The sequence below is a fragment of the Lynx canadensis genome, chromosome A2 (genome assembly GCF_007474595.2).
Source record: "Lynx canadensis isolate LIC74 chromosome A2, mLynCan4.pri.v2, whole genome shotgun sequence".
In the NCBI taxonomy this organism is placed as follows: domain Eukaryota; kingdom Metazoa; phylum Chordata; class Mammalia; order Carnivora; family Felidae; genus Lynx; species Lynx canadensis.
This window is the reverse complement of record NC_044304.2, coordinates 15554560-15695414: the sequence shown is the minus strand read 5'-3', so window position 1 is coordinate 15695414 and position 140855 is coordinate 15554560. Positions and strand designations below refer to the sequence as shown.

Sequence of the window (140855 nt, the reverse complement as noted above, 5' to 3'; positions counted from 1 at the left end):
TCGGTTTCAATTCCCACCCCTCGTATAATTAACATTGGGAAGCACAGACAATCTCGTTCCTGTCTCTTAGTGAAAAGAAGCCCTTTTTATTTGGGCTTTATTCTGTTTGGTTCTCTTTGTGTGTGATAGCTGCTCACACACGTGTACTAGCCGGAATGGGGTCTCGATCTGACCTAGAGTAGTGAAAAACCGGTGTATGGGCAGGACACACACCAGCTTTCTCTTGATTATGACGGGACATGGTAGGGCAGCCTAGAGGGTCAAGTCTTTGCTCTGGGTTGGAAAGATGACCCAGTCCAGGGCAGGAGTAGCATCAATGGTTGATGCTGGTTGAAGTGGTCGCCTGGAGACCTGAGTTCCGTGTCACCTACTTATCAAGCGTGCAATGGGAGGAAGGGGGGGGGGCATAGCCTCAGTTTCTTCATCTGTAAAATAAGTAGGTTGGCTCCGATGATCCCTTGGATTTCTTTCAGGTTCTGAAACCTCATGATTCCTTCTCAAGCAGGGGAGTAAGGGAGCAGGTATGGGGTGGGAGAGGGTGTGAAGGGAAAGCATTTGAAGGCCTTAATTTGTTTAGGATGGTCTCTTAATAATGGAAATAACAATTGCCATTGGTGAGACCCGTTGGTTTCTGGGTCAGAAACAATCCCTACTCTGGGAGTTACTGCTACCAAAGGAATAGTTTTTCCTGGAAAATGGACAGGGAGCTCAAACCAGAAGCATAGACAAGGGGATCCCAGATTACAGGACACCATTGTGATATTTTTCTATAAACTATGATTAAATATGTTAATAAGGCATGTTCTGATTAGCTATGGCTCATGTGTAACAAACCACCCCAAATGGTGCTTTAAGCAAAACCAAACTGGAGTTGACTGGGCTAAGCAAGGTGGTTCTTGCTTTGTCTGTCATGTGGTTGCAGAAAGACAGAGGCTGGACCAAGGTCATCCTGAAGGGTTCTTCACTCAGATGTCTAGAGCCTAGGAAGACTGAAATAGCCGGGTATTCAATCTATTCATCAAGCCACGGGTGGATCTATCCAGCCACCCATGGATCTATCTATCCATTTCTGGGTCTCACTATCTACCCACCTACCTACCTTCCTGCCTGCCTATCTACCTATCTGTTGGTCTCTCTGTGTGGTATGTCCCCAAAAAGGCTTCAGCATAGCTAGACCTCTTATGTGGCAGCTGGAGCCCTGGAGTCAGTGTCCCAAAGAAACACTGGTAGAAGCTGCATGACCTTTTCTGATCTGGCTTCAAAGTCGCACAGCACCATTTGTGCCACATTCTATTCACTGAAGCGGCCATAAGAGCTTGCCCAGGTTCAAGAGGAGAGGTCACAGACTCTACTCCATACTGTGAAGAGTGTCAACGAATTACAAGCATGTTTCAAAACCACCACCAGGAGCAAGGATGAATTAATCAGTATCAACTAATATAATATCGATATTATATATTTACAAAATGAAACCTACGAATTCTGACCAGCATGTAGCGATTATGCCAAAGGTGAGTCTGGAAAAACAATTTTTTAAAAATAAACAAAAGCTGGCCTGAAGGGCTAGGGCTTACAGCATGGTGGGGGCTGGGAGGAGGCGTGGTGGGAATGGATCCTGGAGTAGGGTGGGGAGGGCTGGAGGCCGCAAGCTTCTTCCCATTCTCCAGCTTACTCTGAAGCCTGAAGGTGAATGCCCCTTCCACAGCTGGAGAGCTTACAATCAACCTTTTCACTCAGAGAAGAGGAAACGCTCCCCAGTTACCCAAATTACACCACCCAGCCTGGTATACATAAATAGTAATGGGCTGCCCCAAATCGCCATTCACACAGGAAAATAAAAGACCAAGACGAGTAAACAGAATAAATAAACCTAGAGGAAGAAGAACTGAGTAAAAACAAACCCCAAATTCTAATTATCCTCATGCAGAGTCAAGATGATGCACCCACAACACAAAAAGTCTATGTATTTAAAAAAAATTTTTTTTAATGCTTATTTATTTTTGAGAGAGAGAGGGAGAGAGAGAGAGACAGCAAGCAGGGGAGGGGCAGAGACAGGGAAACACAGAATCTGAAGCAGGCTCCAGGCTCTGAACTGTCAGCACAGAACTCGATGCGGGGCTCGAACCCACAAACTGTGAGATCATGACCCGAGCCGAAGTCAGATGCTCAACCAACTGAGCCACCCAGATGCCCCCAAAACAGTTTATTTAAAAGGAGCCCTTGGAAACAAAAAGCCTGTTTTAAATCCGTTTTGAAATGTACTTTTAGGGGCGCCTGGGTGGCGCAGTCGGTTAAGCGTCCGACTTCAGCCAGGTCACGATCTCGCGGTCCGTGAGTTCGAGCCCCGCGTCAGGCTCTGGGCTGATGGCTCGGAGCCTGGAGCCTGTTTCCGATTCTGTGTCTCCCTCTCTCTCTGCCCCTCCCCCGTTCATGCTCTGTCTCTCTCTGTCCCAAAAATAAATAAACGTTGAAAAAAAAAAAAAAGAAATGTACTTTTAAATTATTATAATAAATAATTTTTATGTTTTGTTAAATAACTTATTATAATTTGTTTTAAGCCTTTTAAATAAATTTAAATAATTTTGATTAGATACAATAATTTATTAATTATTATAATAAATACACGGCATACAATTTAAAAAAACTCAAAGAAAGAAAGATGACACCAAAAAGTCCAGAAGACCTTGCAGATTAGACAGTAAAATGACAAAAGGTGGATAATTTGAGAAAAAGAGACAGGAAGTGTCCAATGAGGTGAGCCAAAATTTATGCAATAGGGACTTCAGAGAAGGAGAAAAGTAAAAATGGAGAGGTGGAAATTATTAAGGAAATAATTGAAGAAAATCTCCCAGAGTGGAAAGAAGGCAAAGTTGTATTGTAGCTCAGAAGACCCCAGGGACTCAGCACAGCGAACAGACCGTGATCCACAGAAACAACCTCATGGAATTTCAGAGCACTGATACTAAAGAAGATCCCGACAACCAATCAAAGAGAAAGACCAAGGTTGGCATTATTCTCATCAGCACCACTCAATGCTGGAAGGCAGTGGAGGAATTGCCTTCGAAGTCCAAAGAAATAATTTTGTACCTAGAATTCGATATCTTGCCAAACTATCCACCCAGAGTGGAGGAGAAGTAAAGGCTTATTAGACATGCAAGAATTCAGAGAATGAACTCCCATAAGTTCTTTGTGGAAATAAAATTACTTGATGATGTGCTACCTGAGAAAGAGGAAGACAAGAGAAAAAAAAAAAAAAAAAGGAAATTAAACCAGCCTAGAAATACAATGAAAAGAAACTCACACTTCAGTTCAGATGTGCAGTTGGCTTAGACAAAAGTCTACATATTTTGGAGCACAGAATAAATGATATAATTAAAGAAGTGGAAGGTATTTGTGATATTATGAAGAAGGAATATGTTTCTGTTGTCAATCAACCAAAAATCAGAAAACAGTAAGTTGTGGAAATATACATAGTATATATTTTTTATTTATAATATATAAACACACTTATACATAGTATATTATATATATATATATATTATAATAAAATATGTACACATATATCGTGGCCCAAATACAAAAGCAACCAAATGAAAAATGATTTTGTGTAGCTGATGGAGTCTAGGAAAAGAAGACCCACTTGACCTTGACATCGGTCATCCAATTGGACCTTGACCAATCCATTGTATAGATCTCAACCTAACACCCAATTCTTAGAGAATAATAGTTACAGCATCTTTCTACCTTATATACGGTTTGTTCCCTGGCTTTCCATGATCAGAATTCAATTAGTGACAAAGCACGGAAGATAAATTCACCAAAGCGAATGCCCGTGCTATAAATTTGACAAGGGGAAAGAAGTGGTATAGTTGAGAGAAGGTGGGCAGCAGAAAAGAGAGAAGTGGAAGGAAGGAAGGAAGGGGTATTAGTTTCCTGTCTTACATGGTGGGGAACCGAGAAGTACTACCTACAGTTAGCGTGTCAGTAAACAGAGACGGAGGGATATATAAAATCATAAGGTTAACCATCAGAAGATATGAAAATACACCCCCCTCCAATGATTTGGAGGTGGGAGAAGGGAGTGATAAGTGAGTAAGTCACTCACCTGTCACAGCTGAAAGTCTGTAGATAGTGCCTAAAACTGCTAAACAAAGACCTAGACGGAGTATGTTATCTAGCAGTATCAGTCAAGGTCAATACCTGAGAAAAACAGAAACAATCGAAAGAAGGTACCAATCAGGAGGAAAGCGAGCAAAGGAGTGGGAAAGGCTTACTATTTATGGCTTTCTAGGCTGTTGGCATTTTTATTTCCAGGCACCTATATGTTAATAATTAAAAAGCAAAATAAGAAAAATACCAAAGGATTTGAAAGTAATAGATAGGCGTCGGGTCAAAAAGAGATTGTGCGGGTGATTTATTTACTTCTGTTTTCCAATTAGGTTGTAACATAGTTGTTATTTCCATAATGGAAAAACTCATAAAGAAATGGTTAACACATTATTTTTTTTTTATTAAAAAAAATGGAGGAGGGGCGCCTGGGTGGCGCAGTCGGTTAAGCGTCCGACTTCAGCCAGGTCACGATCTCGCGGTCCGTGAGTTCGAGCCCCGCGTCGGGCTCTGGGCTGATGGCTCGGAGCCTGGAGCCTGTTTCCGATTCTGTGTCTCCCTCTCTCTCTGCCCCTCCCCCATTCATGCTCTGTCTCTCTCTGTCCCAAAAAAATAAATAAACGTTGAAAAAAAAATTAAAAAAAAAAAAAAATGGAGGAAATGGAGTTGACTAAGGGAAGAAATCCACCTGAAATATTTGCGGGGTGATTCTAAATGACCATGAAGGCCAGGCCAGCTGTGTGATCTCGCGGAAGTCGCTTAACCCCTACGGACTTCGGTTTCCACCTCCGAAACATAGAGAAGTTGGCTTTAGAAGTCCTCAGATCTTGCTCAGCTCCCATAGCTTATGAGTCTCTGAATTCCTAGCAACTCTGAGGATAGCCACTGAAATTATGTGACCCAGACAACCTCGACTACAGAAAGGACTGGGTTCTACTTTCCGCCGTCGTTGAGGGGCTGAGCGAGATTTCCACTTGAAATCTGCAGCTGTGAGGTGCTGCTAAGCTCAAGTTCCTCTAGCAGTATTGCGATCCTTCGCTCCAATAGAAAGTAAAGTCCGTGCGAATCTCAACTCTGCTGTTCAAATAGAAAAAAGCCAAAGGCTTCACACACTGAGGACCACGGATGTGCCCCCCCCCCCCCCCCCCCCCCCCCCGCCCAGGCCCTGCTCAAGCTCTTGAGGAAACCTGTAATCATCTGGGCTTTGGCCTCCAAGCGAGGGGTAAAGCAGCCTTTGTTTTGCGAGAAGAGCAGGAAGTGTGTTGAAAGGCATAACCACAGCAAAATTGCCACATCAAACTGAGAGGTCTCTGAAACATGAGGAAATCACGCACCACAAGAAACCCGGAGGGAACCAAATCCCGCTGTCGCCTCTACCTGTCTCGCCAGGATGTAGACACTTTATCCCAGATGAAGTTCTACCTTTAGTAGGTTATGAACCCCAGAACAGAAATCTTGTGACAGGGTCATGTAACAAATGATCGCCCTTTGCTTTTTGGAATCATCGTGTCTTTGAACATCTGAGGAGCCAAGACTAAAGAGTATCCACAAGTTGCCAGTAGAGAGTCCCCAATCCCGCCATACGTGCCTTACGTGGTGGGGTTGCCAGCACCACCGGGAAGCTTAGGCCCCACACCAGACCGCCAAATCAAGCTGCCTTCTACCAAAATCTCCGGGTGGTGCGTTGGGGCATTACCATTTGACAGGCACAGGTGTACAAAGTGAGCTCGCACACCTGCCCATATCAAGGACGCACACCTGCCCATATCAAGGACTGAGGATTTAATGATGCACACGGTCAAGCACCTGAACCCACAGAAGCCCCTCCAAAGAAGACGCTGTTGTGTTATACTGGTTATTACTCCGTATACAGATGAGGACACCCAGGCCCGGGTTGGCAGGACTGGAGAGAAGGCTTAGGGAAATTAGAGACCTGTCCAAGGTCAGACAGTAGTAAAGGGCGCAACCGGGGCTTCAAACCAGATCTCCTTGAATCAGAGACTCGTGCTTTTAACCATTACTTCCAGCTGCCCCCACTCCAGTTGGATGTTTTCAAGTGATTCATTTGAACGGCTGCATCCAGTTGGGAGCGTGTCAAGAACCATTTTCCGGAACGTCATCCTCAGGAGCTCCCTTTCCACCCCCCTACCCATCCATCTGGGCAGATATGGATGAGCAGGGAGGGACCCTTCAGAGCTCCGTACCAGAGGGTGTGGCCCTCCTCGGCAATCAAGCCTGAGTCACAGAGGGGCTGAGTGTGACAGCAGCCCCAGAAACACAGCCTAGAAACGCCTGTGTTTAGAAACAGTAGGCCGAGGCTTCCGGGAAAGATGATCTATTTTGCGATGCCTTAAGGTTTCAGAATGACTGTGGGCCCCTTCACCTACCTCCTCTGAGCTAAGGCCATCATCTGTCCTCCGAAACCCTTGGGTCTGGAGACAGAGGAGGTTGGGGTGCAGGTAATTGCAGCTGACGAGAACCTTGCTTTTCAAGAATTTGAGCCCCAGGACAATGCTGGTCAGGGCTCCCCAAACCCCTCGTGGTACGATGTGGGGAAACGGGGGTTTTCTAGAAAGTCATGCATGCTCTTCCTGGAAGCAGGGAAGGGAGATGTGGGAGAACACACTGGTGAGCTTCCCAGAAGCCTCATTTTCTTGGTGACCCTGCACCAGAATCATCTTCTCTATCCGCAAGGACGAGATTCAGCTACAAACAACAGGATAAACGATAATAATAGTGGCTTCCACCAGTGCTTCCCAAACCACCGTGTGCACAACATGACATCTGTGGACCTCGTTAAGAGGCAGATTCGAATTCGAAAGGTCCGGGGCGGGCCCTGAGGTTCAGTGTTCCTAGCAAGCTCCTGAAGGATGCCCACACTGCTGGTCCACAAAGCACACTGAATAGTGAGGGCTTCCACAGGGCAGAAGTTCATTCCTCCCTTAGGTACCAAAAACCTGGAGGTTGATTCCCCAGCTATGTGGGACCCATAGCGGCATCAGAGAGTCTGACTCTGACCTCTCTGTTCCTCCCTCTTCAGGGGTGGCTTCCATCCATAAGATCGCCTTGCGATCCAAGATGGCTGCTGGCGATGAAGGATCTGTGCTCCAAGAAGCAGGAGAGAGAAAAAGAGTGGTTCCTCCAGCCAAGCCAGCTTCTCCAAAATATTTTTCTTGCAGGCCGTTGCTGCTTGGCCACCCCCGAGCTGCAGAGAGGCTAAAATTGGGTTTCTTTTCCTAACAAAGGAGACAATGGGTGGCTGGTGGGCAATTAGAACGTCGGTTCCATCTCTCCAGCCACTCATCACTAATGTGAAACCCTAATGCAGAGAAGCATGACCTTGATAGCCTCTTTTTTTCCAGCGGTTATTCTGAGGAGGAAGAGGTCGGGCTCCACTGTGCATCGTCTGGGTGGCTGGTGAGCCATGGCGAGAATAAATTTTAAAAAGATCTGACGGCAGGGAAAGAAGGAGGAAGAATCGGGCAGAGTCGATGGGATTCTTATACAGTGCTGGAATCTGGAATCTGGTCTGTGGTCTGGAATCCGACTACAGTCATGCTTCTGAGGCATGAGATCTATCTTGTTCCCCAAGAAGTGGGCCTCCTCCCGGGGCCCTGACAGCCTCCTCAGGTGCCCGGAACAGATTTCCTTGCCGCGATGTTTTAGCTACAATATTTCATCCTCTCTCGCTGCTCACTGCAGTGCATGCTCCAGCCCCAGCTTCACCCCTGGCTCATGCCCCTGGCACCTGGCCTCACCCGTTCCTGGGTCCCTTCTCTTGCTCTGAAGAGAACCTGCCCGGTGCCTTAAACTACCAGAATCACCAGATGTGGCCGCTGACAATTCCTTGATGCTTTGGGTATTTTTCTTCACGCCCAATGTCCCCTCTAACTGAAATTACGTGGCCTATAGCCCCACCCACCCACCTAGGGAAAGCAGTTCTGGGGTGATGCTTAGACAGGGGTGCCCACCGAGGGGACCGGGAGTGGACACCCCACCATAAACTGCTTAGTGGCTCATGACGCGACCTGATGCAAGGGGAACCGACCAAACCAAGGTGAGAGCATTTGCTATGCCAATCAGAGTCTCTCACCACGGGATCCGACGTGGAGTCACGGGACAGAAAGAGGCACACGCGTGGCCTCTTATTAACGATGCCACCAACTCCTGTTGCTGACGTCCCCAGCTGCCAGCGCCACGGGGCCGGCGTTTTGGGATGTCCAACCTGATGGTGTCCCATCCCGCTGGCCATCTGGGAACTCCGGCTTGAAGGCGATACCGCTTTTCTAAACGTAACCGTGGCTCAGCTGCCGAAACCAAATCCCAACGACACGGCTGAAATAAATGCAGGTCTAAGCTGGCGTGGCGGCTCCAGTCCGCAAAGGTGTCAGGGGCCCAGGCTCTTTCTATCTTGTCGCTCTGCCCACTGTGGCCCCGTCCCCACCTGCACTGTGCTGGGGGGCTCACCGCGTTTCCACCTTCTGCCAGGCGGGAAAAGGGCAAAGGACCCGGATGACGCGCCTCTTCCTTTTAAAAGCACAGCCTGGAAGCCACACGGAGAACTTGCACTTGTATGAATCACTGGCCCGAACGCGGTCACGTGGGCACCCGCAGGTGCAAGGAAGGCTGGGACATGTTGACCCTAGTCCAGGCAGGGAGGTGTCGGGCGAAAAACCCAGGATTGTGTCCCCCGAGAGATAATGAAGAGTAGGGGACGTCTCCGGGTTCTGCCGGTCAGACCAGCTCCCTCTGGAACGCGGGGCTGGAGGGACCACAGATGATTTTCTCCCCGGGAGTGAGAGGAGAGGGAGGGCGACGTGTGGAAAGATCGCAGCCGTGAGGCCACGAGAGAAGTCAAGAGCCCACGTGGGCCCCAAAGTGCCTGTCACGCCAGACATCACTGTCCTCTCAGGAAACCCCCTTCTCTCAAGGGCCCTGAGGCTCTCAGGAGTCTCTCCTCTGCACGTCCAGGGTACTCAGTCCCGTTGGAGGTGAGGTGCAAAGCAATGTTTGACTAGTGGCTCCGGTCTACAGATGAGCAAACTAAAGTCTACACCCTTCACCCGCCGTCCTGGGACCCCTGGCCCTGATCGATAAAAGGGAAGATACAGCAGAATCTCTTGCTTTTAGGCTCTCGATCCGCGAGATGGAAACGAACCACCAACACGTGATGCTATCTGGCTTCCTCCGTGTGGAAAATGCAGCCAGAGATCGAGAGGGCCCTGCCCACCAAGCCCACAGCTCGGGGTGAGTCACCCGTGACGTGAGGCCGGGGTGTTCGCATGGGCACGGGGCACCGGACACATGGGCCTCGCTGAGCGTCCACAGTATGAGGCCTCCCTTGGAGATCACAGTTGACTGAGCCACGGTGCACACGCTGGGGCCTGGGGACACATAGGAAAGGAGAGTAGGCCGGCTCTGAGGGGACAGGATGAGCCTCAGGTCCTGGAGGAGGACATCGTTCCCGGGAGGCAGAAATGGTGCCTGAAGAGGATGACAGTGTGATACTTTGCCTGGCCGCATAACTTTTGAAAATACAAAAGCAAAATCCCTCCCTAATCGGGACTTCCCGGATCTACAGTGTGCGTGAATTAGCCGCGGGCAAGCCCAGAGGCGAGCACCCCTTGCTAACCCCAAGAACGGACGTCTACCAGACGTGCCGGCCATGAGCCAACCGCGCTGCAGTGCTGGGGTCTCTGTTTTGGCCCAGGTGGCCCTCAGGTTAGGATGGGGACATGCGGAGCCGCCTCAGGAGGACAGGGTGGGGGACTGGTCCGTAGCGACAAGCGCCGGAAGGCCAGCAGCACGGGGCTCCCGGGAGGAGTGAAAGCAGCTGTCAAGCAGCTACTGGCTGCTGATGGAGGAAAAATTGATTAGAAACTTCAGCTCAAACCAGCGTGAGCGAAAAAGGGAATCTGTGGGCTGCACAGCCAAACCGCACGCGCACAGAGGTACAGCTGGACCCAGGGAGGACTGGATTTAGAGATTCAACGGTCGTGAGGACTTCCTCTCTCCATGCACAAAACCCCACAGACGGGGCGGTCTGGACAGCGGGCATTTGTGCCCTGCAGGTGGGCGAGCCCAAGGCCAAGGCACCTGCACACTCACTCTTGAGGAGGGTCTGCCTCCGGGCTTGCAGGCGGCCGCCTCCTCGCCCGCCCTCCCATGGGCTCTGCTCTGCCTGAGCGCTCGCGGGCGCAGAGAAGGGCAGGCCCCCGAAGGGCACTCATCCCGTCCTGGGGGGCCCCACCCTCAGGACGTCATCCAAACCTCCTTACCTCCTGATACCGTCCCCTTGGGGATCGGGACTTCAACATGTGAATTTGGTGGGGAGGACACGTTCAGGCCGTCGTGACCCAGGCCTCTGATTCGCCCCGACCGTCAGATTCATGCTCGCGATGGAGCCGTCCCCGCAAGGCCGAGGTCACCGGAGCAAGGAGAAGTGCGCCAGAATCCCAGCCTCCCCTCCCAGCTCTGGGCTGAGAGAATCAGGAGGCCTCCTGCTTGGCTTTGCCAGGCCACGTGCACTTTCCTGGCCAGCCGCTTTGGCCGAAAGGACGAGGCCACTATGATTGGCCTGGGCAGATCACATGCTCATGCGGTCACATGGCCGCCAGGAAAGCTGGCGTGGGGAGGAAGCCTCCAGAGCGCCATCGTATGTAGGCACCTCGCGCGACGCATGCCTGCTGCAAAGCGACCCGGCAGCAGATGCCGTGGGGCTGTGCGGAGCCCTCGCTGGCGGGAGACTCCTTGGTGGCGGGGCTGGAGATAATTCAGGGCACTTACTTTGCAAGGGGTTGAAAGCTCCCTTGAAAGGGGATTTTGTAAACCAGAAATGCTGTTTGTTACCATTAGGATAGAGGCGGGGTGCCCCGGTGCTGGGGTTTCGCTGCAATTTACTTGAAAATGCTTCAGCGCCAAAAGAGCGATCTGAATGTGAGTCTGTAGCCTCAGGGGGGCCAGGTGCCCCCAGGAGGGCAACTCCAGGGGGTGGTAATTAGAGTTTAATCAGAAGGCCATAGTCCAGAGGGGCTCCCACAGTGCTTCCGCTGTCTCTCTGATGGATACCGGAGGTGGCGTTAGCTGGCGTCATGAATGGAGGGATGGGTCCTCGTTGGTGAAGCACCGAGAAACCCCACCGACACGTGGGCGCGGTGTTAGAATCTACTGAGTCTTTCCTCCCTCCCACTTAGGAGTGTTGACCACCCACCACCTGCCTATCCAGCTGCTGATTCCGGAGGATGGGGGCCAACCCGAGTCTCACCAGCTGGGTCTCCAATCCCGCTGCGAGAGTACTGTCACATTGGCTTCAGGTGAGACCTTCTAGGGTGTGCCATGTTAGTGGAGTGCCCTGAGGAACGGAGAGTTTAGACTTCGTCAAGCCCGCAGGAGACGGTGTGACTGATAGGTGCCCACTCGATAGGCAGTGTATGGGGGAGGAATTCGGTCAGAGACATGTAGCGGGAGTCACCCAACATGTAGTTGGGTGAGAACGGGAGTTACTCTTGTGACGAATGGCAGCTGCTCATATTAACCAAAGGAACGCCGTGGGTGTACGTGACCAAACTGGGAGGCGGGGGTGCGCCTGGGTGGTTCAGTTGGCTCTTGATTTTGGCTCAGGTCGTGATCTCACGGTTCGTGAGTTTGAGCCCTGCGTGGGGCTCCATGCCGACAGCGGGGAGCCTGCTTGGGATCTCCTCCCTCCCTCTCTCTGTCTCTGTCTCTCTCTCTCTCTCTCTTTCCAAAAAAATAAAATAAACAACAAAAAACCGGGAGGTGGGAGGTGCCCTTGCGAGCTCAGGGGCCCTTCAGTTTTCATCAGAAATATCTGGCATCCATCGAGTCTCAGGGTCCCAGCTGGGCTGGAGGCTGGGACAGGAATCCAACCCCCAAAGACATGGGAAAGGGTGTTGGGTGAAAGGCAGGGCCCATTCACACTGAGACTGGGGGATGAACAAGCTTCATGAGGGAGAGAGAAGTCCCAAGGGACGAGGCAAAGCCCTTGCAGCCAGAACTGGAACCCAGTTGGAACCAGAGCTCATAAGAGGCTCCACGGATTCAAGCCTCAGAGTCCGGACTGCAGCCTCCTGAGAGACCTGGCAGAAGGGGACACGGGGGTGAGGCCACCTGTGTCACCTGCAGAAAGGCGGCCTCAGAGCCTGGAAACCAAGCCTGCCAGCCTTCCATCCATAGCTGACACCCCGGAACCACTACCAGGAAATTCAGAGAGATTAGAACTCATGACGCCTTCGTCTTTATCAGGAACACTGAATCATCACCCTCTGTTTTCACCGATCAGCACTCTCAAGGTCATTGCAAAGACTACGAAGCTGGCGTGAAAGTTGCCTCGAGAAGTTCACTACTCAAACTGGCAGCTCAATTTTTCTGCAGAGGGAAGGAGTTTTTCCAGAACGTGAAAGAGGAAGAAGGCGGAGTGGGGCTGGGTGCTGTGGGCAAAAGGGCAGGGAAGAGGAGGGGACCTGCCACGGTAGCCCAGAGGAAGATTTCCAGGGACTTGCTGGACACATACATGTGAGGTGGTGTCCCCGGTCCCTCCTCCACCTGGCAGAAATCCTTAGCAAGTTCCCCACTGCTCATAAATGCATGTGTATCTCCTACTTCCCGTGTTAGAACTGACCTAGGCCAGTTAAGTCGTGGGTAACCATGCGGTTCCTTTGGTTAATACCAACAGCGGTCATTATTTAAAGGAGTTGAAAGTCCCCTACTCCCCTGTAACCTTGCTCCGAGGTTACCATAAAAGCAAGTCTCAGAATGAGTTCTGCCCTGAAAATAGACTTCTGTTTAGCAAACAGGCAATACTTTCAAGTGCAAGGGGATCATCTGGGGCCACAAAGGATGTAAACAGGGACCTCAAACAAAACATATCTTAGTGAGAACTGATATAAATGGATTTTCTTGTTTTGCTTTCCATATTCCCCCATGTGACCTGACTCCCCAACCAGAAGGGAAAAAGACAGTATGATAAAACATGAGCCTCGTGCACTGTGAAAGATTTGCAGGCGCAAATACGAGATGTTGTACGGCCCCAAAGAAGCATTTCCCCCTCAAAAGCGTCTACCAGGAAGATCTACGAGGAGACTGCCTCATGAAGTCACAAAGGGAATTGTGAGGGGGACAGGCTTTATCTGCTGCAGGTGCAGGGAGGAAGTCCAGTCCAGGAGGGTAGGACTGGGTGTCTAGACTCTGCACGGGGCAACAGTCCTAAACCGGGTGAGCATCCGATACTGGGGTCCAGTCAGTCATGTACCATTGGGGGCAGAACTCAGCATTCAGCACAGAGGTCCCAACAGTGGTGATCCTCCAAAATCCAGGCAGATGGGTGACAGGTAGGAGGGCAACTGTGGGTTACAGCACCGTAGCCACTGGGGTGACATTTTGGAAGACCAGAGGACTCCAGCCCTGAGCAGGAACTGAAAATGACAGAGGCTCAAGGGTGGGTTCTGGAGGGACTGAGTCACTTCCAGGTAGAGACTGGGTTCAGAGAGTGAGAGAAAAATCCCAGTTATCGGAGACCGTCTGAACCAAGTTCAGGGCCACATACGCTGGCCATAACTGAAGCTTAAGCCCAGAGTGTTGAGCTACATCTCCTTACCCGCCCCTTCTAAGGTCGGGACTAATCCCCCCACCAGAAGGGTTTTACCTCGGATGCGTTCAGCTGCAAGTAACCAGGAACTGAACTGTAAGTGGCTTTAACAATAAGGAGATTGTTGACTCACAAAATGGAAAGATTAATACAGCAGGCTTGCGGCTGACCTCATCCAGCAACAGCAGCAGCAGTTCCACTTTCCAGTGACTTTCTAGACTCTGCTTCTAGACTCTGCCTTTCTCGGGATGGTGGCTTCATTTGCGGGCTGGCAGCAAAATGGCTACCTTGGGTGTGAACGGCACAACACCACAGGGTGAGCTCCCCTTGAGGCTCATAAGCCTTGTGGGCAGGATAGATTCCCTGAGCAAAACCCTCCTCCCCTTAGGAAGAAGGACGAGGAACGATACCAGCCACAACCAGAGTTTGCCAAGGGCAGGATGGGGCGCAGGTGGATAGGAGACTGGGATTCCCAGTGCTGTTGCCCCTCTGCTCAGCTGCTGGATCCGGGGCGAGCCACTTCAGCTCTTCGGTCCCCAATGTTTTTCATCTGAAGATAAAGTGATTAAACTAGAGAATCTTTAAGACTCTACTCAGCTCTAAATAGGCTTTGACTCCATGAAATGGGTTGTTCGTGGATTACTCTCTACAAAGCCTCCGAGTATGGGAAACGACTGTCATCCTTTCTGGAAGGTTACGCTTTCTAAAGATGACCACAGCGACTCGTCCCATCCCACAGGCCCATGACCACTCTGCCATCGGGAAGTGGAGTCTGATTCTCATCCACTTAAGTCTGTGCTGACCTGATAACTCGCTTGCTATCCCAGGAGACCATGGGAGCGTGTAACTACTGAACCGTGGGAGAAATTACCCTGACGGCCTTCCCAAAAGGCTATGCAGATTCCAGTTCTCTCAAAACACTAGCTGCCGAAGAATCTAGCACCGTAGAAGAAACCCCACTAGGCTGAGCCCGCCATGCTGGAGGGGCTCCGTATAGGCATTCATGCGGACCACCCGGCTGAACTTCCAGCCCGCGGCCAGCCTCACCTGCCGGCTCTGCGCATGTGCCATCTCGGCCATCCAGCCCCAGCAGACCTTCAGATGACTGAGGCCTCAGGTGACATCATACCGTGAGCCGCATGAGAGATCCCACAGGTGAAGAGTCCAGCTGAGCCTTTCGGAATTCCTAACCACCCCCCCCCAATCCATGAGCAAAATAAAATGGTTGCTGTTCTGCACCCCTGTGTTTTGAAGCAATTTATCATACAGCAGGAGTAACCAGAATGTCCATGCGGAAAAGTGGGCGTCAATGAGCCGGGAAAGATGTAGGGTCAACTTTGAGCAGTGGTTTCCGATCGTTGCAAAACCCTGAAGACATCTAATTTCTCGTTGTGGCTGTTTAAGAAATTGGGTGGAGAGATGCTTTGAGGAACGATCTGGCAGGGTCTTGCCCGGAGGGAATGACAACGGACCTTCACATTTATGCGGCCCGCTGTAGTTGGTGAAAAGCGTACTAACTCAGCTGAATGTCACAGCTAAGGGCTAAGGCACAAATCAGCCTCCCTCCTGGACTTCCTGAGACTGTGACCCACCTGTTGTCCGTGGAGAGAACACTAATGGATGCGCAAAGCCTCCCTGTGGTGAGCGCCCATGTGCGTTGGGTACATTGCCACTCAGTCCCGATTGTCTCCACGTTGCGCCCTCATACGGGACAACAAGGGGGGCTGGAGTCCTCTGAGCTACCCAGTTTCCCAGCCGGGTCCCCCTCGTGCTCCTCGTGGAGCTTCCTCTGATGGCCTCGGTCCCGCCCCCTTTTACAGCTGTTTTTAGCAGCCGCTGCCTTGACTCTTAGCAGATACATCCTCTGGTTATTGGTTTTCCTTGCAGTGGGAGTGCAAACAAAACCTCACGACAACAGCCCTGCGAGATGGGCAGGGCAGATACAACCACCGCTATTGTAGCAGCCGGCCTTCAAGGTGACCCCCGGGGGGGTCCGCACCTTCTGACGTTCACATCCTCGAACAGGGTTGCCTTGGGTAACAAATAGGATAGTGCAGAGGTGACAGGGCTTGACTTCAGAGGCCAGAACATCCAAGATAGTGTGGCTTCTGTCCTTCTGTCTCCGATTTGCTCACTCTGGGCGGAGCCAGCTCTCCCACTCAAAACTCAAGTGGCAAGAAACCAAGGGCTCCTGCCAGCAGCCGCGTGAAAGAGCCGTCTGGAAAGCAGGTCCCCCAGGCCCAGTCAAGCCTTCAGATGACGAGAGCCCCAGTGGACATCTGGCCCACCTGCCATGAAAGGTCGGGAGCCCAGACTCCCCAGCCGAGTTGCTCCCAAATTCCTGAGCCTCAGAAACAACGTGAGCTGATCAGTGCTTAAGACACTATGTTTTGAAGGAGGTTTTTTTTTTTTTAAGTGATAGATAATGAATAGAAACATCCTCTGAGACACAGAGCCTCAGAGATGGACAGTGACTAGCCCAGAGATGCACAGCTAGAGCTGCGGCGGAACAGGGAAGAGAGCCCTCACCGTGTGACCTGCGGATCTGTGACCGGCCTCATGATTCAGCTATTCCCCACTTTGGCCCCAGAGAAGGGAGAGATGAGGTTGTAGGCATGACACAGCAAGCTGACTGAGCGGGCCCGGCTGGCCTCGGAGCCTAGACCCGCAAGGCAACTCGACTGGGAATCCAGGTGAGGGAGACTGGCTGGGACCCACTGTTCCCCCTCGCGCAGGGCCCCCGTGATGAGAAACAATTCAGCGACGGGGACATCTTCTCACCCAGGCGGACACACACACACACACACACACACACACACACTCACTTCACACATGCGTTCTGGACGCCAGCCCCTACCACAAATGAGACTACCATGACCTGCGATGCTGTGATTCTGCTGGGCTGTGGTGAAGAAGGTTTGCGGTGCTGGGGCTGAGCGCGGAAGTTCCCGGACTACGACTCAGGGTCAGCCTTGCCTCCCAGTGTCCCTGCTGCTGATTCATGTGTCCACTTTAGAGAAGTCACCCCAGCAAAGGGTGCTTTCGGTTCCCACGTGAATCACTGGCCGTGTGATCGCTGGTCACCCGTCCGCAGGCTGGGCTGTGGGCTCCATGAGCCTCCCGTAGTGACCAGCGTGGTGGTCACGGGTCAGCAGGTAGCCAACCTACGTGGCTGTTTTCTCATCCTTCCAGCTGGATCGGACTTATTCCAGCAAGAGCTACTGTGGCCCCTGGGTAGGAGTAGGATCGGGCAAGTCAAGAGGGTAGGCAAGATAAAAAGATGGGGAGGGCTAAGCAGTCCTGGCTCGTGTTCCTGGTCCCCAGTCAGGCTGTCAACAGTGTGGAGGGAGCTACCGGGTAGAGCCATAGAGCGCGGACTGCGGTTCCCAGCGGGAAGCAGAAAAATGCCCGAGCCGCAGAGGGCAGCCCCTTGGCATCCCGCAGAAGGGAGCTAGGGAGAGAACCTGAGGTGGTGACACATCACGATAAAGGACCTCAGCGACCCGGCAGAGGGCCCTGTGCCTGATTCCCCATGCGACATTCGAGGACATCCACAACCGAGAGGAAAAAATCCTAGGGTCAGGATGCCTGGGTTCGAATCTAAACCCCAGATCCCATCACTTGGAGAATCTTGGAAAAGTTGTTAGTCAATCTGGGCCTCAGTTTCCTCAAGAGTAAAGTCAAGCGAATGGTTTTCAAACTGGGCTCCTTAGAGCCCTAGGGTTTTGCAGACCCACCTAGGGTCTGCCATCGGGAGGGAGCCTCTAAGCCAAGACTGTCCAATCAAAGTGTAAAGTGAGTCACATATGCCATTTAAAATGTTTTAGCAGCCACGTTTTTAAAAATCTAAAACTCAATGGGTGGTGTTAATTTTCACTCAATATATCTAAGAGATTATTTCATGTGGTCAGTTTATTACATTTGCTAATAGGATATTTTACGTTCTCTTTCTTGTACTAAATCTTCAGCGTCTAGTGTGCAATGTGCACTTAAGCACATCTCAGTTCACTCATATCCACATACCCTGCGCTCAATAGCCACGGTTGTGTACTTGGCTGGTGAAGAGGGAGGCAGGGGGGCCTGTAAAGGGAGAAGACTGCCTCCTGGTGGACAAAACAGGGGAGTGTGTGGGGAAAACCCCCGAGAAGCCATGTGTGTTTGGGGCTTCATCCAGCCAAGGGCGTGAAGGTAGGGGAAGGAGCGTGACAACAGAGGTCGTGAATTCATCTGGCCTTTCCCGCACCATGAGATGTTCGTGACAGCTAGCCAAGGTCTCAGTTGCTCTGAAATGCCTTTGCATTGTGAACTGTCACGTGCATTACCTCGGTTTGAGGCTGGCCTTGTATAGGATTACGATCCAAGGGAATGGGTGGCCATTTGGGAGAGCACACGCAAATTAGAGAAGCAGGGCGACGCGGGACTCCTGAGGAATTTGGGCGTGAGAACGAATGGCAACCCAACACTGGGGAGAGTGGATGTGGGCTCTTCCCTCAAGGAATTTTGCTGTGAAGGAGCGGGGCATAGCAGGGGGTGGAGCACAGACCCGAGGGTGTTCTGAGTGGGGGAAAAAATACTGGGACAACAATACAGCTGCCGAACAATTGTCATGAGAAGATCAAAGGAATCAGAGTCATTCATTCGAGAGGCAGGAGAGCAGAGCTGGTTAGGAATAGACTCCGGAACCAGATTTACTGGCTCCCGGAGGGTGTGTGACTTTCAGCAGGTTACCCCGTCTCTCTGTGCCTCAGTTCTCCCGTCTATACAACGTAGATGATAATAGTCCCTGCCTCTGCGTGTGCAGTGTGATGAGTTGTGTTTGACGTGAGGATTAACATATGCCGAATGCTTAGAACAGACGTAAGGAGGGGTCACGTATTAGCTGCTATGATTATAGGAATTCCTTTAAGGGGCAGTATTTTCTGTGAGTGCTCACACAGGGGTCAGCCCCTTCCTCAGTGATGTTGAAGTTCAAGGGGAATTATGTGGCAAGTATGAGTATCCTCTATTCAGAAGTGACAGTGTTATTTCAATAGAGGGCAGTGGCCCACAGTAAGTTCTCTAACATCTTCAACTGTGACTGCCAAGGAAAGCCAGCTTCCTGACCCGGTTGGGGACACTTGGCACCGGGGGAGTCCAGCCGCTGTTTTACCAATATAGAAGCTTCCCTCAGGGCGCCTGGATGGCTCAGTTAGTCAAGCGTCCGATTCTTCCTCTCGGCTCAGGTCACGATCTCGCGGTTGGTGAGTTCAAGTCCCGCATGCATCGGGCTCTGCGCTCACGGCGTGGAGCCTGCTTGAGATTCTGTCTCCCTTTCTCTCTGCTCCTCCCCTCTGCTTGCCCGGCTTCTTTCGCTCTCCTCTCTCCTCTCTCTCTCTCTCTCAATACATAAATAAACATTAAAAACAATGGTTTTTTTTTTTTTTTTTGTAAGAAGCTTCCCTCCTTCACAGGGAAGTAGCTGAACTTACAGGATTCCCCAATTCTACCTTTCAACTTTGATGTTGATGATTCCAATAATCTAATTTTTTTTTTTTTTTTCAAACAATGCCTTACCGTTTGTTGAGCCACTGAATGGCCACCAATGACCAACATCACGTCTAGCCCATCAATTCTGCAAGGGGAGTATCTTTTCCGCGTTATAGCTGTGTCTCCCAGTCTTGCCTAAATTACAGGACTCTCCTGAGCAGTCGTTTTGCTTACCAAATCTAAGCCCCTGGGCCACCTCGATCTCGGCCACACTTGGGAGGGAGGGGGGGAAGCGACTTAAAAAAAAAAAAAAAAGAAAAGAAAAATCCTGGTGGTCCAGATCCGCGCTCCAGGCCAATTAACCGGAAATCTCTGGCTGTGAGACATCAGCATCTTCAGACTCCCCTGCGGATTCAGTGAAGCCCAGATCAAAAACCACGGGCTCTGAAGACGCGATTTTGGTTCCGGACCCAAGCCGTCCTCAAAATCGTGCCTGGAGCCTTTTTGCAGTCTGCTTGGGCGCACAGAACCCCAGTGTGCATGCGTTTAGTTGACCTGAATGACACTGTGCCACAAACACGGTCCGGAATACTTCTTTCTACTAGACATCATGTTTTTGGGCTGCAGCCGCGGAGACCCATTTCTGGCTGCTGCTTTGTGTCACTATGTGTGCACGTATCGACACTGTATATGTGCGTCCCCTAGTGACAGACTATTTTATTTTATTTCATTTTATTTCTTTGCCATCAAACACGACGCTGCAGTGAGCGTCTCCCCAACTCTCTGCTGAGGCCTGTGCGGAGTGTCTCTGGATGAGGACCCTCCCCCCACCCCCCAGAGTGAAGCTGGGGGGTCAGAGGATATCTGCAGGTTCAACTCCACCCAGATGGTCCTCCGAGCGCTACACCCGTTCACACTCCCACCAGCCCTGCCCTGAGGGTCTTCGCTTTCTCCCTTCTCATCAGCCTTTGATACTATGAGTTTCTGATTTTCACTCGGGTAAAAAAAAAAAAAAAAAAACGATGTCCGTAGCTTACATCTGCGTATACCTGATTGCTGTGCAAGTCCCATATTCCCAGAGCCGTTCGGGACCTGAATTCAACGTTTATTTATTTTTGGGACAGAGAGAGACAGAGCATGAACGGGGGAGGGGCAGAGAGAGAGGGAGACACAGAATCGGAAACAGGCCCCAGGCTCTGAGCCGTCAGCCCAGAGCCCGACGCGGGGCTCGAACTCACGGACCGCGAGATCGTGACCTGGCTGAAGTCGGACGCTTAACCGACTGCGCCACCCAGGCGCCCCTGGGACCTGAATTCAAAGGGCTGCACAGAGGGAAGTCTCCATCCAAGAACCAGTAGAAATTCCTGAGCGATGACCAGGGCTCGGCCAGGTCTGTACCACGAAGTAGACACGGCCCAGGAGGAAACGGGGACTCAGAGGTCATCATGACCGACCCGTGGGTCATCTAGGCAGTTCCTATGAGAACCGGCATCAGGATCCAGGGGTTCTGACCCCTCACCAAGGCTCTTCCTACTAGATTGGGTGGTACCTGGAGCCCATCAACAAGAGAAGCTTCCCTGCCAAGCCCGGGGTTCAGACTTTTGTGGGACAGCTGGGGGTTCTCTTTGTTTTTCTGTTTTGTTTCTTTTATTTAAAAATTTTTTTATTTGGTTTTATTTTGTTTTACTTTACTTTATTTTCATTTAATTTTATATGTTGAGAGAGAGAGCATACATGTAAGCAGGGGAGAGGGGTAGAGGGAGAGAGAGGGAATCTTAAGCAGGCTCCACGCTCGGCGGGGAGCCAGACACGGGGCTCGACCCCCTGGCCCGGGATCATGACCTGAGCCGAAATCGAGAGTCGGAAGCTCAATCTGACTCTTTGTTTCTTTAATCAGCTTCACGGAGATGGGTAATTCACATTCGATGAAAAGTACCCCCTTAAAACGGGCATTCCCACAAGTCTACACCAGTGTGACCGCCACCAGTCAAGATAGAAAACATTCCTGACACCCCCAAAAGTGCCCTTGCAATCACCCACCTTCCTAGACAAATCACCCACCCCAGGCAGCCAGCGATTTGCTGTAAGTGTGGTTTAGACTCGTCTCTCCCAGAGTTTCTAATCTGCAGATTAGATTTATCCTTCCCCGAGTTTCCCAAGTTCCATTCAGTTCTGAATGAACTCGTGGGTGTTACTCAGCATGCCGTGTGTGAGAGCCTTCCGCGTTGTTGCACGTAATAGTAGCCCGTTGCTTTCCATCGCTGACTTCTCTCCCGTCGGATGACTTTACCACAATCTGGCGGTCCGTTCACTTGTTGATGGACCTTCGGTTGTTTCCAGTTTGGGGCTATAGCGAATAAAGCTGCTGCAAACCTTTTTTGTCCAAGGCCTTGTGGGGAGAGCAGGGCCGGGACCGGGCAGAGGCGTCCAAGGTGCAAAACTGAAGGACAGTCCCCCCCAGCTCCAGGAAGGAGCCAGCTCCGCACCCGCTTGGACCTGAGAGTGAGCGCCTCCTTAAACACCACCCCTCCGGCGTCTCGCTTGCCTCACCCTGGTCCTGGGAGGGCGAACAGAGGTTTTTGTTGTGCGGCAGGATATTCACGGTCAACTTAGAGCCCAGCAACAGAGCCAGAGTCTGAGTTTCTCAGCGTGTGAGCTGAAAGACCCCTCGTGCGGCCTGGTTACCTGCTGAGCTCATTGGACTTGGGGATCCCTGCCCCCTCCCCGCCACCTTCCCGCATCAGGATTTCTGGGCCAAGCGCCTGGAGATCGTGTTTGGTACAACATAAGGGACACCAGTACTCTGAAGTCGTAAACCCACGGCCGTGGGCAGTCAACAGCCGTTGAAGCTTTTAAAGCCGAGCAGTAGGAGGACCAAAGCTTGTTTGTTCGTTTAGGTTGGAAGTCACTGAAGATTCACAGGAAGGGGTGAAAATGGCATAGAGAGAGAGCGCCTACCCATCACTCCTTTCCTGCCGAGGGTCACGTCCTTGGCTGCGGCGCGATATCGCCGGGAACAGGACATTGATACAATGTGTGGTTCTGTTCCGTCTTATCGAGTGTGCAGATCCCGGTAACCACCACTCCCGCCGAGACTCTTCCCTGACCGCGCCAACCCCCTATCCCTGGCAACGACCCATCCGCTTTCCGTCTCCAGGATTTTGTCATTTCAAGAACGCTATGTGAATAGAATGGCACGGCCTGTGACCTTTTGAGATCGCAGGGCTTTTGTTTTTGTTTTTGTTTTTGTTCTACTCATCATCCCCCGAGATGTGCCCGAGGAGTTGCACACGCCAAAAGCGTGCTCCTTTTTATTTTATCACAGGGTAGCAGTAGCCCACGACATGCCATCGAGCCGTTCACCCATTGAGAGACTTTTGGTTGTCTCTAGTTCGGGGCTCTCGAGCATTAACCTTCTGCAAATATTCACGTGTAGGTTTTTGTGACAAGGTGAATTCTCGTTTCTCTGGGATCAACGCCCAAGGGTCTTTGCTAGTGTGTGTTCAGGGTGGCCAGACGCAGCCGAGCTCTTTGCCAGGGGGGCTGTGTCTTTTTTGCTTTTCCGGCAGCGACGCAGGGGGACATCTAGTTTCTCCACATCCTCGCCGGGATCTGGTGTTGTTACTGTGTTTGATTTTCTCTCGTATAGGTATGTGGTGGTATTCATCACCATACTTCCCTCACGGCTGGCGACGTGAAATGTCTTTTCGTGCACTCGTCCGCCGTTTGTCTATCCTCTTGGTGAAATGTCCCTTCAAGTCCTTTGCCAACTTTTAACTGAATTGTTTCTTTGTTTCTTTGTTTTACTACTGAAGGTCAAGGATCCTCTGTATATCCCGAATGTGTATGTGCAGAATCCTTTGTCTCCTGTGTGGTTCGCAAGTATTCTCCCCCAGTCCGTGGCTGGTCTTACAGGGTCACTTGCAGAGCAAACGTGTTTCATTTTGCTGGAGTCTGATCTATCTGTCTTAGGCTTGTGACACTCTGGTGTTATGTCTGAGAGCCCTTCACTAAGCTGTAGGTCCCCCAAATCATCTCTTACGTTTTTCTAATTTTACATATGCGAGTATGTCCATGATGCATTTTGAGTTAAGTTGTGTGAAAAGTCCAACATTCAGATCGAGGTTTCCCTTCCTTTTTCTTCTATTCCTTGCCTTGCCTTCCTGCGTTAGCCATTTACTTCCTTTACTTTCCACATCGGTTTTCGAATAAGCCTGTGCATGCCTAAAAAAAAATCTTAAGAGATTTTGACAGAATTGCATTGTAACTACGTATCGTTTTGGAGAGAAATGACACTTTTACTGTGATGAATCTTCCGCCCCCGTGAACATGGGATGTCGCTCCATTTATTTAGATCTCCTTTCGATTTCGTCAACATTTTGTAATTTTCAGCATCCATGTTCTATACACCTTTTGGTGATGTATGCACAAATATTTCTTTTCCGAGAGATTGTAAATGGTACTGTACTTTAATTTTGCTTTCCATGTGTTTATGGTTAGCATAAAGAAATACAATTGCTTTTTATATGTTGATCTTTTTTTAATTTTTTTTATTTTTTTTAAAATTTACATCCAAGTTAGCATCTAGTGCAACAATGATTTCGGGAGTAGATTCCTTAGTGCCCTTTCCCCATTTAGCCCATCCCCCCCCCACAACCCCTCCAGGAACCCTCAGTTTGTTCTCCATATTTATGAGTCTCTTCTGTTTTGTCCCCTCCCTGTTTTCATATTATTTTGTTTCCCTTCCCTTATGTTCATCTGTTTTGTGTCTTAAAGTCCTCCTATGAGTGAAGTCATACGATTTTTGTCTTTCTCTGACTAATTTCACTCAGCATAATACCCTCCAGTTCCATCCACGTAGTTGCAAATGGCAAGATTTCATTCTTTTTGATTGGTGAGTAATACTCCATTGTATATATACCACATCTTCTTTATCCATTCATCCATCGATGGACATTTGGGCTCTTTCCATACTTTGGCTATTGTGGGTAGTGCTGCTATAAACATGGGGGTGCATGTGTCCCTTCGAAACTGCACACCTGTATCCCGTGGATAAATGCCTAGTCGTGCCATTGCTGGGTCGTAGGGTAGTTCTATTTTTAGTTTTTTGAGGAACCTCCATACTGTTTTCCAGAGTGGCTGCACCAGCTTGCATTCCCATATGTGTTGATCTTATATTCAACTTTGCTAAACTCTTTTACTGGCTTAGGAATTGTTACAGTCTTGTGTTGTTTTTGGATATTCTTGGTATTTTCTATGCAGATTATTATGCCACCTGCAAACAGGTACAGTTTTATTTCTTGCTTCCCATTCTGTGTGCCTTTTATTTCCTTTTCTTGCCTTACTATACTGAATAAGAGTGTTAAAAGCATGTGTCTTTGTCTTGTTCCCAGTCTTACCAGGAAACATTCAGTCTTTCACCAACTCGTGTGATGTTAGCTGCTGGTCATTGTTACACATGTTCTTTATCAAGTTAAGAAAGTTCCCCCACCCCCGGTTCTTGAGAGTTTGATCATGAATGGGAGTTGAATTTTGTCAAATGCTTTTACTGTATTAGTTGCTATGTACCTTTTGTACTATTTTTTGTCTCGTGTGGGTATAGGGTAATACTGACCTCACAACGTGAGTTGAGAAATGTTCTCCTCTATTTTCCTGAAGGGATTATGTAAAATTAGCATTTACTCTTCTTTGCACATTGGAAGAATTCCCCATCCAAATTATTTGGATCTGGAGATTTTTTTTTTCAGGAGTTTTTGTAAATTTTTTTAACGTTTTATTTATTTTTGAGAGAGCGTAAGTTGGGGAGGGGTAGAGGATCCGAAGGGCTCTGTGCTGACAGCAGAGAGCCCAATGCGGGGCTCGAACCCACGAACCACGAGATCATGACCTGAGCCGAAGTCGGACGCTCAACCGACGGAGCCACCCAGGCTCCCCTCTTAGGAGTTTTAAAATTATGACTTCAGGGGCACCTGGGTGGCTCCGTCGGTTAAGCGTCCAACTTCGGCTCAGGTCATTCACGCGGTTCCTGAGTTCGAGCCCCACCTCAGGCTCTGTGCTGACAGTTTAGAGCCTGGGCCTGCTTCTGATTCTGTGTCTTCTCTCTCCTCCCCTCCCTATGGTGCGCTCTCTCTCTCTCAAAAATAAACATAAAAAATTTTTTAGAAAATTATGACTTCAATTTCCTTAAAGTCACAAGGCCATTGAGGTTAATTTATTTCATTTGGGGGAGCTGTGGTAGCCTGTGTAATCGGTTTGCTTCATCCAAGTTGTAGAGTTGTCTGTAGGATTTGACTACTCTCCTGTGATGTCTGCAAGGCTGTAGTGACATGTCTGTTTCATTCCTGATATTAGCAATTTGTGCCTTCTCTCTCTCTCGTTTTTTCTGTCAGTCTTTCTAGAGATGTATCACGTTTATCCCATCTTCTCAAAGAACAAACTTGTTTCATTTTTCTGTTGTCTTTGTTTTCATTTTATTATTTCTGCTCTTTATTTCTTCCTTCTACTTACTTTGAGTTATTTTTGCTTTTCTTGTTCCGGGCCCTTAAGATTGGGGCTTAGATTATTTCTGTGAGCAAGTTTCTCTTTCTGATGCAAGCAATTGGCAATGAATTTCCCTCTCAGTGCTCCCTTTCTGACTCATTTTTATTCCATCTGTGTGCTTTTTTATTATATTATTCCCCTTGAGACTTCTTTGATCTTTGGGTATTTTAAAGTCCTGGTCTTTTGCAATAACTTCCTCGGTGAGATTTAGGAGCAGGAAGTGCTTTACTATTTTACACATTATTTTATTATATTCTTCGAAGAGTTGATTTCACAGTAAGGAGTGCTGGAAGCCAAGTTGTCTTTGTTATCGAAGGAGCCCAGAGCTTTGTCCGCTACTTGCCTTGACACGGAATAGAGGTGAACCCTCCCAGCCCCCGACCCCTGCACACAGGGATACACACACATGCCCGTGATACACTGAACCACACCGAATCAGCAGGGATCATTTCCAAAACAAGGAGGGCAGACGCCACAGTAAACAAGAAACAGGAAAAGGAAGGTGTTTAGGAAAAAAGGTATCAAGTCAGAATAGGTCAAACCAGAAACCACCAGCGGGAAGTATCAGAAAACATTTCAGGGTCTGTGGTGGACGGTAGACAAGGTGCATTTCTGGACGTTGGTAAACCTGCTTCAAATCCTCCCCCCTCTCCACTCCCACCATCATGCCTCTACGGGGTGGGGTCAGCATTCCGCTTTGAAAAGGAAACAAAGACACTCATTTGATACAACTCTGGAACAGAAATTCCAGGAATAACAATGATCAGAGTGAAAGAAAGCGTGTCCTGCAAAGCAATTCATCACCGGGGACAGATAATAATGCCCTTCTCGAACGCTATGTGCTGAGGCTCATAGATACACTGTGTTTATGATGATATGCAACACATATATAAACATATAAGTAAGTCTTTACCCATCCGTTTGATAACTATTTCTGTTTCCTGTTTTTTCTGCTGTTACTTCTTACATTTCAATCTATCTGGAGCCCCCTATGGTTGTAGCTTGATAACACATTGACAGATCTGGCAGTGTCTAGGGTTCCTCAGCAACCGAGCCATGAAAGAAGATCTTTGGGCTCTACACTTCAAACGCACAGAGAGGGGAGGCAACGGCACCCAGCCAGCTTAGACCAGGGTGTCTCAACCTTGGTGCTGTTGCCACTTGGATAATCTTCTTTCGTGGGAGTCTATTCTGTTGGGCAGCGTCCCTGGCCTCTATCTGCTAGATATCAACGGCTTCCTCCCAGTTGCGATAACCCCAAATGCCCCCCTGGACATTGCAAAATTTCTCCGAATGAGAGTGACTTGTTCACACGTATGCCTCCTTATCCCCCGCTCTGGACGCTGTACCAAGCCATGATGCCTGGTGCCACAGCAGCCATTTTGCGATCATGAGGAATGGTTCTACAGAGGTGCTCAGGCTGGTACGTGAGACAGAAAGAGCCCTAGTTCTTGACGACATTGCTGAGTTACTGCACCACCCTAGCATCATCTTCCTCTGGGAAATTAACAGCCTGCCGTACTTAAGCCACTTTATTGTCACTCGCAGCCAAGAGCATCCTCTCTGCTTAAAACCTTTCACTTCTCCATTCAGGATGAATTTCCTTAGCTTCGCCTCCCTTTCCTGCCTCATCTCCCACGGCTCCTGCCAGGACACACTTTCTCCTCTTGGGCTGTAATTAGAGTCCTTTGAACCAGTCCCAGGGCTTCCTGTCTCCTGATTTCTACATTTGTGGTCCCCGGATGCCACACTCTCCCTCCTCTTCTCTCTCTGCTCACTCCTACTCACCTTTCCAGACTTAGCCTGTGTCATTACCTCCTGGACATCCTCCCTGAGTCTCCATGTGGTGGTTTTGAAATGAGGACCCCAAATTATTTAACGCTCCTCCATTTGAAGGGGGTCACACATTTCCTCAAGGCAGGGATTTGGACCTTTGTGACTTTTCATTCTCTGAGCACCAAAACAGTGTGCTGGTTGACTCACCCAGGTGGAGTGTTATTCGATGACACACAAGGTGACTTTTTTTAAAAAGTTTTTGGGGTGCCTGGGTGGCTCAGTTGGTTGAGCGTCCGACTTCGGCTCAGGTCACGATCTCGCAGTCTGTGAGTTCGAGCCCCGCGTCGGGCTCTGGGCTGATGGCTCAGAGCCTGGAGCCTGCTTCCGAGTCTGTGTCTCCCTCTCTCTCTGCCCCTCCCCCGCTCATGCTCTGTCTCTCTCTGTCAAAAATAAATAAACATTAAACAAAATTTAAAAAAAAAATTAAAAAGTTTTTATTTAGGTTCCAGGTAGTTAACATAACAGGGTAATACTAGTTTCAGGTGCACAGTATAGTGATTGGACACTTCCATACACGGCCCGGGGCTCATCACAAGTGCCCTCCTTAATCCCCATCCCCTCCATTCATCTCCCTTCTGGTAGCCCTCAGTTTGTTTGAGCAAAGGCGAGAAAGAAAGAGAGAGAGGAGAGAGACAAGGTGACTTTTGTGGTCAGGATGCACAGTGTGTGAGATGAGCTAGCCAGAACTGAAGACGCTGAGTGAGCCAACTCAACCCGACCAGCAGAACCTGCTCGTCTTTCAAGCCACAAACCCCAACAGCACCTCCTCTTATGCACAACCTCCCCCCACCCCCCTCCGAATCACGGGATGGTCCGGAATATGCACTACTGCATAAGCGTCCCTACACCCGGCATCCAGCCCCCTTTTCCCTGGACAACCTCCCCTCATCCCCCAGATCTCCCTTTGACATCACCTCCTCTAGGAAGCCTTCCTCGCCTCTCCAAGGCTGCTGTGTCTAGAGTCTGTCCCTCACATCACACTGAGCACACGGCCTCCGAAGGTCCTTTTCCGCGTCGGTGAGCCCACGGGCCTCTCGAGGGCAGGGAACGGTTTGTTCCTTTTTGAACACCCAGCACCTGGAGTAATGCCCCGGGGCTGGCTGCAAAATGAAGGCTCACGGCGTAATTCTGCCCGTGGTGCGGCTGAGTGTTTTTGCTCTTGTCCTCCATTCAAACGTGTACCCAGATCTGACCGTGTTCTGAAGGTACAGCTTCCTGCCTTGCGTTTCACTTCCCCCACCCAGGTACCCCGGAGCTGGCAGCTACGGGGCACTCGCCTGGCATTGTTCTGAGGGCCTCACTCATTTAATCCCCGTGGCAAGTCAGTGAGGCTGATGCTGTGATTACCTGTGGTGTGCATAGGGAAACTGAGGCACCGAAATTACGCGGCCCCTGTGTCCTGCGGTCTGAGTTTGAGCCCTCCAGGCGGACCCCAGAGCCCATGATATGCACCCCCACACCTGCCTTCTTCTGGCCCACCTAGCCACCTGCTACAAATGCAGAGGCCAGACTCCCCCCGAAGAGCTTGTTTCTGTAGGACCGAGGAGGGCCTCGGGGGTTGCATTCATCGTGAGCCCTACGTAGTGCAGTTTCCACACAGATCTCCCGCTCAGAAAGGATGGCCGAGCCCCAGGACCATCAGGGAGCGGCCAAGACGCTACGGGGTCTGGAACCTGCCGTGCCCTTCTCGCTGCATCACAAACGCTGCCTGGGCTCCCCCTTCTCCAAACTCTTGTGACCTCTGCCAGGCATGCTGTCACCCCCACCCACCCGCCCACCCACGTGTGTTTGAAGAGCCATGAGGGGGTGAGAAGAGGGTAGACGTCCTGCTCAGAATGAGCTGGCAAATGCCGCGAGCACCACCAGGGACGCCCCCACGCGGCCCCTTCCAGAGGCCCTGGAGAGGCCAAGAGCCCTCCAGCTTCTTAAATGTCTGTTGAGTCCTCGGTACTTCCAGAAAGCTTCAGAGGCTCCATCCAGAACTATTCATGCTGTCACAGCACACCCACCGGGCTCCAGTCCCCTCGCGGCAGCCTGTGGCCGCCCTCCCAAGCGCCGCCCGGACAAATCCCCGGGGACTCCAGCAAGGCTTCTCTCTGCCTGGGACAGGTGTGACCGGGGAGCGAGGCGACAGCAGAACCAGGGGCGGCCCCAGCCGGCTACCTGTGTTTCCCCGACTCTCAGTGTGAAACTGTCTAACCAGGTTCACGTGTGGTCGGATGGGCACAGCAGGCTTCAGAGGAAAAGGGCCTCTGCCCGGGAGCCGGTGACTTCACCGTCCCCCAAGCTTGGAGGGGGCTGCATGATGATGCGGCAGGCGGCCCGGGACAACGCGGCCGTCGGAGCTTTGCCAGAGAGCAGGCGGGGCTGCATTTGGGGGATTTCCAGGCAGTGTTGCCAATGGAAGCTAACTAGAAAAGGTGCCTCTCAGCGAGCCACATCAAAGGCAAGTTGCTGGAGAGTTTGCGGGACTCCTGGTGGCGACAGGCTTCGAGGGGAACCCAAGAGTGTGGGATGGGAGAGGTGACATGGAAAATCAGGCTGGGGACTTCCCCCTAACCGATACCGTGTCCTCTGACCGTTGCTGTGCGATAAAGCCCCCCATAGAGAGAGGCCCCAAGTAAGAGCCCGTTAATTATAGCTCATAATTTTGTGGCTGAAGAGCCTGAGCTTTTTCGAATTACATTTTTTTTTGATGTTTATTTATTTATTTCGAGAGGGGCGGGGGAGAGAGAGAATCCCCAGCAGGCTCCACGCTGTCAGCACAGAGCCCGATGCGGGGCTCAAACTCACGAACCGCGAGATCACGACCTGGGCCAAAATCCAGAGTTGGACGCTTCGCCGACTGAGATGCGGGCGCCCAGTGAGCAGGGGTTCTTTTTCATGTGGCCTCAACAGAGACCCCTTTGGTGCTGTTGGGCTGGTAGATGGGCCACTCTGAGGCAGCGTCAGTCCCATGTCTGGTCCTCAGCAGAAAAGGCTCGATCGTTGAGCTCAGTTGGAACCACCAGACGTTACACATGCAGCCTCACCAGCCTGGCGGCCGCGTGCAATTAAGCTTTGTAAGTAACGGTTCAGGCTTCGCAACGAGCGTGTTCCGAGGGACCCAGCTGGAGGCAGCAAGGCTTCTTACAACCTAAAACCCCCAGAATGTCACTTCCGGCACATTCTGTCGGTCAAGCAAGTCACCGAGACCGGCCCACGTTCAAGGAGGTGCATTAGACTTCACCTCCCGATGGAAAGAGCAGTAAAGCATTTTCAGCCATAGTTAATCTCCCATCTTGCAAAAGCGTTAGGAAACACTTGCCGGGCTCACAGTGGGGATTTTCACTCCACACATGTGTGTCGAGCTCCTCGTATGTTCCAGGCACTGTCCTAGGCCCAAGAGAGATGGAGACACGAACGATACAGAGCATGGTCCCCGCCCTCACGGAAGCTAGAGCCTAGAATAAAGTCTAACATAGTTACACGGTGCCTGGCATGTGGTTAAGTGCTCGGGAATGTTGGCTCCTAGTATTATGACTAGCAAACAAGTCACCGTTGGATAAAAATGTTGCCGTTCGTGGGGAAATGCCTTGGGACCAGAGAAAACAATCAACAAACAGCCTGGCATGTTCAAAAGGGTGACGTCTGAGCCAAGGAGGGGTGGTAATGAACCGGGAGGCGGGAAGCAAGAGCCTTCGTGCAAACGGAAGCAGTGTGTGTGGCGAGAGCAAACCTCACCCAAGGAGGCTGGACTGGGATGGATTGCCCGAGGCTCGGAACGGGGACTCTCACGCTCGTCCCTCCAGGTCTGCCTTCTGCCATCCACCTGCCTGGGCTTCATCAACAGCTCCTCTTGCCTCCTTGCTGGCACCAGCGGAAGGCTCCAGCAGGAGTTTGGTGGTGTGGGATGGGAGGAGAAAGAGGCCGGTGTATTTATTCCTCCGGCTCCCTCCCTGCTGGGCAAGGGGTGGAAATGACTACTTCCGCAGCCGCAGGCCACATCCCGCGTCAAGCAGCCAGCCCTCTCCTAGGGCTCCGGGTCTCTCCAGGGCCTTCAGTGACACTTCCTCCTGTGTCTTCCCTCCTGCGATCGATTGGCGGCAGCTGCCCCCTATTGCTAGATCAGGAATACTTCACCCCTGCTGTTTGACTCCTTACACCCTGCCCACACCTTTGGGGAAAGTCCTTTCCTTGAATTGTCCTCACTCACCCTGTCGAGAGGGCCATCTGTCTCTTACCGGCATCCTGAACGCTAGCCCTATACCAGCTAGGATAGCAACCGGGGGGACTCTCTCTCGAGAGCAGTCCCAAGACAGGGATAACCTTCCATGCAGCGGTGTGCTGGTAAATTTGAACAACCTGCCCTCCAGAGGAAAGAGCCCTGATGTGTAGCGTTTGTCAAATTCTGAGGCGTAAATACATGGCCCGTGAGCTCCTGCTCTCTTGGAATTTCAAAAGCAGACACCAAGTAAGGATTAGACGTCCAAGAGGTTTATTGGGGGGCAGGGGGAGGGGAACTCCTGAAAGGCTAAAGGGTGAGGGAGCAGGGGTGGAGAGCCCTGAGGCCATGCTGCACACACTTCCACCAAAGGACAGAACAGCGATCCCACTGGCCCGGAAGTTGAGGCGACCACCTGGCCGCTTTGGGATCCTCTTGCCTCTGACTCAACAGGCAAAGAAGGGAGTCACTGTGCTCGCTGGGTGATTGGTCCTGGCCACCAAGAGGAAACCGATCTGCTACTACACATGAGAAGAAGGAACGACTGTGTCTGGAGTACAGGAGATCCCTTAGGCTGTCTCTTGCCACGTATTACCACGTCCTGTGATTCAAGTCAGCGGGAAACCACAACGACCCAATTCAAGCAGGAACGCTAATGGTCCAGGTTCCAGGTATGAAGGTGTGGGTCACCCCCCAGGCAAAGACCCGTGACCCCGTGAGGTGCTCACTGAGGGCAAAGGGAATATGAAACAGGGAGTGGAAGAAGGTAGTTGTAAATAACCAGCTATGACCAGGTGACAAGATACAGAAGTGAGAACTATCATTATTATGAGTATTTCTTCCCTATTTTGTTATGAATATGTTTGTATACACACGTATTGAGCAAGTATTTGTGTTTTCTTCCTTCTCTTATTCTCTTTCAACCCAAGATGTATTAACGATAATTAACCATACATCGCATTTTCAAGTGTATCAAGGAAAAGAGTGAATATCACCCAAAGACTTTGCAACCTGCGTGGGGAAAGGGTTAGCATAGACAGTTGTATCATGTCAGGTGGCAATATGACTCTATTATTATAAATGCATGCACGTCTGCTATTATAAACACATATGTTAGTAAATGTACAATATATCTTACACATACCTCAGTATTAAAAGTTGGATCAAAGGAAAAAAAAAAAACCTTGGGCGGGGAGGGGGGGTTGGCCATGGGTATTCAGGCCTCAGCCAAGCGGAAGTGAAAAATGGCCAAGCACCCTTTCTTCTTTTTGGTACAAATAGGAAATGTAACCTGTAAATTCATGTTCCATAGAAGTGACAGTGAGAATCCTTACTTCTCTTCCCTGAATCCGGAAGTCAGGGAAGGAAGATTTTCTTTCTGAAATCAACTAGCAAATTTGCTGTGTACAGGATGAGGTCCATGGCCCTGAAACCAGGGGCCATCTATACATAGCAGGACTGGGTGTCTGGGTACCCATTTCTCCTTCCAAGCAAAACGAACAGCCAGGTGCAATGCTCAAAATGCTGCTCACCGAGAGGATTTCGCTTCATCCCTGTCACTCAGGAATGCCCCAGAGAAGGATGCCACCATTTGTAGGTGGTACCTGCATGTCAAAGAACAACCAAAGAAGACTCAGGAGAACTTAGGGTTCTATACCTTCAGCTTCCTTGAGATCTTCCTGTATCCCTATTGCAGTTTTCGGAATCCCATTCCTTCCCAACCAATGCCCTCCTTTAACAGAAGACACCTTGTGATACTGTGGACTTGATTTACATTGTAATTCAGCCACTGGCAGGTGGAGAATTGGTTTCGTGTTCAGAAATCTTAGCCCTGTGGCTACAAGAAATAGGGTTTCTTTAAGGGCAGATAATAGAAGTTTTCAGGTTATTTACGCAGAACTTGAGCCGGCAACTGGAAACCCCGACTTCCTCCTTTTCTTTGTCCCCTTTCTCATTATACATCTTAGTTTGGCTAAAATGTCCTAAGATATCAAATACATGAACACCCAGAACTTTACCTGTATAAGTATTTGATTAAGAGTTAGTGGGGCGCCTGGGTGGCTCAGTCGGTTGGGTGTCCGACTTCAGCTCAGGTCGTGATCTCTCTGCTTGCGAGTTCGAGCCCCGCGTCGGGCTCCGTGCTGACAGCTCGGAGCCTGGAGCCTCCTTCAGATTCTGTGTCTCCCTCTCTCTGCCCTTCCCCTGCTCACGGTCTGTCTCTTTCTCTCAAAAATAAATAAACGTTAAAAATTAAAAAAAAAATTCGTAGGAAAAGAAAAATTGGTGTTGAAAGCTCACAATGCTGGTCTGGCACGTATAACGAGGGCTGTGCCTGCGGCAGCATTTCTGACAGTGGCTGGAGGGTGAGTAGAGGGGGACCGTCCACCCCAGCCTGCGGAACCAGGTACTGCATCACGGGCCCAAGCCCAACCTTGGACAGCGGTGTGGCTCACCTTAAACCAAGCCATCCCCCACCCCGCCCTGCAACCTGAGACTTTGGAGCCACACAAGCTGGGATAGAGCCCACTCAGCTACTGTTTTCTTGCTCTTTGGCTGTGGGTGAGTGACTTAACATCTGGGCACCTCTGCTGTGCCCTCCTCAGGGCACCGATATTGTGTCCTCCTCAGGATATCGTATCTGGAGGCACGTGACGTCCACCCGCCCCTTATTGGGGATGTTAAATGTGATCATTTGGTCAAGGTTGTCTGATTTCTCTGCTGTGTAATTGCTATCATTTCCTTTATAACTAATAAGTAGTCTGTGTGGAGACACTTTAGAACTATGCAAATGAGGGTGCCTGGGTGGTTCAGTCGGTTGAGCATCTGACCCTTGATTTCGGCTCAGGTCGTGATCTCACGGTTCATGAGTTCAAGCCCCATATCTGGTTCTGCACTCTCTCTCTCTCTCTCTCTCTCAAAATTAAATAAATAAACATTAAAAAAATAACATTATTTTAAAAAAAGAACCATGCAAATATACTGCCCCTCATCAAAAATCCCCACCCCGAGAGTTAGCACCCGTTGGACGTTCTTGTCTGAACCAGCCTTCTCCGTGATGGTTGCACAGCGATTTTCCAACCCCAGATCCGCCTCCGCATTTACCTACTGGCTTTTCCCCTCAAGCAGAGCCCTACCCGCTCACCGATTTACTTATTATTGATACGGAATTGTGAATTCCTGTTTTCTTCTTTCAATGTGTATCTTTGATTTTGATCTATGATCTACATGGACTCCTGTGACTCCATTACCCATTCAATAATAATAATATAATAAAAATAATATTTGAGGACCTATTGTACAGTGACTCCCTGTGACCCCCATGGAGTCATGCTTTCCTGTAACCGTTGAAGCTAAGACGATTTAATTTCCTCCTGTAGATCTAACTCTGCCCTAGACTCTGGCACAACTAGAGAGACCCCAAGCCCTCCAGCCTAAGTTTCAAATAAAAGCATGTTAACCTCGAAGTCCCGATTATGATGGCCCTAGCACACGCTCCCCGCTGACAGAACCTTGGCGCTTGTCCATCCCATCCCCAAAGCCTACGTCAGTTAATGATGAGGTGCCTGCAGCGGTGTCTTGTGTGGTCATCCACAGACTGGTGTTCTTCCCTTGTAACCCCTCCATGAGATCCTTGGTCTCTGGGACTCCTCACTTCCATGACTGAAGATGTCCCCTGGGAACGGACCACCCAGTGAGGCCAATGTGTATCTCTCCAAGGACTCCCGAAGCTGCAAGACCCTTGATATACACCTGCTCGTGGCTGGTCTCATGTAGATGGGCTCAGACAGAGCCATACGGTCCAATGAGGCTGTGAGACCCGGGAGATCTAGAATCAGCAGTGCCTATTACAGCAATTAATTCCTGTCCCACTCGATGTTGATGCCTCTGGTGCTAGCTAGTCTCTGCCCTGAATCCCACTTCCCCACGCGTGGGTCCGGACCCGAACTGTGGTTACCAGGCCCCCATCTGCACGGTGCTGTACTTAAGACTGGACTTCCCCTTCTGCATGTCGAATCTGCATGAGGCTGGAACTCAGTTCCACCTTTGTCCAGCCCGACCAGTGTTTCAGGACTTTGTGTTTAAGGCGTGACCACGGAGTCTTTTTCACACTGAAATCAAACATGAGGAAATGCGAAAACCTGAGTTTCAAATTGTGTCTTCATATTTAAGGAATGAACACTTGTTGAACACTTCGGAGCCCTCTCAATCGTTACCTACCTTGGCAAAGAACAATCACACACACACACACACACACACACACACACACACACACTGATGTTCCCTGTATCATTGTGGTCATTTGAAAATTTGGAAGCAAATTGGGTGTCCATTTGGACACCTCTCCTGTTTCTTTGGACAGGGAAATACGTAAAGTATGACACCACAATGCAGCAGCTAAAAAGAATAAAATAGGCTTGGAAAGATGTTCATGGCATTTTGTTTAAAGGAAAAAGGATAAATGTGATCCCATTTTTGGAGAGAAACTCAACAAAACAAAATCTGGTTCTTTAAACATTTGATAAAATCAATAAGCTTCTAATCAGACTAAGAAAAAGATAGAGGATTCAAATTACTAATACCAGAAATGAAAGATGAGACATCATTACAAACTCCATCAACATGAAAAGAAAACTAGGGGAATATTCGGAACAATACTAGGCCCACAAATTTGATAACCTACGGACCAATTCCTTCAAACACACAATCTGTCAAACCTCACACAAGAAGAAACAGACAACGTGAACAGGTTTATATCTAATAAGAAACTGAATCCATAATTAATAACTTTCCAAAACAGAAATCCCCAGGCCCAGATGGGTCCATGGGTGAATTCTACCAAACCTTTAAAGAAGAAATTGTATCAATTCTCTACAATCTCATTCAGAAGGTAGAAGCAGAAGGGATATTCTTAACTCATTCTGTGAAGCCAGTATTAACCTAATATAATCGATCACGAGAATAAAAAATGTATACGTAAATTTGGTTTCATCAAAATTAAAAACTTTCGTGTGTCAAAGGACACTAGCAACACATTTAAAAAGTATTCACAAAATGGGAAAAGTTGTTTGCAAATCGTATATCTGATAAGACTCTGGTATCCAGAATATTTAAATAATGCTTGCAACTTAATAATTAAAAGCCAAATAACACAAATTTTAAAACCATTCTCATATTTCTGGGATAAACACCACTTGGTCATGATGTATTATCCTTTTAAAATACAAAGGTTCAAGGGCACCTGGGGGGCTCAGTTGGGTAAGTGTCCGACGCTTGGTTTCGGCTCAGGTCATGATCTCACGGTTCATGGGATCGAGCCCGGAGTCAGGCTCTGTGCTGCCAGCATGGAGCCTGCTTAGGATTCTCTCTCTCCCTCTCTCTCTCTCTCTCTCTCTCTCTCTCTCTCTGCCCTTCCCCACTCACGCATGTCCACGCTTTCTCTCTCAAAATAAATAAATATTTTTTTAAGGCAAAGGTCCTGTTTTTTAATGTTTATTTATTTTTGAGAGAGATAGAGAGAGAACGAAAGAGAGTGCACACACAAGCAGGGGAGGGGCAGAGAGAGACACAGACAGAGAATCCGAAGCAGGCTGCGGGCTCCGAGCTGTCAGCACACAGCCAGACACAGGGCTTGAAGCCACGAACTGCGAGATCATGACCTGAGCCGCAGTCGAATGCTCAACTGACTGAGCCACCCAGGCGCCCCCAAAAAGGCAAAAGTTCTGAATGGATACTTCTCGACGAGACACCCACCTGACCAATAAGCTCATGAAAAGATACTTAACCTTGTTATCCATTTCGGAAACATAAATCAAAATCATAGTGAGCTGCCACATCATACCCTATAATTAAAAAATAGAAAACTCGCCAGTGTCGGTGAAGATACGGAGAAACTGGTACTCTCACGCATTACTGGTGGGACAGTAAAATGGTGCAGCTCTGTGGAAAACAGGCCTGCAGGTCCTCAAAAAGTTAAACATAGGAGCCACCCTGCAACCCAGCAATTCCACTCTTGGGTAGAAACCCGAGAGAGCTGAAAATATATGTCCACGCAAAAAACCTGTACGTGACTGTTCAGAGCAACATTGTTCATCATGGCCAAACAGTGGAAACAACCCAAATGTCCTCCAACTGATGGATGGGCCAAGGAAATGTGGTTTATCCACACAAGGGGATAGTATTCAACCATAAAATTGAATGAAGTAGTGATACATGCCACGATGTGGATGAACCTTCAAAACATATACTAAGTGGAAGAGGTCAGTCACCAAAGGTCACATATTGTATGGTTCCACTTAGACAAAACGTCCAGAAGAGGCAAAACCATAAAGACAGAAAGTAGATCAGTGGTTTGCCGGGGGATGGAGGGACATGGGGAACCGGACTGACCGCTAACAAGTGTGAGATTTCTTTTGAGGGCACTGAAAATGTCCCCGAATTGGAGAGCAATGATGGCTCATAAAAATTGTGAAATATGCCGGAAACGACCGAATCCTGCCATTTAAAATGGCAAATTTTATGTTACGTGAATTTCACCTCGACTTAAAATCATCATCGTCGCCATCATACGTAACTGGTACATTAATAAAATGTAATTTCGGCTAACATACAAATGCAGCTTTTTAAAAACGTACGCTTTAGGATCCCTTCCCACTCCAAAATTGCCTGACTCTATTCTCAGTGGGATCCGGGGGCTCGGGTGACTCCTGCATTGTCGACCCCACCTGCCTTTGGAGACACGCTGGGTGACCAGTGATGGGGCCAGGTTGTGACGTGAGGTCTTGGGTGGGGATAGGGAGGTTGGGGGTGGGTCAAGCGGGAAGCCAGGAGGTGGGAGAGGAGGGATTAGTCAAGGCTCCCTGTCTCCCTCTGAGACAGCGTACTACAGTTTTCTCTGACCTTCCTCTAGCTTCTGGCTGTTTCAGTTTCTTGGAGCACAACGTGCAACAGGGAAGCATCATTTCTGCCTCAAGACACACAGGAGGTGTAGATATAGGTGAGTTCCTTTATGTGTGTAACTTGTGTTTTCCTCTAATGTTAATAGCTTGTACCACGGGTTCTTCAACTCCCTGTGGGCATCGGAACCAACTGGAGAGCTGGTAAATATGGAGAGTCCCAAGCCCTCATGGGGATCCCCCCAAATCTGCATCGCTAAGGTCAGGCATTGTTATTCTTAGTGGTTGGATCATTTAAATCTGGGTTTCTCGATCCAAGTTATATGGCGGACAGGAAAAGCTACATTTGCTCTCTTGGAGCTGAGGTGGGCAAGCAGAGACAGGGAGGGAGAGCAGTGACAGGCAAAAGGGAACCGGGCTCCTAGAAAGGAACTCGGAGAGTCACTTAGTGCCATTCTCCCTTCTGTCCCCAAGACCTCCCAAGCCCAGCCCAGAAGCTTTTGAGTAAATGAATGAATAACCAACAGAAGAGTGGAATCGCTTTAACAGACGTCCAATACCCCTTTAATTTCTGATTTGGTGAGAGTTGGCATCATGAGTGGGTATTGAGCTTTGTCAAATACTTTTCTGCGTTGATCAGACAGTGTCATGTGGCCTTTGTCTTTATTCTGTTAATGCAAGGATTTAAATTGCTTGATTCTTCAGACATTAAGCCATTCTCATATTTCTGGGGTAAACACCGCTTGGTCACGACGTATCATCCTTTTAAATTATTGCCGATTTGATGTGCTAATACTTGGATAAGGATTTTTGTGTCTGCCTTCGTGAGGGATATGGGTCTGTAGTTTTCTTTATTATGCTGGTTTTGTCTGGTTTTGGTATCAGGGTGACGGTGGCCTCATGAAACGATCTGAGCGATATTCCATCCTGTATCTCAGATCGTTTGCCTAAGATTTGCCTAAGATTGGTGTTACCTCTTCCTTAAATGTTTGACAGAACGTATGAGAAAAAAATCATGTAGTTCTGGAGTTTTCTTTGTGGGAAGGTTTTTTTTTTTTTAATAGTTAATTAAATTTGTCTCACAAAGGTAGGACTTTTCAGATTTGCCGTATCACTTCATGCCAGCTTTGGTAGGTTGAATTTTTAAAGAAATGTGCCCATTTTATGTAAGTTGTTGAATCTGGCATAAAATTGATCATAATAGTTCTTTGTCATTTATTCTTTTTGTTTTTTTTTCTTTGTTAGTCATTTAAAGTTGGTAAGATCTATCTGTAGAGCAATAATCTACAGCAATAACCATTCTTTCAAATCTGCTATTCAGAATTTGTGTCCTCTTTCTTTCTGCTCTCAATGTAGCTAGAATTTTATTATATTTCAAAAAAAAATTTTCAAGCAACCACTTTTGGTTTTGCACATTTTCTCTCTTCTTATTCTCTATTTCTTTATTTCTTCTTTTATCTTTATTTCCTTTCTTCTACTTTCTTTGGGTTTTAATTTGCTTTTTTTTTTTCTGCCCAGCTTCTGAATCATTGATTTCAGATCCTTAATTTTAGGCCTCTTTTCTTTCTACCCTAAGCATTGAAAGGTATAAATTTGTCTCTAAGTATGCTTCAGTTGTGTGCCATGAGTTTTAACATGTGCCATTTATTCTTAGTATTCAGTTCCAAATATTTCACAGTTTGCCTGTGAATTCTTCTTTGACTCAGACTCTTTAGAAGCATATTGCTTTAGGGGGCACCTGGGTGGCTCCGTCCTTTAAGCGTCCGACTTCAGCTCAGGTCATGATCTCACGGTTCATGAGTTTGAGCCGCACGTCAGCCTCTGTGCTGACAGCTCAAAGCCTGGAGCCTACTTCGGATCCTTTGTCTCCCTCTCTCTCTCTCTTCCCTCCCCCTGCCCCGCTCCTTATCTCAAAAATAAATAAAAACATTAAAACAATTAAAAAAAAAAGAGTATGTTGTTTCCTTCCAAATTATTTTGGCTCTTCCATGATATCTTACGGTTATTGGTTTCTACTTCCTTTTGGTTCTTTCTAGATTTTTTTTTTTTTTTCTCCTTCTCTGCTGGGATTTCCCTGTCCATTCATTAGGGATATATTTCCCTGTAGTCTGGGGCACAGTGAAAAGAGTTGCATTCCCATGCATATCTGTAGATTCTAATATCTGGGGCATCTCAGGGTCAGTTTCTTATCTTTTTTTTAATACATTTATTTTCTTTTGGGGAGAGCGCAAGCAGGGGAGGGACACAGAGAAGGGGGGACGAGGATCCGAGCGGGCTCTACGCTGACAGCCAGCGAGCCTGATGTGGGGCTTGAACCCACGAACTGCGAGATCATGACCTGAGCTGAAGTCAGATGCTTAACCGACTGGAGCCACCGAGGCGCCACGTTTTGAGGAGGGGCCGCGTTCTGCTTTTTTCTCCCTATGCTGCACAGGTGTATTGCAGCCTCATCATCGTGGACGTTATGCTGTGCAGACCGGATTCTGTTTCATTCTTCTGAAAAGTTTTGATTGTTTATATGTTGTTGGTTTCCGCACATAATCAACGTGGCCGGCTCACATTCTAAACTCGGCCTCCCCCTGAAGTGGGCAGTGAGTCCATTTCAGTTCGGTGCCTTCTGGTTTTCCCAGGGGAGACATTCCTGGTTCAGAGGTCAGCTAGAGAGTGAGGACAGCCTCTCTGTGATGTCCCCTCACCTCCTCTCAGTGGCGTTGGTTGTCCTAAACTCAGCCCTCTGGTTTTTCAAGACCAAAAAATGGTGACTTTGCTACTGAATTTCAGCTGCCCCTCATGACTGGGTCCTGCCCCGAGGCCAAAGCCATAAAGTAGGGACTTCCCCCATTCAGCCGTTCTCCTTTTTCAGATGCCCAGTCCCTTCCAATGTTTACCATGTTTTGGTAGCTCAGCAGTGCCCACAGGAAGGTTTCTGGGTTCGGTTTTCATTTTTGTTCCAGGGTTTGTACATAGTTCAACCGGAGCTTACTCAGCCTTACTGAGAAGTGAACGCCACTTAGTGTTATCTTCAACCATGGTAAATAATTCAGTACTTGTAACCTGGCAGAACAGGAACTGGAAAGTTCTCTTACCAACCCACTCAAGCTGCACTACTCAGGACCACAGATCAGGAAAGACTAGGTGAGGCGGGAGATATCGACATTGAGCACTTTGGTCACTGGCTTCCTGTCATCCCAGACCAGCCCGAGGACTTCTTTTATTCTGGAGAGTTGAGCAGAAAATGTGAACTCCACTACAAGGAGAGACGTGTGACTATTCCGCTTCGGTGATTCCACACAAATCATCAGTGCAGGAAGCCACCCCATCTCTCCGGTGCTTTCTTCGTGTGGTCACAAGAGATGTGACAACACCGAGAGTGTGTAAAGCCACTTGTTTTTTACTAAATTAAAAGAGGGACAAGGTACCTACCTCCCTTTGTCAGGAGAAGCCATTTCATTTTGAGAAATTTCCAAACCATGCAGCTGGGGGCGCTGATGTTAAGAAGATGGGTCGGCCTCCACTGGGTCTGGGGTTAAGGGGAAGACAAGACCCAAGCAGCAGACTTGGGGATCACCTATACGACATAGGGGTGCGTACAAGGCTCCTGTCACCAAACTACCTGCACGTCCAACAAGTCACACGACAGGAGGTCCCAGACTTTTGTACGATTTCTGATGTCATTCTGAACTACAAGCCTCTTGCAGACAGAGACTATTTATTAGTCGTGTTTCCACCCAAGAATCCAGCATCTGTCACAGGGCCTGCCCTACGTCACAGGTCATCAGGTACTGTTGTATTGAATCAGATGTAAGCGCCTACTTTCTAAATGTCAAAAAATGAAAAAGACCCAGGACAGAATGAGAAGCTAAAAAGCACGGGTGGGTTGGGGGCGCCTGGGTGGCTCTGTGGGTTATGCTTCACTCTCGATTCGGGCCAGGTCCACGTCTCACCATTTGTGAGAGTGAGCCCCGCATCGGGCTCTGCACTGACAGGGTGAAGCCTGCTTGGGATTCTTCTCTCTGTCTCTCTCTTTCTCTCTTTCTCTCTCTCTCTCTCTCTCTCAAAATAAATAACCTTATTTTCTACTTTTAGTGTTTATTATTTGTCAGAGAGCGCAAGCTGGGAAGGGCAGAGAGAGGGGGGACACAGAATCCGAAGCGGGCTCTGAGCTGTCAGCACGGAGACTGACGTGGGGCTCAAACTCACAACCCACGAGATCGTGACCTGAGCTGACGTCAGACAATCAACCCACTGAGTCACCCAGGCCCCCTAAATAAATAAACTTTAAAGCAAAAGCGAAAAAGAAAAGGCCCAACGGGTTGACAAGACTAAGGAGTGCTCTTAAAATCCATAAGAAAACAGTGTTAAAAATAGGACACGTTGGAGACCCCCTTTGTTATTCCTCCCGCCCCTAACTAGGTAAGTGAGACACTCGGGCTACCTTTCCAATTCTCCTTCTCCAAATACAAGGCAGGAGAGCCTAGGTCTGGCTCCCGGCTTGGCCTTCCTCCCTGCTCCCTGGCTCTATTAACACTGGGAAGGCCATTTCACCAGTCGGAGCCTCAGTGTCTCTGACGGCCTTGCAGACAGTCACGGCACGGAGGGAGCAGACGAGTAGCCTGTGCCAGCGCGGTGCCTGGCACCTAGTAGGTGACGAGGGGGCCCCTACGTGGTGCAGGCAGCCGCTTCGCCCAGTCTCCCGTCTTCCTCCCCAAAGCTTCACTCACCTCTTTCAACGAGAGTTCTGGCTCTTCCGTCACGTTCCCTTTCCTCTCCTGGCCTTCTAGTCTCCCCGTTTCCAAAACCTCACTAGCGCCGAGGATTGAATCAATGTGACTCCGTGCGGGTTTCTTAGCGACTTCCCTCCGACCGGATACTTAGGTTGCTTCCGCTTGCTTGCCTCTGTAGGAAGTTCTGTAAACCAGACTCCCGCGTGAGGCGGCTTTCTGCTCTGAGAGTTAATCCTCCGCGTCAACCAGCCTGACGCCATCTTGGACAAATCCATCATGGTGACCACTCTGTGACCTGGAGCCTTCTTGAGCACAGTCCCCCCCAAGCTCCCCCCACACACCACCACCACCACCATTCTTTCTTTTTTGTCCAACCACGGGCATGATAAAGAACCCGTAAGTATACACTTGGGGCATAGCGGCCTTGACCTGCTCTGGAGACAAGACTATGACACACAGCTACTCTCAAACATTTCCTCCCGAGAGTCTCCCAGGATGTACTCCCCAGCCTCCAGGGCTATAAGATCAGGTCTTACAGGAGGCGGGGTGCAGAGATCCACTCAACTCGCAGCCATCCAAGACAGACTTCTGTCCATAAGATCCTTTACTAAACCATTTCTTGGCAAATTGGACCAGTCAGCCTTTTTTTTTTTTTTTTTTTTTTTTTTTTTTTTTTTTTTTTTGCCTCATGGCTCCTTTGGTCCTCAGAGGTCACTCTGCATATACTTTCTTCCACAGAACATCTGTGTTAGTGACGATTTGGTCTCCCAGAGTCTCAGTGTTCATCGGAGTCTTGAGATTATTTCCTACCTGAGTTCCCATGGGAGATGTTTGCTCCTTTCTTTTTGGACCTGTTCCAAGAGACAGCAAGCTTCCTGAAACAATCCTGCCATCAGGATTTATGGAAGGAAGGAGAGGAGGGGGAAGAAAGAAAGAAAGAAAGAAAGAAAGAAAGAAAGAGGGAGAGAGGGAGGGAGGGAGGAAGGGATACGGGGAGAGACAGAGTGAGGAAGGCAGGCAGGCAGAGTCAATGCTCACTTAGACACTTGGTAAATAGACAAAGGAACAATGTGGGGATCCTTAGCCCTGTTTTATAGATGAGGACCTTAGGGTCAGGAAGGTTAGATAGCTGGCCCAGAAATACAGTAATGGGGCCCAAATTTGACCTCAGTTCTTTGAATCTGGTTCCACTGCTCTTTCTCATACACCTAGTGGGAGACCGGTCTAGCTTAGTGCTACTCCAATGCCAGGCTTCAAGAGAAAGTGGGCTTGTGACAGAGTAAATGAATGTGAATGAATGCACCACTTCCCCCATCAAGAGAGCCTGGCTAAGAAAAAAAATGCCCACCAAACTATACAGTTTGCTTAGTGGTTTCATGTTTCGGCAAAAGTTCTTAGTCTCATTACAAATAGTTCATGATGGGCGGCTGGACCATGGACCACACTTTTTCTTTTTTATGTTTTATTTATTTTTGAGACAGAGAGAGAGAGACAGAGCATGAGGGGGGGAGGAGCAGAGAGAGAGGGAGACACAGAATCCGAAGCAGGCTCCAGGCTCTGAGATGTCAGCACAGAGCCCGACGCGGGGCTCGAACTCATGGACCATGAGATCATGACCTGAGCTGAAGTCAGATGCTCAACTGACTGAGCCACCCAGGCGCCCCTGGACCACACTTTTTTATAACGTGGGTCCTATCGATCCTCGCCTGACCATGTGGCTTGAAACTCCTCATCTCTTTCATTTCAGATGCTCTCCATGTCTAGATGGAGCCCTCAGGCATCCCAGAGTCCACCACTCCTTTTGACTATGACGATCAGAGCTTTCTGTGTGAGAGCAAGAACTTCGCCTTTGCCACCCTCAGCACCACCATCCTGTACTTCCTGGTGTTTCTCCTCAGCCTGGTGGGCAACAGCCTGGTGTTGTGGGTCCTGGTGAAGTTCGAGAGCCTGGAGTCCCTCACCAACGTCTTTATCCTCAACCTGTGCCTCTCAGACGTGGCCTTCTCCTTCTTGTTGCCGGTGTGGATCCTGGGGTACCACTGGGGCTGGGTGCTGGGGGACTTCCTCTGCAAGCTCCTCAACATGATCTTCTCCATCAGCCTCTACAGCAGCATCTTCTTCTTGACCATCATGACCGTCCACCGCTACGTGTCGGTGGTGAGGCCCCTCTCGTCCATGCGCGTCCACACCCTCCAGTGCCGCGTGCTGGTGACCGCGGCCGTGTGGGCGACCAGCATCCTGTCCTCAATCATCGATGCCATTTTCCACAAGGTGTTTCCTTCGGGCTGCAACTATTCGGAAGTCAGATGGTTCATAGCCTCGGTCTACCAGCACAACATCATCTTCCTGCTCTCCATCGGGATCATCCTATTCTGCTACGTGGAGATTCTCAGGACCCTGTTCCGCTCGCGGTCCAAACGGCACCACCGGACGGTCCGGCTCATCTTCACCATCGTGGTGGTGTACTTCCTCAGCTGGGCTCCCTACAACCTGATCCTGTTTCTACAGACACTGCTGAAACTCAGGGTCATCCAGAGCTGCGAGTTCATCCAGCAGCTGGATTACGCCTTGCTCATCTGCCGCAACGTCGCCTTCTCCCACTGCTGCTTCAACCCGGTGCTCTACGTCTTTGTCGGGGTCAAGTTCCGCAGGCATCTCAAAAGTCTGCTCCGGCACTTCTGGCTCTGTCGGCAGCAGGCGTCCAGCATCCCCCCTCACACGCTGGGCACCTTCAACTATGAGGGCGCCTCCTTCTTTTGAAAGGGAGTTCAGTGGTGCAGGAAGGAGCACCGTGGAGGGCACCGTGGGGAATGCCAAGGCCATGGGGCTGGGGGCCAAAGCAGTACCTTTCCACCAGCAGGTCCCACTTGTCGCCCCTTCTGCAGAAAGTGGCTCCCAGCTGGAAATGTTATACTGCCATCCACAAAAACAAGCCTTGAATTCTGACTTCATCACTCTTGCCTTTATTAATTCATTCGCTTAGACATCGCTTCGTTCAGAAGGCTCTGAGACTTGGAAGGAGTCCCAGAAAGGAGGATCTTCCAAGACTTCATGAGGGTCCGAGACTCAGTCCTTTCCAGCAGGTGCTACTGGCCTAATTCTTAAAACTGGAACTTCAGTCTTCCCCAGCCAAGTAAAACGCCTCCAAGCCTAGCCACCCAAGTGCAAATACGTCACGGAACCTGTAGCCGGAGGTGAAGAGGAGAAGGCTTCACATGCTCTCTAAGCTCCAGCCGAGGGCTGTTATTAGTAGCTACTTTATTCAACAAGCATATATTCCGTGCTTCCCGTGTGCAAAGTCCCACTCTGGGGACTGTGGAAGACTCCGGAATTCAAGGAGTTACAGCCGAATGTACCTAACTGGGGTGCACGTCAGAATCACCTGGGGAGCTTTTCCAAAGGCCCCGCTCCAGAACTAAATCAGGTTTACAGATCGGGACCAGGTTTGTTGTATGGAAAGGTTAGAAGGTGGCTTTCATGTACGTCCTTGGGATGTGAAGCTATGGGACAGTGTAGGAGGCAGGCATATGTGCTGCTAACCAAAAAGCAAGGTCAAGTGACAGCCATTGCCACAGAGACGAATAAGCATGGTGCTCTGAGAGTGTAGACTAGGGAAGAAAGGTTAATATCTGTAAACTAGCCTCCTGGGGCAAGAGGCACGTGCCCTCCAGGCATGGCCCCCCAAAATACATACGTTGGAAGAATAGTGACACCTGTCATTCTTTGCTCCCACTCATACACAGTGATGGAACACCAGGGCCTATGCCTAGCAGATCTGAAGACCAGGTTCCTGCCCGCAGGAAGTTTGGGAAAGTTCCTTGGTGCCAACTTGCAGGGGCCCGGAAAGACTTGCTGAGGTGTTGGGACTCTATCTGCAAGAGATGAGGAGCCGCTGAGGGTCTTGAAGCACCCCGGTGTCCATTCAGAGCACACTGGGTGGGGAAAGAGATGCACCGCAGAAGGATGCTGAGGAAGCAAGGTCATCTGGGGATGGAACCACGGACACGCAGCCACCGTGGGCAAGAACAACTCTGAGGGAATGGGGGAAAGGCAGAGTCAGCAGGACTGGGCCGTGGGGGTGGAGGGAGGGGAAGCGCAAGACTCAAAGATGACTCAGGTTTGGAACGGGCGTGGCCAGGGAAGGCGGGTGCCACCCACCAGGCAGGTGGAGAACATTCCTGGTGACAGTGATGAATCTGAAGGGTCAGCTCAATATCCATCCTGAGAGCAGGAGGTGTTGCAGGAACCTTCACCCTGGGTGCCTTGGCCAAGGTGGGTGTTTACTTATCTGGACCTTTGGAGCTGGGCTCTCGGCATTCGGAGGGAGGCAGTGGTATCTCATCATCTTTATATCCTCCAAGTAAATGCTTCATGCAGAAGGTGGCACTTACTCCATTCGTTCCTTCCCCCAAAGAATCACGGGCCGAATATGCAGGGGCCAGCTCATGTGACAGAAGCTGGAGCTATGATATGCGACACGTCTCCCATCTAGCTGCGGGTTTTCAGCACCCAGATTGCACTCTGACTGTGCTTATTTTAGGATGTGCTCACGTTGGCCCTGCAGACGGTCTCACCCGGCAGTCACCGAGGACTGAGCAGAGCCAACCCCTCCAAAACCAGCCGGCACAGCCGTCCGGTCAGGCAGGGGCCAGACCGTCTCACCAGCAGCCCGCCTCTGCACGGTTATCAAATGCATTGAGTCTCGGACCCTCATGAAGGAATAAAGCTCTCATGGACTTGACAGCCAATAGGTGGGGACATCACTCACCACGGACAGAAGAAACAGCAAAAGGAAAGAGGCAATGAGGTAGTCGTGGCTCAGAGTTAAGCCTTCGGGCTTCTGATCAGGGTAGTCGTTCAGCACCCCCTTCAAACTAATATTATTAAAGTTTTGTTTGACTTTTATTCAGAGGGCAGGCTGAGCCCTGGGAGGAGAAGGGGAGACGATTCCAGCTCGCAACCCCCCAAACCAACGCAGTGCGGTCTTAACGCCACTCTTCCTGGAAGGCAGGTTGGGAGGGGGGTCGTCACTACAGAGGCTCGCCTCGTTTGCTCCTCACCCATCCCATCCCTTCACCTCCAAAGATGTTCATCTAAGCATTTCTTCCGACACATTCAGCCGTACCCCTGAGAGCACTTCGCTAAACACAGTCGTGTCCATGTCCTTACATTTCTCGTGATGTTTCGTCATCTCCAAGGGTAGAGAGTGGAGCGTCTTCTCCTAATTTAGTTCCTTGGGAAACTGAGGCAAGAGGCACAGAGAAACAGAGACGTGATGGGAAGACGCCCTATCAGAAAAGGAGCCTATGGGCAACACTGCTTAAAAAAATCAGCCAGAGCACTGCACACTGGTGGCCACCTTGACCACACACTCTGTTGGCCACAACCTCCTGCTGTCCCCTCCCTCCGCCCACTGAACCACAGCTGCACTCTTGTGGGCCTGTCCCACGAGAGTCAATAAAAGTTGCCCTGGACACAGGGCTGCGGACCTTCTGCTGCTCCGGGAACACAAAAAATCCACGGTAGTTCCCAGGGAAGATGTCTTCACAGCATTCCCACCACCCCACTCTCTTGGACAAAACCTGGAAGGGAGGAGCCTTGCTGGTCTCTGAATAGGAACTCCAAGCCCAGGGCAGCCCCAGACCTCAGATGACCCCAGCCAGAATGGAAGTTCCTCAAGGGCACAAGCCATGTGTGGCCGATCTAGAACCTCCCTCAACGCCCGGCAATGTTTGTGGTTGGTTGAGTAAGTGAATAGGAGAGCATCTTTCTGGCTTTTTCCTACTTCTGTTTTTTCTTTCCACACTTGCTTACATCATACCTTCTGGTCAACACCAGGCACTGCCCAATGGCGTCCCATGACTCTTCCCTATGGCCCATCAGCCCACACATCGCCTGGTTGGCTGAATTCCTGACAGCTTTCATTTGTAAAGCCTCCCTGTGACGGGACAAAGAGGCCCATGAGTCTGGAAAATCCAGGAGAACAGATCCCAAAGTAGATTGTCTGAGAAGGCCCTTGGGATGTGAGCCTTGGACCCAAACCCCAAATCTAAGGTCCTTCACTGAATCACCGTGACCATGGGCCTCCCAGACTCTCCGCGTCCTCATCTGTAAAACTGTATCAATGCCGAAAGCACAAAGACAGACTCTATTCACACAATGAAGATACACATGAGATCATGTGTGTAAAAGTACTTGCTTTGCCAGTGATTCAGCCCCAAATAGGAATTACGACTGTAATCATCTCATAAAGACAGAAAGCATCATTGTATCATATGCACAAATAAAAGAGTAGCGTGTATGGACTCATCCCTGGCTGTGTTCCCCTCATTTCTACCTACGTCTTTATATAAGATTCCTAAAAGTCCTCTGCTTCTGGGGGATCTGGGTTAGGATTCAGGGTGAAGGGAGGGATACAGGAAGAGGATGGGGCATGGAGTGTGGAACAAGCCTTGTGTGGGTCAGGATGGTGGGAAATTTGCTCCATTTAGGCCTTAGGCAAAATTATCCAGGAGACCAATGTGTCTCGAGTGCTCTGTGGCTCTCGAGTTTTCTGTCCTTGTCTCTCCCCTGGGCTGTCTTCAAGTCCAAGGTTCCCCCCCCCCCCCCCATTTCATGACCCACTGTGTTGGAACAAGGACTTTTCAGAGATCAGCCCTCTAATCAGAAGGAATGCTATGCTTCCTCCCGGGAGTTTGGGGCATCCTGAAAACTTGGTGGGAGATACTTTGCAGGTTTGGGGGAAGTTTGGGAAGGGGAAGAAGGATTATCCTGAACTATGCTCTCCACTTTGGGGCCAGCCCAGATTTTAGGTGTGGGTGGTTGTAACCGCCCCCGCACCCCACCCCACCCCCGCCCTGCTACACACACACTCCCAGCTCCTCCACAAGAGAAAGTGTGGCCAGAGGGCCCAAAGGAGGACAATGGAAGCCTGATTCCTTGACTTTGACCATTTCAGAAAATCAGAGGTGAGCATCACTCATGGTTAGAGAGAAGATATGGGCAATGGATGGGCATGGAGAACTGGGTGGTTACAAGGATTAGAGGTGGGCCCGGGGATAAGAGGGGGCATGTGGACCTGCAGGATGTTCCTGGCCACGTGTGTACAGGCCTGCTCTGTGTGAAGGCAGAGGGAAGCCCATGTTAGGGGGCGTAAGATTGCAAAGAAGGATTAGCACCACTCTCAAGTTGGTCAGCCTCTGGTCATTCTTATTTGGAGAAAGATTTCTATAGGATTACTCTAGTCCCAAGGAATTGGTGGTCCTTTTTCCAGATGACTTAACCTTGACTCAGAGAAAAGTATATGACTCGATTGTCCACACAACTGGGAATGCACGCCTTAAACATGTCACCTTAAACGTGTCATTAAAACTATTATTCCAAGGCACCTTGCAATGAACTATGGGAGTTTGGGGAAGGAAGTACCCACTTGTATCTGTCCCCCCACTTTGGTTACAATTGGTTCAACAATCTGCCTCTGGTTTTTTTCCAAAAATAAGGATAATGTGAGTTAAAACAACAACACTGAACATTACTAATTTTTCAAAGCAACACTGAACAACAACACTGAACATTACTAATTTTTCAAAGCATCTTGTTTATTTAATTTTTTTCAATGTTTATTTATTTTTGACACATAGACACAGTGTGAGCAGGGGAGGGGCAGAGAGGAGAGGGAGACACAGAATCCGAAGCAGGCTCCAGGCTCTGAGCTGTCAGCACAGAGCCCGACGTGGGGCTCGAACCCACAAATCATGAGATCATGACCTGAGCCGAAGTCGGACGCTTAACCAACTGAGCCACCCAGGGGCCCCTCAAAGCATCTTGTTTATTTAAAAGTTAGAGGAAACCCACAAATATTGGCCTCAATAGGAAATCACATCCCCCGTTCTGACTGGATCCTTAGCAAGCCACTTCCTCTCCTTATCTATTCAACTCAACTGGAGAGGCTTAAACTCTAAGGTCCCTCCCCGTGATTAAAAAATGAAGTCTATGAGTCTATAATTTCATGAGTTGCATTTCCATGACGTTCTTTAGGGGATACAAATCTGTAGCTTCGTGCACGTTATCGGTTGAACTGTGTCCTCCTCCTACTCCCCAAGAAACTCTTGTGTCCATGTCCTAATTCCCGGTACCTCTGAATGTGACCTTGTCTGGAAAGAGGGTCACTGCATATGTAATTAGTTAAAATGAGGTCACAGGGGTGAGGGCAGGCCTGTAATCCAATATGACCGGTGTCCCTATAAAAACGGGAAATTTGGACAGAGACCCAGACCAAGGGAGAACGCCAGGTGAAGGCTGGACTTACGCTATCACAAGTCAAGAACACCAGAGATTGCCAGCAACCACCAGAAGTTAAGAGAAAGGCATGGGATGGGTGTTCCCTCACAGCCACAGAAGGAGCCAACACAGCAGACACCCTGATCGCAGACTTCTAGCCTGGAGACCTGTTTAAGCCACCTAGCTGGTGGGACTTTGTTACGGCAGCATGAGCAGACCAACACGGGGCGCCATTCCAGTGGGTGTGAAGGGAATCCTAGCGCATCTCAGAGCCGCTCATGGGCTTTTAGTGTCTACCTTGACCACACAGAACACGACTCCTGACTGAAGACAGCCACAGGAGACTGGAAACTGACTTTGTACTGAGATCTGCTCTGTGCCAGGCCCATATATGTGCACATCTCACAGCCACCCTGTGACATTTCTGTTTCCCACTTAGACCAAGGAGGGCATCAGAGCTCAGAGAGGTCCACTCTAACATTCATAGCCCCGAACACGTGGGATCGCTGCCTGAGGCAAGAGGTCATAGCTCCAAGGAGCGCAGTGGGCCACAGCTCAGAGGACACAGGGTGATGCACCTGAGCACAAGGTGGCACAGCCCTGAGGACGTGAGCTCACAGTCCTGATCAAGTAGGGGCATGGCTGCAAGCCTGTAAGGTCATGACCCCAGGGACATGGGGGCAAGGCTTCTGGCACATGGGGTCATGACCCATTCACTGGGGCCATAGCTCTCAACATGCGGGGTCACAGTCCTGAGGATGTGAGCTCACAGTCCTGAGAAAGTGGCACTAAAATCCGACATTAAAATCTCTCCCACCCTCAGTATGTCACAAAACCATTCAGACTGTGGTTGGCACAACGATTTTCCCTTTGCCATCGTCCCCCTGTTCCCTCTTCCTTTCATAGTTTTTAACAGGAAGAATGGAAATCACTTCCGCACACCCCCCACGGATTGACTGTTTCATCCATCTCATCACTGATTTGTCTGTCCCTCATTAATTTATAAAAGATGGCTGATGACATGCCATACCCCAACCTTAACTAGGAAATCTATTTCCTTTCCCGTATTATCCCAGCCAGCCAATGGCTGGGGCCGTGGCGCTTGGCTGGACACCAGTAGCTAAGTCCTGCGAGGTAAAACGGTGTTTCTGGATGAAATGGTGGGAGCTAGGGCAGAGGAAAGGATGCTGCAGCCAGAACTAAGGAATGGCAGAGCCCAGGCTTCCGTCACAGGCTAAGTACCCCGGGTGCGGTTGCTCTCCTGCCTTGGATCCATAGTAGACATCATGAATGAATGCACTCTCTTGAGTCCAGCCTCAGAATGCCTTGCAACTTAGAAACAGAGAATAGAACTTACAAATAGAAATCGGGCCGAGAGTGGGGCAGAAGTCAGGAGTGGTAGTTCATTCATTAACACAAAGTTTTTGAGCACTGAGTTCAAATAGGTCCCTGGGTTTAGAAGTGAGGGGGGGATCCGGGAAGCCCAGCGACACATGCTTTTCATTTAGCCCGCCCAACCTACCAAAAGTATTATCTTTTCAACATGCAATCAGTATAAAAGTAGTAAGAAGCTACTTCACGGTATTGTTTTCATACGAAGTCTCTGGAAGTCAGGTGTATTTTGCACTTACAGCCCGTGTACTGTTCAGCTCAAACTAGCCACACTGCAAGTTCTCAAAAGCCACACGGTGACGGCGCTGCTTTCAAGGTGCCACACCGATGACTCGGGGACGTACCGAGCCTGCGGGGACTGAGAGGCTTAGCACAAGGCGGGTGGCACCGCGGCGCGAGGAGACGCAGACCTCCGCGCGCGCCGCGAGCCGTGAGTCCTAGTCCACGCCCCTCTGCCGTGGGGTCCGACGGGACTTGTAGGCGTTGGCCTGCGGAGCGTGCCGGGAGTTGTAGTCCGCGCCCGCCTGCGGCGGCTCTGCGTATCATGGCGGGCTGCGCCGCGCTACCGCACTCTTCCGCTGGGCCCCAGAAAGTTTCGCTTCTGCCAAACAGTGGACCCACGAGCGCGTAAGTGCCGCGGGGGGCCGGCCGGACCTCGGGGGCGCCTGGGCCGCTGTCGGCCTCGGAGCGGAGAACTTCCCTCCCGACGCGGCTTGTCACCTGTTGCCCTCACCGTCCCCGCCCATCCCGGGTCTCCCCCAGACCCGGTCCGAGCCCTTGCCCTTGGCCAGAGGGCCGGGGAGGCACCTCTCGGTCCGCTGCTGAAACTGACCCTGGAACCCTGGCTGCCTCTGGTGGTCAGTTGGAAAGGCAGACCCCCAAACACCGGTTCCGGGACCCCCGAAAAGGAGCCCACCATATAGGAGTCTCAGAACAGCCCTTGGATCATTTAGGCACAGGAGGACAGGTCGTGGAGTTTCTGCCAGGATTGTCCGAGAGGCCACTGACTATAAGAAGCGAAGTTCCGGGCTCAGCCGGACGGGGATAGCCCAGACCTTGTTTCTCCCTCCCTCCCGTAAGGGGACAGTTTGTTCATCCCGGGCCATCTTCGGGCCACGGCCCGTTCTCTTTACCTTATGTTCAGGTGCAGGGGCTCAAAATAGTCCCCCCCCCCCCCCCCACCCCCTGATCTTTCCTGAAACATCTGTGGATTTGGGATTGTCTGTGGTGTGGCTGCTTGGGACTTGTGCTAAAGAGTCCATGCTATTCGGAACCTCGGCTGGGGGATGTTCTAGGGGGAGGCCTGGATTTTATTTTTGTGTAAGGAAAGCGTGTGTGTGTGTGTGTGTGTGTGTGTGTGTGGTTGACACATTAACCACACGTCTCCCTGTTCTGTGCACATGTATCTTCTGATGCCCCTTGTCACTCTTCACAACTCCCACTGGCTGCCCCCTCCAGAAAAAAAAAAAAAAGAGCATTTACTGAAGCTGCTTGTGTTGGCCACAGCCTCTGCTCCTCTGCTTGTCTTTACCACGGCAGTTTCCTTTCCCACAGAGAAATGGGTCAGGGGCTCTTTGAGGGCAGAGGATCAGGCTGTAATCAGCTCACTGCCCTCCTGCCCCTGCAAGCCTTGTGGTCTCTGTAGCAAGCTTTACTCCCCTGCCATCTGCCTAATGCGGCTTCCCCTGCGTGTTGGTGCTAATAAAGAGCGGTCTCGCTGAGGTTTTCTGCTTTTAGTGGCTCCCACCTTCCAAAGTGTGCCCATGTCAAGTGGGCTCCACTGGACTTTCCCTTCTGTGACAGCTGCTATTCATAAATTACTGAATTCCCTGTACCAGTTGTGGGCCATTGTTCTCATCACCCTGGAAGCCAAAGTTAATTGTCTCAGTGATGGGACCCGGCCTTCTTTGATTAAAGGGATCTGAGAAGCCTCTTTGCTTTAGGAAACAGGTTTTCTGCTTCTCTTACAAGTGTTCATCTCTGGGTTGTGCTTCCTTTCGTTTTTAAGTTGTTTTTGGTATTTTATTAGGAAAATAGTGAAGCATAATCATTGAAAGGATTGTGTAGTGAACATTGGCTCGCCTGTTAGAATCTACAACTAATAGTTTACTTCAGTTAGTTTTGTAGTTGTTTTAATGTCGGTCCTCTGGCTGTTCCTTGGATGGTCTTTGCTCCGTGTGGCTGGTTTTGGGGCAAAAGCAGGAGATCAAGAGCCACACTTTAAACCACACTAGTCCTTTGGGGGCAGGAAGACACTTCCCGCCCCCCCCCCCCAGATGTTTGCGATGACAGAAACTACCCAAAAGAGACAAGATCAGAACACCTGGTGACTTTGACCTGTGCCGGTCACCGAGGCTGTGGGCTGCTGCCTCCAGAACGCATAGTAGGCACTCAAGAAATGGCAGTCCCTCCCTTCCCTGGAGGGGAGAGGTTTGGCTGATGGGTGACCTGTGTTTTCTGGTGATTCCAAGGACAACTTGGGTGACTCCAGACTGGAGTGTCCTTAAACACGAGGCAGAGGAAATGTGTTGTCTAGCTGTGGTCTCATGGTGAAAATCACTGATAGGAGCTCAGTGTCTGGGGCCACATTCCCTGGAGCAGCCTCAGGACACACAGCAGGTGAGGGTCAATAACTGGTGCCTTGTGACCAGCCAGAGGCCTCCCGTGAGCAGAGATGAGGGGGGTCCAGCTGGTCAGCATCTGCTCACCTGGGCCTCAAAGTCATTGTGTTGCTCCAGAGATAAGCAAGACTCTATTTGTGATCTCATTGTCAGTTTGGGGATCTTTGCTTGTTTTTGTTTTTAAAGCTCTTGGTTGGTAGAAGGGCCTCTGAGCAACTAAATGGATCAGTAGTGTGGGTACTGAAATGTTTCCTTGGGTCTATATTATCCTCTTGCTGCTTGTAGACATATTGTTTGGCACCGTAACGTCCCTGTAATAAGAGCTTCAGCCTCAGAGCACGTGGGCTCGTGGCTTTTATGAGATGAGGGTGGTTGAGCGGAGCTCCGTGGGGCAAGGGGGCATTTCCCCCTTTTCCACATGTTGCAGCCGGTCAGCCTGATGGTTTTCGTGACCACCGATGGTCTTCCACATTCACAAAGGCCTTTGTGGCATTTGAAAGACACCGAGCGCCTGTTTCTAGTTTGGCCAGATCCTGTTTCCAGGGATGAGGACATGTACATCAGTGTGGTTCTGAGGGGATCTGTGGTCTGGTTATAGTACGTCACCCTGCGGCTGTTCTGGGGCCCACGGGCAGGTCTGGCTAACCACCTCAGGAGCCTGGGGTACTGCATCCTTGACCTGGGGCAGAAAACCGAGCCTGTGGGATCCAGAAGAAAAACCTGAGCTGAAAAAGCAACCCAAGCAAGCTGTTGGTCTGCAGGGGGATAGGCCAGGAGGAGAATCCCCGTAGGAGGACCGGGGTGGGCTGGACAGCTGAACCAGACGTGGTGGTTTCACAAGGAGCCAGAAGGAATTTCCTCAAGCTGAACCTGCAGCCCCTTGGGCTTCTTCCAGAGCCATCTGCAGCCTTGGTCAAGAGCAGGGAGGGGGCACTCGAGAGCCTCAACCAAAGTTAGCCACTGGGAACGTCTGCTCTTCTCCTCCCCTACCTCCTCCTTGAGGAAGGTAAAGGATAACCTCCCCACACTGCACACGGGGGAAAAAAAAGCCCAAACAAACAAACAAACAAAAAAAACAGGAAAAAGTAAAAAACCACAAACGCCACACACAAGGTAGGAAAAGGTCAAATAACTTCCCCAGGACAGACAGATTTGCTAAAATTGCCTGAAAAGAGTTTGGTGAGCTAAACATAGCACAGTATCACCAACTGGGGAATGATCTTTATCGCATAATCCGTTGCACGTTAGGGAATGGAAATTTCACATTGACTAGTCCGATTCCAAAATCTGAATAAGGTTCAAATTGGCAAGCCTCTGCTACAGTTGGTAAAAGAGAAGATGGTTTTCTTGCCCAGCGCCAAGCCCCAGCCTCAGAGCCATCCTGGGTCTTGCTTGCCCTTCCTGTCTGCCAGCATAGCCCCACCCCCGAGTGCACCCGGGATGTTCCACTTTTCATCCAAACACAGCTGTGCTCAGACCCATCCCCTCTACCCTGGGAGTGTTCTGGTTGACGGTTCCAGATCAAAGTCCCGGGGATGCAGAGAGGAGAGGGCCTTGCGTGGGCTGGGTGAGTCGGGGAGGTGGCTGTAACGGCCGTGGCTATCCTTGACCAGATAGAGTGAAGGAGGCTTCTGGATAAGGCTGCCTCAGGCCAGAGCTGTGGGGCACGCTTTATCCAGCCAGTCCCTAAATTACGTTATTCTCTTTCTTCTTGGGATAGTAATGCTGTAATATTTCCACAGTAATGATGGTATAATGTCTATAATTACAAATTACAAAAGTAATTTATGTCCAGTAAAGGAAACTTGAGAAATCAGAGAAATCGAATGTTTGGAAATTTTGCCCACATTTTCCCGCCATGGAAGGATAATTCTCATCATTTACATGTTGGTGCCTTTCTACGCCTAAAGTTTAGTTAGATCTGCGGAGTAAGAGACTGCGGGTCCGATTTTGTCTAACTGGTTCATTCATTCCCCAAGTAAGGTATTGAGGGCTCTCTAGGGGTCAGGACTGCACTCTGTGCTGGGGAGATGGTGAGTAGCAGTGGAGCTTATGGACTCATGGAGAAAACAGATAAAACGAGAAATGACCGTACGGGCGAATGGCCACAAACGTGGAAGAAAGGCAGTGGTGGCTTAGGATCCCGAGCAGCGTAGAACCCGGGGTCTCACGTGTTCTGTTCATCGAAGAACTTCTCAGGCCTCCAGTGACCTCTTTTTGGTCTATAAGCTTAGGAGGAGCTTTGCCCCTCTGGACGGGGGTTCCTGGAAGGCCAGTGCCCACTGGCCTTGTTCACGGCTGCGGCCCCCGCTCCTGGGTCAGGCCCGCCTCTTACCAGTGGTGCCCAACAAACGGCCCGGCAGGCGGTTTGTTAACACGTACGGGTGACAGTTGGCTTCTTCAAGGCTGTGTTTTTTGGCCACAGCATATTCTGGCAGAGATTCCGTTCATGATTCGTCATTGGCTGTGCTCGCCCCCTTGATACTCTGGTCAGGATTGTCCCCGCCCTGAGCATAGGATCTTGGAGCTCTGTGATGTTCTCCCTGTGCGCGGGGTTAGTGCTGTTCGGGGGCAGGAATACACAGATGCCCCAGGTGGTGTCTCATGTTCGTGCAGCTGTTCCAGAGGCTGCCCAGAGCTTCCCACGCGCGGTCACCGCCTCCCGGGCATTTCCTCTGGGCTCTCCGGTGACAAGGCCTCCGCCCTGCCGCCCCAGGTATGGGGGTGCGGCTCCTGCCAGAGCGGCCTGCCTTCCACCTTCCTGAAAGAGATGGTTCGGTTTCCCCAGGCCCAGAGGCAACACCTCACACCCACGGGTCTCTCCGTCCTGCCTTCCTGGGCCAGTGGACGGGAACGGGGGGGGGGGGGCAGTTTTGTGTGTGTCCCGGAGGCATGACCAAGAAACCCAGGATGGTTGTCGTTGGTGGCAGCGCGAGGGCCAAGAGAAAGTTCAAACAGTGATGGGCAACTCTCAAGTCCCCCTTCCCTTTAAGAAAGAAGAGTGCAAGCGAGAAGGAGTGTTTGGGGAAGGTGACCCAGGCCTGCAGTTGATCAACACTTTAATTAGGTCTGAGGGGTTGGGCCGCCTCGTGAGGCTTTGTTCACGAGTGCTGTGACGGCACCCTCTCGAAGCTCTGCTGAGGGCAGACTGCTCCACGACCCTTTTGTGTGGAGCCAGCAGGACCGCCGGGCCTTTGGAGCCCCAGGTACCAGCCAAGTGCCCCCCTTTCCAGGGGTGGCAACTACATAGATGCTAGTGGCTGTGTTCAACCAGACCGAGGCGATGGACTTTTCCAGAAAGGCTTTCTGCTTTCGGCCCATCTGAACCGTCCTTGCCAACGTGCTTTCCTGGTCAGGGTGGAATTCACAACTGACATGCTCCACCTCATCTGGGAGTGGGGGGCCCTATCTGGGTCCCTTCTCAGCTAGCGGGTGAGGAGCAAGCACAGAACGTTCTGAAGACCAGGCAGGGTTGTCTTCCACGCCCCAAGCCTGCTCCCCCTCGGATCCTTCTTTCCTAATGTGACTAGTCGGTTTGCTGTAATTGCTCCTGCCAGAGCCAGTTTCTGGGCAACGTTAAGAGTATTAGTCATTTGCACCACAGCGTAAATAAGTTTACGTGAGCCGTTTGGTGCCTTTCTTTCTTAATCTGGGACTAGACTTCTGTCTCTATTGTTACGGCATCTGGGCAGACATAGGAGGAGTTTGGAGGCCGGGGAAGAGTTTTACCTCTAATATAATACCTAAGCCATGACTAGGAACTCAGGCAATAGTCCCGGGTGCACGTAGTCCCTTTTCCACTTTACCAGAATATTGGATGCTTGCAGACATGCTGGATAAGCGCAAACATAATTTTGAGCTGTTGGCACGAGATTTCAATGTTCCCCCAAATTTTATAAAATGAATTTCTCTGGCATTTGAAAGAGCTTGCCAGAGACAAGCGAGGGAGGTTTTTACAAGCCATGCAGCAAGGGCCCTGGGTTCATGGAGGCATGGGATACGCTCTTTGGGGCCCTCGCGAGGTGTGGGAGTCCTGGAGTCGTTCCCCTGGTGCTGAAGCGGCCGAGGCCAAGGCCGAGGCAGTGCAGACTGAAGCTCTCCGTGTCTCCTGAGTTAGGAGAGCGGCTGGCTGATGGCCTGTCAGGATCCTGCTGCTTCAGGCCATCTCTGTGATACCACAAGAAACAGATAGTCAGTGGTTGTCCCAGGTTCCAGGCACACAGCTTCTGGAACCCTAGGAATTTCCTGAGCGGTGGGAGTGTCTTTTGTTATGTGTGCCTCTTTTCAGCCACGCCTGAGTTTATGCTAATAGGGTGACCCTCCTCAGCCCCTGGGATGGCTTCAGGGTGGGGGCTGGTTGCCTGAAGAGGCAACCATGTGATTAGAGGGTTGGAACTTTCAGCCCCACCCCAGACTTCAGGGGAGTGGGCTGAAGAAGGAGTTAATCACCCAAGTCTGCGGAATGAGGCCGCCATTAAACCCCGAAGTGAGGGGGTCCTGCGAGGTGCTGCTGGGTGGGGAGCCCTGAGGGCATAGAAGCTTCGCAAACCTCGAACCAGCCCCCCCCACCAACTCTGCACCTCTCGTCTCTTCCGCCTGGCTGTTCCCAGATTGTATCTTTGAAGATAAACCAGACATCTTAATGTTTTTCCAAATCTTGAGAGCTGTTCTAGCAAATTATGGAACCTAAGGAGGGGATCGTGGGAATCCCCAATTCAGAGCCGGTTGGTCAGAAGTACGGGTAGCAGCCTGGGACTTGGGACCAGCGTCTGACAGCCAGGGCCGTCTTGTGGACAGAGCCTTTGACCTGTGGGGTCTGCACTGACTCCAGGTCATTAGAGTCAGAACTGAACCGAACTGGAGAACCCCCAGTCGGTGTCAGAACTGGTTATTGGTGTGGAAAAAAAGCCACATGACCGTGGTGTGGAGAGAGTGCCGCATTCTGTGTCTTCCGGTGGTTAATAATGACCTCAGACCAGGGAAGAGGGAGGGCAGACTGCTAAGAGCCGTCACCCCAAAGTTCAGGAAAAGAGCATTCCTATAGGAACCATGATCTTCCAAGGAAGCTCTGATTAACTGCCTGAAACCCTGTGAGGTGGGGGCACCTGGGGGGCTCAGTCGGTTGAACGTCTGACTTCAGCTCAGGTGGTGATTGCATGGTCCGTGGGTTCGAGCCCCGCGTCGGGCTCTGTGCTGACAGCTCAGAGCCTGGAGTCTGCTTCGGATTCTGTGTGTCCCTCTCTCTCTGCCCCTGCCCCGCTGATACGGTGTCTCTCTCTGTCTCAAAAGTAAATAAACGTTAAGAAAAACAAAAGAAACCCCTGTGAGGCAGGACCCCCATCCGCGGTGGGGAAGCCCACTGCGACCTGCAGGTCCAGCAGCCGGTTCTCTTGGGGCACATTACCTGGGTGGTGACTCAGGCTTTCCGGAAAAGCAGCTTGTGTAATCAGCAGCTGGGCACAGCTCACCCCGTGACCCGGGAACTTGGCATCAGCTGAGCGCGCTCCGAGGGTCAGGCGGAGGCGGCCTCGCCCGGCCGTGTGGACACAGGGCCGTCTCCCCAGAGTCCCCGCACGTCTCGAAGGAGCACGTTTCTGTCTGTCGAGGCTCATGATGGCAGGCCTCAGAGACGGCTGGTTCCCAGGGTCCGGGTGTCCACCGGCCGGAGCCTGTCCTGCGAGGTGCTGCTGGGTGGGGAGCCCTGAGGGCGTAGAAGCTTCGCAAACCTCGAACCAGCCCACCACCCCCCCCCCCAACTCTGCGCCTCTCGTCTCTTCTGCCTGGCTGTTCCCAGATTGTATCTTTGAAGATAAACCAGTCATCTTAATGTTTTTCCAAATCTTGACGGCTGTTCTAGCAAATTATGGAGCCTAACTCAGAATCTGCCCTCTTCCACGAGTCGGGTCTCGGCCTGGTCTGAAGCGTGACACAGGCCCAGGGCCTTTGAGGACTTGGGTGTCTGTCATTTTCCTCTGAGCGTCTTTCTCCCAGGAACGACAAGGCTGTCCATTGACAACAGCCAAATGAGAGGAATTTCGGGAGAGAAGCAGCCTCCATGCTCGCTGTCCCCCATCCCCCCCCCCCCATCCCGGTGCCCTTTCCTCCTTGGGTCTCTTCAAAAGACCTCATCCTCATTTTTCAGGCCTGGCACACCTCGGTTGCCCCCGCCTCTCACCCTCTCCCTCCCCCAAGTGGAATTAATTTTCCCTTCCTGAGGCCCCACGGCATCTTCCTAAATTCGTCACAGTGCGGCCTTTTTTGTTGAGATACAATCTGTAGTCTGTGAGTTTTGACAAATGTATGTTTGTCAGATACGTACGGTCATGTAACCACCACCACGGGCAAGACACGGAACAGAACTGCCGCCCCCCCCCCCAATTTCTGCCAACTCTTGTAGTCATGCCCCCCCTTCACCGCCACCCCCTCCCACCCAGGCCCTGGCAGCCACCGCTGTGACCTCTCCCCCACGTTTTGCCTTTGCGAGAATATCATGCAAATGGAATCATAAAGGACGTAGCCTTTTCCGTCTGGCTGTTTTCGCTCAGCAGGAAGCATCTGTTGTACGTGTCCATGGCCCAACCCTTTCATCGCTGAGTACCCGTCGCTTTTTATTCCTATCTCTGCATGGAGCTCTTCTGCCGTGTCCAGATAGCGGGATATTTTTCTGTCTGTCTGCTTGGTGCACAGCCGAGCTCCTCCAGGGCTAGACCGTGCCTCGCGTGCGTCCGTGTCCCCAGCCTGCGCGTGGAAGGAACTTGACACAGCATGGTGTCGGGGCAGCTGTGCATTGACAGTGCGGACCCTGGACTCTCTCTACCTCTCCGGGAGGGGCAGCGTGCCCACCGAGGCATCGGACCCCCTGCAGAAGCCCGGCTAAGCCTGGGTTCTGGCTCTCCACAGGGCCCTGGCTGGCCCCTGCTCAGGCTCTGTGCTCAGCAGGTGGCCCGGAGAGCCGCCTAGGGATGGGCAGGCTGCCTTCTCGAAACCCAGTCCCACCCTCGGTTTAGTGTCTGTGGCGGGCAGGGGGTATCTAATACCTCTTAAGGGGCTTTGGAGGGCTCTCTGTGGACCCCCGCCTCTCTTGGGCTCCATGTCAGGAATCGCTGGGAGTGTGGTTTTGATGTGTGCCTGTCTCATTCCTCCGAGGCCAGAGAAGCCCTCTTTGGGCCTTGTTTGCACTGAGTCCCAGCTGTGCCAGCTTGTTAGTTAAAAATAGGCCAAGGCATATCCGCCCTGTGACAGGCCCTTCTTGCTTCAGGCTCACGCTGGAATGCTTATGTAAATATTTGGAGGAACTTGAAACCTGGGACTGTTTCTATTCCAGAGTCATATTGCCTGGACTCTTGGAGCGGGAAGGGGAATAGGGCTGTGGGAAAGGGAGGGCCAGCACGTGTGAGAAACACTCAGGGTGGCGACACATTATTTGGGAGACGCTGGAGTTCAGGGTGGTTCCTAGAAGCCAGCGGAAGGGGTTGGCCATTTGTAGTAGGGACGATGCCGAGCTATAGATCCACAGGGTTTGAATCCGACTGACCAGGGCCCAGACCACGATTCGCTCCTTATTGGCCCACGGCCTTAGGCGAGTTTTATGTGGCTTCTCCAACTGGTGTTCTCTACCCCACTAAGGCGGTTGTGGGATGAAAATGATCACGCGTGTAAAGCCCCTGTCAGGACCCAGCGCATAGCACACAGTAGGCCCTCACTCAGTGGTGGCTGCTCTGGCTTCCTCTAGTCTCACCACCTGCTTTTGCCAACAAGCATGACACAACCTGGTGTTGGATGTCTACGAATTGGAGATGCTCAATTCTTTTTTTTAAATTGTTTTTTAATGTTTATTTATTTTTGAGAGAGAGAGAGAGAGTGGGCGCGTGCATGTGTGAGCAAGCTGGGGAGGAGCAGAGAGAGAGGGAGACACGGAATCTGAAGCAGGCTCCAGGCTCTGAGCCGTCAGCACAGAGCCCGACGCGGGACTCAGACTCACAAACCTCGAGATCATGACCTGAGCCGAAGTCGGATGCTTAACTGACTGAGCCACTCAGGTGCCCCTAGAGACGTCTATTTCTGACGTTCCTTCTGTAGAAGGGACACTGGAGCATCCCCATGCATACCCACACTTGTCTCCAGTGCCACTCGTGTGTCCTCACCTCTGCTGGTCTTCAGCCACTACCGTGTCCTTAAATCACTTTAGCAGCTGCCCGAGCAGGGCTGGTAACTCAGGACTCACCAGCTGCAAGAGGACTGTAACCAAGCTTAAAATAGAACCGTGTCCCTTGACTGGACCGAGGGTTGCCCGGGCCCCCGATGCAGGCCAGGCGGCGTCTACACAGCCAGGCCGAGCTGGGTTCTGGGCAGCTGGAGCTGCTGAGCCTCCACGAGCGAGCTGCTTCCCCCACAAGGCAAGCCTGGCTTTCTTTGCTCCCGAAGCCCCAGGGGTCCTCAGCCTCTCGCCTCTACCGCCACCGGCCAGACGTTACTAACTGTTGGTCAGAGGAAGCCAGCCTGGGGAGGACAGGGGGCCGGGCGTGGGGGAGACGGGGGTCTGGTGGTGGCCGGCACCATCAGCTTAGCAGGCCATCTGAATGTGGGTTGGGCTGGGTCTGGCCTCCCCTGAGTGATGGGAGCCCCCGGGAGGCATTTCTCAAGGTCGAAGGAGGGTGAGGCAGTCACGCCTAAGAGGGGAGAAGAGGAGAGACGCTCAGTGAGTCATGCTGTTTGGTTGAACCTATCGCCTTTTAAGCCCCAACCCAGGTCATTGTGTCTGAAAAGAAGCGTGTCAGAAGCCAGCCAGGGAATGCCCACCGGGCAAGGCCCACACAGAAAGGTCAAGCCCTTTCCGCTGAGGGAAGACACCCAGATGGGGCGACTTTGGGCCCCGGGGCATGCCCCTCTCATCCTGTCTTCGTGTTGTGTCTGTCACTGAGCCCTCCACGGCCTCCCTCTCCCTCTCCAGGTGTCACCATGGAGTCTGACCTCTGCTGAGCGGACCCAGGCGGGAGGCGCACAGCCGAGAGAGGCGGCCCGCAGCCAGTGGCCATGGCCTCCCCCGTCGCAGAGAGCCAGCTGCAGAGAATCATCCGAGATTTGCAAGGTACCGTTGGGGAGGGGACACGCCAGGCTTGGCTGTGGGGGAGCTGGGCTGTGCTCCTGCCGCCCTCTCATCCTCGTCACACGGGGAGTAACTGGAGCCCTCGGGACACGTCGCGTGGAGATGTTTGGGGCTTGGGTGTCCGCCCTGTGTCAGGCAGGGGCGGCTGGCCCGGGCCTCCTCTCAGGGCCCTGGGAAGCCAGTTTGTCAACAAAATCCAATACCGTTTTCTTTCTTCTTCTTTTTTTTTTAAAAAAAAATTTTTTTTTTTTTAATGTTTGTTTATTTCTGAGACAGAGACAGAGCATGAGCGGGGGAGGGGCGGAGAGAAAAGGAGACACAGAATCGGAAGCCGGCTCCAGGCTCCGAGCTGTCAGCACAGAGCCCGATGCGGGGCTCGAACCCACAAACCGTGAGATCGTGACCTGAGCCGACGTTGGTCGCTCAACCGACCGAGCCACCCAGGCGCCCCAAGCCAATACCCTTTCCTGGGCCTGGGTCTGCTTTCAGTTCGTGTGGGCGTGAGTGCTACAAGCCCCCTGTTCGGTCTGGCGGAATCTGAGCCCTCCGGGCCACGGTGGAGTTGGCCCATTTGGGGAGGCCGAGTTCTCCCTGCCTCAGCAGGATGGCCAGACACCCGTCTCTCTTGTTTTGTCGTCCTACCCAGTCCTGGCGGGCGGACGGCCTGTCTCCTGTGACGCACTGCAGTTCTGGGCCCGCCGCCTCCCGGACGCCCCTGAGCTCAGCGCAGGGATGAGACTCGCAGCTCCCGTGTCCCTGGAGAAGGGCCGGGGACGGTGCACGCGGAGTGAGGCAGGCTCGGGGGAGGAGCCGACCGCTTTCTCTCCCGGCTGCAGAGTCTAGGGACCGAGCTCACCCTTTTAGGTGACGTGCCGAGGGTCAGGAGTTGGGCAAGCTTCCCGCCCGCCTGAGCTCACCGGGGCTGGTCCGTACGGGTCTTCGGAGCTCCCACGCGGTTGCTACAGACGGTCTGAAGCTGACCGCTTCTAACATGTCACAGAGATTACGGCGACGCCGTCCTGAGTCAGGTTCCCACCTGCGAGCACAGTGATGAGCAGCCGCGGTCTGTCACGCCCAGGGCCGCTGGGCTAGTGGCGGCCGCGGCACGCTTCTCACCCTGCCGGTCAAAGGTCAGTGAGAGAAAAGTCGGTCAGGCTTGCCTCCCATTGGTGTAGCACTTCGGGCCTCGAATAAGCTGAGAATCACATGGCATTCCACACGTGCCAGGCCTTATGTTAGTAGCCCGTTATGTCCTCACATTTGGTCTGCGACGTAGGAACCATTATCCCTGTCCTACAGATGCAGAGAGGGGCACAGGGAGGTTAAGTGACTTGCCTAAGGTCACACATCCAGTTGGGCAGAGCCTGGGTTTGCATACACACCAGGTGTCAGAGTCTACACTCTTAACCACACCAGCCTACTTCCAGCTAAAACGGTAGATGGTTTTTCTCCTTCAGCCTAAACACACACACATACACACACACACACGCAGAGAAAGCGAAATGGCAGGCCCTGCAAATCTGAGTTCACCACTGGCCTTGAGAAGTTTCTCCACAAAGAAGGCCACCTTTTCTGCGTGTCAGTCTCTGGTTCTCCAGCATGACTTTGGGACCCAGGGGTCTTTATTGGGAGGGAAGAGAGGACCCCTGCTAGAGCCTCTGGTCCAGGGAGGGGGCCAGACATTGGCACTTGTTCACGTACCCTTTCCCACCCTTGTCCCGACTGTTCTGGTCATCTCTGGCATCCCAAGGCCATCTGACCCGCCCGCTGAGCACTTGGAAACACCACTTTCTCAAGACCCTTCCCTTGCATCTGTTGTAACTGTCTTCATCGGCACACGACAGATCTTCAGCCTCTAGCATGGGAGTGGAACGTCCCCAGGCGAGGGGTCCTTGGGCAGTGCACAGCCTTCGTGCCTGCACAGGGCAGCCCACTCGTCCTCCTGGGGACAGCACTGACGAGGGCTTTGGGGTCAGCTCCTGGCTCTGCCTTTTAACCCTGGAAGATGTGGGATGAGTCCCGTCACCTTTCCGAGGTCCCATTGCTTTCTTCGTGCGCGAGGTCAGCTCGACGGTAACACCCACTTCTCAAGATTGTTGGCAGACACAGATGTATAATTCACATAAAACTAAGATTATCCCTAAGTAATGCATTTGGATTATCAGAGATTAGAGCGGCAAACTTTGTATTTCATGCCCAAGCCTCCTTCTTTCAAAATTTCAGGAGTTCCCAGATCAGGTTGTGAGAGTTAACCCAGGCTGAGTGGTGGAAGGGGGAAAGGCTTGTGCCTTCCCTGGTCCCCGGCCCTCCCCCGGCTCTCAAAGCCAGCCGCGGCCAACACTTGTAGAGGGTGCCACTGGACGGCAGTCACTTGTGACAATTAGTCCCAAGAGCCTGTCTTTGCCCTTTGCTGACCTCTGCCTGAGGGGTCGGTAGCAATTGCATTTTAGCGGCTCGGGCTCAGCTTCAGTGCCGGGCCGGCCTGCTTTCCAGCCGTGGTGCCTGGGAGCTCCTGTTCCTTACGAAGAAGGAAGGTCGCAGGGGAAGGTCGTTTTGTCCAGCGGGCCCCAGCCATCTAGCTGGGGGCGCTTTGCCCAGTGTCTACACCAAACACAGCTTCTCACAGTCTCTCTGTCCCACAGCAGAGGCCGTAAATGAGAGTCAAGGTGGTTTTCCTTTCTTTGTGCACAGGGAGGTCAGTTCTCTCAGAAGTGGAGAGGCGAGCCCCGGAGTCAGAAAGCCCTTGAGAAGACCAGGGTTCTCATTCCAGCTCTGCTGTTCACCGCCCTTCATCTTTGGCGAGTGCTCTGACTTCCCCAGGGGCTCCTTATCCGCCAACAGGGATGATGATATCAGCCTTCATCGGCCTTTTTTTTTTTTTTTTTAAATGTTTGTTTATTTTGACAGAGAGAGAGAGAGAGAGAGAGAAAGGGAAAGAACAGGAGTGGGGAGGGACAGAGAGTGAGAGAGAAAGGGAATCCCGAGCAGGCTCCATGCTGTCAGCACAGAGCCCGACGTGAGGCTCAATCTCACAGACCGTGAGATCATGACCAGAGCCGAAATCAAGAGTCAGACGCTTCACCGATGGAACCACCCAGGCGCCCCATCAACCTTCATCATTCTTAAGTTTTTTTGTTTTTGTTTTTGGTTTTTCACATTTTAACAGTTTGGAAATTGGGATCATTTTAAGACCAGTCGCGTGTTAGATTTGTCAAAACAAAACAACCCTGCCCCTCAGTGCCGTATTCAGTGAGAAGGCCGTGCAAAGGCCTGGCCCCTGAGGGGCCCTCAGCTCCCAGAAGCAGGTGTCGTTGTCGTTCTTGGGATTGTTCTCTTATTTGCACATTCTGGGGCTTCTTGAAGCCGGGACTTACCCTGTACTGAGCAGTAGGGTTATGGGGAAGAATGACAAGGAACGTGGCCGGAATGAAGGGCAAAGCTTTCTGGAAGTCACCGGCAGGGGCCTGCTGAGTGACCCGTGCACATAGCAAACGTGTGTTGCATGCATATTACGGGCCTACGTGGTAGAGGCCTACGGGGATGGCCGAGAAGTGTGCCCCATCAGGGAGCTGTTCTAGAATACCTACCTGGGGGCTCTCAGGCCACCTGGACGCCTTCAGGCCCGGCATTACATCCATCGAGCGTTTCATATCGCTTTTTGTTTCCAAGGGGCTCTGCCATCATCGACCACTTGCTTCTCGCGCGTCCTGGGGGTAATTCTGTTTCTCCCTCTGAGGTCAGTTACACGTTCCTGTTTGTTGTCTTAAAGATGCCGTGACAGAGCTAAGCAAAGAATTTAAGGAAGCAGGGGAGCCCATCACGGATGACAGCACCAGCTTACACAAGTTTTCTTATAAACTCGAGTATCTCCTTCAAGTAAGTGACTCCTGTACCATGTTGATTTCTGCTCTGTTCTGTTTCTCTCTTGCGTGACTCATCAGCCTTCAGGATGTGGGTCAGACAGCTCTGTGGAGCCATCAAGCCCTGCTGGTTGGACTGAAAGTTCGTGCAGTCCCCGGCGAGAGCTTGAGCCTCCCAAGTGCAAGCCTCTGAAAAGTCAGAATGTTGCCCCTTAGGATGATTGTAGGAATCAAGAACATTCTTTAGAGATTTAGGTCATCTTAAGGCAGGTCATGAGGTCACTGGATAGCAGGGATCTTCACTTTGGGACAGTCACAGACCCCTTTGAGAGTCTAGTTAAAAGCTGTGGAATCTGTCCCCAGGCAGACGTGCATTGCATGCACACCCAGTCACACGTTCTCCACACTGAAGATGATCCAGAAGCCCCCGTTTTAGATCCTTGTTGCTCAAAGTGTGGCCCACAGACCAGCAGCAGCAGCAGCATCACCTGGGGGCAGGTTAGAAATGTATTCTCAGTTCCCGCCCTGACCTGCTGAATCGGGATCTCTGAGGTCAACCCGGGAAGTTTTGTTTGAACTTGCTCACAGTGTGATGCTTCTGTCCGCTTGGTTCAAGAAACGCAGATCTACAGGGGCGCCTGGGTGGCTCAGTTGGTTAAGCGTCCAACTTTGGCCCAGGTTAAGATGTCAGAAGTTGTGAGTTCAAGCCCTGCGTCAGGCTCTGTGCTGACAGCTTGGAGCCTGGAGCCTGCTTCAGATTCTGTGTCTCCCCCTCTCTCTGCCCCTCCCCCACCCCATGCTCTGTCTCTCTCTCTCAAAAATAAACAAAACATTAAAAGAAAAAAAAAACACACAACCACACAGATCTAGAGAACTCTGCAGATGTGGAAAACCACAGGCAATCACAGGAGGCAGGAAGGAAGTGGACCAAAATGTTAACGGAAGTTCTCCGAGGGACAGGGCATTGGGCACTATAGTTTTTCTTTTTCTTTTTTTTAGTTTTATCCAGATTTTCTAACGATTTATCTGTCTTACTTCCATAACCAGAAAAACTACTACAAAATGCTATGTTATAGAAAGAAGCACCTTTATCACTCCGAACACCCTAAGTTTGCAACGTCACATCCCACCAGAGCCTGTGTAAGGGATGAGAGCCTGCTGGGGCCTGGGGAGAGAGGCCCCAGCATGCTAGAAGATTTTACCTTTTGCCTGCCTTTTCAACTGGTTCTGGTTCACGTTGGGAAATGATTTACGGACCTTCTTTGTTTTCAGTTAGGTTTTAGTTTTGGATTTGAAATGACTCAGAGCCAGCATTAATTTGAACTTAACTGCACGCATATTAAAACAGTGTTGGAACTTGAGTAACTGGCATGAGATGTCACCAACCCATTTCCCTGCGTTGAGACCAAGTTGACCCTCATGTGTTGTTGCCCTGAAGACTTTCCACTTGTATTTCTTCATCCTGTGTTACTAAATCCCCTTCGGTGGTCTTCCTCCCCACAAGGTGCACAGAGGGGTTACCTTTTTTTTTGCGGGGGGGCTGTTATTCCTAAATCTCACCAGTTGTGTGAACTTGAGCCGGCCACCTAACCTCTCCTAGCCTCTGTTTCCTCATCCGTAAATTGGGGATTAAAACACCCTCCTTTGCCAATGAAGGGCCTTGCCCAGCACCGGGTAACTAAGAAGGTTTTGCTGTTCTTTATCGTTCAAATGGTGGGATGAACAGCAGCGGGCGTGGCCCTCCTCTCTCTGTCCCTTCCTCTACGCAGTTCGATCAGAAGGAGAAGGCCACCCTTCTGGGCAACAGGAAGGACTACTGGGATTACTTCTGTGCCTGCCTGGCCAAGGTGAAAGGAGCCAATGATGGGATCCGATTCGTCAAGTCGATTCCGGAGGTAAGCGCGTGGCTGAGGGTCCCACATCTCTCTCTCCCCCCGCCTGAAGCATCTCTCACCTGGACCCCCGCAGCAGACGGCCCCGTGAGGACGTGGGGGTGGGGGGTGGACGGCTGGTAAAGAAGTAAGGAAATTGGTGCCCAGTGCGGGCTCCGGGAAGCCACCCAAGCGAGCGCTTACCCGGGGGTGGCTCGGTCCTGACCCTGTTCCCTAGACCTCAAGTGGTCTGCCTGCTTGGAGGCTGTTGGCGGGACCATGAGGGAGGAGGGGTTGCACGCAGCACGGGACGCCTCCGCCTTTTAAAAAACATTAGTTCCTTAGATAAAATTCTCAGAGTTTACTAGGAGCTTTCCCTATAATTTGCCCAGGAAACTTGTTTTTGTAATGAAGAGAGTGATGTGAGACCTCAGGAGACGTTTCTTAAAATGCTGGTTATGCTAAGTAGCTTCCTGCGTTCTGTTCTGAACCCCTGGAGAGCAGAAAGCCAGGGCTTTGCTGTGTTAGAGAACTCTGGAACAGCGCATTCTCCCTCTCTCTCTCTCTTCTCTCTCTCCCTCCCTCTCCCCCCTCTCTCCCTCCCCCTCTCTCTCTTCTCTCTCTCCCCCTCTTCTCTCTCTCCCCCTTTTTCCCCCTCCCTCCCCTTCCTCCCTCCCTGCCCCCTCTCTTTCTCTCCCCTCTCTCTTTCCCCCTCTCTCCCCCCTCCCTCTCTCCTCCCTTTCTCTATTCCTCACTCTCTCTTCCCCCCTCTCTCTCTCCGTCCCCCTCTCTCCCCTGTCTCTCCCTCTCTCTCTGTCTTCAGCCTAGTCCCTCTGGGAGTGAAGAATTTTGCAGATTCAGGAGCAACTAAACCCCTAGATGTGGGGCGGGAGGCCTAAAGGGTTTCTACCTTTCAGCTTCCTTTTCAGTGCCTCCTTAGTACAGTTCAAGTCCCGGTAAAGCCGGCAGCTGTGCCCCCTGGTGGCCCTCCCGGGGGCTCTGAGGTAGCCCTCAGAGGGTGCTCCGAGATCTCTTCCCGCCGCCTGGCAGCTGGAGCCCAAGGGGTTTCTTCTTACAGAGAATGACAGCGTTAGATACGTTGACACTGAGGGTCGAGCATTTTCCACCCTCTGACATCTGAGTAAAGGAGGAAAGACCTTGGCTGTCAGGCGTCTGTTCCTTGGATTTCCATAACGTCCATGCAGCGCCACGGTCTTGAGCATTTTAATGCGTCACCCACCCAGAGAGGGTCTCATTGCCTTCTCTCCGAAAGTGTGGAAGAAGTTCTCGGTGTCGCTGTCCGGTCTTCCACTCCTCAGAGCACCGGAGGCCTTTGACTTTACGGCTTCAGACAGCTGAAGTCTGCAAATAAGTTTAGCTTAGTCCTCACGGCCCAGGGTTACAAAATGCTGAAATCTGCCTCTTGCATAGCACACAGACCTTTAGATGATCCAAGGCCAGGGAAGCTGACTTCTCAAGCAAAAAAGCGTTCCCTGCTTGCACGGACATTGTCGGTTTCCTGGAGGCTGTGTAGACCGGGCTCCCCGCAGGCACCCTTGGTGGGGATTCCCGGGAATGGCACCAGGCCACAGGGCTGCCGGGTGCTCGGGGTAACCGTACCGATGGAGTGTTGCCCAAAGCCGACAAGCCAGAAGGTAAAAGTTAATGGGTAAGGAGCATAGCTGGGCCCACCTCAGGCCCCCTCGGGGTGGGAATCAGCCCTTTAGGCTAAACTCGTCCAAGGCTGTAATCAGCCACCTCCAGGGGTTCCGAATAAGCTCAACCTGGCCTACGCGTCTTTCCCCGAGATGGACAGGCTCCCTTCCGGGGTGCAGCGCGCCGTTGGGCTGTCAGCACAGTGGCCTGGCAGGAAACCGAATCTGCTCTGGAGTCCCTTGCGGACTTCCTGCCCTCTCCGGCTGTGGTAGAGCTTCTCGAAACAGTGCAGCGAAGTTTGGACTAGGTGCTAAGCATTTAAGGCGTTAGGTAAGGAAAATGAACCCATGACCTCAGAACACTAAAAAATAAAAAAAGCTGTGCACTGTTTTCACTCGCAGTACAAAGGATGTTGCAAGATACCTCTTTAAATAAATCACTCCACATATATGTAACATATATAATCAATTTGGGGGGCGCCTGGGTGGCTCAGTCGGTGAAGCGTCCGACTTCGGCTCAGGTCATGATCTCACGGTTCGTGGGTTCGAGGCCCCCATCGGGCTCTGTGCTGACAGCTCGGAGCCTGGAGCCTGCTTCGGATTCTGTGTCTTCCCTCTCTCTCTGCTCCTCCCCCGCTAGCGCGTTCTCTCTCTCTCTCTCTCTCTCTCTCTCTCTCTCTCTGTCTCTTAAAATAAGAGGCTCACAGCCTCTCCTGTTCTTGACGCTTCACACCATTTTATTTTTTTAAGGCTACTTCATATTGTGGTATCGTTTTCTTGAGTCAGCAATCCAAAAACCCCCAGCTCTGAGCTGCAGGGGTGCTGCGTACTGGAATGTTTACCTCATCGATTCGAAAAGGCCGTACTTGAGGCTGTACCACAGATTTCCTGTCTCAAGCCCATGCCACGATTGGCGTCCTGATGGCGTGGGGTGTCAGGACCGTCTTTTGCTTGGAACGGGGCTGCCCCTGTCCCCCGCCACCAGGCTAAACATTTCTCACCTCTGACGGGGTGAGGAGGCTATGGGGTCTCTACTTACCCCGCTCAGACCCCCGAGCCTGACAGGGCAGGGTACACATGGCAGCTTGAGGGGGCCCTGAATTCCTTCCCGCTCACGTGGAGCTGCTGGGGGCGAAACATCGGGAATGAATCCCGTTATGCAAACCGGCCGCCTGTGCCCACAACTGGCAGAGCCCTGCTTTGCCCGCCTCACAGCAGAGTCTCTGGCCGGCACACCCACCTCCCTCCCAATAAGCTTCCAGAAACCTCTCGAGAAGCCACGTTCGGGCACCGTGGGGTGAGGTTTTCAAGGCGGGCCCGCAGCTGGACCCTTCCGTGCTGTCCATTTCAGACTTCCTGAAACGGAGCCACACGCGATGCTTTTCTTTGTTACCCCAGTGTGACCGGGCTGCCTCGAGAGAGCCCAGCTCTCTCTTACCCCCCTGGGTACCTTCTGACCAAGTGCAGAGCTGGCCCATCTTAAATCCGACCGGGATGGCATCGACACGTCCCGATTTTACTGATGGTTTCGCGAGAACACCGAGTGGGCCATCACACATCCATCCGAACTTCTTATAAGTCCCCCCTACGCACCCCTGCCTTTCCCCTCCTCTCTCTTCCCCTCCTACGGGGGCTCCAGCCGGCCTCCTGGCCTCTTCCCCTGCACCTCAAAACTAAGCCGGACATGAGGCAAACCGAGATGGCCCCTTCCTCGAGCTCGCTTCATATTGGTGTGAGGGGCCCCTCCTCTACCTGCCACATTTTCTCCTAAGTGTCCCCAGTGAGCTCCCACGGTGTCCCATCTGACGCCAAACCCAGAGCTCCGGGTGGAGCCGGGGCGGGAGAATGACACGTGCGTCCTGAAAGCGATGTCCCAGAGCCTCCCGCGAACGCGTCTTCCTTGCCGTGTTCCCCGGAGTCTGCGGGTCCTTCTCCCCTGAAGGACGCCAAGGGGCCTGGCTGCTTCAGGCCTCATCCTCCGGGCGACTGGAGGTCAGGCTCCCGGCTCCTCATGGCCACGTGCTCTCCTCGTTTCCAGCTCCGGACATCTCTGGGAAGAGGAAGGGCGTTCGTTCGCTACTCCCTGGTGCACCAGCGGTTGGCAGATACCTTACAGCAGTGCTTCATGAACACCAAAGTGACCAGGTAAACGCACGGCCGTGCTGGGCTTCACGCCGCGAGCTGAGGTCCCCTCGTTCGGGACAGTGAGCCCACGGCAGACACGCCTGCCGGGGTGGCCCCCCGGCCCTCCCACCCACGCGGTCCTCTCCCACCTGCCCGACAGCGGCACCGCCTGGTCCCAGGTGAGGACCTGAAGCCCCGAGAGGCCGAGGGCCTTTCTCTGGGCCCCACAGATGCTGAGTCCTGACGCAGGAGCTCGGATGCGGATCTCTGAGCTCGTAAGGCCGGGGCGTTTGCCCCCATGGCTGGCGTGTCCTGGGGCCTGACCCTGATGAATGGACGGGCCCCGCTGGCCACTCTGAACCACCGGGCCGCAGCCTTGGCCTCTCGGCAGAATCAGCTATGGGATTTTTAACCCCACCGAGCCCGGGGCCTCGCCCGAGACCCCGAGTCGACACCTGCTGGCTGTGTCTAGGCTCTCTGGACGTTGAAGTAGGTGGCCAGGTCGAGAGCCCGGGTTGTCCAGGGGGTCGGTCTTTGTGGCGCTGGTGCTGAAGCCTGGACCGCGGGGGAGGGAGGGAGGGGACTGAGCGTGTCACCGGCGTGTGGAAAGAGGAGCTACAGGTCCGGCACTTATCAGCAGAACCTGCCGATTTCCCAGCAGCCTTTTCCAGCCCCCCCCTCCCTAGGGAGGGTTCTTCCACTCAATCAAAGAAATCACTTGTGGATTAAAAAAAAAAAGATTGGGGGAAAATACTGTGTTTCATTTGTCGTCTTTAAGATTGATTTGCATAAAGATGTATGTCTCATGCATGTGACGGGCCTTGTGAATTCAGGTGCGTTAAGAATCTTCTCACGTTTGGTTTGAAGATTATTTTGTTCCAGGTGTTTGGTGAGAACTGTCACAAGCAGCTTGGCTTCTAATGTGTCCCATTTCACAGGCGTCTTTGCACTCATCAGCGTGGCCTTTTTATTTATTTACTTTAAACTTTTTAGTGTGTGTTAATTTTTGAGAGGGATAGATTGAGAGCACAAGCAGGGGAGAGGCGGAGAGAAGGAAAGACAGAATCCCAAGCAGGCTCCGCACCGTCAGCGCACAGCCCGACGCGGGGCTCGAACTCACAGACCGCAAGATCATGACCTGAGCCAACATCAAGACTCGACCGCTTAGCCTGCTAAGCCACCCAGGCGGCCCTCAGTGTGGCCTTTTTAAATAAAAAAAAAAAAAAAAAAAAAATTTTTTTAATGTTTACTTATTATTGAGAGAGAGAGAGAGACAGACAGACAGATAAAATGTGAGCAGGGGAGGGGCAGAGGGAGAGGGAGACACAGAATTCGAAGCAGGCTCCAGGCTCCGAGCTGTCAGCACAGAGCCCAAGGTGGGGCTCGAACTCACAAGCTGTGAGATCATGACCCGAGCCGAAGTCAGATGCTTAACCGACTGAGCCACCCAGGCGCCCCACAGTGTGGCCTTTTTTAAATTCTTCTTGCTCCACGTGAAGCGAAACAACCAGCACCTCCAAGTGAGGATATTTTGTTTCTTGGCTTTAACATTGGCGTCTGGACAGAATTTAGCCGTGAGCTCACTGTTCTGTTGTTGATTTCTCTAGAAGGAATAGAAGATGAGGTTACATTTCAAAAAAGAAGAGTACTTTCCCCAACAGCTGTCCCTTTCCGGGCAAATAATTGAGATTTAAGTTTTCTCATATCCTTTTTGGGAAAATAGATAGGATGTAAACAGTAAGTGAATATGCATCTAGTTCATTCCAGCAATTTCCTTGAAGAGCAAGCTCATTTGAAAGAAAATCAAATTGGGGTGTGTGTGTGTGTGTGTGTCTGCCTGTCTGTCTGAATTTAACTCATTAGTCACCGGAGTTAGAATTTGTTAAGGCAGAGCCGTATCAGGTTCAGTCTTTCCTTACCCTTTATTGCTCTTGTGATCAGCCCCTATCTGTGCTTCCCTGCAGTGACTGGTATTATGCACGGAGCCCCTTTCTGAAACCGAAGCTGAGCTCCGACATCGTGGGCCAGCTCTACGAGCTGACTGAGGTTCAGTTTGACCTGGCATCCAGGGGCTACGATTTGGACGCCGCCTGGCCGACGTTTGCCAGGTACTTGGACGAATCGCTTGGTTGAAAAGACAGGGAAAAGAGATGCTTGAAGTTCTCAAGATTGCCCCCAGTGTCCTGCCAGCAGTTGGGTCGCTCGGTAAATTACATAAATAAAGGTTTGGCAGCTCTCTCAGGCCCTCCTGATCGTACAGACGTTGTCGTGTCTGTGATTAACGATGATAACATCGGAAGGCTCCAACCTGAAACTCTCCCCATCAGCCAGGTGGCAAATGAGTCAGTGGAGACACATATGCAAAACCTGAGGTTTCTTCAGTGTGTTAAGGAACTCGGGGGCGGCCTGCGGGGAGCCGGTAGGTTTTTTTCCTGGTTGTGTCCTTGCAGAGTTGCAGGCCGCAGGAGAGGGAGGTACAGCTCACCCATGCACGGGTTGCTGGAAAAGCTGCAGGATTTTCACTTCTTACCAGTGTGGCACTCCCGTGCCACTCCAGGAGGGAGATGGGAGGGGACAGGCTCAGATGACAGGGGGGGCCTACCCAAGGTCACCCGGCAGGGCTGAGGTGCCAGACTCGAGCTCACCTCCACTCCAGCGTTCTTTGTTTTGCTTTCTGTTGATACAGATTTTCTTTTAATGTAAATTTTTATATTTTACATTAGGAGTATTTTCTGTGTAGAGAAAAGTACTGGACATGACGATGCCCATGGGCCAACCTCCGAGATCAAATAGCTAACCGTTTGCCGTATTTGCTGCACGTGTCCTTTTTAAAACTTTTTAATTTTGCAATCAATTCATAATTACCAGCAGAGTTGCCCCTGAAATGCCACAGAGCGTTCATCTGGCTGTTACCTCGATTTCCCTAATTACCAGTATTTTACTACAACTGTTTCTATCATTCTTTCTCTTTATCGGTACATGTTGGTGTATTTCCTAGGCCATTTGAGAGTAAGTTACAGAGTCGATTCCCCTCTCTCTATTCCTAGGTACCTCATGGTGTATTTCCTAAAGTCAAGGGCACCCTCTTATGTGTAACCTCAGGGTAGTTATTAAGATTGGGAAATGAATATTGATACAATGCTACTGATTTATAGGCCAGATTTTAGGAATTATCCCAATAATGTCTTTTATAAACCAAAAGCCAGCCCAGAAACATATGCTGCAGTTAATGCCAGGTCTCTCTGATCTCTTTGAACTTGGAACAGTTTCCCTGTCTTTGTCTTTGACAGTGTAGACATTTTGGAAAAGCACAAGCCAATTATTTTGTAAAATGTTCCTTCGTTTGTGTTTGCCTAGGCTATTCCTCATTGTGAGGTTCAGGGTAAGTATTTCCAGAGGGAGTACCCCAGATGTTGTGTCCTCCTCAGCATATCGTCTGGAGACACATGATGTTGATTTGTTTCATTACCAGGGTGGTTAACCATGACTATTAAGTCATCTGGTGTTTCCAAGATCTCCCTAAAGTTACTGTATCTCCCTTTGTAATCAGTGTGTTTCTTTTTATTTTTTTTAATGTTTATTTATTTTTGAGAGAGACAGAGCGTGAGTGGGGGAAGGGGCAGAGAGAGAGAGGGAGACACGGAATCCCAAGCAGGCTCCAGGCTCTGAGCTGTCAGGACAGAGCCTGACAGGGGGCTCAAAATCTCGAACTGTCAGATCATGACCTGAGCCGAAGTCGGACGCTTAACCAACTGAGCCACCCAGGTGCCCCAAGTAATCGGTGTGTTTCTTAGGGGAAGATATTTTACGATGAGGTTGTTACCCCATTTTTTGTTTCTAAATCTGCCACCTGTTAGTTTCAGCATCCGTTGGTAATTCTTGCCTGAGTCCGTCATGATTGCCAGAGTGATTTTTCTGACTCCATTCCTCCTTCTACATTAGTAGCTAGCACCCTATTGTAAGAAAGATCTTTTCCTTCTTCCTCATTCATGTATTGATTGATTGATAGCAGTGTTGACTCGTGGGTTATTTTATTCAGTGGGTTATAGTCTGTCACTGTAATCTTTTATTTTGAAACTTAAATTATTCCGTATTTGCCCAGTGGGAGCCCCATCAAGCTGGGATTTTGGGGGTTTGGGGTTGTTTTTGTTTTGGGGGTTTTTTTTTTGTTTGTTTTTTGTTTTTGGTTGTTGTCATGTCTGATACCATCTTTGTAGGAAATAAAATCTTCCAGCTCCAAATAAAGCCCCAGCCACCGTCATGCATTTCTCTTCAGTTCCTGCCTAGAAGTAATCACAGCCCTGTAGTTGATGCAGGTCATTCCCAAGTATTCTTGTGTTTCACTGTGTGTGTATCCATAGGTATCTTATATATGTATGGGTTTTTTTTTGTATTTATTTTTAAATTTTGCACACACTGAACCGTGAGACAGCCATCCTTTTGCAACCTGCTTTTTTTTCATTTCGCATGGTTTTAGACACATGGAGTTCTGTAGCTATAGAGTGGGGTCAACAGGCCACAGCCCACACGGCTTCCCGCACTCATTTCCGTGTTGTCCACGGCTGCTCTCCTGCAACAGTGACAGAGTCGAGTTGTTGTGACGGAGACCATAAGGCTTGCAAGTGTGAAATGCGTTCTATCTGGTCCTTCACTAAAAAAGAGATCTCTGAGCCATGGTATAGAGTATTCTCTTGTGCAACTAAACCAGTTTATTTATTTATTTATTTTTTAAGTTAATTCTGAGAGGGAGAGCGTGTGCACGAGCGGGGAAGGGGCAGAGAGAGAGGAGGGGGAGAATCCCAAGCAGGCTCTGCACTGTCAGCACAGAGCCCGACGTGGGGATTAAACCCACCAACCGTGAGATCATGACCTGAGCCGAGATCAAGAGTTGGACGCTTAACCGACTGCACCACCTGGGCGCCCCGCAACTAAACCAGTTTATCTGCTTCCCTAGGGATACAGACTTAGGCTAGTTGTACTTTTATGACCACTGCAAGGCTGCCTCCAAGCACCATGTCACCTTTATTTCTCAGATTGATTGCCACTTTTCCCTCGCGAGCAGACTATGACAGGAACAAAGATGTAAGGAAAATTTAAAGCAAAAATTGGGAAGTAATATGTTCATTTCGTTCTTTCTGGGCAGCGGGTGGAGAGGCCTTACACTGAAACTCAGCAGTGGAGTGCATCCGCTATAGACCCACGTAAATCTGCCCTTTGGCAGAAGCTGATGGGTTTTGCCTTGTTACGCTCTATCTGGGAGGGCACTGCCCCCTCCCACCACTGGGTGCCTTGTGATAACCAAGGCCCTGGGTGCACGTACGTGTGTGTGTATTTCCTGCTCTGACCCAGGTCTGTCTGCTCTGTGGCCCCACAGGAGGACGCTGGCCGCTGGCTCCTCTGCCTACCTGTGGAGACCCCCCAGCCGAAGCTCCAGCATGAGCAGCTTGGTGAGCAACTACCTGCAGGTAATGCCAGAAAGGCTGGGGACTTCCTCCCTACCGTGTCAGCCAGCATATGTCCTTGCTGCTTACAATGGGGCGGGGGGGGGGGGGGGCGCTGTTCTCAGACACCTTTTGTTCCAGCCAGAGCAACGTAAACCCTCAGTTATACCCTCTGCTTCCTACAGTCCAGGTTTTTATAACCCAAGAGAATTTAGGCCTTTTAGAGGTTAGATTTTGTTAGAAGCTTTTAAGGTATCTTCTTTTTTTTTTTTTTTTAATATTTATTTATTTTTGGAAGAGCATGAGCTGGGGAGGGGCAGAGAGAGAGGGAGACAGAATCCGAAGCAGGCTCCAGGCTCCGAACTGTCAGCACAGAGCCCGACGTAGGGCTTGAACCCACGAACCGTGACATGTTAACCTGAGCCGAAGTCGGACGCTTAACCGACTGAGCCACACAAGGTGCCCCGAAGCAGTTTGGCACTTGGGTTAAAAGCAGCTGACTGTCCCCCATGAGTTGTGTGACCCTGGGCAGACCACTCACCCTCTTGAAACCTCAGCTGTCTCATCTAGAAAATGGGGGCATGAAAGTCATCGTAGCTCACGAGGTGATGTCGCGGACTGAGTGACGGGGTGCACGCACAGTGCTTCCGGGCTTGACATAGACCAGTGAGTGCTCAGTCGGTGTTCGTGGGCAGGGTTAATTTTGTTAACTGTGTTAGAAAGTGAATGTATCATAGCTGCATGTAGTTCTATAGGAAAGAGCAGTGCAGTTAAAAACAAGATGTAAAAATAGGAAAAGCATTAAGACTGGCAAATAAATGGAGCTTTAACTCTGTTTTGTGGTTGAATCACAACAGGAGTTGTAGGTCTGGAGCAGTGGTGGACAATAATTTGAATGTAACTTAACGAATCTAAGCACCAGTGTCCATTACGCTCCCAAAGCTACAGGAGGCTGGATGGGACACGCGGGTTCCGAGGCCCCGGGCGGAGCTCACGTGTGTGGGTTGTGCCCTTAGGATGCGCCCTGACCTCCTGCAGCTCGTGCTTCCAGCCCTTTGGCTAGCTCGATAGACCAGCCTTACGCCCCGTGATTGCTGTATTTTGGTTTTTGTTCTCATTAAACTCGAGCGCTTTTGCCAGGAGCCGCGTAGCTTCCGTGCCGAAGCCACTTGTGTCCTCTTTCTCCTCCCCAGACTCAGGAGACGGCCTCCAGCTTTGACCTGAGCAGCCCCTTACACAACGAGGCGCTGGAGGGCTTCGACGAGATGCGCCTGGAGCTGGACCAGCTGGAGGTGCGGGAGAAGCGGCTGCAGGAGCAGGTGCACCAGCTGGACACAGAGAACCAGGAGCTGAGGGCGGCCGTCAGCCTGCAGGGGGAGCAGCTGCAGACGGAGAGGGAGAGGGGCCGCGCCGCGGCTGAGGACAACGCCCGCCTCACTCGCCTGGTGGCCGAGCTCCAGAAGCAGTGGGAGGTCACCCAGGCCGCACAGAGCGCCGTGAAGGAGCTTCAGGAGTGCCTGCGGGCCCTGGAGGGGGGGGCGGCGGAGAAGGAGGAGGATTCCCACTCGGCCCTGCGGCGGCTGGAGTCCGTGCTGCAGCCCCTGGCTCGGGAGCTCGAGGCCGCGTGGGGCTCGCCGGACAGGAAGAGCCCGCGGTCGGCAGAGCAGGAGGCAGATTCGGCGCCTGCTCCGGTGCCGGACACGCCGGGGCGGCGGAAGCCCCTCCCCGGGGACCCGGCGCCGGAGACCCAGGAGCTCGGGGAGAAGCTTCGGGCCCTGGAGAGAGAGCACGCCAAGGTCCAGGAGCTCAGCAGGCAGCAGAGCGCCCAGCTGGGGCAGCTGGCCGAGGAGCTACGGCTGAAGGAGGAGGCCCGGGCCGGCCTGGAGCACCGGCTGGAGGAGCTGGCCGGGAAGGGGCAGGAGGCCACCCGGCTGCGGCGACAGCTACACGAGGCCCTCGCCCACCTGAGCTCCCTGGAGGAGGAGCTGGCAGAGGTGAGGCAGGAGGAGCGGCAGCGGCGACAGGAGAAGGAGCTGCTGGAGCAGGAGGCCGGGGCGCTGGCGCGGCAGCTGCGGGTCCTGGAGGCCCAGCTGGCACAGCTGAGCCAGCACGTGGGTGACCTGGAGGAGCAGAGGCAGCAGCTCGCCCGGGACAGAGACCACCTGAGCCAGAAGGTGGGGGCGCTGGAGCGGCTGGCCGAGCAGCCGGGGCCCCCGGGCGCCACCCCGCGGCAGGCCTCCAGGGGGCCGGAGGAGGGGCAGCGCAGCCCACAGGAGGGCCAGACAGGTGGCCCCGAGACGCCAGGGAGCGGACGGGAGGAGAGGCCCGAGCAGGCCGACGGGGAGCTGAAGAAGGAGCTGCAGAAAGCACTGGAACGCAACCAGCTCCTCGAGGGCAAGCTGCAGGCCCTGCAGGCCGACTACCAGGCGCTGCAGCAGCGGGAGGCGGCCATCCGGAGCTCCCTGGCCTCCCTGGAGTCTGAGCAGGCCAGCATCCGGCACATGGGAGACCAGATGGAGGCGAGCCTCCTGGCCGTGAGGAAGGCCAAGGAGACCATGAGGGCCCGCGCGGCGGAGAAGGAGGCCGCCCTGCGGAGCAAGGAGGCCGAGTGCCAGCAGCTGCAGGAGGCAGTGGGGCAGTGCCGGCAGCGGGCAGAGGCCCAGGAAAGGGAGCTCAAGGCTCTTGAGAGCCAGTGCCAGCGGCAGACCCAGCTGATCGAGACCCTCCGCGCAGAGAAAGGCCAGCAGGGGCTCGGCACCCCCGAAGGCACCGCCCCCCGGGAGCCGGGGGCCCAGCCGGCCCCGAGTCAGGCAGAGCCAGAGGCCCGGCAGGGGGAGGCGGGGGTGCCAGACCTTCAGGCCGAGCTCCAGGCAGCCCTGGGTGACCGGGAGAAGGCCCAGAGCCAGCTGAGCGTGGCCGAGGCCGCTCTGAGGGAGCACAGGGCCCTCGTGCAGCAGCTGCAGGAGCAGAACGAGGCCCTCAAGAAGGCCCGCGGTCGGGAGCCGCCGCAGGGCTCGGGGCACGAAGGGGCGCTGCGGGAGGACAGGGCCGAGGAGGAGCAGTCCCAGGCAGGACACGGCTCCCGGGAAGCCCCGCTGGGACAGGCCGAGCCGCGGGAGCAGCTGCCCGGGGCCAGCGCAGACACAGCCGAGCCCCACGGCCACCGCTGCACTCAGCTCGTGGAGAAACAGCAGGCGGAGGAGGCCCTGGCCCGCGCCGTCCAGGAGCTCCGTGACGCCAGAGAGGCGGCCTCAAGGGAGCGGGAGGGCCTGGAGCACCGAGTGGCTGGGCTGCAGCGAGAGAAGGACAGCTTGCAGGAGAGGCTGAAGGTGGCCGAGGAGGCGGCCCGCTCCTTGCCCGGCCTGCAGGCCCAGCTGGCCCAGGCCGAGCAGCGGGCGCAGAGCCTCCAGGAGGCCGCACACGAGGAGCTCAGCGCTCTCAAGTTCCAGCTGAGCACCGAGATCATGGACCACCAGAGCAGACTGAAGGTAGTCCCGGCCTCGACCCGCCCTGTGGCGGGGCCCGACGGGCCCACGAGAGGATAGGACGCGTCTGCAGCCATGTGGCACGCGACGGCCTAAGAATGTACCGGGCAGCCGGCAGACATGGCTGGGTCGCAGCACCCTTCCCCCCCCTCGTGGACGCTTTAGGGCACGTGTCCAGAGCAACGCCCTAGCCCAGAAGTCTAAACCCAAGGTGGTTGCAGACAGGTTTGGCTCATACGGAGTGGCTTTTTAAAATTAGTAGCCAGCGTTTAAAGAGCAAGGTGTTTACAAATTCAGTCTGGGGGCTTCCTTTGAAATCTCAGAAGATCTCAGAGACTGTGCCCTCCTTGCCACCTGGCAGCAGTCACCAGGAGCCGGGTAGTGGCTGCCCCCTTTCAAGGACACACGCACCCTTTGGTGTTCTCCTTACACTCGTTTAGGTACTTGCCCAGCCCCTCTGGGCCTGTGAGTTTGAGACCCTTTCCCTAGCCTCTAGAACCTACTGCAGGCACCAGCACTTCCCGCCTGCGAGCCCTGTCCCTGGGTTTTCTGGCCCTTCACGTGCCATCCTGATGACAGGCGCCGTGGTAAGAAACTGGCTCAGTTAGTTTGTCACAAAGCCCTTGGGATAGACAGCGGGCTCCCGTGTGCCTTCGGTGCTGCACAGAGAAAAAGGGTTAAGAGTGGCTACGACCCAGGACACGAACAGGATGGCTGTGGGGTTTGGGCTTCCAAACTTGCTCGTTTGCACCGAGGTCTGTGCTCACTCCCAGACACAGATGTGCCTCCCGCGCTGTGTCACCCATCCTGTGCTGCTCCGTGTGGCTCATGGGGCACTTTTTTCCTTGCAGAAATTAAACCCTAAGTTTGAGGACCAAACTCAGTTTCTTAGTAAGCTTGAAAGGGTGTTGTCACCAGTGAAGCCCAAAGCTTACTGAGTTTGGTGCAGAAGAGAGGGGTAGCTTGTTTTTACCCATTCGGGGGAATGGGGCTGAGGGGGGTCTCCGTATGTCAGGACCCCACTTTGACGACCCCTCTCTCATCATCTCCAGGCTGCCAGTGAAGACTGCGGGAGCCTCAGGGCCCAGCTTGAGGAGCGAGGCCGGCAGCTGCAGGCCGCCGAGGAGGCTGCGGAGAGGCTGAAGGTAGGCCCCGGGGAGTGTGCTGACCAGCGGCCCGGGAGCCCGGGGTGCCCACCTCTGCCCGGTCGTTCCCACCCCAGTGTGTGCGCCTGTCAGGGAGCAGGGCCCGGCATGCTTTCCACTGGACCCGTTAGGAGGGCCGCCCGCAAGGCTCCCAGTTCCCGAGCCGGAGCTCGCGTCCGTTCGGCCCTGTAGGCATCCTGGGTGTGCACCGCAGCCTTCTACCTCCTGGACCCCTGGCTGGGGCTGCGAGCTGTGGTTTCCAACCAGCCCTATGGAAAGGAAACAGACTGTGCTCCTCAGCCGTCTCTGCAGGTGTCTCTTGAGCCGGTGGTTCTGAACCCAGGGGGAGCCCTGCCCCCAGCCACCCCTCCGAGATTCGGATTCCTGCGCCCCCCCCCCCCCCCAAGCGCCCCAACGCCTTGCAATTAATACTCGGGGGCTAGAGTTACAAACAGGAGTGTGTCACGCCCCACCAGCGCAGACCAAAGGTTCTTGGCCTCTTGAACTTAAAACCCCCTCCAGTTAAAAGAGACCCAACCAGATGGGGCGGAGAGCCAGGTCCCTTCCCGGCCTGCCGCGAGGGCTCTTGTTAAGACACTCTTGCTAAGCGTCTTCTCCCCGATGTCCTGTGCCAGGCCACCCGGGCAGAGCTGGGAGAGAAGCTGAACTGCACCGGCAAGCGTCTCGCAGAGTGCCAGGCCGCCCTGCGGAAGAAGGACGAGGAGGGGGCCGTCCTGCGCGAGAGCTTGGACAGGTTAGTTACACGGTCCGCCCGCACGGCCAGCGGCGGGGGCTTCGGGGAAGGAGGGCTTTGGTGCAGTCGCGTAGAAGCGCGGCCGCTCGCATCGGGTGAAAGAAGACCTTTTCCAAGAAAAGCCACAGGCTCGGAAGGGGCTTTGCCAGAAGCGTACCCCGGAGGGCCGGCGGCTGGCCTCGCACACCCTGCAGGCGGTGGCAGAGCCTTTCTCCTCGTGCCTTTTTCTGAGCCCCGGCAGGTGCTTTGGAAGAACTGGCATGAAGTAAAAGTTGGGATATGATAACGTAACGCTGACGGCAAACACTTAAATAACGCCCCAAACGGGGCAGGCACCGCTTAAACACTTTGCATCTCTTTGTCCCCTATATCCTCCCAACAGTCCTTTGAGGACGGAGTGATGTCTTATCCCATTTTATAGACGAGGAAAGTGAGGCTTAGAGGAGTTCGGTCACTTTCCCAGCGTCCGACAGCACGTAGGTGATGGCGAAGGAGCGCAGGCCAGACCATTTGGCTCGAGTCTGTTTCCCTGACAACTGCCCACCAAAGTACTCGGACAGATAGCTCTGCGTCTGGTCTCGTGTTAGGGTACTGGCGTGTGTGTGTGTGTGTGTGTGTGTGTGTGTGTGTGTGTGTGCGTGCGCGCGCGCGCGCGTGTGTGCTTCCCCACTACGAGCTGTGACTCGAGCTCTTCCTCGTTTCTTTTGTGAAATGACAGTCTGCGGGTTGGGGGTTGGGGAAGCCTTCCGGGCACCTGCCGAGGGTGAGTGAGTGTGCCCGGCACCAGGCCGGCTTGTCTTCCTGCAGACTCTTGCCGCTGCGTCTGTGTCTGTCCATGGTGCTGCCACCCTCCATCATGACTGTTCTAACCTTGGAGGGTGGCCCTACTTGTGCAGTCCCGAGGCCGCCGCGAGCCTCCTCACTTTCAGGCGATGGAGGGGGGGGGGGGGAGCTGGGGTTGGGTATCATTTGGTGATGAGGCCAAGCCAGTCCTGCTGGGGATGCTGGGACCCAGTTACCTGGGTGCCCCCAGCGAAGACTGGCACCCCGCATTGTCCTGAGGCTTTCCATTCTCTGCCCGTCCCTCATCGCCTCCCACCGCCCGGCTTCTGAGGTGGGCCCAGGCCCAGCGTGAGATCTAGAGCACGCTGGGTGTTCAGTAACCCGGATGTACATCTCTTCCCATCTGACTCCTCCAGAGTTCAGACCCCGTAGGGCTCCTGCTGCCCAGTCGTGTTCACGCGGTGATAAAAGTAGCAAGGACCTCCTAAGTTGGTGGCATTTAAAAAAAAAAAAATGCTGTAACAATGCTTGTTTGTAAGATCTCAGAGTAGTTGTTTTAGCTGCTCGATGTCACATAATCCGCCTGCCCAGGATTGGATTTTACTTTACTCACTGGGTGGGTGGGTGTCTGTGTGTGTGTGTGTTTGTGTGTGCGCACACCCACGGGGTCATTTTGGTGGACGGTGTCTAGTAAACCACTTCCCGACAGCTTTATACTGGGCGTGGGAAGACTGGATTAGATAGAGATTAATTAGTCTCCGCAGAGCCCTCTGTCTCGTGGAGCTTCTGTGAACGCCTTGCCGGGCCTGGGGGTTTGTAGCACATCCCTGGGAAACCACTGCCCTCGGGGCCAGGTGAGCCGCAGGTGGGGCGGGCAGGGCCAGGAGGACCGTGATTTGGCACCGCGGAGACGAGGGGACAGAGCTCCTGAGGCCTCCGGGCCGTCGGGTCAGCACCTGGCATTGCCCGTCGAGTGCCCACTGTGTGCCCAGCACCCACCCCATGCACAGAGCTCCAAAGACACCTGGGAGACGGGTCCTCGTCCACGTGGTCACCTCCAGGGAGCTACTCCTGTGTTCTTTCTGTCCCGACTCTGTTTTCCTCTTGCAAACCCCCCCAGCCCCAGCCCGTGAACCATACCCATGGGGCTTCTCTCATAACCTCAGCGCGGCCTGAAAACCAATTGGGTGGAGTTAACTCAGCTGAGGTGCTCCCAGCAGCCTGAGGTCACCTGCCCTCCCCGAATGTCCATTGTATTGGCTGCGGGGGCTCGTGTGCGTGAAGAGTCTGGGTGTGCGAGGGGGGTTTTGAAGGCCAGGGGGGTACGTAACCTGCGAGCGGGTGGTATCAAGGGGCGCCCCCACCGTGAGGGGGAAAGGCTTGGAGGATGGCGGGAGCCCTCGTTAGAGGGCTGGGTTAGCCCAGAGGCCTGGGGGGAAGCCGGAAGTAGGGGCCACTCAGTAAACTCCCCACCCCTCCACCAGGACCCAGAAGGAACTCGAAAAGGCCACGACAAAAATCCAGGAGTATTACAACAGACTCTGCCAGGAGGTGACGAACCGGGAGAAGAATGACCAGAAGATGCTCGCGGACCTGGATGACCTGAATAGAACCAAGCAATACCTGGAGGAGAGGCTGATCGAGCTGCTCAGGTGAGAGCGTGGGGCGAGCAGCTGTCTGCCCCTCCCTCCCCCGCCCCGAGCTGGGTTTCTCTGTAAAGAACGGTAGCTGTTCTTGCAAGGTCTGTTCGCGGGAAGGGGGCCCGTGTCCGTCTGTGCTGTGTTGTTAAGGCCTCCCACACGGACAGGGGCTGCTTGGGCCCTCGGCAGCCTCGTACGAGCGGATTTCACCGTTCCCACCGGGGCTCAGCTGAGTCTGTGTTGTCACACTGCCGGGGAATCATTTTCCAAATCTCTGTGTGCGTAGCCACGAGAGTGACGGCAAGTGCCGTCTCGTATCCTGAGGAATCTCTCCATCCCCTTGCCCCTCTTTCACGAGCCCTTTTCCCCTTCTCCTCCGTCCCACCTTTCCCCGGTGCCGGGCCTCCCAAACTCCTACACCTGCAGGTGGCATCGCAAGCGTGGGCCCCGGAGGACACACGTGCTCTGCTCCTGCCGCTTGGTGCCGCACAGGCACCGGGCCCGGCTTGCCACATCGCCTCCCCTCTGAAGAAAAGGTGCAAGCCTGGACTTTCACGTGAAACTGGCCTGACTTTTCAAGTTGGCGAGAGTGGTTCAAAACGGTTTTTTTTTTCTTGTTTATATTTTTCTGTTTTTTTAAGTTTATTTACTTATGTTGAGAGACGGAGAGGGAGAGACCGCACGAGCTGGGGAGGGGCAGAGAGAGGGAGAGAGAGTCTCAAGCAGGCTCCACGCTATGAGCGCAGAGCCCGACGTGGGGCCTGATCTCACGAACCACGAGATCATGACCTGAGCCGAAACCAAGAGTCAGAAGACGCTCAACCAACTGGGACACCCAGGCGCCCCTAAACTCTTAACTTTCTCATATGGAAATTTGCAGATGTACAACAACAGGCCAGCACAGTGCACCCCAAGTACCTGCCCCCCGCTTCAGCGTCCTTCACCTCGCGGCCAGTCTCGTTTCATCCAGAGACCCGCCGTGTCCCTCACCTCCCCAGATTATTTTGATGCAGATTCCAGATATATTATATTTCATCTCCAAATGTTTCAGTAGGTGCTTCTCTTAAGACAAGGACTCTCCATTTTGTGCCACCACAGTGTCATCGCCGTGCTTAAAAATTCACCGTGGTTCCCAATGTTATTAAGCATCTAGTCAGTTTCGTGTTTTTCCTATTTTTTTTTTCCTTACGTGGTTTTCTAATGAGGATCAGATCTCTCTTACTTAGTCTGTGATCTGGCCACTGTGTCTCTAACTTTTTTTTCTCCTTCGCAATTTACTTTTGAGGAAGCTAGGTCTTTCGTCCGGTAGAGTTTCCCACAGCCTGGATTTTGCCCGTTGTGTCTCCATGGCGCCACGTGACGTGTTCTCCCAATCTTTGTTATTTCTTGTGAATTGTTAGCCGAGACCAGAGCCGTGATTGTCCACCCTACGTGCACATTACAGTCACTAGGGGAGCTGTTAAAATGATACCCACGTCCAGACCCTACCCAGTCCAACCAAACTGGAATTTCTGGGAGCAGGGCCCAGGGATCAGTGAGCCAGAGTGGAGAACCACTGCTCTAGTAGAGGCTGGCTCAGACCCAGATTCAAAATGTTCTCAAGAACGCCTCATAGAATTGGTTTATAGTTTGGGTCTTTCCTTCAGGAGCCCACGTAAGATCTGATTAGCCTGTTCTTTGCGATGTTCGCAGCCTAAAAGCACTGCCTAAATCTGCCAATGCGTTTGGGGTTGCAAAATGGTGACACTAAATTCCGCCTGATCTGGAAGTGTAAAACCTCTGCCCACGTATCATCGATTTGCAGATTTGGGACTCAGGGCACTCAAGACCTGTGAGCTCAGACATGTTCTTGAGGCGTGTGATGGAGAAGCCCGAGTCCTGACTGCGTTCCCGCATTTCAGGGAGTGGGTCCCTGGCCTCCTGGGGACAGAAGGGATGGGCTGTGGACCCGCGGGGAGGGTGATGCCGGTCCAGGGCATGAGTCTTCCTGCTTCCTGACCACAGCAGGCACCTGAAGAGCCTGTCAGTTGCATGCCCTGGCTTTTGTATTTAAGGGGAGAGTCTGTGGCCTTGGAGTCCATTTCTGGTGGTGGCATCAGTTTGTCACCGGACCTCAGTGGCTCTAGTGTTACTGTTTGGGACTGAGGTGCTGTCGGGGCTGCCTTGACCTTGGGATGGTGGCCGGGGTTCCGTCTAGGAAAGAACGAAACCTTCCCAGGTCAGAAGCTGTAATAGCAGCAACACGGAAACCTCTGTGCGCATCTGCCCTGTGTGTCAGGCATGTTCTGACATCTGCCAGACCTTTCTGGAAAGCCTCCCTGTGCTTCCGGTCTTGCTTCCTGGAGCGCATAGCGTCTCCCTGAGGAGTAAGGGAAAGTAACATCCCATCAGGCTTTCCAGCGAGGACGCCTTTCATCTTCTCCAACGATTACTTGTTACTTGAGGAGACCATAAACACATAAGGGTTTCTGAATACATGTATGATACGTGTGGGCAGTACATTCGAGGTCCTTGGGCTCGGAGCACGCCGTGTGTCCTATAATTATGACAGCCTGTTACACCTTAAACTCCAGGTGACCGTGTACAGCGTCGTTTAGATCCCTGAGCAGTGTGTGACCCGTGCGGGTGCTGGCAGCTCTTTGCGGCCACCGGCACCCCGTACATGCATCACGGTCCCCTCTGCCCGCACACACGTGCCGTCAGCTGGGTCTGGGACCGATGCAGGGGACAGACGAGTGTTTCCAAGTGGAGTGAATCTTCCTTCCACGTCTTGGGAAATTTGCACTCGGTCTTTGGACGTGATTCCGGGATCACCCTGCTGTTGTCATGGATTCCTCTCTGATTCTGATGTGGCTCTGTCCCAGGGACAAGGATGCTCTCTGGCAAAAGTCAGACGCCCTGGAGTTCCAGCAGAAGCTCAGCGCTGAGGAGAGGTGGCTCGGGGACGGGGAGGCCAGCCACTGTCACGACTGCAAGCGGGAGTTCAGCTGGATGGTGCGGAGGCACCACTGCAGGTCAGCGGGCGGGGCGCAGGCGCCGCTGTGTGTCTGGGAGGAGCACGTGGCCATCCGGTCTTCGGGGAGCCGGGCGCGGGTCCTGGCGGGCCGCGCAGGGATCCCTGAAGGGGGCGGAGGTCGGGTGCAGGGGTGCGGGCAGAGTCAAGGGGACCCACCCGGCTGTGGAGCAGCCAGAGAGCAGCAGGGGCTGCTGGGGCCTCCCTCAGGCCGCGGGGACCAGAGGGAAAGCGGCGTTCCTGGAGCCCAGGGAGAGCAGGGGCTGAGGCTTTGCTGGGAGAACGCAGATGGCAAAGACCCTCCTCGGGCCCGAGGAAGGGTAGGCAGATTTATTCCTACAAATCTCAGTGGGGGCCAAGGCAGATAGAAAGCCATCAGCACGGCCCCGGGTGGGTCTGTGGCCCCTCAGAGCCTCTGAACCCCCACGTCAGTGTGTCCCAGAAGGTGGGCTCAAGCACGTACCCTATCCCCTGCCTCCCGGCACCTGGGGAAATAAAACGTCGCCTCCCAGTGGGCTTGTCAGGACGGCTTCAGTCGGCATCTCACCAAACTGACCGCGAGGCCACGTTCCTGAGTGGGGGCGGAGCCCCGCCCGAGGAGCCGTGTGGCCTCCAGAGCCCGGTTCTGGTGCCGGGCCGACCGCGAGGCCCGCGGCGCGGCGTCCTCACGGCCCGTGCTTGTTTCGCCCCAGGATCTGTGGCCGCATCTTCTGTTACTACTGCTGCAACAACTACGTCCTGACCAAGCACGGCGGCAAGAAGGAGCGCTGCTGCAGGGCCTGCTTCCGCAAGTTCAGTGACGGCCCCGGCTCCCCCGACAGCGCCAGCTCGGGCACCAGCCAGGGAGAGCCCAGCCCTGCGCTGTCGCCGGCCCCAGGCCGAGCCGGGCCCCAGGCCGCCGGAGGCCAAGGTCAGGCTCCCACCCCTGCCCTCCCCGCCCCCGTGTGCTTAGGTGCCACCCCTCCCCCCCCCCCCCCACCCCCCCCTCCCCCCCCCCCGTGGCTGGTCAGCTTGATTCAGTGTTTTCCGGACCCGGGCGTTAAAGGGGCGCCAAAAATGTATTGCGCCAATTTGAGACTTTCCGTTTTTATGTAGTTAGGATAGAAAGAGAATTGAAAGGTGAATAACTTTCTCCTGATACGATTCAGCGTTATTTAACACGAGGTCCGTGTGCTTCGTAACTCAGTGTGCTACCAGTGGGACGTCCCCCACACCGTGGAAAATACTGCCTCCGGAGCCTCAGCCCCAATAACCCGGCCCTCCCAGCGGAGCAGCCACGGGCCCGGAGCTGCGTGGAAACGACCACATCCTTCACCTTCTCCCTGTGGCTCGCGCCACGGCAGGCCGAGGAGGACACGTTCTCCCGCGCCCTCTCACTGCGCTCGGGGAGAGGAAGTGGGATCCGGTTCCCGCTGGCCCTGCTCCCAGCACAGCCCCGCCGGGCGGGCCAGGCTGCCCTCTCGGCACCGCCCTGGGGATACAGACTAGCAGCGAGGCAGGCCTGACACGGCAGGGGCAGGAGCGAGGCTGGGCCCGGCTCAGGCAGCACCGTCTCCCGCGGCTGGTCCCTCTGGGCTCCTCCTTGGCCTCTGCCTGGGCGCAGGTCAGCCAGCCTTCCGAGATCCCGTGAGCTCCCCTCTTGTTTTAACTGGACCATCAAGGAGGTTGGCAGGCCCCGTTCTGTATACTGGGTACGAAGAACCGCGTCGAGTTGGCAGGATGCACTGTGAACACAGCCTTCCTCAAACGGTGTCTTCCTCAAACGCGTTTTTCATTCTTTTTTATCAAGTTTTGGGAGTCCTGTATAGATTCTGGGTAGAACTTATTTAATAGGTTTGTTTCACAGATACCTTTTCCCAACTAGAAACCTGTCTTTTCACCTTCTTTGAAAGAGCAAAAACGTTTTCCAAAACACGGAAGGTTGGAATTCTCATGAAGTCCAATCCATCAATTTTTTTTTGCCTTATGGATCAATTTTTTTCTTATCTTTTGGGATCATATCTATCTTTGCTTACCCTAAGGACACAAAGATCTCCTGGTTTGTTTGTCTTTCCTAGAAATTTCACGGTTTTAGGTCTGTGATCCATTCTGAATTGATTTTGGTGTATGCTACAAGCCACATGTAGAGATTCATTTTTTTGCATATGGCTGTCCAGCGTTTCCACCGCCATTGGTTAACAAGTCCGTTCTCATAGAACTGCCTTTGCACCATTTTCTAAAATCAGTTGCTCTTATGTATGTGGGTCTGTATCCGGACTTTCTGACCCATCCCATGTATCCATGTGCCTTCTCTTTCACCAATACCGCACTGTTGAGATCACCATGGTGTTCTAATGAGTCTTCAAATCAGGTAGAGCGGGTCCCCTCTAGTTTTGTTCTTTATCAGAGTGCTGGCTATCCTAGGTGTTTTGCACATCCATGTAATTTTTATTTTATTTCTTTTTAACTTAAACTCCAGTTAGCTGACTAGACGTATAGGTTAGCATTGGTTTCAGGAGTAGAATTTAGTGATTCATCACCTACATATAATACCCAGTGCTCATCCCAACACGTGCCCTCCTTAATGCCCACCACATCCCGCCCCCCCACCTCCCCTCCAGCAACCCTCAGTCTTTCTCTGTATATAAGAGTCTCTTATGGTCTGCCTCCCTCTGTGTTTTTATTTTCCTAAGTTCATCTGTTTTGTTTCTTAAATTCCACGGATGAGTGAAATCGTATGATACTTGTCTTTCACTGACTGACTGACTTTGCTTAGCATAACGCACTCGAGTTCCTCCGTGTTGTTGCAGATGGCAAGATTTCATTCTTTTCGATCGCCGAGTAATACCCCGTCGTATGTGTGTATACACACACGTACACACACACGCATCTTCCCTATCCATTCATCAGTCGATGGACACTTGGGCTCTTCCCGTAATGTGGCCGTTGTTGGTGGCACTGCTATAAACATTGGGGTAGATGTGCTTCTTCAAGTCGGCACTCCTATAACCTTTGGATAAATGCCCAGTAGTGTAATTGCCGAGTCATAGGGTAGTTCTGTTTTCAGTTTCTTGAGGAACCTCCATCCTGTTCTGCAGAGCGGCTGCACCAGCTTGCGTTCCCACCAACAGTGCAAGAGGCTTCCCCTTTCTCCGCATCCTCACCGACAGCTGTCGTTTCCTGAGTTAATTTTAGCCATTCTGACAGGTGTGAGGTGGCATCTGTCTCATTGTGATTTTGATTTGTATTTTCCTGATGGTGAGTGATGTTGAGCATGTTTTCATGTGTCTGTTAAGCTATCTGGATGTCTTCTCTGGCAAAGTGTTTCTTCATGCCTTCTGCCCGTTTCTTCACTGGATTATTTGCTTTTTGGGTGTTGAGTTTGACAAGTTCTTTATAGGTTTTGGAGACTCCCCCTTTAGGAGATATGTCGCTTGCAGATATCTTCTCCCATTCATTCCATCGGTTGCCTCGTTTTGTTGATTGTTTCCCTCACTGTAGAGAAGCTTTTTATCTTGATGAGGTCTCAATAGTTCATTTTTTGCTTTTGTTTTCCTTGCCCCCGGAGACATGTCTAGTAAGAAGTTGCTGAGGCTGAGGTCAAAGAGGTTGCTGTCTGTTTTGTCCTGTGGGATTTTGATGGTTTCCTGTACCCGTGTAAATTTTAGAATTTAGTTTGTCAGCTTCTACAAGAAATCCTGCTGAAATTTTGACTGAGACGTGCTTTCTAGATCACGTCGAAGAGAATTGACATGTTAACAAAATTGAGTCTTCCAATAAGTGAACGTGTATAGCTCTCCACTTGTTTAAGTCTTCTTTGATTTCTCTCGGTGAATCTCCCGATTTGGGGCACCTGGGGCTCATTGTCCCTTCCTTTGTCATCCTCCTTCCTTCCCTCTACCAGCCTCAGAAGGCAGATTCAGAAGTGTGACTGGGTCTGTGGAAGGAAACCAGTCTCTGGTCTCCTTCTTCAGCCTGTGTCTCAAGCCCCACGTCCTGCTCTTCCTAGCCCTGTGGTGGAGCCGGCTGGAAACTTGGAGCTCTCGTGAACTGTTCTTGCTAAACAGTCCAGGAATCTCCCCTGCCCTGACTCACAGGCAGGTGTTCCAGTGATGACAGAGGGTGGCACTGTGCCAGAGCCCCGAGGTCACTTGTTTTGATTCCTGACATTTCCTGTCTCCTTGTCTATCTGCATTTCTTTCTGTCTTTCCTTTTTTTCTATCTTCCCTTCTGTCTGCCTTTCTTTCGCCTCAGGCCTGCCGTCACATTTTCCATGCTGCATGCAGGAGCGTGCGTGTGGGTAGGTGGCCGGCACAGGAATGTCCGTACGGCGTCCCTCCTACTGAGTGGCCTGCAAAGTCAGACACAAGTCCCCCAGTCAGAAGCACAGCGGTCACTGCCACCTGGGGCAGAGGGAGGGTCTTTCCCATCCCCCAGTGGATGGAGATGGAAACACAGGATCCAGACAGAATCTTGGTTTCAAAGGAGGCATAAATAAGTCGTGTCTGTGTCTTCGGGAGCAAGGACTCAGCAGCAGAGAAGTGTGTTTACTTTTCTGTTAGGTTCTTTCCTGATGAGGTTTTGACAGGTTTTTTGTTTGTTTGTTTCTGAATAAGAGGCCTCAGAGAATATGTAAGGGCTTGAATCTCTTTAAGACTCGACTGAGGAGCTTCAGAGAAATCTCTTAATTCATGTGTTCAGCTTCCCTGTAGGCCCCACCGCTTTCTGGAATGTCTCAGCAGCCATTTCTCTCCCAGACAGAGTAGCTGTGGGTTGAGCGGGCACTTAGAGCGTGTCCCGGTGGCCCATCCCGCACAGTTACAGCCCCTCGCCTCCCGGCGTCCCCTCCCCATCCTGTGCGTAACCGCGTGTGTCTCTTCTCTCCCCACCCGCCTCTGTGGCCCAGGTGTAGACGCGGACTGCAGGCCGCCGGACGATGCCGCGTTTGACATCATCACCGATGAGGAGCTGTGCCAGATTCAGGAGTCGGGCTCCTCGCCTGAGACACCCACCGAAACTGACTCCCTCGACCCTAACATGCCCGAACAGTGAGTAGACCTCACCTTTACTTCCTGTGTGCTCACTGGGTGTCGGGCCCTTGTGCCCCCTGATTAAAGGACCAGGAAAGTGAGACTTGGGAAGCAGGATTGGCTGTCTTTGCTTAAGGGAAGGTGCCTCAGAACAGTGCTCGGGACAGTTCTGGAGACTGGAAGTTCCAGGTCAGGGTCCTGGGCTTGCGGACGGCCACCCACCCACTGCCTCTTCACCCGGTTGCCCCGCCGTGCACGTGCACCCCTCGTGTCTCTGTGTCCTGCTAGTCCGTCGGTACTTACTCTCCACCAGTCTTCTCGCTTTTCCAGGCCAGCTGTTTTCCAACAAGGTTTGCGAGAAGAGTTTTGCAAAGGCCAATTTTTAAATAATATGAGGTAACCTCACGAAGTGCCACCATGTTTCCGTGTCAAGAGTTTATGCCAAGGGGACCCACAGGAAAAGGTCAAGCCCCCCACCCCCCACGGCAGCCCTGCTCAGCGTCTCTCAGTCCCTGCTATCGGGCTTAAATGCGGTTTCTACAGCAAAGCACAGACTGCTCCAAAGCCAAGAAAGAATTTACATGGCCCCCCCCCCGGGTCCAGGCATTTCTGGACCCACTTTCCCTCCAGTTAGGGAGTTTCCTGATGCACCTGGCCAATACCCACATTCACATCTCTGCCCCTCTCTTCCTGCCCAGGACTCAGAGGAGGGCTAGGATTAATCAGCCAGGATTTCTGCCGTGCAGGAGATGTATTGAATCCTCACGGAGCACTCAGTGCAAGAAATTTTAGGCTTATGTGTATCCCTCCGCACTCCCCTGTTCTCTGACTAGAGGGTGACCAAACGCTCGTGTTGTAGCCTCATGGAGAGAGCCCACAGGATCACCCAGCCCATCAGCCCCTGCGAAGTGCTGCTTCCGCGTCTTTGGGCCTTGCCTTTCCCTTCCTGGAACCCCCGCCTCCTGAAGTGCCCCTGACCCCACAGCCTGCAGTGTTCTCCCAAGGGCACTGAGCCACGGAGCCGCCATCACCTGGCAACTGTACTCCCCGCCGGGTGGGTAGGTGGTGAGGTGAGCAGGACTGGGGCCTCCAGACCTGGGAGGACGGCCTTTGGCTGTCGCCTGCAGGAGAGAGTGACCCCCTGCAGCTCCCTCTTTCCCTCGCCCCTCACCTTCCCCTTTGCCAGTAAGAACAGAAACAGAAGGCGCTCTGACCGCTGACAAATACCTGTGTTTCGGTCCCGGGAAATCAGGAAGTGTCCCAGGGAAAGGAAACCACCAGTGCGCTGGCCCGCATCCCCTAGGGTGGATCTGGGCCTGGCAGTCGGGAGCCTGCGGTCCCTGCGGCCTCTGCTACTCAGCTAAGGGCCTGCACCCTCACACGCCATCTCTGTGCATCAGAGAAGACCCAAGTGTCTCTGGTAGCTTTGTCGTACGTTCTTTGTCTTCCTAAGACCGATCAGAAACGCCAGGACCCTGAAAAAGTGCGGGCGGTAAGCCTGGATTTGTGTAAGCCTCCCTAATGGGAAACTTCGAGAAAGAAATCAGCAAGTCCAAAGTAAGAAGTCATCCGGAAGGGATTGAACACCCGGTGTGTCCAAATCCACAGAGGAAAGAAGGCTGCTTGGAAGCCGTGTTGTCGAAAGCCACTCTGCCGGGCACCTTCCTGCGCCGGCCGCCTCTGTGCGTGGCCTCGCTCGGTCCCTGCCCAGCCCTTCGAGGCTTAGGGATTACGGTCGTCATTTTACAGGTAAAGCTGCTGAAGCCTCGGGAGGCCAGATAAGCCACTCCAGGGCACGGGGTTGTAAGTGTCAGCACTAGGCTTTGAGCCCAGAACCCCTCCCTCTGTCCACAGGCTTAAGGTTCATTCCAAAGAGTTCATTTCTCTTCTCAGGGCCCCACTTCCCCATGTACACATCAGAAGCCTGTGCTCTGCCTCCCGCCCTGCAACGTATACACATTCTGCGGGCAATGAAGTTGTCTGCCTCGCCCTTCCTGGCAGTGAGGGGACGGGCAGAGGTCCCCACACCCCCGAGCAGCCTCCCGCTGGCCCCCACCGATGAGAAACAGAAGCACAACCCCTTCCCTGGGGAGAAAAGATGGCGTTCTTCAGAGCCCTCCAGACGGGCCTATCCGCACCCGCTCCCCACACTCAGCCGAGCTCCCGCTCGGCCTTCTCCAGGGACCAGGTGTCCTTCTGTGCTCGGCACCGAGGGGGCAGGCGGAGATGGAGAGAAAGCTCCCACCAGCCCGTCGCAGGGCTGGGCCTTGGGTCTCTCGGCCTCCGCTCTGCTTCCACCCCGGCCTGGCCTCCCCTTCTGGTCACGAGACGAACGGGCCATACGGCCGTGAAGAGCTTGATCTCCAGAATCCGACACCTGGTCGGTGGAGCGTAAGCTGCCACCTCCAGGTTCCGTGGACTGGGGGTACCGCAGCCTCCCGAACTCAGTGCCCTCCCCTAGGAGAGATGGGGACCGTCCCCCTCTGGGACCGGCAGGAAGATTCGATGAGAAGGGTGTGCGTAAAGCGCCGAGCCTGGTGCCTGGCGCCTGGGAGGCCTCCCGTGGAGGCGCCTCATTTCTGTGATGTCCCGCGTGTGTTGTGATGCCAGGCGCTGAGCCGGGCCCGTCTCCTGCTTGCGCCTGGTACCCCAGTGTTTCTCCAAGGAAAACCTCTCCCAGTGCCCAGTGACACTGAGCTAAAGTCGTCGAGACGGTCCCTGACCCTCGGGGCACCTTTGCCAGTAATCGCTTTGTAACTAACTGGTACTTCCCGGTCAGAGTGCTTTGCTGGGGGGCTGGGGTCGGTTGATCACTGGCCGGGAGATGGGACGCCTGTATCTCAGACACAAAACGAGAACAGGATACGGTAGTGACCGTGAAGGCAAAAAGCCACCTTGTGCTCGGGTTAGCCCAGCGTTCTCCCCCTTCGTGAGGAGGACGGAGCTGGCGGGTACCTTGAGCGCATCCGCTGCAGGAAACCTCTGTTGGCCAACACTTGGGGGCAGAGAAAGAGGCTGTTCACCGGAGTCCTAGCCCTGGCTGTGCCGGGTGAGCTTTGGCGGGTCTTAATCTCTCTGAACTAGTTTCCTCACCTGAAGCATGGGGACGAGCGCGCCAGGCCTCGCGCGGCTCGGTGTTGGGAGTCCCCACGGACCGTGGAGGACCGGGCGCATGAAAGAGGCACCGCCTGGGGGGCCCCTTGGGGGAGGAGGTCAGAGTGACCACTCCCTCCACTCCTGGACCCCGCCAGCAGGGGAGGCTTCAGCCATTCTCTCCCGCAGCACCAATCCCTCCGTCCGGAATGCTCACTGAGATCATCTGGGCTTCTGGCTCCCGGGCGGCCCCTGGAATCGGGGTCACCCCATGTTCACCACCCGTCCGGGCGGCCACGCGGGACCGCTAATGGCCCTGAAGTGTCGGGGACATGGCGAGGGAGTAGCTTGCCCGCGGACCCCGAGGCCGCGCTCGAGGCAGCCTGGCCCACCCTTCTACAGCCCCCGCTCCCACCTGCGCCCCGTCGCGCGCTGCTGCGTGTGAGCACAGTCAGGGGAGGAGCAGAGCAGGACCGAGGCCGGGAACTTGCGCCCCGTGGGGCTGTTGTGTGGACAGAACGAAGTCACGTCGTCAAAGGCCTCCGCTCCCGACGCGGGCTGTGCCGGCCTCTGTTGCCAGCACTGCCCTGTGCCCAGGGGAGGGCTGGGAAGAGTCCCGACTCTCAGGCGTAGCAGATGAGAGTCCAGAGGAGTATAGGGCCAGTGAGGGAGAACACACAGAAGGTAAAGGAAGATTCTGCTGCTGTGCCATTCCTGGGTTTTCCTAAGCCTTAGAAGGACGCATGCAGCCCTTTTGCGGGGAGCCTGGGGAGAGGGCGTATAACCCAGGCCTGGGGCGGGGCGGGGTGCGGCCTGGCCGGTGCCTGGTGTGGTTTGCCTCAGCCCGGCAGGCGCCTGGTTGGGGAGAGCCCAGCGGCCCCGTTGCCCCGGCCAGGCAGCCCCCAGCTTGGCCCCCACGGTGCGCCGTCCGGGCCTCACGGGCACTCCTGGACGGAGGGCCGCCCTCAGCCGGTGGTGCGGATGGTGAACTGGGCCCTAGGAGGCCGAGCACCTCATCCCGGGACACATAGGGCCGGAGCCCTGCTCTGCCCGTCACGCCACACGGCTGCGGGGCCCCCGGTTACGGCTTCTTCACGTCCTCCTTTCCAGGCAGGGCCTCCGTCTCTCGTTCTGGGGAAGTGAGGGGCCGGGGGCCCCTCCATCAGAAATGCTAACCCTTGAGATGAACGCACAAAGGGGGGGGGGGCATGTGAAACTCCCACTTTGAAGCCACTTTGTACTTTTTATTTTTTTTCCTGTTGCTTTTTTTTTTTTTTTTGTATTTGAAGCCAATTTAAAGAAGATAAAAGTCAGGCTTGTCACCATAGAAAGGGCAGAGTTTGCCATGCGAGGAAGCACTCAGTCCACAGGGCCTGTGTCCCGTGAGGCTGCCGCCCTCCAGGGTGCATTTAGGCACGAGTGTGAGACGGTACGGGGGTCACGTGGGCCTGCGAGGCCCGGCCTGTGCGCAGCTGGACCAGGGTGCGTGTGACACGCCAGGCGCCCTTCCCGCGCCCTGCCAACCCGCACGGGACAGACCTGTGGCCTCCTTGTGTCACTAGGTCTTGAGCTGTCACTGCCGTCTTTGGGGCCCTCCCACCCTCGAGTGCCCCCTGTGCTAACGGTTCTGTATGCACTGTCCCAAGTCCCCCCCCATCCCTAGCCCCCAGAGGCGGGGGCTGTTATGGCCCGTGTCTCGCCAAAACAAAAGAGGTTAAGAGATTGCCAGCTGGTCATGCTCACCAGTGAGCACCGGAGCTAGGGCTCCACGACAGCCCCGTAGCCCCACCGCTCAGCCGGGTCGGACCCACCGCCCTGCCTGTGCACTCGCTCGCCCGCTCGCTCTCTCACCGTAGGTGATTGGTCCTCTCCAGTTTGGTGAGTGGTTTTGCGAAGCATGAGCCAGAAAGGCAACTTTAAGCCGATAGAGCCGATGGCTACAAGGATCTAATCTAAAAACCACACACAAGCGTCTGCCATTTAGAAGTGCTTCATCGTGTGACCATGTTACGGAGGTGACACAAGCGTACCTCACATTTTGGGCAGGAGGTTGAAAGCCACGGTGAAAGCATTATCACTGATGTGTTCCATTTCCTTGATCGGGCTGCGCCCTCAAAGTTCACAATTTTAACTGCTTTCCCAATGCTCTGAGCCCACAAGTAATCACCTCCAGTATGTGCCAAGCATACGGTAAAGTAAAATGTGCCTGGGGATAAACATAGCTTGGAGACTTTAAAAGGGTTTTATTTCGTAGCCACGAAAGACATATGCCATTTGATATGCGTGTGTTTGTATCCTACATACACTGATACATGATTTATCTGCGTGCGAGCATGTCGGGCATTGGACAGCTTAGTTTTTAAATGAGCAAACCCACCCAAGAATCCGATTCAGAACTGCTGCTTAGATCCATGATGGTCGTAAACTCTGCTTTGCACGTTCTCCTAGCATCCTCTGGACCGCTGGGACCCTCAGCAGAGTAATTCATTTGGGCCCGTTCGTGTCCCCTGGTGTTCCTCCTTCCGAGATTAATCGAAGAGAACATAATCATCTCTCTATATAAAGGCGAAACCCGAAGGTGAGGCAGAACCTGATCTCATTTCTGTCAGGTACCTAGCGATTGAGGTCTGAGCCAGATGAACGAGCCCTCGTTTTCATGGCTGCTCTCGTCTCCCCGCTTCCCAGTGGCCAGAAGAACCTTCTGTACTGGAGAGCCTGGAGTGTCACCTGCCCTCAGCAGCTTTGTGGCCATGCTCCCCCTTCAGCATCCGGTCCCAGCCCCCACGGAGGAGGGCCTAAGGTCTTAAGGGTCGCACTTCATTCCCTCGGAGCCAGCATTCTTGGGGATGGAGGAAGGAAAGCCCTTCCGGGTTTTAGAGCCCTTCCCCCAACCCTGAGCTTTAGGCCTGAGGGTCTGAGAAGAGAGCAGATTGCGTTCATGCCCGAGAAGCAGGCTCCCACACCGGCTGCCGCATGCCTTCTCCGTGAGAATGCGTAAGTCCTAAACAAAGCCTTCCTCGTGGCGTCCAGAGCGCACAGCCATGCTCCTGTAAGCTCCTGAGCGGCTCTCCAAGCCCGGCCGAGGCCTACAGCTGGAACATGCTGGTGGCCTCCACGTGATGAGAGGCAGAACAGGTCTTGGAGGCATCGTCGGAAGACTTCCATTGACCTGAGACCCCCAGGTAAGGGAGGCAGCCAAGGTCTTTCACGAGTTTCCAGAAGTTCCTCCGAAACTTCAAGCCAACAAAGGCATAGAGCACGGGGTTAAGGCAGGCCCGCAGGTAGGCGATGGCCTCCGTCACGATGATGGCATAGTGGAAGCTGGTCATGGTGTAGTGCTCCCAGTTCGTGCTGCGGATTAGCTTCACGAGGTTGAAGGGCGTCTGGGTCAGCAGGAACGCAGCCACCACCAGGAAGATGACCTTCAGAGACTTGTGCTTCTTGAAGCCTCGGGCGCGAAGCAGAGTCTTGATTATGACCGAGTAGCAGACAATCATGGCGACCAGGGGCAGGAAGAACCCCAGTGTCATCTGGGTGGCGAGAACCACAGTGGAAATCTCCTCGTTGTGATAACCACAGACGAGCTTGTCGAGATAGAGGACGTGGCCGTAGATTATCTGCGGCAGCGAAAGCAGCAGGGAGGCCCCCCAGATGAACAGACAGATGGCCTTGCCCCAGGCCATCCGCCTCGCCTGCTGGTTGTAGGCCTTGGTGGCCCGAGCCACCGCGACGAAGCGGTCAATGGTGACGCAGGCGAGGATGAGCATGGATGTGTAGAAGTTCAAGGTGTAGATGCCCAGCAGGGTCTTGCACAGGACGTCGCCGAAGACCCACTCGTGGATGCTCGAGTAGGCCCAGAAGGGCAGGGTGCAGACGAACACCAGGTCGGCCAACGGCAGGTTCACCAGGAACACATCCGTCAGGCTCTTCAGCTTCTGGTAGAAGACGTAGATGACCAGCACCAGCGCGTTCCCCGCCAGGCCACAGATGAACACCCCCAGGTACATGCAGGGCAGAAAGACCTTGCGGAACTCCAAGAAGCGTTCGTGCCCCCAGCTGCCGTCGCTGGACGTGTTGAAGAAGCCGGGGTCCACATAGTCGTCCTCAGCCATGGCGTGCGTTCTGATGAACACCTGGGAGGCAGACACAGGAACTCCAGTCAGGGCCGAGGGGGACACCTCCTGTCCTCCCACAGTCCTGTTGCCCCACTTTTAGGGGGCGTGTAGTCATCTCCTCAACCCACCTGAGTTCTGGTCAGTGGCAGCACATTCCAGTACCCTGGAGACAGCCAGAGCTGAGGGGCGATTGCCTGGGCGGGATGAGGGACCCTGAATGGGCCCTAAGATTCTAAGGCTGTCACCCGCCTCACAGACAACACATACCTGACCCGCATGCACGGTCCATAAAATCCTGTGCCAGCTGGCCTTGAAGGCAAAGGTCGCCATGTGGTGGAGTGTGGGCATTGCCCTCCTGGAAGTGCAGAACTTTTTTTTTTTTTTTTTTTTTTTACCTATTTTCATTTAATATTTATTTTTGAGAGAGAGAGAGAGCGTGCGCGCACGCACACCAGCTGGTGAGGGGCAGAGAGAGAGGGGGAGACGCAGAATCTGAAGCAGACTGCGGGCTCCGAGATGTCAGCACAGAGCCCGACGCGGGGCTTGAACTCACGAACCGCGAGATCGTGACCTGAGCCGAAGTCGGAAGCTTAACCGACTGAGCCACCCAGGCACCCCAAGAACTGCTCTCTCATGGTCAGGCCTGCCTTCGTCCGCCCATCCTGGGCCTCATTTTCTGTTGAATGAGAGCCCTGAGCTGCTAACTGCGGAAGCTAAGCCAAGTAGCCCCCCTCCCCGGGGGCTCCACCATTGAGGAGACTTCTGCAGACCAGCAGGGGCTCGCGGGCTGACCCTCTCCCACCAGGGTAGACGGTCCGTTCTGTCTTTTCTTGCCCTTAGCTGCCTAGATTTAGGAGGTGGGGAGACAGGCATGGGAAGCCCCGGCTGCCCAGCACTGTGGCTGAGCTGGTCACGGCCGGGGAAGCGGGCAGCTGCCCTCCCAGCCCAGCCCCAGCCCAGCCGGCCCCTCACCGCCCGTCACACGACCCTCCTCCACCGGAGCCTGGTTTCCTGAAGACTTCTTGATCCCCAGGACCCTCTTAAACGGAGCATCTCCCCAGAAGGGAACATCACTTTAGCTTTCGAGACTAGCAGTTTATGCCCAAGGGGTCTCCTTGAACAAATGGAAGGCCCGCCCGCGGGGGGCCAGCCTTGCAGTGAGGCAGGCAGCGGCCACCACAGCCGCCTTTCTTGCCCGGGGCTCCCGGCCTTTCAGGGCCGTCACTTCCCTCTGCCCTGTGACCCTGCCGAGGAGCAGGGACAGGACGCGAGGGTGATGTACTCGGGCATGAGAGCAGAGGCGGCTACGGCAGCACCGGCCCTGGGGTGCCAGGTCACTGACCTGCAGAGAGCCGGCACGCAGCGGCTCATTTCCGGTGACCCAGGGCCATACCTCGCTAGCACCTCGAGAAGGCGTTTCGAGAAGGACAGGCATTTGGTGTAGCAAAGGCAGAATGTCAGCCAGCCGGACAAGGGCGTGTACAAGGAGAGATCACGTCTTCCTTTCCGATTGACTTGAGGACTCCTTGTCCTGACTGGAGACGGTATCAGCCCTGCCGGTCCTCCTGGGAACAGAGTGCCCTTTCTCTGCAAGGAGGAAGCTCGCCTTGGGGTAAGACGCCTCCGTGAAAAGCCCCTGCCCCTCAACCACAAGATGTGAGATCAGTAAGGGTGACAGGCCAGCCGTAATAACGCTACCCCGCCAGCCGTTCGGACTCCTGGGTTAAGTAGGTCAGATGATGTGTGCGTGTTCCTGCTTCACGCGGGGACAGAAACATCTTTTTCAGCTCTTAGCACATGCACAGGCGGCTCTGCTCTCCTTAAGAGTAACATCACATCTCCATTATTGCCTGCCTCCCTCTTGCCTTTTTACAAGAAAATCCTCCTGGCGCTGGCATTACACGTTCCCTCAAAGGGCCCGTGCAAACTCGCTTGTGATAATTGGCAAACTTGGGTGCTGTGCCGACGGACTGGAAACCGCCCAGCTCTGTGCAGATTGAGTAGCTGAGAATGAGTTTCCCTTCCAGAAAGGTTAAGATCATTCATTTCTTTGTCTTGAGTAGCCAAAGCCCTGTGTTGATCTATGCAACTTTTTTCTTTTTTAAGTAAAAAAAGAAGCAGTGTAAATGTCTGATACTGAACAAATCAGCAAGTTACAATTCAGACAGACAATAGAATATAGCTCAAACTATGTTTAGGTTTAGGAAGTGCTTTTTAGTGAGTCGGGAGAAAGCAGTACGCTTAAATTTCTCACAACAGAGTAAGTCTGCACAGTTAGCATTGGCTGTTAAGTATTCCAATGAATGGATGTCCAAAAGGATGTAAAATTGGTCATGATTCTGAACTTCCTTTGATCATAAACCCCTTTGAGAATCTCCTAAAAGCCACAGACCTTTTCCTCAGATGTGCATATATCTTAAGTAGGCTCCACATCCAACGTGGGGCTTGAACTCACAACCCCGAGATGGAGAGTCGCACGCTCCACGACTGAACCAGCCAGGCACCCCAGTTTTGACTATACGTTCTAAAACATTTAAAAAAAAAAAAAAAAAAAGCCCAGAATTGATCAGCAGCTTGCGTCTGGCTGTGGAGTCGGGGCTGACTTCTTTCCCTTCCCCCTAAGTCTCTCCTTTTCTGAAGTCCCTGCAGTGGTATATTGACTTACCTTGAGAAAAGAAACTAGACAGCCGCCCGAGAGAGCAGCCAGTGTTGTAAATTATAATGAAGAAGAAACGAAAATGGAGACGGAGAGATTATTCCGTGAACACATGTGGACAGTGGCCAGCCTGTCCTGGTCTCCCGGGGAGGGTACCCCCAGTGCCGTCAGCTTACGAGCACGGACTGTGCGCCCCGTACCACGCTAAGTCATTTCCACAATTCTCTAGTCGTGGGGCAAAGGCAGAATTCAGACCGAGAGCGGTCGGGCTCTAAAGTCCGGGCATTTACGCGGTACTGCACCGCGGGCAGGGATCAGAGGACCCCAGCAAGCCGGGGTTAGCACCTGCCTTTTAACTCTAAAGAAGACGGATGACTCACCAGTGGAGAGGCGCTGTCGATGTGTTGCAGAGATGAGCGTTCACAGCACAAGGTCTGCCTCTACCTGTCTGTGATGTGGTCCGTGTTTCCGTTGAATATCTTCTGAGAGCCCTTGGTTGGTGATCAGAAGAGACCCGGCCCTACCCCTGCCTCGTACCTCAGAATCCACATGACCTGCCTGCACGCGCGTAATTTGGGAGATCAGAGATAGGGAGCAGCGGCTCCGATGCGCTACCCTCCCTGCCGCCTGGCTGTGGACGCAGTCATCTGTCAGGACCTGCGAGGGTTTCTGTTTATAAACCGAAGGGGAGCAGTAAGTAGGTCTGGCCCAGGCAGCCCAGTGACGATGGTGGCATTTGTACCGTAAGATTACTTCACTCGCTAGTCCTGTCCCTTTGGAACCGTTTGGGTCTGGACCACTGCAAAGTGCGTTGCTGTGGCCTGGGTTCTGGATATGCTTGATAGCCACTGACCCCCACTCAAAAAAACGGCAGCCCTGCAAAGTCAGTGCTGTCCCCATTTTATAGATGGAAGCACTGAGGACCCCAGCCAAAATAACAGCCCTGCGTGTACACAGCTAAAAACTGGCGCTTCCAGGATACAAACCCAGGTCTCTGGAGGTGTGGACTCCACATTTCTGCTTTCCCAGCAGCAGACTCGCGCTGAGCCACCAGGCCTCCCTCCCCTGACCCTGCACCGCGTTCAGCCCGGTCCCCACCGTGGCCGGTGCACGTCTGCTGGTCACACGGGCTCCTGTGGCTCTTCCTAAGGGCAGGGTGTCAGGCGCTGGGAGCAGGGGCCAGGCACGGCCTAGGACCTAGGGACTAGCACTCAGCTCCACTAGGAGCCAGGCTCGGCGCCGGGTGCGTCTCAACCTAGCCGTCCAGCCCTCGTCCTTCACAGATGAGTAAGCAGAAGGGTCGAGAGAGGAGCTCGCTTGCCCGTGACACTCCTGTCCCCCGGAGCCGCCAGGTCACGAGGGTCCGTGCGAGCGTGGAGCTATCTGGGGGGGTCCCAGCAGAAGCTCGGGAGACCGCCAGTGGATGTTCAAGGCCTTTTGAACGAACTAGTTCAAACGCTCCCGCCACACTGGTACACACGAAACGAGATGTTCCCCTGAGGGCAGGAGCCGGGAGGCTATGCGGGGTGTCTGCCCCTGGGCGGACGGTGGGGGGACACGGGCCAGTGGACGGTGAACGAGCTGAACCAAACACCGCAGGCGAGCGGGGCCAAAGCACCCCTCCTCTGAAAGAGGACTTTTACGACAGACATCCCTTCAGAGTGAGCCAGCCTTTCATCTTGGAACCTTCGGAGCTCGGAGAGGGGAGCTTTTTTCCCCGGGGACAGGCCAGCTGTGTCGTTTGGGACCAGTCCACAGAACAGAGAACAGCCTGAGCCTTGTCAAGCACCCTCAACGCGGCCATGCCCTGCTGTCTCGGACGTGCAAGCGTCTGCACCCCGTGGGAAGAGACGGGCCTCACCCCGGTGCCCCCCACCACCGTGCGCACGCTTGCTGGGGGGGCAGGTATTTGAGAGGGCACGTCGTCACCCTTCACTAGGGGAAAGCTCTCCAGCGAAAGACGTGCAACTGAGCTGGAGGAGGGAGCCGCTCACAGCGTCGGAGTCGGGGCGTTGGGGGGGAGTGGCACAGAACCTTATTTCAACCACTTTACAAAGCGCCCGCTTGCAACTTCTTGTCTGCCGATTTGGAGTGCTCTTTGTTTTGAAGGCCTTCCTTTTCTCTGAAACCAAGCTCTAAGCATTCTTACGGGCAGACACCCAGGCATAGGTCCTAGACTTCCCCCTGGAATACTGAAACGTTTTCTAAGCAGAACTGGGGGAAGGACAGACGGAAAGCAGCGGCTGCGCCTGCTGCGGATCTGTCCTGGAAGTCAGCCCCGACCTGCTCGCTTTTCCCGGGCACCTGACGTTCCCAACCCAGAGCCCGGGGGGAGTGTCCATCCCAGGACCCCGGAGTGAGGCGGTCACTGCTGCTGGCAGAAGTCTAGCTGCAAAGCACTGGCGGATGACGGGGGCCGTGGAGGATGAGTTAGGACCGAAAGCCTCAGAGAAATAGCCCGAGCAGTGAGCTGGGAGCGGCGTGCCCGGTGATGCCTGGCTCTTGGTTCTGAGGTTAGGCATGCGGCTTTGGGTGTCGCGGTCGGACCGCGGTTACTAAGTAATTAGAAATCAAAATACCAAGTGTTCTTCATCGCTTGGTACTTGGGTAAAAAAGGAAGCCACTGACTAAAAGGAAAACTACTGGGAATTTACTTTGAATAGTAAAATGTGGAAATGCCCCCGGGTCCCACACTGCGGTTCCCCGCGCAGCTCAGCCCTGTGCTGCAAGCCGGTGCTGTTCACGAGCATTGTCTGCGAGGACGGACGTGTCCTGCGTCCGCGCTGCCCCCACACAGTGGCCGTGGGGCACCTGAAGTGTGGCCACTGCAACCAAGGAGCCACATTGTTGGCGTTTTAAAATTTTGGATGAGTTTGAGTTCAAATGGCCCCTTGAGGCTGGTGGCGGCTGAATTGGGCAGCACGTCGTAAGCAGAGAGCCGTCTCCTGACCACAGATAGAAGCTGGCCTGGGGACTGTGGACCCTGGGTAATCGGGCACAGTGAAAAGGGCTGCTTAGCGAGGCTAGGAAGGATGTCAGCAAGAGACTTAGGCCACGGGGGGCTTTTCAGGCACCCTTGCCTTCCTCAGCCAGCCCCAACAGTCAGAGGACCTGCTTCCCCAGGCAGCTTGCAGGATTGAAATTCTACAGTAATTAAATGAAAAGGCAGGCATTTTGATTTGTGAGCGGAAACTATTGTAGAGAACCAAGCCGGGGGGACCCCACCTGTGACCCCTCACCCAAGCAGGCATGGACCCCTGGACTGCATTGCCAGGGATTTCCTCACCGTCCGCTGGTCCCCTTTATTCTTAATTTGGTTCTAAAGTAGAACCTTGGTCATGTCCTCTGTTGGGGACATTTGGGACAGAAACCAGCTTACCCAGGGCACACAATCTAGACATTTATTGAGCATAGACTGGCGGGGCAGGACCCCCAAGGGACGCCAAGGTGACCAGCCCCAGGGGGTGGAGCAAGTTGACAAACAGGTGTGCGTGCCTCGAGCCAAGTTCAGCTCTCCCGACCACAGGCTCTGGATGGAAACTCAGTGGGAGAGGGTGGCACGTCGTCAGCGGTCACCATAGCTAGCAGTGGGCTCCTGTGGCCAGAGCAAGGAGAGGAGGAAGGGCCTGTGGGCAGTGAACTTGTCTCTGAGAAAAACACCGCAGTGGCAACAGAAGGAAATTGTTCTGGGAGGAGTTAGGGTGCCCCCTAGTGGCCTTGCTTTTGTTCCCCCGCATTCTCAAGCTTGTTTGTAATCCTCCGATTTAATTTTAAATTTTGTTTTAATCCTGATCTAGAAAAGTCGCTTTTCTACCGCATCCCACAGTAAGAGACACGTTTTACAGGACCACCCAAGGGGTTGCGTGCATGCACAGAAAGGCAAAGCAAGAGCCTCGTGAAGCAGTACTAACCCTTAAAACGTGCGGTATACTGTTGCATTGGTACTTTTTTTTAATTTTTTTTTAATGTTTATTTTTGAGGAAGAGAGAGAGAGACAGAGAGCACGAGTGGGGGAGGGGCAGAGAGAGAGGGAGACACAGAATCCGAAGCAGGTTCCAGGCTCCAAGCTGTCAGCACAGAGCCCGAGGCGGGGCTCGAACCCACGAACCGTGAGATCACGACCTGAGCTGAAGTCAGACGCTCAACCGACTGAGCCACCCAGGCGCCCCATATTGGTACTTTCCGTTCACGTTCTTCCAACGTTGGTCATAACTTACTAAATTGATTCATGACCCACTAAACGGGTCACGAGCCACAGTTTGAAAAGCCCTTGAGAAGAAACCTCTATGCCCCTAATCGTTACCCTCGAGAGGGCATCACCCGCCCATGCCTGCCTTGCTCAGCTCCCTCACGCAGGGTCTCAGCCTGGGCCGGCAGGGGCTGGGGACCTACCCTGGGAAGCGTGTACCCACGGGTCATCAGGGCTTGTCGTGGTCGGAGATGGGGAGCTGGAGGAAGAGGAATGACAGGTTAGGACATCTTTTATCCTCGATGCTGGAAAACCAAGAGAACCAACTACAACATCGGAGTTTATTCCATTCCTGCTTACTTGTTTCTCTCGCACGGTGTCTGCACTTTGGACGAGGATGAAAGCAAGTGGCCTGAGCGGCCTCGGGCCCTTTCTGCTCCTCAGGAGCCCCGTGTCCGTGGGCGCCAAGTGGGGGTTGTATAGTCAGTCCCTTGAACACCCTCTTGCACTGACTGGCCTTCTGTGATTCTGGATCTGGAAGCCAGTGGCTGCCAGAGCGAGGGAAGGAGGCGGCCAGGGAGGAGGTCAGACTGGGACAGCGAGGGACCAGGCTTGCCCTCAGTAGCAGCAGGCGTGGTCTCGCCGTGCCTTCCCTGGCCAGAGTGGAGAAGGCCGCGGAGGTCCTTTGAAACACCTAGCCTCCTCAAGCCAGCGCCGCCTGGAGCCCATCTGGTTCCGCCCCCTTCGCCCGCGTGGAGGAGGGACAACAGACCTCGGAGGAGGGAAGGGCACCAGAGTCACAGCCATAAAGCCAAGGCTGGGACCACCTCGGAGTGACGACCCCACCCGGAGCCACACGGCCTCTCCCGCCTCTGGAGTGCCCGCTTGCTCAGGGCTCGCCGCGCTCCGCCCCTGCAGGGCAGGGTGTCTGAAGACGGGCTGTGCCGCTTACGGCCGGCCGACCGACGGGGACTGTGTGCGGACAGCCCCGGCCGGGCAGCTGGGTGCTAGTGGGTGCCTGGTTATCTAGGCAGCTCCCCGTGCTGGCCCCGCCACCACCCACTCGCGGCGGTGCCTGACAGCCGTCTCACCCTCCGGCAGCCGACAGAGCTAAATGCCAGAGGGGCTGCTGAGCCCGGTGGCGAGTGGGCGTGACGTCTTGAAGCTCCGTCTCGTGCCGGAGGCTTCCCGGGAGGCCAGAGGCCTCTCCCTGGGCAGCACCGGCTCTCCCCCGGACAGAGGGGCCTTGTAAGTCAGCAGCGGGCGCCCTGCGAACCCAGCATCTGCCACACCATGCGTGACCCGGTCTCCAGCCCTCCGGGACCTGTCCTCGGTTCTTCCCTTTGTCAGCATTTCTCCGCCCTCTTCTGAACTTCCACGCGAGCAGTTTGCACCCCTACGTCTGTCGCTTAGCGGGCGGCGAGCGCACCGCGTGGTTCCCGCAGACGGCAGCGGCCGTCCCGTGTGCGCCGGGCCTGCTTCCAAAGGGCCCTCAGCCCAGGGAGAGAGAGGACCCAGAGAAGAGAAGGAAGGCCCGGGGTGACCGGGGCCGTGGTAGACGGGGTGCAGGGAGGAGTGGGAAGGAGGGCTCGCGGGTGGGAGCAGGCTGCACCTGCCTGTGTATCTGCCCCCGGGGATCCCCCTGCCCTGTCGCATCCCCCACACTGTGCACACCGCGCCGTCCGTGCAGGTGCACCACCACGTGTGCCGACGCCGCGGCCCCATAGGCGAGTGACAGCCGGGACAGGCTTCGCGGAGACCCGCTGGGTGTCGTCTGCTCTAAACCACCGCTTTCTGCCCCCACGCGGAGAGCCCCTGGCTGCTCAGGGGGACCTTCGGGTAGACCGTCTGCAGCCGCTCCCCACGGGCACATCTTGCATCCCGACCTGTCCGTGTCGGTGCCTCTCCCTGTGGAAGGATGAATGTCCCGCCCCCGTGGTCGTGGTCGTGGGGCTTGGCCGTGGGACTCGCCTGGCAGTGAAATGTCAGCAGCGGCGGGCGGAGAATCCCCTGCAGGCAGAGGTGATGGCTGCCGCCTCCAGGCAGAAGCTCTGGGCCTCAGCCGCTATGCTCTCTTGAATTCCTGGTGTCCCAGGGACCGTATCAGGTCAGGTCCTGAGCTCAGCTGAGCGCGAGGATCCCCAGGCATGGCTGAGGGCCGCCCGCGGTGCCGCCCAGACTGCGCCGTTGGCCGGGCACACCGGTTTTCCAGCACAAATTGCGGCTGCGCAGTGGGTGTGAAGATGGTGGACAGAGGGCTGTCTGAGCACGTGGTCCGGACGCTTGCTGCCAGCCACTGACCTTGCACGTGCCACTGTGTATGCTGAGACCCCCCCCTTCTTCCAGCAGGATGCTTCCAGCTGTGTGTGTGTGTGTGTGTGTGTGTGTGTGTGTGTGCGCGCGCACGAGTCTGCCTCAGACGGAGAGCGTTTGCGGGACGCGGCCCGTGCCCGAGTCAGTGTCCTGTGCGGTGCCCACCCCACCACGGACCGGGGCTGACCTCTCCAGGCACTTCAGCAGTAGGCGGGGTGGGGTGGGGTGGGATGGGGCAGGACTGAGTTCACTCAAGTTCCTTCAGGGCCTCAGAGGTCGAGTGAGTGTCCCCCGGGGCCAGGCTGGTGAGAACCCAAGGGTACCTGTTGGCGGTGGGAGGGGGGCGGTTTGGGGCGCACTGACCTCACCCCAGAGACCTCTGGGGAGAGCCCTCCGGGCAGTTGAGAAGGGGGTTATTGTGACGTTTGGGGAAGAAGCTATGCCGGGTGGGAGATCTTCCTTATTGACACCTGCCCACGGGGCAAATGGCTCTTCTTTTCTGGACCTGAGTTCTCTCTAAGCAGAACCGCACACTCAAGCTGGTTGGGTCTGACGCCCCACTCGGCCATCGGCTGAGCGGACACTGGGGCCTGGCAGGGTGAGCAGGGAGCTGGAGTCGGGGCGTGGGGCTCGGGCCCGCCTCTCGGGAGCTGCCTGTGCCTCTGTGGCCCCGTCAGTGACGAGGAGGCCTGCAGTCTGCACTCCCAGAACAGGGGGTTCAGGAAGGGCTTAAAATGTCCCACCATCAGGGCGCCTGGGTAGCTCAGTCGGTTAAACATCTGACTCTTGGTTTCGGCTCAGGTCATATCTCACAGTCGGTTAGTTCGAGCCCCAAGTCAGGCTCTGTGCTGGCAGGGCAGAGCCTGCATGGGTTTCTCGCTCTCTGCCCCTCCCCCGCGCTTGCTCACTCTCTCGCAAAATAAATACACATAAAAAACTTAAAAAAAAAAAAAATCAAATGTCCCACGATCAAATAAATGCAGGAACGCTACCTTTAAATCCAGGAGATGAGTTTGCTGCAGGGTTCCTAGAACCTCGAACTTACTGTGTAAATATGCGGGGACTCTCTACGAGAGGGCGTGTGCTGCCCTCCGCCCCTGGCCCCGGCGTCCCACAGGGCACTGTGCGGAAAGCACGGTGTGTCTTCATTGGCAGCTGGCACCACCCGCCGGCTCTCAGTGCAGCCGATAGTGGGCTGTGAGGGAAAGAGGCGATGTGGACGTGGCTTAGGTCCACTCTCTGCCATGGCCGTGCCCCTCGGCTCCCTCCTGGCCCGCACCGTTCCCCGGGTGTCTGTCCTTGTTGCCCCCGAGATGGGCCAGAGCAGGCTTGGCTGTCATGGGTCCCCAGGCGGGACCCACGGTGCTGCCCACTGCTCCGCTGGCTGGCGCGGGGTCGGGCGGTGGTCCTTTGTGTTGCGGGCGGCCCCTCCCTATGCCCACCAGAACCCCAGCAGGGAAACCACTGAGGCCTCGTGGTCTTCTCCCCATCCTGCCCGCGTGGCCCCAGCCCCTCGCCCCTACCTGGAGAGCCTGCCGCAGCCCCTGTCGTGGCCTCTGTGACTGAAGGATCCCAGGCATTCTGAGCTTGGCCACGTGACTCCAAGGCTGTGGGACCCCCAGGTGCCGATGGCTAAAATGGCTGTGTTCTCGTGTGTGACGTTTCAGGGACGCCGTGTCAAACTCGCTAACCCCTGAGGACGCCGAAGACATGCCGTTGGGGCAGGATGCTGAGGTCTGCTTGCTGAAGTCTGGAGAATTGATGTGAGTGACTGAGCCCCGAGCAGGGCTTCCCAGGGGGCCTGGGGGACAGGAGCACCACAGGGGGAGCCCCGGCCTCCAGTGCCAGAGCCGGGGGCACCCCACAGGCTGACTCGGCACCCATGATGGCTTTCAGTCTGTGCTTTTATTTATTTATGTTTTTTAACTTTTTGTAATGTTTGTTTTTGAGAGAGTGAGCAGGGGAGGGGCAGAGGGAGAGGGAGACACAGAATCCGAAGCAGGCTCCAGGCTCCAGGCTCCGAGCTGTCAGCGCAGAGCCCGACGTGGGGCTTGAACTCAGGAACTGTGAGATCACGACCTGAGCCAAAGTCGGAAGCTTAACCGACTGAGCCACCCAGGCGCTCCAGTCTGTGCTTTTTTCTTAAGGTACAATTTATGGACAGTAAACTTCCCCCTTTATGTGGACAGTGCTTAGACTTTGACAAGTAATACACTGTAGTCAATCATCCCGCCAGGCTCCATGCCGGGCGCGGCCAGTGGCTTCTGTGATCTCAGGGGCCTCCGATCCCACCCGGCTCCGTGACCCGGTTCTGCCCAAGAGGGAACGTAGGTCCAGAAAAGAACAGTGATTCAGCCCCGTGTGACCACAGTGAAGACGGAGAGCGGTTCCCTCCCCGTCGGAAGTTCCCCCGTGTCCCCTTAGCGTCATCCCGTTCTCACACCCATGGCCCTGTGTTCTCCTTTTTTGAAAATAACTTTTTTGTTTTCCTCACTGTAAAAGCAATACGTTTTCATTGTAGAAAAATAGGAAAATAGAGACAAGGAAACCACTTCGGGGGATAGCCTTCCGGTTTTTAAAATACATAGGTACCTCATTTTTCAACACAAACGGATATTCTACATCTCATTTATAGTCTTGTAAAAACCCCACACTGCGTGAGTATTTTCACGTATCCTATTCTTCTGTGTCGCGTCCGACGGCTGCATAAGTCACTGCATTGAGTCCCGTACTCATGCACTCACTCACACGTATTTATTCAGTACCTACTAGGTGCCAGGTTATGTTCTAGGTCCTTGGAGTACATCACTGAGCAAACAGAGCCCCCCCTGTTGAGCTTATATTCCAGCAGGGGTTGACAGACATTAAACAGAAATACATAAGTAAATTACATACTGTGTCACAGGGTGGCGCTGGCCGTGGAACAGAAACAAAGTAGGGTGTTTATTTTATTTTTGAGAGAGACAGTGCAAGTGGGGGAGGGGCAGAGAGAAAGGGAGACAGGATCCCAAGCAGGCTGCACACGGTCAGCACAGTGCCTGTCATGGGCTCGAACTCACGGAACCACGAGACCATGACCTGAGGCTCAACCAAGAGTCAGACGCTTAACCGACTAAGCCGCCCAGGTGCCCCACATTCTGGGTTTTTAATCCTTGATTCCTCTCTCATTAGCATAGCTTGGGGGGGGTGGTTGGTATTTCCATCCGTCTCCACACCTCTGAAGGCAGATAGAACTCTCAGCCCCGTGACTTACTTGCTGTGCAGTCTTGGGCGAGTTACCTACCTCTCTGAGCTTCAGTTTCCACCCGCCGCATCTCGAAGGGGACAGTAACATATTTTCGCCACGAAAGGCAGTTGGTGGAGTGGGCAGGTAATGGCTTCCTATCAGAACCTGTGTGGGCCTGGACCAGTTTCTTCATCTGTGTGATTCTTGGCTTCCTCATGTGCAAGGGGGAGCACCCTGCTTCCCATGTGGCCGTGGTGATAAGCAACATGAAGCCTGCGAGCAGAGGGCCCCGCACGTAGTGGCCGCCACCTTCTCGCTTCACCGTCGAGGGGATGCGACTCGCCCGAGGCCACGCCGCCCCTGAGGTGGCAGCTCAGCACTGGAGGCCCTGTCCTTGCTCTGTCCTTGCCCTGTCTGGTGCTCACATGCGGGCTCCCGACTTGCACGGTCCAGGAGGGGGCCCACCGAGTCGGAAAACAGGCAGCCTCAGGGAGCAGTCCCCCCTCAGCCAAGTTCATCCTCTGATGTATGCCTCACACCCGTCAGCGGGCAGGCCTGGTTGTCCTCGTTTGCAGATGAGGAAACCGAGGCTCAGGAGGAGGGAAGGGAAGCAAAGCAGGTACCGGAACCCGGGTCCCTCTGGCTCCACACTCTGGGCCCCGCACAGGACCCCCGGGAACAGAGGAGCTCACTGTCACTAAACTTTAACTTACGGAAGCGGCTGTTGTCCAGCTGGCGAGCGTTAGGACCGGGACACGGTCCCCGAGAAGCCTGCGTCCCCGGGCCATCACCCTGCCCCACCGCCCCTGCCGTATAAAGAATCTGGGACGGCTGCGTTTTAAGAAAATCAGGTGCCCCCTTGCAGTCTTACAGCAGGCCCCAGATTTCCAGAGGGCGGGAAGTTTCTAATGACCGTGCGTGCTTCCTGCTGGGCTAATGACATGAAGGGCGGCAGGGAGTTGGAGAGGGGACCTGTGCTGGGCAGCAGGGCAGCTCCGGGAAAGCTGCAGAAAGCCGAGGCCTCCGCACCCGCTTCCCGTTCGCGGCGCGTGGATCGCCTCAGGCCGTTCTCCTCTCCGACAGGCTTGCAGGGACATGCCAGCCCACGCAGCCGGGACTGTCACCTGCGTGCTTTACGCGCGTCCCCGGTGCCTCGACCCACATTGCGCATCCAGGTTTCTCGCACAGTTAAGCGTGTTGGTCAAGGGGTACCTAGGCCTTGTCCTCCCAAGAGTCCTCCAGGGCTTCCGGCCACCTCTGAGCCGCAGAAGAGCTGCCAGGGGACTCAGGCACTTTGCCCGTTTGATCAGGGCCCTCTCCGCCCTTGGGTTTTAGGATAAAGTTACCGCTGACGGTGGAAGAGATCCGCCAACTTCGGGAGAGGCAACAGGGAGCTGTTCGTGAGGTCCAGTACCTACAGCGTCATCCCCACTCACGCTGGCTGAGGCGGGCCTCACCATCAGCTGGGTCTTCTCCTCCGGACCCCAAGAGCATCTCCTTCAGCGTGGTCTTCCAGGAGGCCGAGGACACACCGCTGGACCAGTGTAAGGTAAGGCCGGCCCTCCGCCAGCGGGGTGCTTGGGCAGACCTTCCCTGGTGCGGGGCCGTGGCCGTCCAGCCTTCTGCTGGGCAGGCGTCCCTGGAGTGTTTGGGCCTCAGCCGTGAGAGGAAGTGGAGAGAAAGCAGGTGGGCGGGCCCTCCGGGCTGCGTCCCACGGGGAGAGGCAACGCTCCTGTTCTTGGCCGGCTTGGGAAAGGAAAGACTTGGAGGCTCCACGAGCACTGTCTCAGGCGTCTGAAGGTTGTCCTGGGTCAGGTACATCTCCGGTCTGACCTTGGGACAGGTCAGTGGGTGAAATTGCGAAGAATACAGACATGTGACCCGGTTTAAGGATCCTTTTTTAGCCCGGCTGTGCAGAGCAAGAGGAGGGCACCGTGGAGGAGGTTAGGGGGCATTGGGCCCCAGAGACCTTGCCAGAGACACCTGGCCATTGTGTCCCTTGGGTGGTGGGTGGGGCTTGAATCTCGGTGGCAGATGCAAGCTCATAAAGTCCTAAGACATTCTCAGCGTGGCACGCTGATGATGGCCTGGACCACGTGTCTCAGTGTTGTCTGCACGTTAGAAACACCCAGTCCTCAGGCCCCCGCCACACCACTCGGTCAGAATCCAGGCAGGGGGTAGCAGAGTGTGGCCACACAGCATCCCAAGGTGCGTCCGGTGAGCCTAGCTCCAGGGGCTTGGGAGCCAGAATAGAAAGGATGGGTGGGATCCAGGGCCCGGGACAGGAGGGTTGAACAGGACTCCGAGGGTGGCTGACTGACTCGGCAGAGGGGAGAGGAGCTGGTTCGGGCGGAAATTCCTGTCCCGTTTGACACCCTGTGGGTGGGAGGACCGGTGAGGACGGCCAGGCTGGCCATAGAGCTCAGAGCGGCCCTTAGTGGCTATACCGTGCGGGAAACTTCCAGGTGCCAGCAATGGCGAGAAGAAGGGCGGGGGAGAGCAGTTTGAAATCGCACTGAAAGGAGCCTCCTGTGACGTCTGTGTGACAAATCCCTGAGTCCCCCCCACCCCCCGCCTGTGGGGCGCTGGCTGTGGGGGGCCCTCGGCGAGAGGCGGGGTGCGGGCCCCGAGCTGAAGGAGAGCAGGGCTCGCCCTGTGCGCCCCGTGCATGTCTGGCTCACTGTCCCTGTCCCCTGCCCTGTTGGTACCGGCTCGTGGCAGAGACGACTCTGTCATTCCCGCCCTCTCCAAATTCACTCCTACGACTTAATTCCAGCCTCCTTGAGTGGCCTTGTTCTGTGGAGCCTCATCATTCACGCCCCTGCCCCCCCTTTCCCTTCGGGGGGCCCCTGGCCGTGCCGTGTTCCGAGCTCGGAGCCCTTACTCCCTGGGGTTCCGAGGCTGCCCCCAGGCGGTCCTGGGGCTTGCAGTTCGGGAGCGGGCACGGACTCCGCCCTGCAGCTGGCGTGCAGGGCTCACGTTGGCAGATGAGGTCACTAAGAGGAAGAGTGGCTTGCCAGGGCCAGCGCCACGCTCAGCAGGAACTTGCCTCCGGTAGCCGGGCCGTTTGTCCCCACAGCCCCAAGACCTTACCAGGGACCAGCACCACGTCGTACCACATCAGACACCGGTGGCTGTTTGTGGCAGGGGACAGGGGAAGGGACTCAATCGGGGGTCCAGGCCTTTGCTGTTCCACCTGTCCACGCGTGGCCGAGCTGTGGCCTCTCCCCTTGTTCAGTCGCTCACCCGCCAAACCCTCACGGCCCTGGGAGATCTGTGTGGTTCTTGCGGGCTTGGGGAACCCGGAGGAAGCTTCCTCATCTCTGGTGTCCACGTGACCTCCAGGGTCAAGACTACCCGTGTGTTTCTCAGAGTGGACGCCAGGGGGCAGAAGGAGCCCGTACACGGGGCGAGCGAGAAGGGCTTTCGGGCGCTGTCTGCCTCAGGAGCCCAGCATCCCCAGCCTGCCGTGGGGCTGCTGTTATTTCTGCCCGAGGTCCCCTGAACAGACATCAGCCTGGGAACCTGTTTCCAGGTGCACGTCCTCAGCAGCGTCTAAGGGACTCCCCTTAGGATCCCCTGACTCTCCTGACCAACCTGGGCCTTACAGGAAACCCCGGGGTCCAGAGCAAATTGCAGCACCCAGAAGCGTGATTATGGAGGTGCAGACATGAGGGACTCGGGGTCTGCTCACAGCCACTTCCTGAGTTTCTGCTGAACCCCGGGCTATGTCGCGCCTATCAGAGCTAGAGAGAGAGAAGGGACAACGTGAGATCTGCCCTTCAGGAGAGAGACCCTAGTGAACAGACAACCATGATTCCAGGTAGAGTGTCATGGTGGGGACGGGCGGGCACCTGGGGCGCAGTGATCAGGGGAGGAGGCCTTGGGCCACACCAAGGAGACGTGCCCTGGTGGAGGGAGCCACACAGCACAAGGCCAGGCCCATCTCTTGACAGCCCGCCAGCAGACGCTGCCCCGTCCCCGGGCCCCCTCCTCTCCAGAGTGTTTCCACGGGGACAAGGTCGTTCCTCAGCACTGAGATCAAAGCCTGTGAATTTGGGAAGACGCTTGACCAGAGAAACAGTAATCAAGGACTTGAGGCTGCCTGTGTGCCGACCGCTGTCTTAAAGCCTGGGGACAGAACAGGAAACGGGACCCAGGCCCTGCCCTCTCTCTGGGCGGGGACCCATGTTTGGCCAGAGAAACTCAACAGCCTGTCTGGGGCCACAGAGACTCAGGGGAGGGACCAGCACCGGCAGCAAGGACGCTTGACATTGTATTTTTTAGACAGCTTTATTGAGACACAGTTCATATACCAAATAATCGACCCATTAAATACAGCGTATTACAGCTTAGTAACCATTGCCACTCTAATCATCCCCAAAAGAAACATCATGGCCAGTCACTCCCAAACCTCCGCCCCCCAGCAACCACCACCGTGGCCTCTTGTGGCCTCTTGTGACTCACTTCTTCCATGTAGCATAGAACCCTCACTTTGCACGGGAGCCCCAGGCCACAGAAACCCGTCCAAATATAACTGAAACCAACTCGTGCTGTCTCGCAGACACGTGGTGTAAATCAGGGCACGGCCACCCAGGCACTGGCGCTGGTGGGAGGCACCCCCAGAGCTCACACAGCGGAGACCTGCCTCGGGTTTATTCCAGAGACCACTCCCCGCCCCCCCATCATCTTCCCTATCACTGCAGCTGCATGAGCCTTGGCCAGAGAAATCTCATAGATTTTGCCCCTGGTTGGAAATAGGAATCAAGACGCGTGAAAAGTCTACAGAATAGAAACTTCTAATGCCCAACAAGCTCTCGGTGGTTGCTTTGCAATAAGGCCGTAAATGCTGAGGTGAGGTGTGGGGCACCCAGTGGCCCCTGTGTCAGCAGCAAGCCTTCCTGTCCAACGGCTCCTTTCTGCCTGTGCTTGTTGGAATGTCCAGGCTCAGAATTGGTAGGTTACGGGCCCGGGAAGCAGACCCAACCTCTCAACTGCTCAGAATTCTCAGTGCCCGATGGGAATAAGAATGCGAGAGACGTTAATGGAACTTGAGGAGACCATGTGCAGAAGTGGCCCGCCCCGAGCCTACACACAGTAGGTCCTCATTCATCTTGATCCACCCAGGCCTGTCTTGGGCTCTACCTACTGCCTCTCCACCAGCAGCTCCAGCCAGAGCAAAGGTACTGTGGCATCCGGAAAGTGCCGTGCACCATTCTCTCCCATGCTTTTGGATCTCCCACTTGATTTTTTTTATTCCTCTTCGGCCACGGGTTATTTAAAGTGTGATAATTAGTTATAAATATTTTGGTATTTTCTTTTTTTTTTTTTTTTAATTGTTTAATGTTTATTTCTGAGAGAAAGAGAGACAGAGGAGAGAGCATGAGCAGGGAAGGGGCAGAGAAGGTGGAGACACAGAATCTGAAACAGGCTCCAGGCTCCGAGCTGTCAGCACAAAGCCCGATGCGGGGCTTGAACGCACGAGCCGTGAGATCATGACCTGAGCTGAAGTCGGGGGTTTAACCGACTGAGCCCACCCAGACACCCCAATATTTTGGTATTTTCTAGAGATCTATTCACTTTTTTTTTTATTATTCTTTTTTACGTTTTAGTTTTGGGAGACAGAGAGATAGAGCATGAGCAGGGGAGGGGCAGAGAAAGGGAGACACAGAATCTGAAGCAGGGTCCAGACTCCGAGCTGTCAGCACGGAGCCCGACGCGGGCTCAAACTCCTGAACTGCGAAATCATGACCTGAGCTGAAGTCGGCCGCTTAACCAACGGAGCCAAACATGGTGCCCCAGAGATCTACTCACTTCTAATTTAAGTCCATTGCAGGCAGAAAACCAACTTTGTATAACTTGAACCCTTTTAAATATGAGTGTTGCTTTTTTTTTTTTTTTAAATGGCCTAGAAGATGGCCTACTGTGTATTATCCCAAGCGCACTCGAAAAGACGGTTTGTTCTGCCATGGTCAGGTGGATGTCCCATAAGCGGCGGTTGGATTGAGTTAGCTGATGCTGTTCTTTGAGTCTTCATTTCCTACTGAGCTCCTGTCTTTTATTCCATCCATGATTGAAATATACAACCATAACTGTGAATTCACCTATTTCGCCTTGCACTTCTACCACTTTTTGCTTCGTGGATTTTGAAGCTCGGTCGTTAGGGCATCGGTGTCAGGACTGGCCCGTCCTCTTGATGCACTAACATCTTTATCATTAGGAAATTATCCTTGGCCACATCCCTTGATATAAATGTGTTTCGTCTGATGTCGAGGCAGTCAATTCACCCTTCTTTTGACCCATGCTACCACAATACATCTTTTTACATCCCTTGATTTTCAACCTATTTGTATCTTACCTTTAAATCGTCTTTTCTTATAGGCATGATGGGGTTGGGTCAACCTGCCTAATCTTTGCCTTTTAATTGGGATGTTTAGACTATTTACATTTAGTGGCTTATTGATCAGGTATGGTTTTGATCTGTCATCGTCCTCTCGGTTTTCCATTTGTCCCATCTGGCTGTTGCTCCCTTCTCTCCAAGTGGAGACCTGGGGCAATTGTGGGGCTCACTGACCCCAGGTCAGCCCTCGGTCCAATCGGAGCCAGCCAGACTTATGGACTTCACCTCAAATAAGCCCCAGCTTCCTGAATCCACAAAATGAGTGGTCCTCCACATGTGGAACATTCTGGCACTGGCCATGGTCAGAGAGGCTGGGGCCACTCCTTTGGGGCGCTGACTAGTTCACGATGCCGCGTGAAACTCATGCTCACAGCCCCTTCCCTAACACAGGTTACCAACAAATGCAGGGCATGTGGAAGACCCCTCCCCGCCCCTGGGGCTGACCACAGCCCCAGCCTTGCTCCACTGCGACCTCAGACAGGGCGCCTAGCCTCCCTGGGCCTAGTTCCCTCCCCAAAATAAAGGCTCTGCCCGGAAGACCTTTAGGCCCTCTCGACTTCCCTGACACTTTTTCTGATCCGCTCTTCCTCCAGGTCCTCATCCCCACGACCCGATGCAGCTCCCACAAGGAGAACATCCAAGGCCAGCTCAAGGTCCGCACACCAGGCATCTACATGCTCATCTTTGACAACACCTTTTCCAGGTAGGGATCCTCGCTCGTTAACATCCAGAACAACTCACCTGCCTCCTGGCCCCAAGAACAGAGGTGGACATTTAAAAGAGACTATTTAATTATCGGTAACTTATTATTAATGGTTTTGTTTTGTTTTGCTTTTTACCTTAGACCCCTATACGGTGGTGGTTTAGGGTCTGTTATAGATTTTATAAAACACGGGCTAGTACTTACAGAGTCTTAGCTCATGTCAGGTGGTTCTCGGCCTCCACCCTTATTGATTCACTCACTCCCGACAACACCCCCATGTCGGAGCGACACCGTTCTCCTCACGGTGCTGCTAGGGGACTGAGGACCAGATGCGTAACAGAGTGGACACTCCAGGTCACACAGCTGGCGTGTGGTGGAGCAGGTGGGAAACCCAGAGGGCCTGCCTCCAGGCTCTGGACTCAACCGTACGCTCTCCTGCTTCTCGACGAGTGTCCAAGCTCCCCTGCCCAGCCCAGAGAAGGGGCTGAGTAGAAACAGTGGATTGGTTGGATGGATGGATGGATGGACGACGGACAAGCAAGAGGGAAATGAAGGGCAGGACTAGAGCTTTGAGGAGGAGCCCTGGGCCTTCTCAGCATGGCAACGGGAGCAGCGTGTGCCTTCTCTGGGAAGCACTACATCAAAGCACCAGATATGGGTCAGCAGTGGAAGGGCTGGAGAGGCCAGGACGTTGGGAATGTAGGGACACGAGCTGGAGGGGCAGCTGAGGAAGGAAGTGGAGGGAGAAGAGCACATTGGTGGGTGGTGTGCCGTGCGCCAGGGCCCCACATCCTGAGACAGGAGACGGGGGTGGTTAAGGTTGCTGGCACCCATCCCTTTTGTTGTCTTCTGGCTTCGGCATAAGCCCTTGTCGGGGCCACCTTTTTTAGGAGACCTGCCTGACCGGCACCTAGCCACATCCTCTGTGAGTGGGGCCCTGAGCTAGTGGCCACATCCCCCCCACGGGGCACCCTTCCCAGCTACTTGGCTTTTAGCAGAATGGACTCGATTAGCATATTCTAGAAGAGAGCCGTACCACCCCTCACCACCTTCAGGCCCTGGACTCCAGGGCATGTGGCCAAGGGCGTCCACACACGAGAGGCTAAGAGCATGAACTTCCCCCCCTTGCCCCCCTCCTTCCCCTCTCCTGCCCCTCCCCTGCCCCATGAACACACACGCACCTTGAATTAGCAGGACTCAGGGGCACAGGCCCGGCATTTCCAGAGAACGGCCCTACGGAGCTCCAAGTGACTCATGAGCACCAGCACCCTGCAGGGCAGCGGGGATGGGGCAGCGGTCAGGCGAGTGGGTGCGGGTCCGCCAGGCGCGGGCCCTGCCCTTCCCTCTGTGGGCATTGGCCCCGTCTCCTGTGCGGTGGCCGTGAGCACAGATGCACCTCATGAGGATCCCTGCGGGTTGTGGGCGCGGCGGAGGAGAGGCGCACTGAGGCGGAACGCAGTCCTGTGCCCCAGGCAGGCTCCTAGTTACGCTAGAGGTGGCCGTGCTGCTGTGACGAACCCTGGCCTTATGGCCTTGCAGAGAGTTCTGAACCGTGGACGGCAGAACACGCTCAGGTGGCCGGGGGGCTGAAACCCATGCTCCCCCAGGAGACCTCTTCTCAGTGTCTGCTCTCTCCACCCACCCCTCCCCGTGCAGCCCCCAACCACCCCCAACGGCTGCAGAGCAGCAAACCTGCGGCTTTTCTGCACCCCACGCCCCAGGGCAGTCGGTGCTGACGTCCCAGGACCCCCCCGGACCCTTTGCCCGGGGAGAACTCTGCCGGACAAACGGGGTGAGGGGCCCAGGCCTCCCCGCGGGGCCCCTCCCACACAGCCAGGTCACCGCAGCCCCCCGCGGAGGCCCCAGCGGCAGCCCGCTGCCCTCGGGCTTCTGCGTCTGAGTGACACCCTCCTTTTCCACTTCTGTTTCCTCAGGTTTGTCTCCAAGAAAGTGTTTTATCACTTGACGGTTGACAGGCCTGTGATCTACGATGGAAAGTGTTTCCCGTAGCCTCAAGCACCTGGATTCTAGTAGTTTCACTTTATCCACAGGAAACACTACTCTTGCTCACCTGTCACATAAAGCACTAAAAAAAAAAAAAAAAAAAAAGGCAGCGGCTCCAAAGCTGATGGGCCACCCCTCAGAGCTGCTCTGTCTGGAGCACCTTGTACTCAGAACTTCGCACCATCACTCTCAGCCTCCATGGCTTTTAAGGGCTCAAGCACCGTTCCCGAGATTAGGGACCCGACTATCCTCACACGCAAAGGGACACTCACTCTGCCAAAGGTTTAAACCCTCAGGAGACCATCGGCCTCTCCCGGAGCCACAGCTGGCTCCAGGCCGCCCCCGTGGAGAGTTGCACAGGCCAGAGGCCATGATCCCAACTTGTGCCGGGAGAGAAAGACCCCACTCTGCCCAGCAGGGGCCAGGCGTCCTGGGCGACCATGAGCCGGGATGTCCTGGCCAGACCCTGTCGAGTCCTCAGGCCGTGAGGCCCTTGGTCCTTCCAGGAAAAGGAGGCCACGGGGCCATCCTGAGAGTCAGGGCGCCTGGGGGGCCCCTCCGGCGACTCCCTCCAGCCTCTTCCCGTCATGCCTCTGTCCCTTCCTGCCCCAGTAAATTTGGGGCTGCTTCAAACTCAATAGTTTTGGAGGGGCCTCGAGCTCGACTTTCTTCCTGGCTCTTCTGTCTGCAAGTGCTGTCCTCGCGCAAAGCCCTTCACTCGGGCAGGCCCCTCAGCCACCCCCCTGAGGACGCGCACTGCGGCGCTGTCTCTGCACGGGCGGCTGAAGCCCCGAAGCCGGCTAACCTGACAGCCTGACCGACAGGCAGCATCGCGCCTTGGCCCTTAGGACCCACTGTTCGGGCTGATGGGCTCTTTGTATAAATAAGAGCTTCTGCCCCACCTTCAGACGTGTTTAGTGACGATCATAATCAGGGTAAGACCACTTTCAAATCTCGGGGCCTTCTAACAAAAGTCTTTGGTAACCCAAGCGTAACAGGCATCACTCACGAATCTGCTTTGACTTCACTCCTCGGCCCCACTTGCCACCCCGCCTGCTCCCCAGCACCCCGTTCGCCCACTTCCCGTGGCTCAGGCTACACTTGACCCCCAGGAGCCATCTCCCCTTGGGGCCGAGGGAATCCTGTGTCCCTTTTCCTGGAAGGACATAGCCTTCCCGCTGTCCGCGGCCCTCCTTTCTCCCGCCGTACAGAGCTCACCTTCGATGGCCTCTTTGTGCCTGGTTCACAGAGGCCAGAAGCCCGAAGTCGGGGCTCAGACACTTCCACAGGTGAGCGGGGGCATCTGGAGCGGCCCCCTTCGGACAGGTCAGGGACCCCAGGCCACGTCCAGCACAGACCCCTCAGCTCCCAGCCAGCAGAGGGACTCGTGGGGCAGGGGTGGGGGAAGTAACCTCCATGATAGACTTGGAGCTGTCGCTTAACTGGGGACGTGGCTGCTTGCAGTAGGTTGGGCAGGGCAAGGGGGTTGGTGAACAGAACTTCCGGAGACATCAACCCAGAGAAAAGCCGAGCCTCTCGTGCTCTTTCCTTGGAGCGGCCGCCCACGGCAGAAAGCCACCGGGGTCTCTAGCATCTCCCAGTGGCCCAGGCCTTGACCGTGCTCAGCGCCAAGGCAAGATGCGGCCGGGCTCCCAGAGACTCTCCCGAGCCCCACGCTTGCCCTCCCCGGTGTGCCACACGGCCTGAGGATGGTTCCAGAGTGGCTGCTCGTAATAACAAAACCCACAGAAGAGAAGCCAGAGCGGTCTGGAGTCTTGTTCTGAGTGCTTTCCCAGGATGCCCATGCTGACTGGCCAGCTGATGGTGCCCCCACCATCCTGTGCAGCTAATAGCTCCTGTGTTTCCTGAGAAAGGCCTTGGAACATTCCACCCAAGCCCCCTCGTGAAACCTCTGTCAGTCAGGCCCCGGCAGGGGCCCACCAACACGCTTAGCGCGCCGGCTCTTGCGAAGCCAGCCAGAGCCGCTGCTCCAGGAGCACAGGGGCCCCTGGTGGCGTGCAGTGCCCCCGCTCCGGAACGCTGACCCTGACCGCAGTTGTTCAGAGGGTCGCCCGATCCCCCGGCAGTCACGTCCTGGCTCCACATCCTATTTATTGTTTGTGCCGGACAGACTCTTCTCCCTCGCTACTTTGCAGCGTGAGCTCGAGTTTGCCGTGCGTTACGCAACTAGAGAGAACACGTTGGCCTGTTTCAGTGTGGCTTGTACGAATAGCTTTATTCTCATTTTAAACAGGTTCTCGACTTTTCTGAGGTTCGGGGGTGGGGGGAGTTTTCCAAAACCGCAGATGACAACGCAGAACGACCATTGAAGGTGGTAGCCCCAGCCGGGAGACTGAATGACACTAGAAATCATCAGGAGGAGACCTCCTTGGGACCCCAGATCACTATGCAAAACAAAACGAAACGCAACAAGAACCCAGAAGCCCCCGGATGGCCGGCTCTCTGAATAACAGTCACTCACCCTGTAGTACTCCTGCCGGCTGCCTGGTCCACCTCTGGCGCAGAAGCCACTTCCCCACCAACCTTCCCCGAGGCCACAGCCTCTAAGGCACGCCCGGCCATAGCAAGGAAGGGTGTCGGGATAAAGCGTGGCCTCTGCGGAGCCCTTGTGGCTGGATCCCGCTAGACTCCCGGTCACCTGGATCACGAGCAGGCAAAGAAATTCCCAAGAAGGAATCTGGAACTGAAACACCCCACCAGGCTTGAAAAGTAGAAAGGGAGGAAGCCACACGCTGCACCTGAAGAAGAAGGGGAATGGTTTTCCTGAAAGCTTCCAGTTCTCCCCTCGCCTAGGGTGGGGAAGCCATCCTAGACTCGACGGAAAGGAAGTCCCCATTTGGGATTGAGATCTCCGCGCCTGCGTTTTACGCGAAACTAGCCAGATGTCCGCTGAGTTTTAAAAAGTGTTTTTAGGAGTTTCATTTTTTAAGGCCCGCCTCGGTACCCACACGTGAGAATCCCACCCTTGGCTCGGAGGTGTTGAGAATTAAGGCAGAGAGAAGCCATCCGTGATTCCAAGAACCAGGAGTCGCCCGGCAGAAACGAGCCAGCCAGCCACGTTCGCAAAAACACTTAACCCCGAAAGGCGCTTTTGAGTGGCGCCTCGGGTAAGTTTTTTCGTTGTGTTGTGATTCTTCCGAGGAAGCGGGAATCATGCCTCTTCCCTTGTAATGGCTCTTGAAAAAATAGTGAAGTCTATCTTTAAATTTCGGGAGACATCGCTGATACACAGGCTTCCTTAGAACCTTAGGATGAGTGTTATCCAGAGATGCCCCTGCCTCTGGGGGCTGCACAGCGACGCCCGGGCCTTGGCTGGGCAGCTTCCAAATCAGCATTGCACTTTAATTGACTAACCCCTCCATTCTCGAGGCCTTACGGGATAGGTGGGTCTGGGGACCCATTGCGTTCTTACCTGCCAAGAACTACCCAGAAGCACATCAATTGCCAACGCCCCACCTGCACGGCAGGGGGGGTGGAGGTGAGAAACTTTTGTACCCCAAACATACTTCTTTATAGCATCTGCGGCACTGTTTGGAACTGTTTTCTTTTTAACCTCAGGATTTAAATAAAGCAAACAACTATGACACAGGGAGTAGCGTCGTCTTCCTTTGCACCGGGACCCGAGGCGAGTGATGAAGTTACCCAGACCGACCGGGGTGTGGAGTCACCCTGCTGGGACATAGAGCATCGGCTTGTACCCCGGCTTTTTAGAAGGGCTCGAGCCACCAGATGCTCCGAGAGGTTTGCCGTGTGGCCTGGCATCTGGGTACTCCCACCCCCGCCTACCGTGAGGTCGGCGTTCAGGCCTGCTGGAGTCAAGGCACCCTTCCAACCCGGCTGCTCTCCGCCAGATGAGCAGAGAACACAATGGTGACCTACCAGGACGGTGTGGGGGAGGGGGGGATGGCCATGGATGCCCTAAAACCATGCTCAGTTGGCCTGTGGTACAAAGCTGGGCAAAACCACAGGGCCAAGGCAGCTGACGGAGGAAGGAGTCACGTTCCCACCGTAACTTAACGCCTACTCCTGCTGAATCAGCAGAGATCTGACACAGACCCAGAAGGGGCGGGACCCCATCACCCCCTGGACTGGTCAGATGGAGCACACTCACCCCACCCCCCGCATCTGAGGATCACAGCCCCCCTTCCCTCCCTCTCCCTCCTCCAACCCTCCTCTGGCGCCCAGATTCTCATGTGGCCTCTTCTCTGATCAGTTACACAGGAATAAGTTCTATTTTCTGTAACCGTAACCATGTTCTCCCTTGAGGGCAGGCACCGTGTTTCCTTCGTCTCCTTCCTTTCTCTCAGCCCCACAGCGTCGAGCATCATGCCAGACACAGAAGCGCTCAGCAGTTACCGAGTCAATGAGGCCACCAGCCGGTCCCCATGCTTGGTCAGCTCTGAGGCCATCGCCAATCCCATTGGCCAACTTGGCCAGGGACAGGAGCCCCCGTAGCCCCCATGGCACAGAAGGGCAAAGGGCAAGCCTCCAGGAGGGGGTGTGGGGAGAATGGAGGTGAGCTGGTCTCCCGATCCTGCCCTCCCCACCCCCTCTTGTGTTAGCGATGCCCTCAAGTCAAGCCTCTTACTGTCCCGCGAGCAGGTTGAAGGAATGGAAGATTGGTTTATCCAAATGCCCAAACAATGCAGCGGGAGTTCTTGGGTACCAATCCCTCCAGAGACTTGGTGACCAAATGGCCTGGGGGCTGAGAACCAGCTGAGACATACGTAGCTGTGTCCCTGCCCCTTGAGGCTGGGATCCGGGAGCCTCATATCAAAATCCCCATTGCGCCTAAACCACGGAGCAGCCCAAGATGACCGGAGTCTGCCCCAGATTCTCCAAGGCCCACATTCCATTCCAGGATCTCGGCCTAGCTCAGGTCCCACAGGCTCCGTGGCACCTGCTGCTGCCTTGTCCCTTCTGGCCATGTTGCCCTGTGGCGCCCAGGTTCCCCGGGGGACTCAAAGGAACTCTCGGCAGGTCTGCCCTTTCGGTTTGAAGATGCGTGGGAAAATCTGGCGAGAGGAGTTTGCCACCCACACAGATCGGCGAAACCTGTCACCCCAGATGAGAAAATGGACTTTTTTTTTGTTTGTTTGAGAGAGAGCAGTTGAGCCGAAGCCATCAGAAGCCAGGCGGAGAGCACAGCTATCATGAAAGCCGTTCAAAGTGGGTTAGGGTTGACAGAAAGGTCAGCCTTCTGTGTTCCCCACAAGGTGGTTTCTGGAGGAGGGTGAACCCGAGCGCAAGTGTGATCGCCGGCCCTCTGGGGTTTGATACCTGTACCCCCGTCCCTCCCCAGCCCCGCCTGCCCTCCCCCCCCCCCCCCCCCCCCCCCCCCGGCGCTCTGCGGGAGGACGGGGCCCTGGTGTGGTTTCCTCACACCTTCGGGCATGTATGGACTGCGGTTGTCTCAGACGCGGCAGCCCCATCTGAAGCCTGGAATGAACTGTCTTCTTTGCTAAAAAAGAAAAAAAAAAAAAAAAAGAACAAAGGCATCAGCAAACCCTGCGCACGTGAGCGTCCTTACCAAAAGGAAGGCCTCGGACCCAGACCAGGTGGGGCTTGCGGCCTGTGGCTCCCTAGAATCACCAAAGGGAAGGCAATTTCAAGTCAGGAGGGCCTCCCTCGCTTTCTGCCGCGGAGGAAGCCTCCGGCTGAGCCACGAGGAGAGAAGGAAGTTTCCCGCAAGGGCCTGGATACCCGTCGGCCAGGTCGGTGGAACAGGTACTGTCTTCTTCCCAGGAGGAAGGAAGGGGTGAGGGGAGGGAAGACGGGGGGAGGTGGTGAGGAAAGAGAGGTACATGGGAGGGGCCTCCCAGAGGCCTTGGGGAGGGCTGGGCTGGAGTCTGGGTTAGCAGAACTCACCTTTCTCATCGGAGGAAATGGCAGCGTCCGTGTGGCCAAGGCCAACCACCACATCCAGCAGAGGCAACATTTAAATAGAAGGAAGACCTGGACGGTTTGCCAAAAAGACACGGAAGGCAGTGGCTGGAGACACGGGAAAGGTAGTCGGGTTTGTTCCTGTGTCTCTGGGCTTGGCTTCAGGGCTTCCTACGCTCTCACAGAAAGGCCCTGAGGAGGGACGGCAGCCAGAGTCCTCCCCCCGCCGCCAGGCCTTTGCACAAGGGACGGGGTCCGTGTGTGGGACCAGAGGTCTTGGCAGGGACCGCCCTTCTCCACCAGCAAGGACCCCCATGGAACCGTTGGGTGTTCTCAGAACGAGGACCACACGCTCACGGCCATGCCAACTCTGGTTCATCAGGCTGAGCCACCCAGAAGCCTGCTAGTGGATCAACGCAGGGTGACCCGCTGGGCCACCCCGAGGTCCTTGAGGTCACTGCCGTGTCACCACTGCGGTCAGAGCTTGAGGAAAGGGGTGAAACGAACTCATGGATCTGTCCTCGAATTTCACTTCGCCAGTGACCCCTGAACCTTGGAACGGGGACTTCTCCAACCTCAGCCCGTTGGCCCAAGCGCCGGGACACAGGGGCAGCGACTTCCTTCTGGAGAGGAAGCTACTTCCAAACAAACCACCGGGGAGGGAAACTGTTCTACGGGCAAAAGTTTTCACAGCCGCCATTTCTTCCACGGCCTCGTGTTTGCCTTCAAGGACATGTTGCTCACTGACAGATCGTTCTTCAGTGGGGAAACATCCCCTGCCCCAAATCCAAAGTGGCTCCATCCATGTCCAAAATTTCAGAGTTCCAGGAAGAAACGGGAGTTCAGTGCCGACGGATACGTGACGGGGGAGGTCGGGTCAAACGTGGGCTCCTCACCCGGTCCATACACAGAACTCAGAAGGTCCGGGAACTTGGATAGGGGGAAAATGGCCTCTTTCCCCTGACGCTGCACTAAAATGTAGATTCTTCCCCCCACCGTGAATGTAAACAACGTGTCACACTAGCACATGTCAGCAAGGGCTGTGATTTCGTCGCCAATGGAAATGACAGATGTTTTCATATTTAACAGACTCTCAAAATCTCATCTCCGCTCTACAACAAAGGTTGTCATCACACCCACTGGTCGATTTTACTTAATGCATTAATAATGAGAAAAAAAAAAGGCACAGATGTTACTGGTTTGTAATTTGTTCTGATTTTAGAGGATTGTATTTCAACAGAGGTTTTTTTTGGGAATCCTATGTATTTTATTTTATTCATTTTAAAACATTCTAAGAAGAGGGTAGAAGGCTTTATAGGATTGCCAGAGGAGAGCATGAGACAAAAAAAAAAAAAAAAAAAAGGTTAAGGAACTTTGGCTTCCGGCAGGTCTTTATGCAGAAGATCAGATCACTCCCTGCTTCGCAGGTTCACTAATACAGTAGTAGCAATATAATCAATCTAACAGGCTCTTGCCATAAGTCGGCCCAAGACCCAGGGGAGCTGTTAAGTCTGAACCATTTATGGGCTTGTTTCTACTACTGCACCATGACGAGGTGGCTGTGGGATGGTTTTCTCTAAACTGTTTTCATTTTACCGGAATGTAGACATTCCAGTGATTTAAAAACAAAAACAAAACAAAACAGACCAAACTCCTTCATTAGCCAGGATTTGCTATGGCAGCCCTTGACCTTCAAACCGTGTATCGTCCTCCACGGGAAGGGCCGTATCGGTTATTTATGGTCACGATAACATTGCAAAAACAAGCAACCTCAAAACCAGCGGCTTAAACCCTAGCATGTATTTAGACCCCCAGACCCGCAGGTGGATGTGGGCGTTCTTGTGAATTGACGCATGCTGGTCACTGAGGCGCCCGCCCTGGCCGGCCACATGTCACCTGAGCGCTCTCGCGTCTGCCGGTAGGCTGGCTGGTCAGCTGGTGCGGCTGGGCTCACCCCCATGCCTGCGGTCAGCTGCTTGGTCAAAGGCGGGGCTGGGCTGTCTACGATGGCCTTGGCCAGGTGACAGCCCTGCTCCTCGGCATCCCCCACCCCCAGCAGGACAGCCAGGCTCGTTCAGCGGGAGTGCTGGGGAGGTTTCCAGGACAGCGAAGGCAAGCACAGCCTCGTGTGCTCTCCCAGAACTTGGCACGACATCACTCTGGCCGTATGCTGTTGGCCCAGAGCCAGTGTCAAGGTCAGCCCGGGTTTGAGGTGTGGGAAGAGAGACCGTTCTGGACGGGAGCACTGCCAGGTGGCTCTGTAAGGGCACGGGGCCAACAGGGGTGGAGACCACCCGAGTCACCATCTCCCGTTCTCGCACTTTCCCTTTCGCCCTAGTCTCTCCTCCTTCGGGAAAACGCTTGCCATCTTCTCCAGACACGCCCGTCCAGGTACATGAGGGCACACACGAGACTCTCCAAGGGCTCATTGTCTGTGACAGCAAAGCAAGGAAGACTGCGTCAGAGGGGGTGGCTGGAAGGAGCGCACACCCACACCGCAGAAGACACGTGTTTCTGGATGAGGGGCGCTAGACGCTCCACAGCGGCTTCCCCTGGAAATGGGGCTGGGGGGGGGTGGGGGCGGGAGGGTCTGTCCGGGCTTTGGAGGTGGTGCTGGGGGAGGCACAATTTTGCTTTTCTCGTTATACCCTTCTATACCACAGACTTATTTTTGTTACACACCAGTCTAACTTTAAAATTTTTAAACAAATTTCTTTTTTTTTTTTTTTGAGTTTATTATTCTGAGAGAGAGAGAGCAGGGGAGGGGCAGAGAGAAAAGGAGAGAGGGAATCCCAAGCAGTCTCCACGCTGTCCACGCAGAGCCCAGCTCGGGGCTCGTGCTTGCAAACCTGAGGTCATGACCTGGGCCGACATCGAGAGTCGGACACTTAACCGACTGGGCCACCAGGCGCCCCTGAAAACTAATTCCAAAAGGACAAATTCACATCAGCTCATGACGACACTCAATTTCCCAGTAAACAACCAAATGCCCAGTTCCTACAAGCTCGAGTCATAATGAAGTTAACGTCTCTACGTTCACCCAAAGGGTCACCTACTCAACAGTAAGCATGACCACATGAAGCCAGGAAGGGAGAGCCTGGGAGGAAGCCGAAGCCTGGGCAGGATTCCTGCTCCCCTGTCTGGGGACCAGCCCGTCTAGGGCCACCCCACCCTCCTGACTCAGGGCCTGTGCGGGAACAGAGCCATGCCTGGATTCCACGTGTGAATGGACCACCGGAACTAAATGTGCTTGAACTCCGGGGCACCTGGATGGCTCCGTCGGTTAAGCATCTGACTTGGCTCAGGTCATGATCTCACAGTTCACGAGTTTGAGACCTCCACCAGGCTCTGTGCTGACAGCTCGGAGCCTGGAGCCTGCTTCGGATTCTGTGTCTCCCTCTCTCTCTGCTCCTCTGCTGATCGCTCTCTCTCTCTCTCTCTCTCTCTCTCTCTCAAGAATAAATAAATGTTAACAAAAATTTAAATGTACTTGAACTCCAATAGAGGAGAAAATGCAACAGAGCATCTCAGAGGTCAGATTCTAGTATCAGAAAACATGCCTGGATTCCTGGTGCCACTACCTACTGGCTATGGCTTGAGGCAAGTGACTGAGTCACTCGGTGCCTCAGTTTCTCCACCTTTGAATGGGAGACCTGACAGCAGCTGCTTCAGAAGGATGCTGTGGAGACCACATAAGATCGGAAAAGGGCCTTGCTGGGGCACCTGGCTGGCTCAGTCAGTGGAGTGTGCACCTCTTGATCTTGGGGTTGTGGGTTCGAGCCCCACAATGGTGTAGAGATCACTTGCAAAACAAAGGTCCTTGCGTAGCGGGTTCCCATAAGAATCACTCAAAATGTGACAGCAGTTCTTGAGAAAGTTGCCTACATGTACCTCTTCCTCTCCTAGGCTCTTTTGTCCCTGGGCGCTGGTCAGCTAGGCAGTTGGGGGATTGAGTGACTGGGGTTGTCGAAAGACAACTTACAGAGTAGTTTGTGGTGGTTTTAACACATGACCCCAAAGTTATATGGCACTCTTCCATAAGAGGTGGGGGCTGTGGCTGCTCCCAGGACTCTGGGGCCAGCCTGGCATCGTTCTGACCAGCGGGGAACGATGACCAGCCAGAGCCAGGTCATAAAAAAGACAGGCAGCTTCCCCCTGGTGCCTTGGACCCTTGCCCAGGGAAAACCAAGGGCCGTGGAAACCGAGTACCATGACCCCCATGCTGAAGAGGCCATCTGTGGGCGCCCCGCTTACAGCCCACATACAGATGGAAAGATGGAGAGCTCTTGGTCAAGCTTTCAGGGTGACCGCAACCCCAGCCAATGTCTGACTGCAACCACGTGACGGATGCCACGCCCCAGATGCCCAGTCGTTTCTAAATTGGTGGGCCACAAAATGGGGAACGCAATTAAGTGATTGCTGCTTTAGATCACTACGTTTTGTGGCAGCCGTAACAAGACCACAGCTGAATGGAGCACATTCAACTCCATTTGTAAATCACTTCTCTTCACAGACTTGTGAGTGAGCCAAAGAGAATTTTATGCCAAAGAAATATTAGGAAATCATGGGGCACCTGGGTGGCCCAGTCAGTTAAGCGTCCAACTCTTGGCTTCGGCTCAGGTCATGATCTCACGGTTGGTAAGTTCGAGCCCCACATGAGGAGCCTGCTTGGGATTCTCTCTCTCTCCTCTCTGCCCCCTTCCCTCACTCATGTTGTCTCTGTGTCTCTCAAAATAAGTAAATAAACTTACAAAATTTTTAAATATTACAAAATCAGTTACCCCAAAACTCAATGGCTTAAGAAAATGGTAACGATTTTATCACATGCCAGGATTCTGTGGATCAGGAGAGTGAGCAGGGCTCAGCTGGGTGATTCCTCCGTTCTATGTGGTCTTGATGGAGGCCGCTCAGTGGTATTCAGGGGGCAGATGGGCAGGTCTGTTTGGGAGGAAGTAGTCAGGAAAGCCGGGGTCAGGGGAGGGAGGACAAGCCACCACCAGGTGCTCTGTGTTCCAGGTGTCTGCCCGGGCTTGGGTACAGTGCTCTTGCACCTGTGTGCACACGCACGTGCACACACACACACACACACACACACACCTCCGGCAGAGTTTGAGGGTCCACGGCTGTATGTGTTTGGGGTGGAGCCTGAAGAGAGGGAGCAGGTGGGAACCTTTTTCGATTCTGTGAGGCTGATGACATGGTCTGTTGCTGGTTCGCCCCCCGGACCATGTTTTGAGGGAGGTGTCAGCTGGGCCTCGGCGGTCACACGGCATCAGTTAGAGATTGTGTGCGATGGTATCTGTCCATCTGTCCTTGTGCTCCCTGGAACTCGGCCTGGTATTTGGCCAAGTGTTGGTCAACGCTCCAAAGCAATGGCTGGTTTGACCATAGCAGGCAAGGCGGGATGGCAACACGGGGCAGAAGCCAAGGCTTGAGAGCCTGGCATGCCCTGTCGTGAACTGCGTGACCTTGGGCAAGTTACTAACACATCTGAGGCTCAGCCCCAGGCCTGGAGAGAGTGAGCAGGGGACAATGGCTGAAAGGTCCTGGGCTGGGGGGAGACCGTGTCTGTCCTGCACACCGAGACCCTGACCTGTCGTCGGTGCACAAGATCTCTGACGACTCAATTAAGATCAGACACAGCCTGAGCCCCCAGCCTTCTGAGATGGGTTCTGTGACAGGTGCTCACCGCCCGTTGCTCTCAGACACCCCGTGCTCTGCACCCATCAGGTCTTAGATGGGCTCTCAGGATGGGTAGCCCCGGTGAAAGATTGTTAACGGGCTGACTTCTCTAGAAGCAGACACTGAGCTGGAGTTCAAGGTGCAAGATGTTGATCAGGGATCAACACCCACGGAAGGAGGTGGGAAGAGGCGGGATTGAGCAGAAGGAGGCTCAACGGTGATGCGAGGCTGACGATCCTCCGCCAGCGGGCCAGGCAGGCAGGGAGCTCTGGAGCAGCTGCGCCTATCAGAGCGCCCGGCAGCCTGACGCCCTCTATCCCCCGCCTCTCAGGCACTGGCTGCAGTGGCCTGGGGTGACACGGCTCTGGCCAGAGCTGCTCTCTGCAGCACAGGTGAGCACAGGCGGACCCTGGAGGAGCTGCCAGCTGGCGATTATGTGCGGACCACATTCGCTGCAAGCCCTTGAGGGGAAATTCAGTTGATGGGGAACCTCCACCCAACCAGAGGGACTTCTTACTTCGCCCCTGGTACCACAATCGAGTGTAACAAGGAAGCACGTTAAGGGTGGAAGAGAGCTCATCGAGAGTCTAATGTTGGAGAGATACATTTGCATATCTTTTGTAGGTTTTAATTATATAAAAGCAAAGAAAGACATGGAATGGGACATTGGCTCTTGGGGCACCTGTACCCATAAAATAGACCTGATTAGAGAAACAGTCCCGGTCCGGGAGGATGCAGGCTCAGACCTCACTCAGCTGCAACGGGAGGGGCCGACGGGATGGGGGAGAAAGGATCGTATGGCAGAAGCACCATTGCCTCTTGGTTGTGATGGCAACCGCACTCTACAGCCACGGTGCTTACTGATCATGCACAGTAAACAGCTTGAATAAAGAGAGATTTCTCTTGAGCATCTAACATGCATAAGGTTGGGGCACCTGGATGGCTCAGCCACTTGAGCATCTGACTCTTGATTTCAGCTCATGTCATGATCTCTCATGGTTCATGGGATCAAGCCCTGCATCAGACTCCGTGCTGGGCTTGGAGTCTGCTTGGGATTCTCTCCCTCTCCCTCTGCCCCTCTGTTGCTCATGACCTAAATAAATAAATAAATAAATAAATAAATAAATAAGGTGAGTGTGGCTTATTTATTTAAATAAATAAATAAGGTGGTCAAGGCTGAAGCCCCTTGACCAGAGTGTAGGAGAAGGAGGAGATGCTCCAATGGAGAGAGGTCAAGTCCAGTGCGGGACAGAAATCCTCAGGCACCGAACCAGGGGAGGTGGGGGATACTTTTGCCCTTCCTTTGCCCTGGACCCCATGGGAAGCTCCAACTTATGAGGCCAAATCAGAATTAGAGAACCAAGCACAGCATTCAAAGATTATAAACACAAAAGGGCCGTGTGGACACGTGTGACAGCTTTTCATTTCTTGGAGCCAAAAGTCGATGATGTCCAAAGGTTTCATGCTTCGTGACAGCCTTTGCTGGGTATTTAAGCCCATCGTGGAGCCACTACCCATCACCACCACACTGCAGTGGTGATGGCCTCCAGAGAAGGGGGACCAGATCCAGGGAAGGAGCCCACTGGAGCTGGTTGCTTCCTTGAGCAGGACTATTTGTAACAACTGCTATGGGCAAATGGAAGACATTATAACTGCACACCTGTCTTGCAAAATCCAACAGGCAGCAACCCAGGCCACTCACCAGACCGTGGGAAAGCACTGTGTCCAGTCCTGCTCAGCCCTCCCACCCTTGACCACTGGCTCCTCTCAGGCTGCCTGTAGACAACAGGACTGCATTACTACCCTAAGGACATAACATCCTTGCTCTTGGGCAACCTAACGAGGTCGCCATATGCAACTTGTCCTGGGAACTATCTACACACCAGTCTTTAAGCCATACAAGGACACCTCATGTTTGTCAGCCAAGGGATATCACCTGATAGAGCCTTCCATACTGTCTTCCGTGTTGGAGGCCACATGGCGCTTGGCTTTTCCACATTGCTAGAGTGTAAGCATCTTGAGGGAAAGCATATTGTAACCCTGTTGGGTGAGTAGAGAGGGTCTGGCTCCTAGTATAGACACAAATGTTTGCTGAGTGAATTAGCATTCTGCAGGCCTGAAAGACAGCCCAAGACACCAAATCTCCAGTCATCCAAGTCAACTACATCAAAACAACAACCCCACTTGGATGTACATGTTGTGATGTATGGACTTAAAATTAGTTTTCTAAAAAAAATTTTTGGTAAAAAAGACAATCTCTCTTTTGGCAATGAAAACACATCACATTTCGTTCAGTTTCTTGGTTGTTCTCCTTTATAAAGTTCTAGTCAAACGAAATCATATATGATAACCCTCTTTTATCTTTATTTCAAAAGGTACTCACACTGCATATTCTCTCGAAATGTTGAATGGCTTAAATCTGCTACCAACACCTAGATTAGTTTGAATGTAAAATGGTCCTATTTATGCAATCATTTAAAAATGAAAACAGTTTGCCACAAAACATACTTTCAGTCTTTGCCATATGATTCAATCGCAGCCTGTCTTTAATCCTCCTTTGGAGCTGTTAGGTCTGGGATGATGCAACAGTGACAGTCATGTCCTAAAGGAAACCCTTGGACTAAGCACGACCACCATGCGTCCGAGTGCGACCCAGGGTTTGGCATTCTCATGGTGTCCCACATCCCCCTCCTTAAAAATCAGAGAGGGGAAAAGTATAGTCCCCGGCATTTTTTCCAACTCATGGGCATTGGCCAATTGTACATTATGTCTCAACTCTCACTAAATCTCCATTACAGTGTCTCTTAGGTAAATCTGAGCCAGCGTAGACCCAGCAAGCACATCATGGCTCACCCCTTTCTCCCTCCATCTCTCCCCACTTCCTCAGCTCCACCAGGGCCCCCGTGACACATATCAGAAGCACAGTATCAGAAGGGCACTGAATGGCAAAGCCAAACTAGGTCGTGTTCTTTCCACCTAACTGTGCAATGTTATTTAGGTTTGGCCCATACTTGTTGCTTATTCTCCTGGGTTCCTTCAAAGCCGCCTGGGTCTCCTGGAAATGGTAGCCGAGCGATGGCTCTGTCCATACAGTGGCCTTGGGGACATCACCCTCCCCTCTACTGTAAGTGGTGTTTCTTGGACTGGGGCCCACATCGTTGGGCTGGTCCCAGACCAATGCTTGTTTACCTCCAGCCTCCTGCACACAGGGTAGGTTAGCAAGGTCTTTGTGTCACTGCCCATGTTCTGCTCCCTTCATTTCTCGCTGATGCACACTTGAAACGTGGACAGGGAGGGCGAAGATGAGGTGGCAGAGTCCAGGCTTCGGTGCCACCTTTGGAAGCCATGGTCTTGGGACTGAAACCACAGTAATTCATAGCACACCTAGAAAATCAGATGCTTCCTCTAGAGCAAGTAGCAAAGCCAGGGTGATTCGTGGGCTGCTCGAATGGCCCCCCCTTGGAAATCCCACTGGGCTAACTGGGACAAGCCTGGGAAATAAGTTTGACCAGAGGAGAGAGGAAGACCAGGCAGCCAAGATGGCTTTAAAGTATTTTGGAGATTTTATTTCCTTATCCCACCCTTATTCCTCACCCTCTAACATGGCTTTTGGATCTTCAGTTGGACACATTTAAAATACAGAGACAGTAAAGAAAGTGACAAGTATGGGTATTTTTGTAATGATCATTAAAAAACACTTTTCTAATATACAAATTTTTTTTAATTTTTACTTATTTTTGACAGAGAGAGCACAAACAGGAAAGAGAGGGAGACACAGAATCCAAAGCAGGCTCCAAGCTCCAAGCTGTCAGCACAGAGCCCTATGAAGGGCTCGAACCCACAAACTGTGCGATCGTGACCTGAGCCGAAGTCGGATGCTCAACCGACTGAGCCACCCAGGGGCCCCTATAAAATGTTTTCAAATGTGCTAGCCAAATAGTTAAAAGAAACAAAGCAAAAGTGAATTCTATTACTTTTTCCAGCCTAATCTCTAAATCGAAAGCTTTGAACATGTGAGCGCTATCCATTAAGAAAAGGAGCGGCGTGGACGCAGGTCTCCTCCCAGCCGCCTGAGAAACAAGAGGGTCCTTAAAACCAACCCGTTTTATGGGAAGTGGAAAAGTGGACCATCACAAAAGCTACCTGGCAGACTGAGCCCACAACAGAGCCAGGGCGCTCGGGTTCTCAGAGTCCCCGCACAGGCTGACCGCCCCCGTGACACGAGTAGATACGCGGAGTCCTTGTGCAGACTCTGTGGAGTCACAGAACCCCCCGGCAGGACCCAGAAATGGACACGGGAGCACCGAGAGAATAGGGATGACGTTCAGATACAGGTACTAGTCCAGGGGCTCACTGGCTAGTCAAGCAGGTAGTTCAAAAGAGGCTCAGGGTCCCTCCCTGGCCCAGAACAGATCAAGGAGACCAGAGGAGACGATCTGAGGTTGTTTGAAAAGATTCTGATCAAGAATCTAGAAGACCTGGCATGGGCACCAGGCCCCAAAGTCACGGCAGAAATTCCCCCCCCCCCAAGATGGAAGTTTTCAGGAAACCTTGTGCTTTTGTGGACTCCTGGTGGCAGCGGCCAGTGGGTCCGTGTCTCCTTTTGGAAGGGGTGGCTTCAGAACCGAAGCCACAGCCATCCGCAGTATACTGGGAAAATCGAACGCCTTTTCCAGTTGCATTAATGCTCAGACGAGGGACGAAGCCAGGGTGGTCTAAAGAGCTGTCTGTTGGTCCTTCTCTGAAAATTGTACACATTGCAGCCAAGAGCCAGTCCATGGTCTCACGGGATGGCCAGTCCATGTGGAAAACTCTGACTTGGAAATTCTAACTAAAGTAATTGTCCAAATTCATCCCTTTCTGGGCTTTTTCTCCCCCCACCCCCCATTTCCTTTTTCTTTTTCTTCATTGGTTTCCCTCTGGTCCCATCAGTGGAGAAGCTGTACTTGTATTTCTCATTACTTCCGAGAGGGCCATCCACGTCGGAGCCAAGACCCCTCAGTAGGACAGCGCTCCC

At 53.5% G+C, this 140855-nt stretch overlaps 4 protein-coding genes across 5 annotated transcripts in view; 2 read left to right on the top strand and 2 right to left on the bottom strand.

Moving 5' to 3' along the window:
* The first annotated feature begins 38658 nt into the window (after window positions 1-38658).
* Window positions 38659-49683, top strand: XCR1 (X-C motif chemokine receptor 1). Its single transcript, XM_030305869.1, has 2 exons — window positions 38659-38751; window positions 45122-49683. Exon 2 carries the CDS (start codon window positions 45139-45141, stop codon window positions 46132-46134), a length of 996 nt encoding a protein of 331 aa, XP_030161729.1. The 5' UTR covers window positions 38659-38751; window positions 45122-45138; the 3' UTR covers window positions 46135-49683.
* Window positions 49684-53572: 3889 nt separating this feature from the next.
* Window positions 53573-127862, top strand: FYCO1 (FYVE and coiled-coil domain autophagy adaptor 1). The gene is given in 21 exon segments (XM_030305843.1): window positions 53573-53673; window positions 64618-64755; window positions 68543-68649; window positions 70403-70528; window positions 74198-74304; window positions 76248-76391; window positions 79658-79748; window positions 80918-83212; window positions 84262-84354; window positions 84990-85108; window positions 87376-87543; window positions 90396-90545; window positions 91237-91454; window positions 95430-95571; window positions 113587-113682; window positions 116481-116511; window positions 116513-116572; window positions 116574-116624; window positions 116626-116694; window positions 122139-122248; window positions 124183-127862. Coding segments are annotated over 20 exon segments (4308 nt in total). The 5' UTR covers window positions 53573-53673; window positions 64618-64700; the 3' UTR covers window positions 124259-127862.
* CXCR6 (C-X-C motif chemokine receptor 6) lies at window positions 100616-106047 on the bottom strand. The gene is made up of 2 exons (XM_030305857.1): window positions 105798-106047; window positions 100616-102779 (listed from the first exon to the last, which is right to left on the bottom strand). Exon 2 carries the CDS (start codon window positions 102756-102758, stop codon window positions 101733-101735), a length of 1026 nt encoding a protein of 341 aa, XP_030161717.1. The 5' UTR covers window positions 102759-102779; window positions 105798-106047; the 3' UTR covers window positions 100616-101732.
* Window positions 127863-139737: 11875 nt separating the features above from the next.
* CCR9 (C-C motif chemokine receptor 9) overlaps window positions 139738-140855 on the bottom strand; it is a 16257-nt gene continuing 15139 nt past the window's right edge. For both annotated transcript variants that reach the window (XM_030305814.1, XM_030305832.1), the window contains exon 3: window positions 139738-140855. This exon is cut by the window's right edge and continues 1064 nt beyond it. In XM_030305814.1, the coding sequence (XP_030161674.1) occupies window positions 140837-140855 (19 nt within the window). In that variant the 3' untranslated portion in view covers window positions 139738-140836.

Excerpts from the sequence above, each read along its gene's own strand:
- CXCR6 (XM_030305857.1), bottom strand. The coding sequence starts at position 102,758 with ATGGCTGAGGACGACTATGTGGACCCCGGCTTCTTCAACACGTCCAGC.
- XCR1 (XM_030305869.1), top strand. The coding sequence starts at position 45,139 with ATGGAGCCCTCAGGCATCCCAGAGTCCACCACTCCTTTTGACTATGAC.